General features: G+C 40.3%; 5 protein-coding genes across 12 annotated transcripts in view; 1 reads left to right on the forward strand and 4 right to left on the reverse strand.

Annotated features, from left to right (window-relative positions):
* Positions 1–10,653: 10,653 nt before the first annotated feature.
* Positions 10,654–39,225, reverse strand: aire (autoimmune regulator). The gene is made up of 11 exons (XM_057857583.1): positions 39,088–39,225; positions 34,308–34,482; positions 34,064–34,168; positions 30,284–30,349; positions 30,101–30,208; positions 20,820–20,938; positions 20,631–20,752; positions 20,469–20,538; positions 13,831–13,853; positions 11,225–11,348; positions 10,654–10,842 (listed from the first exon to the last, which is right to left on the reverse strand). Exons 1-11 carry the CDS (start codon positions 39,223–39,225, stop codon positions 10,762–10,764), a joined length of 1,131 nt encoding a protein of 376 aa, XP_057713566.1. The 3' UTR covers positions 10,654–10,761.
* Positions 39,226–40,893: 1,668 nt separating this feature from the next.
* Positions 40,894–65,502, reverse strand: rab6bb (RAB6B, member RAS oncogene family b). Its single transcript, XM_057857848.1, has 8 exons — positions 65,207–65,502; positions 51,136–51,194; positions 50,909–50,962; positions 44,934–45,039; positions 44,572–44,683; positions 44,399–44,492; positions 44,033–44,099; positions 40,894–42,541 (listed from the first exon to the last, which is right to left on the reverse strand). Exons 1-8 carry the CDS (start codon positions 65,274–65,276, stop codon positions 42,477–42,479), a joined length of 627 nt encoding a protein of 208 aa, XP_057713831.1. The 5' UTR covers positions 65,277–65,502; the 3' UTR covers positions 40,894–42,476.
* A 3,794-nt stretch (positions 65,503–69,296) lies between these two features.
* espnlb (espin like b) lies at positions 69,297–76,021 on the reverse strand. The gene is made up of 4 exons (XM_057857584.1): positions 75,877–76,021; positions 72,011–72,132; positions 71,127–71,306; positions 69,297–70,742 (listed from the first exon to the last, which is right to left on the reverse strand). The coding sequence occupies exons 1-4, from the start codon at positions 76,019–76,021 to the stop codon at positions 69,297–69,299; spliced, it is 1,893 nt and encodes a 630-aa protein (XP_057713567.1).
* A 20,881-nt stretch (positions 76,022–96,902) lies between these two features.
* Positions 96,903–144,179, reverse strand: part of kif1ab (kinesin family member 1Ab) — a 66,566-nt gene continuing 19,289 nt past the window's right edge. The window contains exons 14-48 of one of the 7 annotated variants that reach the window (XM_057856957.1): positions 136,131–136,261; positions 132,130–132,209; positions 131,753–131,828; positions 131,604–131,683; positions 131,420–131,526; positions 131,239–131,322; positions 130,974–131,154; positions 128,367–128,439; positions 128,190–128,280; positions 127,851–127,999; positions 126,732–126,910; positions 126,496–126,633; positions 126,303–126,421; positions 126,133–126,218; positions 123,295–123,433; positions 123,032–123,215; positions 122,675–122,765; positions 122,486–122,604; positions 122,344–122,399; positions 121,569–121,677; positions 121,387–121,453; positions 119,762–119,846; positions 119,568–119,673; positions 119,021–119,044; positions 118,800–118,914; positions 118,395–118,528; positions 118,251–118,312; positions 115,683–115,828; positions 115,185–115,373; positions 115,044–115,115; positions 110,879–110,988; positions 106,140–106,259; positions 105,851–106,043; positions 105,658–105,776; positions 96,903–100,013 (exon numbers count right to left, since the gene is read on the reverse strand). In XM_057856957.1, the coding sequence (XP_057712940.1) occupies positions 99,956–100,013; positions 105,658–105,776; positions 105,851–106,043; positions 106,140–106,259; positions 110,879–110,988; positions 115,044–115,115; positions 115,185–115,373; positions 115,683–115,828; positions 118,251–118,312; positions 118,395–118,528; positions 118,800–118,914; positions 119,021–119,044; positions 119,568–119,673; positions 119,762–119,846; positions 121,387–121,453; positions 121,569–121,677; positions 122,344–122,399; positions 122,486–122,604; positions 122,675–122,765; positions 123,032–123,215; positions 123,295–123,433; positions 126,133–126,218; positions 126,303–126,421; positions 126,496–126,633; positions 126,732–126,910; positions 127,851–127,999; positions 128,190–128,280; positions 128,367–128,439; positions 130,974–131,154; positions 131,239–131,322; positions 131,420–131,526; positions 131,604–131,683; positions 131,753–131,828; positions 132,130–132,209; positions 136,131–136,261 (3,872 nt within the window). In that variant the 3' untranslated portion in view covers positions 96,903–99,955. Of the gene's footprint in view, positions 100,014–105,657; positions 105,777–105,850; positions 106,044–106,139; positions 106,260–110,878; positions 110,989–115,043; positions 115,116–115,184; positions 115,374–115,682; positions 115,829–118,250; positions 118,313–118,394; positions 118,529–118,799; positions 118,915–119,020; positions 119,045–119,567; positions 119,674–119,761; positions 119,847–121,386; positions 121,454–121,568; positions 121,678–122,343; positions 122,400–122,485; positions 122,605–122,674; positions 122,766–123,031; positions 123,216–123,294; positions 123,434–126,132; positions 126,219–126,302; positions 126,422–126,495; positions 126,634–126,731; positions 126,911–127,850; positions 128,000–128,189; positions 128,281–128,366; positions 128,440–130,973; positions 131,155–131,238; positions 131,323–131,419; positions 131,527–131,603; positions 131,829–132,129; positions 132,210–136,130; positions 136,331–144,179 lie in introns of all 7 variants that reach the window. The other 6 variants (XM_057856955.1, XM_057856958.1, XM_057856956.1 and 3 more) reach the window with 6 other exon arrangements.
* On the forward strand, positions 141,137–143,245 carry LOC130929629 (uncharacterized). 2 transcript variants are annotated; one of them, XM_057856959.1, is made up of 2 exons: positions 141,137–143,075; positions 143,161–143,245. In XM_057856959.1, the coding sequence occupies exon 1, from the start codon at positions 141,750–141,752 to the stop codon at positions 142,725–142,727; it is 978 nt and encodes a 325-aa protein (XP_057712942.1). In that variant the 5' UTR covers positions 141,137–141,749; the 3' UTR covers positions 142,728–143,075; positions 143,161–143,245. The 2 variants fall into 2 exon arrangements, with proteins under 2 accessions (XP_057712942.1, XP_057712944.1); XM_057856961.1 differs by having other exon boundaries at positions 143,170–143,229.

Genomic DNA, 144,179 nt, shown 5'->3' on the forward strand with positions numbered 1-144,179 from the left:
ATGTGGCGAAAGATTGCAAGATTCAAGGGGGCCGAATACTTTTGCAAGGCACTGTAGCTGTTTATTGTGAAATCAGCATGACATAACCATAATAGCCATATCTGGCCACTAACTTTGACGGGCAAGGTTGAAAAATAGAATAAATTCATGAAGCACTGCAACTACACAGGACTATCCAATAATATTGATTTAAATAATAAATGATAATAAAAAAATGAAATTGAATATTTTTTTTGCATGAACAGAATTGCCATTTTGAATTAATGACATATTTAATAACAAATGTTTGCATTTAAATCCATGGCACTTTTAGTCCCCCATACCACAGAACTATGAAATTATTAATTGCATATTTAATGGTGTATTTATTTAATTGACCTTGGCACTTTTAGGCAAGGCAAATTTATTCGAGTAACGCAATTAAACACAATGTAAAAGTGCTTCACATCAAATGAAAATCAGCAAGACACAATTTTAGTCCCCCATACACTATGTCAAACTTTCTCTAAAATGGGAGAGGGAGTAAATTTAACTAACACTAATCCACAGCTGGCTGAATACTAAAAATACAGTACTTCTAAAACAAAAGGCCTGGCTAATGATACAGTATAATTTAGCATTAGCAGTACGTCATGAAAACCCTTTGTAAATAACCAGTAGCTTGCAATTGGGCTAAGTATAAGTTTTTATGCAAATAAAAAAACGTTTTTTTCATCAACAAACCTCTGTCTTTTTCACGTTTATGCTCCTCTTTCTTCTTCATTCTAAAATGCGACACGGAGGGCTTTTGTTTTTTCATGACGTCGTCACTGTAACGTCGCTCAATCGCAAAGGCTAAAAATAACACCTTCGGGTAGCTCGCTGGTCTGCGGAGGTGTGAGTGAGATTAAAGACTGTGGTGAAATTACCCTACCACAGGAAACAGTAAAATGGACAGATGCCGCATTCCAAAAATCATTTCATTTTTCTTTAAAGACTTATTACTATATGTATAGGTCCGTGTCTCTTTAGGTAGTTGGATATTACGTTTTTAAACGGATTTGAAAAACAGAAAAACGGCTGGTTCCGGTGGCCCAAGCCCTTGCTTGTTGGGGCAAGGGCAGCTGGTTGGGGGCCCCCTACTGGTTGGGGGCCCCCTACTAGTTGGGGGCCTAAGGCGATCGCCAACTTCGCCTGTATAATAGATCCGCCTATGTGTATGTACGCGCGTTAGAGGTAAGATCTTAAGCCCGAACATGACCCGACCCAAATTTCAGGCAGGGTCGGGCCTAAAATGTCAATTATTATGTTCGGGTCGGGCCGGGCTTCTCTCTCGCTAACTTTTTTGTAATAAATATATATTTATATATGTAAACTAAAACGATGTATGAATGTTAAACTAAGGAATACTTGTTAAAAAAATAAATAATTTGGATGAAAGAGAGAAGGCGCTGGATGGAAATTGCGAACAGGAGCCGCGCAGAGCCTCTCCTTGTCAGAAAGGCGCACCTATGCGCTATTAATTGCATACTCTTCTTCTCTACCGTGTTTTCGGATGGCAGGCATATGTGTAGGCATCACGCTGTCGCCAGCTCCCGGTCAGTATGAGAACATCTTGCCGGTGACAACTTCCGGTAACTAAAAGCAAATATACAGAATATTTATCGATTTTTGTCTCGTGCTAAATTCTATTTTGGTTAAAGAATTTAAAATTAAAAAATCTAATTGTTTTGGGACTTTTCCTTACTAGTTCCAATTAAGAAACAAGAAAATCAAGCTGTATTTCAATTTTGATTTTTCCATTCTAAAACGAAAACCAAATAACCAGCCGTTTTTCTGTTTTTCAAACCCATTTCAAATCGTAATATCCAGTTATCAAAAGAGACACGGTCCTGTATTGTTGTTCTTTTGTTTTATTGTCTTGTATGATTTTTTTGAATACTGCTATCATCAAATATTATTTGAACCGCTGCGACGGCCCTAGCATTTTCCTAGCTCGCGTTATGGACTGCACAGGTCTGCAAGGGGAGAAAAAAAATAACTCTTAACACTCTCTAGATCACGAGATAATCGCAAAATGATCTTTTAAGAGACGCTCGATAAATACACTGTATCTGATTTTGACAGAAACTCAAATCAAGTTAAGGCCGGATTATCCTAATTGTGTTCTCCCATTTCTTATTTTCTGATAATCAGGCTCAAATTCAACCCAAATATAGGTATGTGTGAACCCTGATTGAATAATTCTGTAATTCTAAGTCTCTAATTCTTTGGCGTGTTCTTTCACCTCTGTACTTGGAAGACTGGAATGTTCAATTTTCATGCCGTTCCAGTGAATAAATTTATACATGGAATGCATTTCTTTTGAATGTGCAGTATGAGAAGCATGTGAGTGTGCTGACAGCGTGTTCTTCCCCAACTCACAGTATGTTCTGGTTTCCTTTAGAAAAAGAAGTAAAAAAAAAAAAAAAAAGGATCGCTGGTGAGTTTATTGACTTCACCCCCGCTCTTACGTAACTGTGGAATGTTGGAAGTGGACCGCCATACTAAATCAACACATTGTACAATTAAATCAGGACATTCCTTGCGAGGCAAGTCTCTAAGAAACCACACACACACACACACACACGAGAAAAACATAATAGCCAACGATGCAGATGGAAAATAAAGCTGTTTTTAAAAATGTCTGTTCTTTAGAAAGTAAGGTAGGGAGACAAATACTAGCCGGGGGCGTTTATTTACTTAACTTCAGAATCGGGAAGTCTCTTAAAAGATCAAGGTCGTAAACCTGTACCAACGTGGATGGTGCCTTTAAAAAGATTTTCTTACCATTTGGTGCTGTAACCGTATTTATTATGTATATAGAAGTCATTTGTATTTAACTGGTGATTAGTGTGTATTTGCTTTGAATCTTTAAAACCTGTTTTCAAATCTTTATTTAGGAGCAATATGTGTGTAAAACATTTGTATTCAATTATTAACTGCAATTTGTTTTGTTTTCTTTATTTGAAATTAATATTGAATCCTTTCAGGTCCAGACCTGTTTTGTCTGATTTTGCATGCGTTTGATGTTGCCATTATATTTCAAATAAAAAATTGTTCAAAACGGCCTGGTTTGGCCCCTTTTTTCAGAACATCATTATCTTCATGTATAAACTATTTTTTTTCCTTCACTGGCCGATTATAATCAACATTTTGGACCCCAAAAGACAAAAAAAAAAAAAAAAAAAAAAAAATCCCATCTTTTTGTTAAAAATGTGAAATATTGATGTCACATTCACAACCAAACATGCTCAGCATATTGTATGGTGGTCATGGGAACTGTATTCTGCATTAGCATGAGATTTGCTGTTGTTCTTTCAAGGTAATCAACGCAATTTATTCAAGTTTTTGTCAAAACAATGCTAGTTTTTAGTAACTCATTGGCTGTCACTGACAGTGAATCTATCAGTGAACATTTCTAATGGGTTTAGCGTTAGTTCATAAAAATGACTCATTTGCTGTCAGTGACGGCGATAGACATCCAATCCATTTTGACTGGGAGGGGCTGGCAGTGATCCCAAACTGATTGGACGTCTATCACTGCCAATGGCATTGAAACGTGATCATTCAATGCCAGCTAACAATGGCACTGATTTAGTTCATCCCTGCCAGATTTCCAATTTTAATTAATATTAGGGCTGTCAAACGATTAAAATTTTTAATCGAGTTAATTACAGCTTAAAAATTAATTAATCGTAATTAATCGCAATTCAACCATCTATAAAATATGCCATATTTTCCTGTAAATTATTGTAAGAATGGAAAGATAAGACACAAGACGGATATATACTTTCAACATACAGTACATAAGTACTGTATTTGTTTATTATAACAATAAATCAACAAGATGGCATTAACATTATTAACATTCTCTGAAAGCGATCCATGGATAGAAAGACTTGTAGTTCTTGAAAGATAAATGTTAGTACTAGGGATGGGAATCGAAATCCGAATCCAATTCGGAACCGGTTCCGAGTGTTTCGAGGCCTCGACATCACAATGAAAAAGCCTTAACGATCCCTTTAACGATTCCTAAAGACGCGTATTGCGTCGTGACGTGTGTTGTTGTCCAGACGCATCAAACTAGCATGGCGCCAAGAACCACTCGCTCCAAAGTTTGACTACACTTCACCAGGAAAGAGTGTGAAAATGAAAGGTTACGACGCATAAGCACGAGCATTGCAGCCATAAACATAACAATGACAGCACGTAGGTTCAAATGCTTGAAAGTGTGTCTTCACTTCACAAGGAAAAATTACAACAAAGCGACTTGCAGTCATTGCAAGGTGGAGATAACTGCATCGGGAGGGAATACGACTGCGCTGTCCTCACAGAGAGGCTAAGGCTCAGTCCTGGCTATAAAAAAAAAAAGAAAAGTCCCGGCTATACAGCTAGCTAAACTCCCAAATGACGATGCAGAAGACGTTGGTACAATTTGCTGACTTTATTCAACCATCACTTGAAGAGTGAAACTAAGAATAGAAATGAAACAAATCAATTTCGTCCCCAATAACAAACAGGTTTGCATCAACGTAAATCAGCGATGATTAGCTGCTAATAACAGTATGGTTAGCATTCGTTCGCTAGCATTAGCACATCGTTCAAACCACTACACAACTGGATTTAAGTGTCCGATCGCGAGTGGAAACACAACAACAACACAAAAGATGATACATACAGGCGTTGCCTCTGTAGATATTAACATTAACAAAGAACGTAGGCTCGTAGAAGTGTGTCCCTCTCTCACTCACTTGGATGCGGCATTTCTTCTTTGGGTGTATGCGCGCTCCAGTGGTCCTCAAACTGCGGCCCGCGGCCCAAATACGGCCCGCCTCCACATTTGGTCCGGCCATTTTGAAGTTTTTTTTTTTTTTTTTTCCTCAATCGTGTTATTTATTTTCTGGCCTTTTCCTTGAAGAATTCAGAGAGGATTATTTGGTTATTATCTATTTAATTAATAGTGTTTTTATTATTAATTATTATTATTATTATAAAGAATCCAGAAAGGGTTATTTGATTGTGGCTTTCTGAAAAACAATAATTTTTTACATTTATGCACTTCTGCAATCGTCACTTTTTCTGTAACAAACTGACCCCGGCCCCTCATCAGAGAAGGGAAAAGTTATGTGGCCCTCACAGGAAAAAGTTTGGGGACCCCTGTTTTAACACATATTGCCAAAGGCAGAACAAAAACCTATCTGCCAATATATACCAATATTTTTTATTTCTATTAGATAAATGTTTCAGTAAAATGTTACACATTCTTGTGTATTTGCCACTTATTGCCACAATTAACATTGAGGCTTTGGGCCTCTTTAGATCTAGTTGTGAGTTTGTAAGGTTATGACTTCTGATTAAACAAACTCGATGCCAATCAAAACGTTTGTTCTTTTTCCCCAAATTAGAATCGATAAGAGAATCGATAAAGAATCGAATCGTTAAGCAATATCGATAATGGAATCGGAATCGTAAAAATTCTATCAATTCCCATCCCTAGTTAGTACAAGTTATAGAAATTTTATATTAAAACCCCTCTTAATGTTTTCGTTTTATTAAAATTTGTAAAATTTTCAATCAAAAAAGAAACTAGTAGCTCGCCATTGTTGATGTCAATAATTACACAATGTTCATAGTGCTTAAACCCATAAAATCAGTCACACCAAAGCGCCAGCAGAGGGAGACAAAAAACACAAGTAACAAGTGGACATGACACTGTGCTGTCATTTTAATCTGTGTGAGTGGGGCATGTGCGTTAATTGCGTCAAATATTTTAACGTGATTAATTAAGAAAATTAATTACTACCCGTTAACGCGATATTTTTGACAGCCCTAATTAATATCTATTTCTATAGCCGTCAATGTCAATAAATGAGATTAGGAACCTAAGAACTGCTTGAAATGACGCAAAATGTTCATAATATCTCCTCAAATGTAGAGAAACCCAATTTTCTCTAGATTACACGCAATGGTGTTTCATCCCCTTCAAACTCAACAGCCAAGTCAAACTGGTCAAGATTTGGGAATTTTATAGGACTCTTCCAAAAAAATTCAAAGTGGTGATCAACATACTGCTGGCAGGATGTGCGCGTATCAACAGGTTCTTGGAAATGAGACACAGGATGTGTGTGAGAACAAGCAGAATGTCGTGTTCTTATCAGCTGGGCAAAATTGTCACATTTCACGCTCATTTAGCTCACAATACAATTGCATGCTTTACATAACTGTATGGCATTCCATAACGAAGAAATTTATAGCATTTTTAGTCATTTCTGTTGAAAAAGATTATTTGAGATATGAGTGTTTTGAGTTAGGTCACAGATGAATTCCAGTTAAATCTCAAGGCACCACTTAATATCCTTTATTGTATTACAGCAACATTACATTTTTGGAGTCGAAAACAGTGAAGATGAAAGTATGTTAGCAGATGTTTTAGACGCAGCTGGAATAACTTTTTAGGGCCGCGAATGGAGGGATTTAGTGTGCATACTTATTCCACATTCTCACACTGAGAATTTCTTGTTCTTGGCCTTACGTGTTTTTCATACAGGTGGATTGATGGATGGATGGATGGATGGATGGATGGAACCTTTCAGCAGCATATGAGTGTTTTTCCTAGTGATGGTGAGATGAAGCCTCATGAGCCATTGAACCACTTGAGCCAATTGGTTCGAGAAAGGGTTAATTTCTCGAAGCTTCATGTGAGCACGGTAACACCCACTGGTTACACTGCTAGCCAAAAGTATTGGCACCCCTGCAATTCTGTCAGATAATGCTTAATCTCTCCCAGAAAATGATTGCAATTACAAATGCTTTAGTAGTAATATCTTCATTTATTTTGCTTGCAATAAAAAAAACACAAAAGGGAATAGAATTTTTTTTTTTTTTAATCATTATCATTTTACACAAAACTTCAAAAATGGGCTGGACAAAAGCATCGGCACCCTCAGCCTAATACGATGATTTTAATTTTTGATTTATTTGATTTTCATTCTGTTTTGTGTTTTTTTTTTCATTGCAAGTGAAATAAATGAAGATATTACTACCAAAGCATTTCTAATTGCAATCATTTTCTGGGAGGAATTGAAAATTATCTGACAGAGTTGCAGGGGTGCCAATACTTTTGGCCAGCAGTGTAAGTGTATGATCACAGTCAGTTGTCTCACAACCACATGAGTATTAACCGCATGGTATTTTGTGTGTGTGTCTATTAGGAAGGAATTAATTTACAAAATATTGTTTTACCAAATCATCTATGTACATAGAATATCACATGTGTATATACTAGTACAGTGATCCCTCACTTATTACTGTTAATGGGTTACTGTTAACCGACCACGTAAAGTGAAAAAACTGCGAAATAGGGTCACGCCCCCCACCCATTTTTAACATACATTTTTTAGTGTATATATATATATATACAGTATATATATACTTCGCAATATTTATGTAAAAAAAAAATGCTAACTGCCTGTTTTTTTGCTTTTAACCAAGAATTGAGACTGTTTTATGTTCATATCTATAAAGAATTCAGGGATATAATCATTTATTCATAAGAATTTTCTTCGTAAAAACCTCTTCGTTGTGATAAGGCGGCGCCACATTGGCTAGCAACACATTCGACATAATTACTTAAAATAAATGCTAACCGCCCGTTTTTAACCAAGAATCAAGACTTTCTTACGTTCATATCTATATAAAATTCAGGGATTTAAGCTTTTATTCACAAGAATTTTCAACATAAAAAGCTCTTTGTCTGTGTTTCCACTCGGTCAGCTTTGACGGCCCGTGTCCAGTCAATATATTATGAAGTCTATGCCCGAACTTAGTGAATTCATTTGGAAGAATGAACTCGCAGGCAGTAACACACGTACAAGAAGTTCCATCTTGGAATAAGCAATGCACATGAACTTCCAATTATTGGATGCCGGGCTCCGACCTTCCAGTCTGGGGTTTGCATGTTCTCCCTTCGTGAGTTTTCTCCAGTTTCTTCCTGGATCCCAAAAACATGCATGGTTGGCTGGTCGAAGTTTAACACTCGTCCCTTGTAATGAATGTGTGCGTGAATAGTTGTTTGTCTTGTTGTACCGTGCTATTGACTGACAAACAAATCAGGATGTACCCTACCGACTGTCCATAATTAGCTGGGAAAGGCTCCGGAGCCTGGATTGAGCCCTTGATCTCAGAATTGTGAGGAAGATGAGCTAACCACTCAAACACAGTGTCGCCCCTTACTTATGTTTAATTTTAGTTTCTCGAAGAAAAATCTATATTTTACAGTCTGATTTCTTGGAGATTTTTTTATTCTACACTGATATTCTTTTTAACATTTTTTTTCGGTGCGACAATGATATTTTGATTATTCTGAAACATACAGTGGGGCAAATAAGTATTTAGTCAACCACTAATTGTGCTATGTCTCCCACTTGAAAATATTAGAGAGGCCTGTAATTGTCAACATGGGTAAACCACAACCATGAGAGACAGAATGTGGGGAAAAAAAAAACAGAAACTCACATTGGTTGATTTTTAAAGAATTTATTTGCAAATCATGGTGGAAAATAAGTATTTGGTCAATACCAAAAGTTAATCTCAATACTTTGTTATGTACCCTTTGTTGGCAATACCGGAGGCCAAACGTTTTCTGTAACTCTTCACAAGCTTTTCACACACTGTTGCTGTTATTTTGGCCCATTCCTCCATGCAGATCTCCTCTAGAGCAGTGATGTTTTGGGGCTGTTGTTGGGCAACACGAACTTTCAACTCCCTCCACAGATTTTCTATGGGGTTGAGATCTGGAGACTGGCTAGGCCAGGACCTTGAAATGCTTATTACGAAGCCACTCCTTTGTTGCCCTGGCTGTGTGTTTGGGATCATTAGCCACGTTTACATGCTGACTTTTATTCATACCGATTCAAATCATTCCGAATGGATATTTCAGATCAGCTGTTTACATGTCACTTCATCTATTCCGATCCAGCGTTTACATGTGTCTGCCTTTATAACGAAAGGACGTTTGACAACTGCCATCTGACATGCGCATATTAATCAAAACAAAGCGTCACGTTCCAAAACATGGAGATCCATCGTCAGATCAGCTGCTGTTTTAACTTTTCGAGTGGAAACAAAACTTCAGAATGATACGCCGTTCATTTAAAAAGTTGTGCGTGTGCGCTGTGCGTGTGCTTGGAAGCCATGTTGCAAGTGACGTTACTTACGTCACCAAGTGACGTCACCACGTCAGTACGGAGCATGTGCAGAAAGAACGCAACCAGACACCATTCCGCTTCCCTGTTTACATGATATAATTTTACTTCTAATCGGTTTGGGAAAAGGAATATTCCACCCCTGTGAATCGGAATGAAATTCCATTCGGTTTGGGCCTGTTCATTCCGAATGAGGTGTTGATATGGAACACATTTATTCGGTTTGAACAAATATTCCAATTGTAATTGGAATATTTGGCTCCATGTAAACGTGGCAATTGTCATGCTGAAAGACCCAGCCACGTCTCATCTTCAATACCCTTGCTGATGGAAGGAGATTTTCACTCAAAATCTCTCAATACATGGCCCCATTCATTCTTTCCTTTACACAGATCAGTCGTCCTGGTCCCTTTGCAGAAAAACAGCCCCAAATCATGATGTTTCAACCCCCATGCGTCACAGTGGGTATGGTGTTCTTCGGATGTAATTCAATATTTTTTCTCCTCCAAACACGAGACCCTGTGTTTCTACCAAAAAGTTCTATTTTGGTTTCATCTGACCATAACACATTCTCCCAGTCCTCTTCTGGATCATTCAAATGCTCTCTAGCGAACCGCAGACAGGCCTGGACGTGTACTTTCTTCAGCAAGGAGACACGTCTGGCAGTGCAGGATTTGAGTCCCTGGCGGCGCATTGTGTTACTGATAGTAGCCTTTGTTACTGTGGTCCCAGCTCTCTGTAGGTCATTCACAAGGTGCCCCCGTGTGGTTCTGGGATTTTTGCTCACCGTCCTTGTTATCGTTTTGACGCCACGGGGTGAGATCTTGCATAGAGCCCCAGATCGAGGGAGATTATCAGTGGTCTTGTATGTCTTCCATTTTCTGATAATTGCTCCCACAGTTGATGTCTTTACACCAAGCGTTTTACCTATAGCAGATTCAGTCTTCCCAGCCTGGTGCAGGTCTACAATTTTGTCTCTGGTGTCCTTCGACAGCTCTTTGGTCTTGGTCATAGTGAAGTTTGGAGTGTGACTGACTGAGATTGTGGACAGGTGTCTCTTATACCAATAATGAGTTAAAACAGGTGCCATTAATACAGGTAACGAGTGATGCCTCGTTAGACCTTGTTAGAAGAAGTTAGACCTCTTTGACAGCCAGAAATCTTGCTTGTTTGTTGGTGACCAAATACTTATTTTCCACTCTAATTTGGAAATAAATTCTTTAAAAATCAAACAATGTGAGTTTCTGTTTTTTTTTTTTCCACATTCTGTCTCTCATGGTTAAGGTTTACCCATGTTGACAATTACAGGCCTCTCTAATCATATCAAGTAGGAGAACTTGCACAATTGGTGGTTGACTAAATACTTATTTGCCCCACTGTATTTATTCTGTCGCACTGTCTTCCATAGAACCCCTGACTCAAACAGCGTTTCTCAGCGATAATTTTTCACCAAAAATGAAAAACAGATCTTTGCTCGTTTGGCAAAATGAGTAAAACTCTTGGTTCTAGTAGGTGTTGAAAAGCACTTGATTCCATGTCATTGGTAGCATCCGTGAGAGTTTTGAAGAGGCTGAGGGATGTTATGGAAAGCCCATTGCAGGATGCCATCCAAGGAGGCCTACGGAAACACACACACACATATGCGGATGACATCATGCGATGAACACGCACAGAATGACTTGGCCGACCGACTCGAGTTTGCTAAATTCATCATGTTAGTGCACGTCGGGTTCGGTTTCCATTGTTTTGGGTCAGAGCGCAGTCAACGCCAATTGGATTAAGGGAACTTGTAATTGAATTGCGGCTTTTTGAATAACAGTGAAGCCTATGTTTGATTACTTAAAAACTTATAGTTTAACAAGAATTTCAAAAAGTGCATAATGTAATGGAATGCAGTGACGCAATGCTCCACAACACATCTGACTCCAATCTGTGCAGCTTTTTCCCTCTGGTTACATATTAGACATACTACATCACGTGTGTAAATGAGCGCTACTCACGTCTCCCAGGATGGAGTCTAATATGTCGGTATGCGTGGCTGAGCGCTGTTCACGGCCATGTGAGTTGTGGACCATTTCGGGAAGCTGAAAAACAGCAACAACCAAAGTCTTGAAACTGCCCCCTCTTTTAACGCCAATTGTCGGACTGACAATCAAACTGACATCAGTTGGCGCTGTAAGAAAAATCTGGCTGTGATTTGGGAGCAATGCAGAGCAGGAGCATTGGTATGCACCAAAAATTGACACTTCAACCCAAAATGATTCACTCTCTGTAAAACTCTAGAGATTGCTCTTGGAGACATTTTGTGTGTCCTTTTTATTATAATAGACATGTCCTCTCAGCGAGTCAGGGGTTAGAGGTTCAAATTTTCTACCTTTCAAGAGTGAGTACAAATTGGTTGTCCAAACAAAAATGGTTGACTTCCTGTTCAATTCTTGGCATTGGATCTCGAGATTTTTGGGGCATCCCGTTATTAAGACATGCCCACCTACTTTCCTTTTGACCGGTAAAACTGATATCAAAAGGCAAACTGTTTTCTGACTATTCAGGGACCCACATATTACAATTTACTTGATCTGTAATATTTAAAAAAATCCTCAATTTTATGGTGAATTTCATTACACATCAAGACTTTGTTTCAAACAGGGGCAATATCCCGAAATATGAGGATTCGGGCGCTGATTGAAAACTAGCAAAGTAAGGGTTATTATGTTAGTATAAATTAGCATATTAGTTAGTATACAGTGTAAGTGAGTGTGAATTTGGATATACAGTGGTACCACACTATTCGATCGCTTCGACACACGATCTTTTCGACATCCGACGTAAAATTTGACACGCCATTTGTTTCTACATCCGACGACATGCTCGAAATGTGACGATTTTTGACAGCGCTGCAGTTTCTTTGTTTTGCCAGAAGACGGACACACGGCTCATTTTCTTGTGAGAGAAGTCAACACTGGATCAAAAAGGTTAGCGCAGGTGGAGAAAAAAAAAAACAAAAGGTGACGCTTACCATTGAAATGAAAATGTGAATAATAGCAAAATATGAGCATGGTGTGTGCATCCATGAACTGGGTAGACAATAGGGCCCTAGAATGTCGATCTCCGTTCGCCAGTCTTTATAAGTTAAGGTGACAATTCTTAAAACATTGCCAAAGAAATCGCCAGCTTGGTCAGGTTTCTAATCATTTATTCCATCAACTCGCCTTGTGTCCACTGCTGTTGACGCCAGGATCAAAACAGAAAGTAAAATAGCACGCTCCCTTGCTCAACGTCACGTCAGCCCCGCGGTGCGTTCAGGTACAGCAAAAAAAGTCTGCCACATTACAACCCGATTCGTTACATTATTACATGGAATTATTATTATTGCTATTATTATATTATTGTCATTCTGATTTTTATTCATAATTTATTTGTTTTGCTCTTTGTAATTGCTATTTGCAATAGTAACAGCAGTATTTATTAAGGATTTAGTGTAGGTTTTTGGGCTGTGGAACGAATTAATGGAATTATAATGTATTCTTATGGGAAAATTCTACTCCACATACGACCATTTCGACTTACAAACAAGGTCCGGGAACGAAATAACTTAGTATGTAGAGGTACCACTGTACAGTGATCCCTCGTGCTTCAAACATCGAACCCTCAGTCCTTCGCAATTTTTTTTTTCAATTACGAAAAATAATAAATAAATACAGATGAGCTGTCCCGAGCCGATCGCGTAGTCTCACTCGCACTCACTCCCTCTCCCTGCTCTTTGTTGCTCAGGCAGTGCACTGGAGTTGCTTATTAAAGTTAACGATGATTGCTACAGATGCCTGGAACCCGAAGCTTCAAAGCGCCGAAGGCGTCAATCATCGTTGAACTTGTTAAACAGTTGCTGTGGCAACTCATGGTGTGTAAGTGAGCAGCGTGAGTGGATTTGAGTGGACTCACTCAATGAAGCATTTAATAAAGAGAATCATTTTTACACTTTATTCTTGTTTAATAATAATTCGGTGGGGCAGTAACATGTTTAAAACTTATAATTATTACATTTGAAGAACTTAAAATCCATTTATTAAAATATATGCATACATAAAAGTTTTTTTTTTTTTTTTTTTTTTTTTAATACTTTGGGAAAAAAAAGTGAATAAGATGTTTTATATGTCTCTTTCCAATGCTAAATCTGAATAAATACATTGAACCCACACAATTTTTTTTTTTTTGTGGTGAGGGGGCACTACTTATGCGGTTTTTCAATTAACGCGGCAGGTTCTGGTCACCATTAACCGTGAAAAACGAGGGATCACTGTAGACCATTATTGCATAAGCCTTCTTCTTTCTTACTTTTATAAAAATAATTGTAGTTTATTAGTTTAACTCCCGGCTACCTAGATGATACTCACCTCGCTCAAATTCCTGAAACCAATTATGACCGCACTTTTCAAAATCATTCTATTTAGCAAAATACATGCTCTGTTTCCGAGGAAAACCATAATTGATCCAAATATCCACATTAAGCTCTTAACTAGAACTGGAATTAGCCAACTCTCAATTCTCATTATATTTCATACATTTGAACCAGCAAAACTGAGTTTTGTGTGTGTAAGTGCGTGTTTACCTCTTCGGCAGACGCTGTAGAGGCTGAGGACAGCAAGGGGAAGAATGACATGTCTATGCTGGAAGTGTTGCAGTTTTTCTGCGGAGGCTACAAATGGAGTACAACCCAGGAGTTTTGAGTTATTGGTAAAAGTTGTCCAAAAATATAGAGTATTATAATTGAGAAACACCAAAAGTGTGAGAATGAAGGCTGATCAACACATATGACCTCGAGCACTCTGTTTGCACCTCACAATCAAGGTTTGGGGCAATTCACTCCAGTGAGACGGTCCTCACAAGAGTAACTAAAGATCTTTTATCAGTGTTTGACTCTGACGCTTAATCCATGTTTCTGCTGTTTGAACTTTCGACACTATCAATGACAATTTATTGCTAGATCACCTTTAAACATATTTTGGAATTACAAGCTTGGTGCTTTCGTGATTTTAATATTATCTCTCGGATAGGAACCACTGTGTAATTCACCGAATTCTTGAGCTCTGAATATTTTTATGTCGCTTGCGGAGTTCCACAGGGATCAGTATTTGGCCCTTTATTAGGAGTGCAACAGTTTGCGGTTCAAAGCCGAACCGTACGGTTCTTGCCTGGCATGGCCAGACTGTTCTCCCTGTATTTTTCAAACACTGAGAGAAAAGTCTGGGAACCAGCCCATTAACGGCCTCTCGAGCAGGTACAAAATCAATCGACAAATCACATTCGTTTTTTTGCGTGACGTGTTCTTAACAAGCAACGTCACTCTTGCGCGTCGGAAGTCGTCTCCACAACAACAACACAGATGGTGAACAGGAGAGCCGAGAATATGTTCCAATCCACGGTAAAATCAGTTTTAAATTACCAAAAACACATCGACACGAGTCATTGACAACAGTCTGTCTCGCGCTAGCCATGTTGAATAAACTCCGCTCTCCTCGTATGTTTACTTCCGCGCGCAAGTCCCTCGTCCTGCCCTCGTCGTTTTATTAACGTCACGTCTGCCCGTCGCTGATTGGTCCACTCCGCTGTCTGTTTGCTTGGGCTTGCTCCACCCTGGAAATTGTATCTGCTGAATGGTGGCCAGACTCAATCGCTGGAACAGCGGTGAGTCTGGTGTACCAGGCAATACGGTCCGCCCTGTACGGCTCAATACGCCTTTATGAACCGCGCCTTTTCGGTTTTGCAATTAAATTATTCCGAACACTAGTGGAATGAATTGGTCGAGCTCTGTGTGCCTGTGTGTGACGTGAAGCACAGTTGTGAAGAATTTCCCGCCCCGCCGCAAGTAAATGTTCGATCGCTGTCAAGCACCTGTGTAATAGAAGCCGAGTAACGCCCTCTCTTGTTTACGAAATAAAGTGAAACAAGAAAGAAAACAAAAACCTGTGGTGAGCGGAGGAGTGGAGAGACCGAATATTGAAGGAAGCACTGGCTTCTTTCAAATCTGCGGTGTGGCAACATTTCGGTTTCCCCCTGGACTACAATGCGGAGGGAGAGAAAATATTGAGAAAAAAATAAAAATAAAAATACAAATTTGCAAGCATTGCTCAGCGTTTGTTCCCTATGATAATGGCAACACTTATAACATGACTCCGGCACCTCAGCCGGCATCACCCACAGATATCACTTTCTCAGAGCAGGACAACCCCGGAGATGACACCAGTGAAAACACATGGCGGGCTTCGTTAATTTATTTGCAACGCTTGACCTGCGTTACATTGTTCCCTCGTGGACATATTTCTCCAACAACGTATTCCCCGACATTTATGAAATGTCGAAGCCATCGAAGATGACTTCACTAAAGCACATAGTTTCGCCGTGACCACTGATAGTTGGACGTCCCGTGCTACAGAGCGCTACTACCTAACTGTGACGGTCCACTATAATTCATACCTGTCAAGTTGTACAGTCTCGGTGTAATTTGTACAAGTGAGCACTGATTTTTAAATGTGTACGCCGTACGTTACGTTCAAAATCTGTACGTATTTCGTGCATTATGTTTTTTTTTCCTCCGTTCGTTAATACGTTGGTTGAATGACGCGAGAAAAGTCAGAGACACGGAGAGGGAAGAATGTTTGTTGTGATGATGTAGCAAACGCGATGCTAGGCGAGGTGGCTCCAATATTTCCTGACAGTAGCCGACAGCCTACAACCTACGCCTAGATATCTCATGCATATAGTTATTAGTTAGTAGTAAACAGCGTTAGTAAACAGCCACCATTTTGGAACAGTAAACTTCTCAGATAGGCTCTGTTGTAGTGAACCTTCCTAGTGAACCTAAGTAATTTTTTATCTAAAATACTCTTGAATCGGCAAAATCTTGACTTGAGTCTATCTTTAAAGGGCAACTGAAGACCTTTCCGGATTTTGGTGTAATTTTACGAATATAAACTTTGGACGAGTTCGTCAAAACAAGCATGACATTATCAACATGTAATTGCAAGGATAATTTGCGTTTTTTGTTTGTTTTTTTTGCACTCCGTTAATGGTCCCTTCGCAAACCCGGAAGTGTGACGTAGGCAACAGAACACTACCCACAGCTAGCACAGCAGCAACAACGATGTCAGTGATGTTTCCACCGTAGGTAACCATTCAGGATCGCTCTTTCGTGACGCTACCGATGGCAAAGGCTCCCAGGAAAGATGAACTACAATTAATCCCTACATGTTTTAACCTGAGACGTCAGATGACGGCGATTTACTTGACACAGCAGATGGCGTCATGACGCCAATTGACAGCTTGACACTTCACGAACGGGAGAGCGAGTGGTAAGCCTAAATCCAGCATCGTGATTTTTTTATTAGAGAGAATGCGATTACATGGCTGTATATTTTTCCACGCTCTCCACATAGCTAAAACTGGATATTAGGTAATGGGACAACTCCTACTGATCTAAGTATGGTAAAGCTAGCCCAAATGTGGCTAAATGAATGATATGTTATTGATTTTTAAAAATAAATGACAAAACGATTTTATTTTCCAGGTATTGCTGTAAACCGTCAAGTAATTACCCTTCCAAGAGTATACCTGTGTCGTCAGGAGATCCCAGACGTGAGAGCCAAACTTGAGGAGGCTGAAGCACCGACAGAAAAATAAAACCATAAATTGTAAACAACATTGACACATTTTGCTGACTGTTTAATGTATTCTATTGGTACATAATATATTGTATCTATATTCCATTCTGAAAAAAATTCAATAGGCCACAATAATAAATGATACCAGATTTATGTTGTATCAGCATCAGCTTTCGCTGTCAGATTGTGACACAACATATAAGCTAAGTTGTACCAAACACACAATGGCACACATCAAATAACATAAATTTAGTGAGCAACACAAAGTTAGGATCAGTGTTGTTAATAACGGCGTTACAATATAACGGCGTTATTAACGGTGTTATTTTTTTCAGTAGTGGGTAATCTAATTAATTACTTTTCTCATCTTGGCAACGCCGTTACCGTTACTGAGGACGGAAAGGCATGCGTTATAATGCGTTACTATATTGGTCAAAAATCTGAGGGAGACGGACTCACCTAGACGACAGAGCAGAGCAGGAGTTGGGAGGAGGCAAGAAAGTTGTGACGCCGAGCAAACGCGATGCTAGGTAGCTCCAATAATACATGTTGTAGCCGATAGCCTACAAACTACGCCCGCATGTTATGGTAGATATGGTAGACATGGTAGATAACACATGTACTGTGATATAGATATAGATATAACTAGATGCAAAATGACAGACATGGCACTAAATGCGTTAGTAGACAGCCGCCATCTTAAAGCAGTAGACTTTTTAGGACGGCTCTGTTGTAGAGAACCTTCCTAGCGAACCTAAGTAACTTTTTATCTAAAATACTTCTAAATCGGCAAAATCTTGACTTGAATCTATCTTTAAATGATGAAACAGTTTTAAAACTTTCATATGTCGAAAGTGAAGAGAAGGGAACTAATGCAATAATGGGAGCAATTTTAACAACTTTTAACAGTTGATTCAGGGTAAAGGTTCAATTAGGGTAAAGAATTGGGCTCGGGCCAATTGTACCATAACCTTCACAAAAAACTTCACATAGTGTGGCCAATGTTTTTTTGTTTTTTTTTTGAGGGGAAAAAAAAAAAAAAGAAGTAATTATCACCAATTACTTTGCCAAGTAACTAATTACTCTTACATTCAGGTAATTGAGTTACTAACGCAATTACTTTTTGGGAGAAGTAATTTGTAACTATAATTAATTACTTTTTTTCAGTAAGATTAACAACACTGGTTAGGATAGCAACGGACTAGCGCAACATTGAAAAATGAAAGTGGCAGTGGGAAATATGTATTTACTCTTTTCTGTAGCATTAAGTGTTCTCTATACAAAGATAATGCATTATCATTAAAAAGTGATGGTAAATTTTTCTTTTAAAAATGTGTACTGTATATATGACTAGTTTATGATTTCATCTCATCAAAATTTGCTATATTTATTTCTCCAAAGTCATCATCATCTGATGTCGCAGACGGAAGAAATTCAGCATCTGGCTGGCCTCATAGGATCTCTTCAGTCGTCATTGCTGGACACCGCATCACTTGGGTCATCATATGACTCGACCCACTCTCTCTTGATTTTGGGAAACTGGGTGGCGACTGACTTGCAATGCTTTTTTCATCGTGTTGAGGGTTTCCGCCGCTGAATTTTTTATGTTTGGCTTCCTGGAGAAAAAAAAAAAAATCACAGCAGCATGAAAATATTGGATGAACCCTAATTTTGATTTAATATTAATATCTTGGTGATCAAATAATAATGCCCCAGTCAAAGCAGCATCTATTTGATGCTATTGTTCCCTCTTCGAATAGGAAGACCTTGATGTTCAAGTATAATAGTTATTATTTTATTGAGATGTATTTGATACATTAGGGCCTGACAGAGGATTGTTTAATATATCGGCTTTATATTTACCCTATGACAGGCCAAAAAACAACGAACCAAGGACCTATTTGGTGCTGGGAACATTTGAATTTACATAATACCTATTGATATAGTCATAAAATCACATGAGTAGACCTGTCAGCAAACCTATCTACTTATGACAGGGCAACAGCAACAGCAAAAAATGTCGCACTTCAACAAACAGGCAGTAGGAGTCCACCTCGTTTATCAACAAAAGTGCATTACATTTTAGAATCATAAAAGCCATTAAGGATCTCTACTTACGTGTTTGTAAAACCAAGGTTGCATTGTTGTAGGTTTTCAAAGCTGTTGTGGCTGAAATGATGAAAACAATGAGCCGATTGGGGACCTGTATGCATGCTCACAAAAACGGTCCAAACCTTTGCAGGAGAAGTTTTTTTGGACCACTCCTAGAGTCTCGAGTCTTCCTGTGAGTAATTCATCGCTACACATCGAGATGGCATGACGAATCCCGCGAGTAAAACCCAGAAAATGTTTGCAATATATGGCGAGGATAGCGTGGTGCTATATTTCCGTGTTCAGAGTGGTGGCGAGGCTTCGTGGAAGTTACGTCATGAGGTAGCGGTCGGCAGGAAGGCGCGTCCCTCGTTGCTATGGTGTTGCTATGGCCATAACTCAAAAACTACGCGGTCAATTATTATTATTATTATTTTTAATGTGACTTTTTGAGACAGCGAATGATGCATTTAATACAATTCAACTGAGTAAAACACTCAAGAGCGAAATCCGAAAAGCTCTTCAGTTGCCCTTTAAAGATTTGATCCATTTTATGTTGCATTGCCCTTTTTTGTCGCATCAATTAAACAACCCTTTTTTTTAATTAATTTTTTTTTTTTTATTTGCTGGTCCAGAAAACATGCACATTTGAACTAATCAGAGCTAACTATCTCCGCTGATCACATGTAAGTATGTCAGCCAATTGAACGGATAAATGAGTCCAGTCATTTTGCCTTGCTGCATGCATTCGCACATTGACGTGACTCATCATCGTCAGACTCAGATAACTGCAGCAGCTGGAGAAACCTCCATGCCGTCCGTGGAAAAAAAAAATATATATATATTTGTGGAAACGGATTATGCTACACAAGCACTTTATTATGCTTGTTTTTAACACTTGTGTATGTAGATCTGATGTTGGTAGATTTTTTTTCTTGGAGATGAAATGCATGTGTAGCAGCTTAGCATGTTTGTTTTTTCATAGCGTTTTGACAGTTGCCGTCATATTTTTGGAATCAAAGCACAGTGTACCTGAACAGCATTCTGAATCTTATACCGGAACTGCGTTCTGGCCCTGAATCTTATACCAGAACTGCGTTCCTGACCGTTCTGGCCCACTTTCACCCCTGGTTATGTTGCTTGCGGAGTTCCACAGGGATCAGTATTTGGCCCTTTATTATCCGTCCTTTGTTCTTTATGCACAAATTATGATTATTTTCCCCCCTTACGCCATTGACTGCCGTTGATGGAGCTAGATGTTCAATCCAGTCATTCTCTCAGTCAAAATGGATTGGACGTCTAGCGCTGTCAATGGCACTCAAACATTGGTACTCACAGCAAGTTTTCCTGGTTTACTGTATATGAATTGGAGTCTATCGGATTAATGACATGCAAGGAGTTAAATACAACAAAGGGAAAAAAACGTATTCAATTTTAGAGTGTTACTTGTAGCCATAATCAGTGTGTATGTCCTAATCATCGAAGAAAGGCTCCTTACATGCAAAGGTTGTTGGCTTTTGTGGTCTTTCCTTCTGCTGCCACTGCAGCCCTCACATTGCCAAGAACCACTGTGGGTACAAAAGTGCATCATTATTAACTCATTCACTGCCACTGATGGTAATTAACGCCCAATCCATTTAAACTCCCAGTTCAAATAGACCTGGGGATGGACGCGAGAGGGGGGTCCAGGCAGCTTAGGTGAAAAGCTCGGGGACACTCGTCGCAACAGATCAACTCGCCGCCATCTTTGCATGCGGCGCACTCGTCATCGTTACGGTGACTCTACATGCACACAGGTACAAGTATAACAGTAATGTAAAGAAAACTAGTGCGTGGTGACTGTACGGACCTGTTCAGAGCTGGCTGTTGTCTCCATCTGGCGGCGAAAGGTTGCCGTGGCAGCTTTGGAGTTCAACTCTTTGCATTTGTAAAGGTCTCCTGGTTGATTGATGCACTTTCTTGCGGAACCTAAGGAAAAGAATATCAGTAAAAGACATGCGTTCATTAATCATTAATAGAATCATTAGAAGATTTTTTTTTTTTTTTTAAATCAGAATCTATTTACAGTCATGTGAAAAAATTAGGACGCCCTATGGAAGTCTGTGTGTTTTCTAACATATGAGGTCATATGAATATCTAATATCACTTTTAACAATCTTGAGAGATTCAAGTAATAGTAATTTTAAATAAATGCAATTTCTGTTGAGGAATAAATTAGGACACCCCACATTCAATACCAGTTAAAATGGTTAAAATCACACCAAGCTGTATCACATCAGGTGCACATGATTAGAACATCATAACCCAGTGTTTTGAAGGAGGCTTGCCTTATTTAAGCCTCACATTTAGTTTGGTGTGCCCCTGACTGTTGAAGTGACAGAAAACACCATGGTGAGATCAAGGGAGCTGTCTAAGGCCTTCAGAAAGAAGATTGTAGACGCTTATGAGTCTGGTAAGGGATTTCAAAAGATCTCAAAACAATATAAAATCAGCCATTCCACTGTATGGAAAACAGTCTCCAAGTGGAGGACATTCAAAACAACTGCCAACATGCCCAGGTCTGGCCGTCCAAGCAAGTTCACCCCGAGAGCAGATCGCAAGATGCTAAAAGAAGTCTCCAAAAACCCTAAGATGTCATCACGGGACCTACAGTGGGCTCTTGCTACTGTTGATGTGAAAGTGCATGCCTACCAGAACAGAGGACACGTTTGGTGTAAACCCAATACAGCATTCCAGGAAAATAACCTCATACCAACGGTGAAGCAGTGTCATGGTTTGGGGATGCTTTGCTGCAACAGGACCTGGCCAGCTCACCAACATAGAATCCACCATGAATCAATTCTATTCTGAGAGATGAGATCATCTGTGAAAAAATTAAAGCTGAAGCTAAACTGGTCCCTGCAACATGACAATGACCCAAAACAGACCAGTAAATCCACCAAGGACTGGCTGAAAAGGAAGAAATGGAGAGTCCTGGAATGACTGCATCAAAGACCAGATCTTAATTCCATTGAGATGGTGTGGAGTGACTTGAAACGGGTTATACATGCAAAAAAAAACCTCAAACATCTCACAGCTGAACATATTCTGCGTTGAGGAGTGGGGCAAAGTTTCTTCAGACCAATGTCAAAGACTGGTAAATGCCTACAAAAAGTGTCTCACTGAAGTTATTTCAGTCAAAGGGGGTAACACCAGCTATTAGGTGGTGGTAGGGTGTCCTAACTTTTTCCTCAGTTAGAATGTGCATTTCTGTCAGCAGACCAAACTACTTAGCAACACCGAGTTAGGGCCCCTCAGAATGCCCATGTTGAAGAGCTGTGATTTAAAGTTAATTCTTTGTTTATATTATCAATATACGACCCTTTCAAAAACATGAAGATGAAAAAAAAATTGAATATGGTGGGAAATTTAATTCATTATTGAAAATTTGCTATGACGAGTTGATTCATCATCCAAATAAACATTTCCATGAAATACAATTTAAAAAAAAAAATTCAAATTATTTGGAAAGGGTTTGTATTCATTATTTTATTTTCTGTGCCACTTATGGGTCAAGGAGGTGCTGGAGCCTATGCCAACTATTTAGGGGCAGTAGGCCGGGTACACCATACGCGGAGATTAAGGGGGGGACGGCTGAAAATGTCATTGCATGTAATTGACTTTCCAGTATATGAATTTAAAAATTAAGACTTTGCCGTTAAAATGTTGTCTCTAAAAGTTGTAAAGAGATAAAAAAAAAAACAACAAAAATGAATGAAATGAACATAAAAAAATATTTCTAAAATAGGTCAAAATTAATTTTCGAGCAGGTCATGTGACTAGCACCTTAGAGACGATCATTTGCTTTGCTTAGCCAAAACTACCTAGGACAGAAGAAACAAGATTGATGTACGTAATTTTTTCAAACTTTCAAAAGCGACAACAACTACTGAGCGAGAACCAAGGATTGAAGATGTGGACCATGAAATGCCAGAGAGCACTGCCAAAATGGTGACCGGAGTTTCAGTTCGTCCCACTAAAGACGCTAATGGTATAACAGAGCCACAACCGGGTGTATCATATTCAATGGATGACGTTCTTGACCAAAAGCATACCTCTCCTAAGCAGCCTGATTTAGAATTCCCCTAAAAAAATGATAGGAAACGAAAAACGCTCATTATAAATCTTTCTGGCTGAAATATTCTGTCAAAAAGCACGCCGTCTCCTGTTTTGCCTGCCGCCATTTTCAAATTCACCACAGTGACGATTCATTTCGCAAAGGGTGTGAGTGACTGGAAAAACTTGGCATTAAATTAGATATCTACGCAGAAGGCAAAAGTCAGCGCCTAGTTCTCCACGGAAAAATGTGCACGCTCACACACACAGACGTACACCCCCCCCCCCACACACACACACATAGTGTGGGGCAAATAAGTATTTAGTCAACCACCAATTGTGCAAGTTCTCCTACTTGAAAAGATTAGAGAGGCCTGTAATTGTCAACATGGGTAAAACTCAACCATGAGAGACAGAATGTGGAAAAAAAAAAAAAAAGAAAATCACATTGTTTGATTTTTAAAGAAATTATTTCCAAATTAGAGTGGACAATAAGTATTTGGTCACCTACAAACAAGCAAGATTTCTGGCTGTCAAAGAGGTCTAACTTCTTCTAACGAGGTCTAACGAGGCCTAACGAGGCTACACTCGTTACCTGTATTAATGGCACCTATTTTAACTCATTATCGGTATTAAAGACACCTGTCCAGAACTCAGTCAGTCACACTTCAAACTCTGTCAAAACTGTCGAAGGACACCAGAGAAAAAACTGTAGACCTGCACCAGGCTGGGAAGACTGAATCTGCAATAGGTAAAACGCTTGGTGTAAAGACATCAACTGTGGGAGCAATTATTAGAAAATGGAAGACATACAAGACCACTGATAATCTCCCTCGATCTGGGGCTCCATGCAAGAGCTCACCCCGTGGCGTCAAAATGATAACAAGAACGGTGAGCAAAAATCCCTGAACCACACGGGGGGACCTAGTGAATGACCTACAGAGAGCTGGGACCACAGTAACAAAGGCTACTATCAGTAACACAATGCGCCGCCAGGGACTCAAATCCTGCACTGCCAGACGTGTCCCCCTGCTGAAGAAAGTACCCGTCCAGGCCCGTCTGCGGTTCGCTAGAGAGCATTTGGATGATCCAGAAGAGGACTGGGAGAATGTGTTATGGTCAGATGAAACCAAAATAGAACTTTTTGGTAGAAACACAGGTTCTCGTGTTTGGAGGAGAAAGAATACTGAATTCCATCCGAAGAACACCATACCCACTGTGAAGCATGCATTTGTAAACATAATGCTTTGGGGCTTTTTTTCTGCAAAGGGACCAGGACGACTGATCTGTGTAAAGGAAAGAATGAATGGGGCCATGTATCAAGAGATTTTGAGTGAATATCTCCTTCCATCAGCAAGGGCATTGAAGATGAGACGTTGCTGGGTCTTTCAGCATGACAATGATCCCAAACACACAGCCAGGGCAACAAAGGAGTGACTTCGTAAGAAGCATTTCAAGGTCCTGGAGTGGCCTAGCCAGTCTCCAGATCTCAACCCCATAGAAAATCTGTGGAGTCCGTGTTGCCCAACGACAACCCCAAAATATCACTGCTCTAGAGGAGATCTGCATGGAGGAGTGGACCAAAATATCAGCAACAGTGTGTAAAAAGGTTGTGAAGAGTTACAGAAAACGTTTTGCCTCCGTTTCTGCCAACAAAGGGTACATAACAAAGTATTGAGATGAACTTTTGGTATTGACCAAATACTTATTTTCCAACATGAATTGCAAATAAATTCTTTAAAAATAAAAAAATGTGGTTTTCTGTTTTTTTTCCCACATTCTGTCTCTCATGGTTGAGGTTTAATATTTTCAAGTGGGAGAACTTGCACGATTAGTGGTTGACTAAACACTTATTTGCCCCACTGTAGCTGGGAGTCCTTTATTTACTTAGCATCGGCTAAGCTACTAATCGAGCATATACAGTGGGGAGAACAAGTATTTGATCCATTGCCAATGGGTTTTTCCATTGGCAGTGTATCAAATACTTGTTCTCCCCTCTGTACATTATCATGTAAGTTATTTTAATGCTGACACCGCATTTCGGGATCATCAACATGTTTTGCCACGTTTTGTTACTAAAATACAGTACTAATATTTTGTGTAATTTAATTATTTAAAACTGATCTTACAGTCGTAAATCCATTACTGTAATGTGTCCATGAAAACATTTGATGTTTTCACAACAATAAAGCGTTATAAGTAAGCGCTCCCGTCAGGGGGGACATTTCACGCGGGGCAGCTATTTTTCAGCACACACCGGCCCATTGTCGATCAAGTTTCATTTTACAATCGTGACAACGGTGACATTCAGCTGACCAAATGTCGGTTTATATTCAGGCCGGTGCCGATTTTGGGTACCCGACTCCTCATTGTGACATAAACTGGAGTATGATTGGAAATTTTGTGGTCTCAGGACAAGCTCTGACGCACAGGACGGGACCGGGCGGGAGGAAACATTGGTTTGGGCATCAAATATGGATCTGGCGACTGGATCGACTGAAGCTTATCCAAATAACGGCTTTTATGCAACTCATCAAATGAGTTTTCAGCGTCTGAAAGCACCGGGGCTTCCATAATTTGCAAGTGAATCCACCTTTAGAAATTACGATCAATGACAATACGGACACACAATGACGGACAATATGGCGGCACAATACAGCGATCACGTGATTGTGTGACGTTGGTGATTGGGGTCTATAGCTGGAACAGCGGTGAGTCTGGAGTTCCAGGCTAACTAATGATTTCACTCCCAGCCATTTTTCACAGAATTTCCTCTTCTGTATTGGCCAATTTCCTCTTCTGTACCGGCCATTTTCATTGATTTTGACTGATATTTTGAGTGCCACAGATTATTGTGTTCAATGGTTACATGAGTGCCCTGCAATTGGCTGGCAACCGATTCAGAGTGTACCTCGCCTACTGCCCATAGTTAGCTGGGATAGGCACCCCTGCGACCCTATGAAGATAAGCGGTTCGGAAAATGATTGAATAATGAATGGTTGCATGAATAAAAAACCCACCAAAATCAAGATTAGATCCCCATCTTTAACTTTCAGATATGTTTTATTCAATTTTAATATATATAGACAAATGAAAAATTACAAAATAATCATAAAAGTAAACAAGAATTAAAAAACAAAACAAAAACAAAAACACAAAACAGCCCACCCACCCACAACCTTAACTGTCCTGAATGGTTATATTATTTAGGCATACCATACATAACAATGATGAGGTATTAGCAGTGCATCACAGAGTCAAGGCTGCCGCATTTATGTCCAAATATGTATTTCTCATGGCTTTGAGTGTTGTGGAAATAAGCCAAAAAAGGGGTCCCACATCTTATGAAACTTTCCCCTTGACTTATTCATAGAGAGGCGCAACATTTCTAATTTGAGACAGGACATTAGGTCTCGAAGCCACTGCTCAAGCGTGGGACGGGCGGTCCCCTTCCATCTTGGTAAAATTGCACGTCTAGCTAAGAGCAGGGCAAAAGTGACCAAACGGTGTTCTGTAGTTGACAAGTGACCATCGTCTTCACCAAAAATACCAAACAGAGCGAGGATAGGATTGATGCTAATATTGTTGTTTAGTACTGTGGACAGAGTTTGGAAAACGTCGTGTCAGAATTTCTGCAGTTTGGGACACAGCAAATACATATGAATCAATGTAGCGTCCCCTAATTTGCATTTATCGCAGGTGGAGGTTATGTTCAGGTAAAAACTGGACAGCTTAGCTTCTGATATGTGAGCTCTGTGCACTACTTTAAACTGAAGGAGGCAGTGCCTAGCACAAATTGATGACTTATGTATTGATGACAGTATGGAATCCCACAGTTTATCAGGAAGGTGCCCCACGTCCTGTTCCCAAGCTGCTCTTACCTTATCAGTCGCTGTACCCAATGACAATGAAATATAGCTATACAGCTTTGACAGAGCCCCTTTGGGAAGTGGATCGAAGGAAAGAAAGCGGTCGATGGGATTAATACTGTGTGTGAGTGCTAAGGGGAAATTGGGCACATTCGAGCGCACATAATGCCTGACTTGCAGGAAACGAAAAAAAGTGAGTTTTGGGCAGGTTATATTTTTCAGTCAGTTGAGAAAATGAAACAAAATTTCCATCTTCAAACATATCGGTAAAGGATTTGATACCCTTATCATGCCATATTCGGAAGTTATAGTCAAAGGAGGAAGGAATGAAAAGGTGGTTAAAGGTAATTGGACTCAAAAGAGAGAACAGCCTGTAGTTAAAGAATCTCCTAAAATGGACCCATATCCGAAGGGTATGACGTATCACTGGGTTAAGAGAGTTTGGTATATGACAGTCAGGTGGTGCAGCAAGAAGTGCGGGAAGAGAGATGTTTTCACAGGAATCTAGCTCCAAAGACGTCCAGCCCGGACCACCCCCATCTTTGATTAGAAAAAAATGTTCTGTAGTTATGAGCAGTAGAACATGAGGAAGTTTTCGCAAAAGCTTGATTTCAGGGCAGAATTGTAGGGGAGGCGGGGGGGCTTTTGTGAGATTTTCGAGCATAACTTTGACGCTTATATTTTTTGCTTTTGTGACAACTCCCTACAACCAAACCCATGGAAAGTGCTCCTGTTCATCAGATGAAAATAGAAATGAGGAGAAATTAAGGGGGTGATGGCCAGTGGCGTCGTTAGTAAATATTCTTAAGGCCCCCTAAATAATTTGGTGTTGTTTGATTGAAAATCAAAAAATATATATATACAGTATATGCTAACATATTCACAATGAAGTTGCCAGAAAGGTTGGAAGCACCTTCTCATTTGTGCGTTTTCATTTTTTTTTTTTTTTTTATGAATATGAATTATATACTTAGCAAAGAACGGTTAATTATCGTATTGGCCTAAATATAAGACGGCCCTGATTATAAGACGACCCCCTCTTTTTTAAGACTCAAGTTTGAAAAAAAAGACTTTTTGAACACCAAATTATTTTTTATACAGAAAATAATTACAGTACATCTGAAACATGATTATCACAATATATTTGAGAGAAAAGGCTTGTTATTTTGCCTCATTCAAATCTTAATATCTAAACATTTAAATATGTAAACTAAAGTAAAATCACATTCGTAAATGAATGGCTTCTGGTTTTTGAAATGTAAACCAATCTATTGTGGTAAAACAACAAAATTGCAATAACTGCAATAACCATCAAAGTTAAGTTTAACTGTCTTGTCTTGAAACAAATCTGAATAAGGAAAAATTGCAATAAAATAATGCAAACTGGTTAAACTTGATAGTAGCTGAGATCTATCATGACAGAACATCTCTTCAATGATATCTGGCGCAATCTAGCGTCGTGAATGGGTATAATGTCCAGACTGTGAATATACAGTGGGGTGAAGTATTTGATACACTACCAATGGGTTTTCCCATTCACAGTGTATCAAATACTTGTTCTCCCCACTGTAAGAGGACCCCTACTTTTTCAGTCTTATTTCAATGTAAAAAACACCGTCTTATATTCGGGCCAATACGGTAACTAAAAACGTATAATATTGTAGTATCTTCAAACCAGCCACCCTTTGCTCTGATTACTTTTTTGCACTCTTGCCATTCTCTTGATGAGCTTCAAGAAGGAGCCACCTGAAAGGGTTTTTGACTTCACAGGTATGCCTTTTCAGGGTTCATTTGTGGAATTTATTGCTTTATCGATGTGGTTGGGACCTTTATTTGAGTTGCACTGAATGAGGTGCATCCAAACTTTTGGCCTCTACTGTATGTATGTATGTAATGTTTGGATATTTGTTCATGTGCATGTGTGTCTGTGTGTGTAAGGCAAATTAGCCTGACCCAGAAACTACATAAATTCAAGTAATTAGTTGTATTTTTCAGGGTTTGAAATTACAGCCATTGTTGTTACAGACAGTATGTGCCCAAAATGTAATCCATGTGACTTATCATAACTTAATTTATCAGTCTTTGTTAGCTGTTTATGAAGTTTTGTGCTTGTATGCTACGTTCACTTACATCCTGTGTAACTTCTGGGGGCTAAGCCCCCCGTTCTTAAAATCTAGTGACGCCTCTGGTGATAGGTGAGGAACACACACACACATGCAAAACCTCCTCACCATTAATCCTTTGAATATTCTCACTCATTCAGGTCATATCATTCTCAGGGGATAGAATTGATCACAAGTTGATTTGTCTGGTTGTCTTCAAAGAATTTTCGCCTCTCATCCGAGCAGTCTTCATCCGTTCATAGAACAAAGCGTTATTAGAAAAGCACTAGCCTGGGATTTAGTGTGGAAAAACAGCTATTTATCCTCCGAATTAGGGGCATACCCTAACCCCCAGTGGTATCATTCTTTTGGAATGTAAATGACGTTAAGATGCCACAGTCGAAGAGGTCACTGTAAGATGGAAACTCCCCCAATAATATTCCATTCATTTGCAAAGAGCCAATGGAGGTGCCTCTGCAGTCAAAGGAGACTGTGTTGTTTTTGTTATTTGTTGGAGGCATAATTAGTTTCTTGGGAATGGATGAAAGGACGGCATTGTATGTGGGAGCTAGTTGGTGATGTAAGCCATCTCCTCTGTTTAGAGATGGTCTTTCCACCTTCATGTAGATGACCTATGTCACAGCCTTCTTTCAAACAAGCATTCTTCTCTCTTGGTAATATGCAGTTCATCAAATGAATGCTCTTTCTCTTTGGCGTGCAGGTAAACAGCTGAGTGTGTGATACACGTCTACTTGCTTCGTTTCTTCAATATACCAATCTGTGCATTTCTTACTGCAGTGGACTGCGTACACCAGATTGTTTTTTTGTGTATGGGGCTCGAGTCTTTCGAGTTTAACAGCCTTTGTGTCATGGTGTTTCTAAGTTTGAAGTGTACTGCAATAAAAATTCTTCTCAATTTCTCAGACAGACCTGCCCCTAAATTGCAGGATAAATCGCTGAATTTACACAACAAGACCCAGGCTAGTGCCATTGTGTTAACCAATAAAGAGGTAAAACATCTTCCGAAATGACCAGAAAAGTCCAGTTGCAATCATTTGGCTTACCGTCTGAGATGAAGACCTTGTTTGATGATGGTCCACACTTGATTGACAGCTGGTTTGTGGAGAAAACAGATGAAGACGTAGGGACTCTTCCTCCTCTCTGGACCGAAGCTGAAAAATGTCAAATTTTAAAGTTTACCGAAATTTTATGAACATGAAAGTTGAGGCAAAGTGTTTTCCAAGTACTCTCGTCTCCCGTTTGCTGCAGAGGAGAAGCTTCAGTCTTCATTTTGTACAGCTTCACTTTACCACCTGAGTGAAAGGAATACTTTTCTCATCAGTGACAAATTATTTCCTAAATAAAGCATTAATTAATGAATATATCATTCATTAAAATGATCATTTTTTTTCCTTAGGCTATTAATAATCACCATTTAACACTATTATATGATTCAAAAACTGTTTATGGCTTATAGAACTGTAAATTCATTATTTAAACAGAACTGGGAAAACACAGATGAAGCTAATAGATATATAAAATATGCCATAAAAGTGTTTGGCAGCAATGATCTGAGACAAATCTGATTTGTTTTGATTGAAACTGTTACATATTCATTAATTTAAATATCTGTTTACGAGTTTTGAATTTCAAAACTGTCCTATATGCATGTGTGATACATAATTGGAAAGCTTCAAATCTCAACTTTATGGGATAATTTTTTTTTGAAGAGGTGGGCATCTAAAAAAAAAATTTTTTTTTTTTTTAAACAGCAAAACCCTAACTAGAGGTGAGAGCATGAGAGAACATAATTAAAGACGCCATGATTTTAACGAGATATTATCGCGTACCTCCCTCTTTTCGATCCAAAAACCTCCATGTAACATGTATCATCGAATGTCAAGACACAGCTGTGAATGGCCACAGCTGGATTTTTAGGGGATTTTATGGGTGAAACATAGTAATGTAAAAAGGGTCGCGATGAGAAATCGCAGATGTAGAGGAGTGGTCGAGATTTTCTTTTTCATATACTGTATTTACTGTTTTAAACGTTTTTTTGGTTTTTTTTTTTTTTTTTTTTGATCGATTATTTATCATCTAAAATATTGGGGAAAATGACAAAGTAACAAAAAAACCCCAAAATAATTAAGCGATAGTTATGAGGTAGATATCCGTGACTTATTTACACAATTGTTTTCATTGTGACGTTATTTGTTTAAAAGTTTAAAATGCTAGTGAATAATTTTTTAAAGTTGTGTTTTTTTAACTTAATATTAGACATCACTTAATGATTCTAAGTTAAAAATGACAGACATTTCAAATAATAAATATAACTAAGCCTGCAAGCAGGACTGAACGGACGGCATGCTGGTCGGGCTGGTGCCAGATCGCCCCCTTCTAATCATCTTATGAGAACCTAACATGCTTGAAACTCGCCTCTCTTTTTAGAATAAGAAATAAATTCACACACCTAGGAGAAAAAAACCCTACTTCAAAAATGAGCCGCTACTGAGCTGTGCAGCGACACCCTTATTCAAAACCAAAATGAATATTCTAATTGGGCCAATTCGACCAAGTGTGCCAAATTCCATGGCTCTGTAAGCTGCCTAAGTCCCTGAAAAATATACTTCCTTTTAATGGTGAACAAAGGGTCGTCACGGCAACAGATCGAGACATGTGGACATGGGCCTTAAAATGTAATATTACAAAAGGTCTTGAAACTACAATGAGCAACTTGAAAAGAACTGGATATATGTAGGTAAAATAAGTGACTTTCTGTTGCCACTAGTTGGCACTGTAAGGTTGATTCAAATGACCCATACAGGACGACTCTCACCGAGCACGGAAAGTTGTATGTCTGCCAAGTTATGACTTCAGAATTTGTGGCAAGACGAAATGGCGACGGTCATTTTCACTTTCCTGTTGGACCCCTCTGCTTCAACAAGACCTCAACATTTTTCATCAGGCACCTGCACACGTCTTAAGGAACCCCTGAAGTGGGCGCCAGGCCTAATGGGTAATATTTCAATGCTTCAGGATAGGATACCTCACATGAATGGCCGACTTTGGCACCCCGCCCCGCTCAGGCCCGTGAATGAAAATTCCCAATTTTCCTAACTTAGGATCTTTTATGTCTCATAAACAGTTTCACCAATGTTAAGGACGATCGAACTAATGCCCTAGGCGACAAGGTCTCAAATGTGCACCCTGTAAATCGATAAAAATTTCACATTCAATAAAAAATATCCGATTTCCTATTAGGTTTGGAATATGGGTGCAAAAGACTTTTTGGAGCAGTTTTGCACAAGGTATTGACTCCCCAAATTTCATTGCTCTCTGTCGAAAAAAACCTAAATGGAGAAGCCTTTTTTAAAAATTCAAGTGGGCGCCACTGAGCCATTTTATCACATTTTTCGCAACAAGGTAAAATTATCAAAATTTACGCAAAGCCGCATGTATGTGCAAATTTTGGTGAGTTTTCGAGCATGTTCAGACCTCCATATTGGCCATTTTCATTTGCCAAGAAAAAAAAATCCTTTGTATTACAATAGGGCTCTCGCACGCTTCGTGCTCGGGCCCTAATTACTTAGCTTCTTTTTATGGCTTGGTTGAAACAAGCAGTTGCGTGACGTCTGTAAACGGGGGTCTCCAGGGTAAAACGGACAAATTAAAAATTGTTCGGGGACTTAATGTGCCATGAATCTGCTATGACAGCATATTGACATACTGTTCTATCAAACACAGCAGTTCTTTTGGCTTAAAATACAACAGCTTATTTTAAAGAGGGTTGCAAGAGCAGTAACTGCTTTTTCAGCCTTGTCTGTGTTTTCCGCCAAATATTTTTAAATGAAATGTTTTAATGTATTTACAGTTTAGATATTGATGTACGTGTGCCTCCTTACTTCTTTGTAAAAAAACAATTTTTACAAACATTTTTACTAGGGCTGTCAAATTATCGCGTTAACGGGCAGTAATTAATTTTTTAAATTAGTAACGTTAAAATGGTTGACGCAATTAACGCACATGCTCCGCTCAAACAGATTAAAATGACAGCACAGTGTCATGTCAACTTGTTACTTGTGTTTTTTGTCTCCCTCTGCTGGCGCTTTGGTGCGACTGATTTTATGGGTTTAAGCACCATGAACATTGTGTAATTATTGACATCAACAATGGCGAGCTACTAGTTTATTTTTTGATTGAAAATTTTAGAAATTTTATTAAAAGGAAAACATTAAGAGGGGTTTTAATATAACATTTCTATAACTTGTACTAACATTTATCTTTTAAGAACTAAAAGTCTTTCTTTCCATGGATCGCTTTAACAGAATGTTAATGTTAATGCCATCTTGTTGATTTATTGTTATAATAAACAAATACAGTACTTATGTACAGTATGTTGAATGTAAATATCAGTCTTGTGTCTTATCTTTCCATTCCAACAATAATTTACAAAAAAATATGGCATATTTTATAGATGGTTTGAATTGTGATTAATTACGATTACTTAATTTTTAAGCTGTGATTAACTCGATTAAAAATTTTAATCATTTGACAGCCCTAATTTTTACACATATGTTTGTTGTGTAATATATCTAGATTTCATTTTATATACAGTACTGTTTTTATTTACATTAATAAAAATGTATACTGTCATTAGAAAATATTTTAAAGATAATCATTTTACTTTTCATTGAATTTTTTTTTTTTACAAAAAATATTGAACTGGAAATATTTACCAAGAATATTGCCAATATGCAGAAAATTTTGTAAATCATTTTGGCTGGATCTTTTTATTTAACTGTTTGTACCTCTTACTGTGTGTTTATGCCTGAAATACTGTACATGCATACATGAAAAAAAATACCCTCACATAAAAGCGAATCAATAATTTGGAAAAATTGAAAATAATCTATACACTATCCAAAAGACATTTTAAATGCATCTGAATTTGTGACAAATTGTGCACAATAAGCATCAAACGGTTCACACAGCAATAACTTTGCCTGCGGAGGCAGTGACATCATTACCCGCATAGTGTTGGCTCGCCTTGGTGCGATATTGATCCTCTGCGTCCTTGTGTCTCCTCTTTTTACCGTGAGTCCTCTTGCTTTGAAGAGATGCAACATCGCCCGCTGCATCGTAATTATTGTTAATTCATCATACAAAAACTGACGTGAGAATCAATCAAATGGGGGAGAAAAAAATAGTCCTAAAAAGTTTTCACCAGGTTGTATGGAGCTGGGGCACTTTTTAACTTTGAATGACTCATACCGCCATTTTGGGGTGCGAGTAACGCTCGCAATCTGGGGTAGCTGTCCAGGTTGTACGTCTTGTTCAAGTTCTTCCAGAAGGCCCGGATGGTGGTGGCGTTCCGGTCCAATACCCAGGAAAGCAGCTGGTACACGGTCTTGTGGATCCCTTCTCGTGTCTCCTGATCCAAAGCGTCCTAACCATTTACACACAGAAATGTCCTCAGAATTATCCATCCAATTATTTTTCATAGAGCTGTTCTTCATTAGGCCTGCAGGTAAATTGTCCATTTCCATAAAAAGCAGTGTCAATGCATGTAGAGTTTTCACTCATCTTCTTCATACAAAATGTTGACACCAAACAAATAAATCTGTGGTCGGCGATGCAATAAACTAGGCAGAATGTTACTTTACTGTGTATGTGGTATCTCAGGTGACTTTTGTTCCCAAAAAAATAAAAAAGAAACGTGGCGGAAACTTTCGAATAGTCGCCACTGAATTCCAAGGCGCAGATTGATGCAAACAATTCAAATTGACTAAAAATGTGCCGCCTTCAAGATAATGTGAACAATTCAACCCTCATTTTAACTCATTGGCTCCAACCGACGGCGCTAGATGTCCAAACCATTTTGAATGGATGGATTGGACGTCTAGTCCCATCAATGGCACTGACACGTGACCATTCCCCACCAATCCTCCTAGTTTAAATGGTGGTCTGAGCGCCCTGCTACCATTGTGGAGTCTGTGGTTCGTTTTCCGCTTGTGGGTTACGTCAGGAATTGCGTCTGACATAAGAACCTCTGTGCCCAATCAATCTATCAGGTGAATCGACTGCTTAGCTGTGGTGACCCTTGAGGGGAAAAGCCAAAGGATTAATTGACAACTGACATCCACAAAGGGCGTAGGTTTGGTCTCAACATTGGTAGGGACGATATAACAGTATAACCTACATGTACACTTTTTGCTCGTGAATATGAACGTAATTAATTGATATAAATAAATCAGGGGTGCTCATTTGATTGCAACGCTAGTGTGGGTAGCTTGCGGAATCCCCCCCCCAAAAAAAGTTTTTTTTTTTTTCTTAAATGTACATAGTTAATTATTATTGTTGTGTGTATGTGTGATCAACATATGAGGTTATGCAGCACCCCTCTCTCTCTAAGCAGCTTAATGCTCACGTTTTTCTAGTTCTATATAGTTTCCAGCAGAGTTCACTACATTTCTCAAAGCTTAATTAACGTTAACAGTAGAAAACACAAACAGAAGGACACTTCTCTCTAAGCATCTTCCTACTCGCATTTTGCAGGTTAGCAAGTTCACACAGTTTAATGTTATGCTAACTCTGATGCAGGTCGGACTTTCAGTAGCAGAATTAGTGGTGTGTTCCCCACCTCCACAACATTGGCGTCTTTTTAAATCACCTTGAGTGGCTGCTGCTGGCTGACAAAAACCTCTAATATCACTCCTCTTCGAAGTGGCTGGAGGAGGTGGCATGCTTTTTGACATGTATTTCTTTTGGGGCTGTGTTTGTGTGAGCGTGCGTGCGTGTGTTTGTCGGCGGTGGGTCAAGCCATTAGCCAATGAAACGTGTGTTTGGGGGGGGGGGGATTGACCGGCATATTCAGCAAGTGAAAAGGGGTAAATGTGAGTTTGAACATAATGAAAATAGTTCACTTAATAATGGTAGGGTCAATTCTATCCTTGCAACATATGGGAAGATAATCTTATTGACCTATATAACTGAATGCATATAAGGTTGCTTTACAGTTCGTGGGAATAACTTGAGCATCCTGCAAAGTTGGTAGTGTTATGTCTCTATCGTCCCTATGCAAACATACGCCCTTGCATCTGCACATGTAGGGGGTCATGTAGGCCATGTGTGACCCAAAATGTGATGTCCATGTGGCTTCCAGGTCTTTAAGGGGTTAAGTTTTTTAGTTTACCAAAAATATTCACTTGCCCAGGAAAATATCAATGAACTCATAGGCCATTGTTGTTAATAACAGTGTCAGCGTTTCTAATGGCGTTGTTTTCTTTCAGTCGTGAGCAAAAGTGGGTAGAGTAGCCAATTTTACTTAAGTAAGAGTAGTGTTACTTCAAAATAATTCTACTTATGTAAAAGTAAAAGTAATCATCCAAAAATGTACTTCAGTACAAGTAAAAAAGTACCCAGTGAAAAGAATACTCAAGTAATGAGTAACATTGTGAGTAACTGCCTATTTTTGTTAGATTTTTTTTTCCTTTGGAAACAATATTTTTGAGGTATTTTGTTATTTATTTATTGATTTTTTTATAAACTGTTGTTATAATGAAACTGTACAATACATTTATATAGCCACATTAAACTAAATTTAAATTAAAAAAAAAAAAAATTAATTCCGGCGAGAGAGAGAAAAAAAAAGACAGACATGAAGCATTATTCGTCCAATGAGCATGAGTGCCCCCTAGTTGAGAAAATAGTTCCTTCATAGCTACTATTATGAAATTAAAAGGATCATATCTCCGGTTTTCCGTGGTCAATCGGTGCCAAATAAAAACTGGGAGAGAGGTTTAAATTCGTGCTTAGAGTCATGTTAAGCAGCACTTGATGTCAACTACTTAATTATTTATGGTGCCTTAAAGACGCCACGTGAATGAACAGGTGTGAGTGATCATTGAACTGCAAGCTTACGTCTGATTGGTTCATTGGAGTCATGTTATAATTGTTGTGATGTTTCATTTGTGAAATTAGTCGAGCTACTCTTGGCACCACTGGCAAAAAAATAATAAATCTAATATGTCGAATAAAGAGGAAAAATGTAACGACTCTTGTGTAGCCCAAAGTAGCGGAGTAAGAGTAGCGTTTTTTTATTCTTCACAAATCTACTCAAGTAAAGTAAAAAGTATGGCTTAGTAAAACTACTCTTAGAACTACATTTGTCTCAAAAAGTTACTCAAGTAAATGTAACGGAGTACATGTAACGCATTACCAGTGTTGTTAATCTTACTGAAAAAAAGTAATTAATTATAGTTACAAATTACTTCTCCCAAAAAGTAATTGCGTTAGTAACTCAATTACCTGAATGTAAGAGTAATTAGTTACTTGGCAAAGTAATTGGTGATAATTACTTTTTTTTTTTTTTCCTCTTAAAAAAAAAAAAAAAAAAAACATTGGCCACACTATGTGAAGTTTTTTGTGGAGGTTTTTGGTACAATTGGCCCGAGCCCAATTCTTTACCGTAATTTACCCTTTACCCTGAATCAACTGTTAAAAGTTGTTAAAATTGCTCCCATTATTGCATTAGTTCCCTTTTCTCTACTTTCGACATATGAAAGTTTTAAAACTGTTTCCTCATTTACAGATAGATTCAAGTCAAGATTTTGCCGATTTAGAAGTATTTTAGATAAAAAGTTACTTAGGTTCACTAGGAAGGTTCTCTACAACAGAGCCGTCCTAAAAAGTCTACTGCTTTAAGATGGCGGCTGTCTACTAACGCATTTAATGCCATGTCTGTCATTTTGCATCTAGTTATATCTATATACAGTACATGTGATATCTACCATGTCTACCATATCTACCATAGCATGCGGGCGTAGTTTGTCGGCTATCGGCTACAACATGTATTATTGGAGCTACCTAGCATCGCGTTTGCTCGGCGTCACAACTTTCTTGCCTCCTCCCCGCTCCTGCTCTGCTCTGTCGTCTCGGTGAGTCCGTCTCCCTCAGACTTTTCGACCAATATAGTAACGCATAGTAACGCATGCCTTTCCGTCCTCAGTAACGGTAACGGCGTTGCCAAGATGAGAAAAGTAATTAATTAGATTACCCACTACTGAAAAAAAATAACGCCGTTAGTAACGCCGTTATATTGTAACGCCGTTATTAACAACACTGCGCATTACTACCCAGCTCTGGTAGTGAGTAATCAATTACTTTTCCCATCTTTGCAACTACGTTAACCGTTACTGAGGATATGAAGGGGCACGTTAGTGCGTTACTACAATTTGGTTGACTGAAGAGCAAGTTGTCTGATTTTGTCACACATCCACCTGCCTGGCTGACCTGGAAAGTGCAGAGTGGGAGGGGGGAGGAGGAAAGGAGGTGTTGAGGCCGTTGCAAATGCAGTGATGTTTGCCTCTGTGCCTCGGATGAGTATAGCATTCGCGTTCTCGTTAGCATTAGCATTTAGCGTGGGGAGCGTCATCTAAAACTCCCGGGCAACAGTTCATGGCGTCCAGGTGGATACAATTAATTGAAAATGATGTACCGTTTTCCTGCTGAGTGTCCATTATTAGCGTTTTACTTGTAGACGCTACAATATAATATATCCATATTTTGATCACCAAAAATAGTCACTTGCACTAAACTTTTCTTGAATGACGTATCCATGAACCTTGTTCGATTTTTTTTTTTTTTTTTAATCAAAACAACTAGAGCACAGGCAGGAGATTCAGAGCCTCACCTGCATATTGAAAAATACTGTATATCTATGTATATTAGAGGTGTGACAATAAACACAAGTCACGGTTCAGTACGTACCTCGGTACGGGGGTCATGGTTTGGTGTGGTTTCAGTACAACAGGAAAAACAACAAAGCTTTTTTTAGCTCTTACAAAAAGGTAACTAAATCAACTATTTTTTGGGAGAAGTAATTTGTAACTGTAACTAATTAGTTTTTAAAAGTAAGATTAACAACACTGCCAAAGGCTTTGTTCCATGAAAATTTGACTAATTTGGTATATAACCCCAAATTGCTATGCTGAAGATGGCGTAGAGCTTACCATGAGAAACCCTGAGCACAAAATCCCTGACGGCATCTCACCTTTAGCATCTGCTCGCTGATGATGTTTTTGTCAGCCAAACCGTGAAGCAAAGGGAAGGCGTCGTGCACAGCCATGGCGATATCAGTACGAAGACCCTTTAAGACCAAGCCGAGTTTAGAGTCCCCCGGGGCCTCCATGATCTACTTGCTTCATGCAACACGAATAAGGTGGACACCCAACCTTACTTGAGTTGTTTGTGAAGGATGGGGTGTGGCCTCAAGAAGAAAAAAAAATATTTGCATCTTTTGTGGTATAAGGTAGCCTATAGTTTTTACTTGACTTGCTTGAAAGTAAGTCTCCAAATAATATTGTTAATACTGTATTTAGCAGCTTATGTGGTGTTCATGTGGCTACAATGGGTAAAACCAGTAAACCATGACACGTTACAGTCGGTATTACAGTTTAAATTTTTAATGTTTCATTTTCATAGGATTATGTGTGTTAACAGCAAGGCGTGACAGCATATGTGTTGCATGATGTACAATGTGTGACTCAGTGATTTCTGTTTGTTTGCGTCAATTATATTGATGTATTACGACAATACCTATACAGTGAAGAAAATAAGTATTTAAATACCCTGCAATTTTGCAAGTTCTCCCACTTAGAATTCATGGAGGAGTCTGAAATATTCATCGTAGGTGCATGTCCACACTGTGAGAGAGATAATCTAAAAAGAAATATCCAGAAATCACAATGCATCATTTTTTAACAATTTCATTTGTGCGATACAGCTGCAAATAAGTATTTGAACACCTGTATCAGCACGAATTCTGATCCTGAAAGACCTGTTAGAGAATGATGAGTACTATCTCAAGAACACTATCCCTACTGTGAAGCATGGGGGTGGTAGCATCAGGCTTTTTTTTTTTTTTTTTCTGCGCATGGGACGAGACGAATGCACTGTATTAAATAGAAGATGACTAGGGCCCTGTATTGTTAGATTTGGGGAACAACCTCCTTCCTTCAGTCAGAGCATTGAGGATGGGTCATGCCTGGGTCTTCCAACATGACACTGACCCGAAGCACACACCCAAGAAAACCAAAAAGTGGCTCTGTAAGAAGCTTAACAATGTTCTAGCATGGCCTAGCTGGTCTCCAGACCTAAACCCAATAGAAAACCTTTGGAGGGAGCTAGAACCCAGGTTTCTGGGCTGTCGCTGAGAAACACAGACTGATGTGTGGGCCAAGAACCCTCCTGCAGTGTGTGCAAACCTTGTGAAAAACTACAGGAAACAGAGTCTACTGTAACAAATATTAACGTTCATTTTCCCAGGTGTTCAAATACTTATTTGCAGCTGTATCACACAAACAAATTATTTTAAAAATCCTACAGTTTGATTTCTAGATTTTTCTTTTAAGATGATCTCTTTCACAGTGGACATGCACCTACGCTGAAAATTTCAGACCCCTCCATGAGAGAGAACTTGCAAAATACCAGGGTGTTCAAATACTTATTTTCTTCACACACACGTTTTTATCCCATGTCATCACGACACTACATACTATACTATGAACTCGCAGGAGGTACAAATACTTACCTCGGAGTCAAATAGCATATCCTATTGAGAACATTAGTGAGCTTTGAGGGATGCACGAATGTGTTCAACTGAATCTGCCACTAATGTAACCAACGGCCTGGCATCCCAGAGGGCTGAGGGGGTTTCGGGTAACACCACGTCCGTCCAGGGGAATACCTCACAGCACCAAAGTGTCAACTTGTCAGTTTAGTGCTCCTAAAAAGGGTCTTTCCAGTACTCCAACTGCCAGCACAACACCAACAAGTATTCTTAAGCAAAAAGAGCCAGTGGAGATATTTTATTGTTTGATATGATTAAACATTAAATAGAAGAAATAACGCCTGCATATGTAGCAAACATGCGTGAAGAGGTGATGCGAACAGAAGAGTTCATACATGCATAAAGATGAATAAAAAAATTTTTAAAAATAGTTTTACAAAACATTAAAATTAAATAAGAAAAAACATAGAAAAATACACTATATTAAAAGCAAAATAAATATTAAACAAGAGAAAATAAAATAAGCATTGCAGACAAAATTCCATAAAATTGAAATTAAACATTAAACAGCATTAATAATAATAACAAAAGAAAAATAGTTCAGTAAAATCAGCTCAGCAGGCGTGGCTCCAGTTCACAGGTGATTATGAACATGACTGGCCATAAAAAAATATGTTAGAATGTAAATTCTTTGAAAAATATAACAAATAAAACATTTGATACAAAATAAAAATAAATCCACGTCTATCCACGATTGTAGATGCAACTCCAACTCGTCCTTTCCCAAGGCTGCAGCAAAAGCAAGGAAATTTGCCGGAAATCACAATTTAAAAAATAATCAAAACAAAAGACAAATTGAATAAATTAAAATATATTTTTAAAAGTTTAAGTCTTATTCACATCATTTTAAAAAGTGCATTGAATCCCAGGAAATCTATTTCGTAATTGTTGCCAGTTAGGAGAGTGAAGCCCTTTAATCTGTCATTTATTAATCATGAAACAGTATTACATTATTCATACTGGTGAACAAGGACCACTTGTACACAGAGAACGTTCACAACATACATATTACATTATTATATACAGTGCAGTGCATTACAGTGGATCATTATATGTCTTTTTCCGGGAGGGGGAGGGGAGGGCAGGGAAGGACTAGGAATTAAGCGGATAGAGGACAGCTTGGAAAGGGAACTTGTCTTTTTTTGTACATTATTCATATTATTAACTTGTTTCAATGCACAGTACAATTTGTTTCTATAAAAGTTGAACCCAACGAGAGCTAGAGAGTGCCACGTTTTCACAGCTATTGTTATGTGAGCCTACAGGAAGTTGTTGTGTGAAGATGTGAGAACACTCGAGAGAGAGCGATGCTAGAAAACATTCCGAGAGCGGTTAGGGCAGGTTGGGAAAAATGGATCAGAAGAAAAAGAAAACAAAATAGATCAGCGTGCATGCGTGCTGCAGACATTCAGACATGTTCGACCATTTTCGTGGGGAATGGCTGAGCAACACCCCTTGCTGAAAACTCCCTTTTTTATGCTTAGGCATCATTTTTGGTGCTTTCCCTGTTTATACATATACATATATTTATAAAAAATACAAAACATAACAGCCAAAAGAAAGTGTCTCCCTTTGCAGTTTTTGTCTTCCTTTTTCTTTCATGTCCTCCCATCACATACGTATTGACAAAGTATACAATATTTTACAACTGAACGACTGATTGCGAGAGAACGTTTGATTTGTCCAATCAGATACATCCGATAGTATATCCAATTAGAGCCGAGAGTCAACTGTAGGCTAACCAAGAAGTAGTTTAAGCAACACAACAAGCCTATGGCATGAAGGGAGCTGCGGCCAATCGCAGCTTGGCATTAACACGAGCACCCACCCTCGGGGACACTCGGCTCTGCCGGTTTGTCCAGCTTGATGTCGATCACTGGAAATAGACAATTAAGGAAAACCACATTGCAATGCATTAAAACGTTAGGATATGTTTCGTAATTGTACTTTGTACTTACATAGTATACTGTACAGTAGTAGTGTATGCTAACATTTTATATGAAATAACTTAAGTATATGGTATGGTATGTGGTGTGGTGGGGTGTGTGGTATGCTATGCTATGCTATGCTATGCTATGCTATGCTATGCTATGCTATGTTATGCTATGCTATGATATGCTATGCTATGCTATGCTATGCTATGGTACGGTACGCTACGGTACGGTATGGTATCCTATCCTATGGTGTATGGCAGTGGTCTCCAACCGGGTCCTCAAAGGTCCGCTGTGGGTGCAGGATTTCATTCCAACCAGACAAATGACAAGACTTTTTCACCAATCTGGTGTTTTACAAGTGCAGTCAGTTGATTGCAGTCAGGTACTGCTTGTTTTAGCATAAACCTCATAGGTTCAACTATCTGTGCTGCATCAGCAGGTACAAAAACCACGACCCTTTGAGGACTGGCTTGGAGACCCTTGGTGTATGGTATGGTAAGGTAGGGTAGGGTATGGTATGGTATGGTAGGGTAGTGTATGTATCTTACGCTGCGGTGTATGGTGGATCATATGGTATAGGATGGGATGCTATGCTAAGCTATGGTGTATGCTAAGCTATGGTGTATGGTATGGTATGGTATGGTATGGTATGGTATGGTATGGTATGGTATGGTATCCTATGCTATGGTGTATGGTGGATGATATGGTATCGTATGGGATGCTATGCTATGCTATGGTGTATGGCACAGGTGTCAAGGTGTCAAGGTAGGGTAGGGTAGGGTAGGGTAGGGTAGGGTAGGGTAGGGTAGGGTAGGGTAGGGTAGGGTAGGGTAGGGTAGGGTATGGCATGCTATGTTATGGCATGCATGCATGGTATGGTTTGGTTTGGTTTGGTTTGGTATGGTATGGTATGGTATGGTATGGTATGGTATGGTATGGTATGGTATGGTATGGTATGGTATGGTATGGTATGGTATGGTATGTTATGGTGTTTGGTATGGTGAATGGTATGATATGGCATGGTATGATATGGTATTGTTTATAGTATATCAAAGATGGAATAGTAAAACATGTAGGGTATTCTGTTTTATAACGTACAGAATTGTAATAGGGTCTAATAGGATTTATAGAATGGTATAGCATAACTATTATACTGGGAAACTCAATATATATAACACAAAATAGTATGGCTTATTGTAAAGTACAATAAAATGGGATGGTATACAGTGTAAAAGATTTTTTATTACTGTAGGGTCATTTCCATTGTGCAGTTTCTCTACTCTTTACTAGATAATCGTGTAGGGTGATGCAATCCTGTTGACGTGAATAAGAGCAGCTCTTTGTGCAGTGAAGGCCGATATTGAAAATGAAAGCAGCAGCCAATGTTTTTGGCTACTCATCAGTGAATCATTGCTGCTGTTAGTTAAGGATACTGCCTTCAGGATTGGCGTCATCCAGGCTCTCCATTCCGGGAAGAGCTGCTGCCACACGACGAAACAGCTTGGGACAAGAGCACAGTAAAGAGTCATTAGCTAGTTGACTGCCAATCATAGCAATAATCGTCCAATCCACACTCACTTTTAGATAAATGCAAACAAAGCATAGTTTTTGTTTATGCTGCTTGTGTTGTGTCCGAAACATAACAACAGTAAATTAGGGATGGATGTTTATATGTATATTTGTATACTTGAAGCAAACCTTGGTAATATAACAGAGCTGTATATACTGCATAAAGGCAGGTAAACACTGCCTTATCCTGTACTGCTGTGCTCTCAACGAGGCTCGGGATAAAGTATCACCTGTTTGACATTGCAGCCCGTCTTGGCGCTGGTCTCGATGAACATGACGTTAAGCTCTTTGGCTCTCTGCTCTCCCTCCTCGATGGTGATTTGCCTGTCAGGAGAGCGTACCGCTCATCAAAATAATGTTTCTTTTTTAAAACCTCTCCCTCATCACGCCGCCACCACCTCACCTTTTTTCCTCCAGGTCTGTCTTGTTACCCACTAGCATGATAATGACATCACTCCCTCTCTCGGTCCGGACGTCATCGATCCATTTGCAGGTCTGCTGGAACGAATTAACGTCTGGGGAGGAATACAATGTACCCATGTATTGTTTTAGTCCATTCTGGTCAAAAATGCTACAGTATGTTATTGTATTCACTCATTGGCTGCTATGGAGGCCAATATATGTCTAACCATTTCAACTGCAGCCAGCTGAAATGGAATCAATGTCTATTGTCATCAATGCCAGCCAATGAGTTAAAGGATTTTGTCATAATAGTCTGGGGTACATTTTAGTATGTAAACAATGGCGATTAGATAAACTGCCCACTTGTTATGTCGTAGACCACCACGGCCACGGTGGAGTCTCGTATGTAGCTCGGAATGAGGCTTCGAAAACGCTCTTGTCCGGCCGTGTCCCACAGTTGCAGCCTCACCTATATATTCAGACAGTAGATAAAATGAGCCACTTAGCGGTTTTAGTGCAGCCCACACCCAACAAGAAATGAAAGAATAAGCCCAGAAACATAGCCACTTTTTATGTAGCAAGAAAATTTGTGGTTTGACATACTGAAGTCAAGCATGATGTCTTAGAAAGATTATGATGTGGTGCGGGAACGATGCACCATCTTCCTCAGTCTAGGTATGCACAGACCAATTCATCTGCTCAACAATTTTGGCTTAACAAGAGGGAAACAGTCGATTCAAGGGTTATACTGTATTGGCTCGAATATAAGACGGCCCTGATTATAAGACGACCCCCTCTTTTTCAAGACTCAAGTTTGAAAAAAGACTTTTTGAACACCAAATTAATTTTTATATAGAAAATAATTACAGTACATCTGAAACAAATGATTATAACAATATATATGAGAGAAAAAGCATGTTGTTTTGCCTCATTCAAATCTTAATATCTGAACCTTTAAATATGGAAACTAAGTGCAATCAAATTCGTAAATGAATGGCTTCTGGTTTTTGAAATGTAAAAAAAACAGTCTATTGTAATAAAACAACAAAATTGCAATAACTGCATTAACCATCAAAGTGAGGGCTAACTGTAACTGTCGTCTTGAAACAAATCTGAATAAGGAAAAAACATTGCAATAAAATAATGCAAACTGGTTAAAATTGAGAGTAGCTGAGGTCTGTCATGCCAGAACATTACCCCTCAAGTTCAGCATTCGCTTCAATGATACTGTATCTGGCGCCATCTAGCGTCGTGAATGGGTATAACGTCTAGACCCCGAATATAAGACGACTCCCACTTTTTCAGTCTTATTTCAATGCAAAAAACACCGTCTTATATTTGGGCCAATACGGTATTAGGCACGCAGGTTTTTATGTTGGATGCCCTTCCTGACACAACCCACAAACCCAGACCTCAACCATGGTAACGGGGCGCTGAGAATACCGAGGCACCCCCCAGTGGTTATACACAAAGCAATAATCGGGACCAATTAAACATGGCAAACATATGACATCTGGGCCAAATTAAGTCTTCCACTACCAAAAAAGTATAAACGTTGTCTATGATGTGCAACTGTTCATAACTAAAGAACAAATAACAGTAGAAACAAACTATTTATGATGAAAGATGGGAATCTAATCTTTCATTTTGTAAGCTCCGTGCTTATGTATCCATAGGACATATTATTCTGTGGTGCTTGAAAGAAGGGATATTTGCTAACTTTTCCAAAATTAGCAAAGATTCTGTATTCCTAAAGGACTATCCAAAACAATTGTGAACATTTCTCTGAAGATCATCAATTGTTAATGTTAAGAATGATTTCCCCTCTGCCATTTGCGACAAAAAGTGGTCAATGCCAACTAAAGTTATGTTCATAATTAGTCAACCCCCACAGTGGATAAGTGTTTTTGCAAGTTTGACATTCATTTTTCATCTTGTTTCTAATCACATCAAATAATGGCATGTCAAATAGACAAATACAACTAAAATAACATGACAATGACAAAAAATGGGGAATATTCAAATTAATGGCCTTTCTTTGATTACGTCATTGACAAAATTATTCAACCCCTCAAGTCCACCACTCTTAACCATATATTGCCAAATGTATCACATTTTATACACCTAAAATTTCATGATTTTGAGACTAATTCAGAATTTTGACATTTCTTTTTGAAAAAAAAAAAAAAAAAAATGATGGATGCAAGTCAGCACATGCATCTGCAGGTTCCATGAGAAAGACAAACAGGATTTAGCAAGGGTTATAGATATCCGAGTGCTTATTACACATATTCATTTTGACTTTTCTTTTTACAAATTTGATAAAAAGGTTTCATTAGGACCTTATTTTTCGGATTTTGGGATTCTCTGATAATTGCTTCGTATTGCTGGCATTAAAGGGTTAAGAACAAAGGTTTCCATCAGGTGTTGTCAAACAGCTGATGAAAACATCTGTAGATGTGAACGGAACCCTAATGAACAGCAATTAAGCAGATTTGAAAGGACTGTGACACATGGCTCCTTTTGGCAGTTAATGACATCTTTACAAGATGGTGAAGTCCAAAGAATGGTCAAAAAAGTTCAGAGAGGAGGTCATTTCACTTCATAAGCAAGGATATGGGATATCAAGAGATAGCAAAAGGACTAAAAATTTCAAGAGACACAATTGGGAGCATTGTCCGCAGGTTTAAAGCTAAACGAATAGTGGAAACGCTACCTGGGCGTGGGAGAAAGAGTTTACTGTCTGCAACAGGCATGAAAATGGGTCAGGGGTTAAAAAGATGAGAAGGGTGTGGAGGAAATATGTTCCGGTACACTGTACAACTAAAGCTGTCCCAAACGACAAATTTTCTCCCAATTAGTCAGTTGACTGTTTTTACGATTGGTCGACCAACCTAATAATCCCCCCACCCCCCCCACCCCCTTTTTTTTAAAAACTAATTTAGCAATTAAAAATTTTTATGAGGCTTATTGATTCACAAAGACGTTTTGGAACACTTAAATTCTAATTACTAATAAACACGTAAATAACAACAGTAAATCACAAGTAATGAGGTCAAATGCTGATAGCAATAACTAATACAAAAGAATGGAATGTAAACAGATTCAGAACACTGACTTCGCCTTTCCAACATGATTTAAAACAATTTAAAAAAATAAAATCTAGCATCAATGTTATAGTATACTACTATATGCAATAGTTATATAATAATTATTCATTGCCAATCAGATTTTTCATAAAGGGTGTCATTTTAAAGCTATTCCTTAGTGTAGAACCTGAATTCTGAAGAATGTGGGATTAACTCCAGAAATGTTTATTTATATGACGAACATGACGTGCTTTTATTTTGAAATGTTCACCGGAAGTACGTTCGCTAAACCGCTAAACGTAAGCTTTACGCGCTGTAAAAAAAAAAAAGCTCTTTTTGTCATTGCATGTAGTGTCAGTAATGTTTTTTTATCTACATTTTTTTAGTTTGCAAATGCTGTTAACCAGCGATTTTACATGTTTGAAGTTCCACCTTTTAACTGCATGTTTGCGTTTAGGAGAAGACAGCCAATGTTTTATAGCAGGCTAGAGTAGGTTGTCTTTTTACCCCATAAGCCTCAATGTAGCAATGCTAACGTTTACAGTGTTTAATATAGATGTGTTTCCTTATTTTGTACGTCTGAACTTTAATTCTACGGCGTGTTGATGACGAATGAACATATGTGAAAGGAACTGAAGTGTCATCTGCCATCAGCATGCACGTGCGGCGATAAAATGCAGCCGTGAAAATGACCGTCCTCATTTTTATGTACCGTGCGATAAATGGACTAATTGCATATCGCGACAGGCATAGTAACTTCAATAAAACATGTTGTTAGTTGGTTAGTTAGATGGACTTACACCCTGCCAGCTTGTAATTGTCTCCTGTCGTCTTCCAAAATTACAACTGGTTGACGGCGCTTTAGCTGTTCATTCACGGCCGACGTGCAGCCAAGCTTGGCATTGAAGAGACCGGACACAACAGTGTGCCCTCCTTTGCTTCACTGAAATAGGTCAATGTTTTGGGCACTCTGGTGCTCTTTTTTTGGCTTTGTGCCACTTTCCCCGCTTGCATACCAAGCATCCGAAATTTAAAAAATCTCCCGACCCCCCCTTAGGTACGTAGGTGACGTAGGTCACCTTTTTTGACTTCAAAATGGCAACTATGACAGGACATGTCATAGAAAGGCATTCAGGTTTCATTCTAGACAATAAGATGCACACTGCGAAATGATGGCTTCCATGCAAGAACTCTGAGGTGCACCCCCCTGCTGACTCCAAAGCACAAAAAGTATGCCAAAAACCATGTGGACAAACCACAAAGGTTTTGAGATACTGTTCTCTGGAGTAATGAGACCAAACTGAAACTTTTTGGGCCAATGGATCAACAGTACATGTGGAGGGAAAAGAATGATGCCTATAAAGAAAAGAACACCCTATCTACTGTGAAGCACGGTGGGGGATCAGTCATGCTCTGGGGTTGTTTTGCTTCTTCAGGTACAGGGAATCTTCAGCGTCTGCAAGGTTTTATGAATTCAGTTCAATACCAGGAGATCTTGGATGTAAGTGTCATGCAGTCATTGACAAAGCTGAGGCTTGGGTGAGGTTGGACCTTCCAACAGGACAATGATCCTAAGAATACTTCAACATCTACCACATCTTGGTTGCAAAAGAAGTGCTGGAAGATTCTGGAGTGGCCATCGCAATCACTAGACTTAAATCCCATTGAAAATGTCTGGTGGTACTTGGCAGTTGCAGCACGTAAGCCCAAAAATGTTAATGAACTGACGGCCTTTGCCCATGAGGAATGGGCAAAGATACCTGTGGATCACTGCAAGAAACTTGTGTCAAGCTATGCGTCACATCTAAAGGATGTTAATGTTGCAAAGGATGTTGTACTAAGTACTAAAGTCGTACACACCTAAGGGGTTGAATACTTTTGTCAGTGAAATAATCACAGAAAGGCCATAAATCGGAATATTCCCAAAAATATTTTTGTTGTTGCATTTGTCTGTTTGACATGTCATTATTTAATATGATTATAAAAAAGATGAAAAATAAATGTCAAACTTGCTAAAGCACTTATCTACTGTGGGGGTTGAATCATTTTGAACACAACTGTAGGATATATGTATGTTTATTATTATTATTATTTTAAATAAGTTTTATGATCAATGTCAGCAAAATGTGGATTAACACGCAAAGATTATCCAGAATGATTTACACTGCAGTGTAGGCTGTTTTAAGTGGTTGTTTTTATTCGGTGTAATTTCCTCAGAAAACTGTCAAAGCTCTATTGTTAATGTTACACCTGATCAAGATACACCCATTTTGACAATCGAGCAACATTTTTCCCCGAATGACTGATTAACATCAAATTTCTCTGAAAGATTATCTTGACCGACTCCTATGTGGTAAGCGGTGTACTGAGATTACTTTTATTTATTTTAGGGCTGTCAAAATGATTGCGTTAACGGGCAGTAATTAATTTTTTAAATTAATCACGTTAAAATATTTGACGCATTTAACGCACATGCCCCACTCAAACAGATTAAAATGACAGCACAGTGTCATGTCCACTTGTTACTTGTGTTTTTTGGTGTTTTTTCGCCCTCTGCTGGCGCTTGGGTTTGACTGATTGTATGGGTTTCAGCACCATGGCCATTGTGTAATTATTGACATCAACAATGGCGAGCTACTAGTTTATTTTTTGATTGAAAATTTTACAAATTTTATTAAAACGAAAACATTAAGAAGGGTTTTAATATAAAATTTCTATAACTTGTTCTAACATTTATCTTTTAAGAACTACATGTCTTTCTATCCATGGGTCACTTTAACAGAATGTTAATAATGTTAATGCCATCTTGTTGATTTATTGTTATAATAAACAAATACAGTACTTATGTACAGTATGTTGAATGTATATATCCGTCTTGTGTCTTATCTTTCCATTCCAACAATAATTTACAGAAAAATATGGCATATTTGAAAGATGGTTTGAATTGCAATTAATTACGATTAATTAATTTTTAAGCTGTGATTAACTCGGTTAAAAATTTTAATCGTTTGACAGCCCTAATTTATTTATTTATTTTTTAAATCCATGGCTCAGCGTTGATGCCAATCATCGTAAATGCTAAACCTGATCAGGGTACACCTTTTTGTGACAGTTGGCCCAATTTGAGATTTTTTTAACCGCTCCCGTTCAAAATCAGCAGTTACCACTATTGCCGACTATCGTGAGTGTTGTACTTGTTCAACAATTCTGATCACAAAGTCATTTGAAAGGGAATGACATGTTTCTTACTGTTCGGTCCTCTAGGTACATGGTCTTTGATAGAAAGTCAATCCCAATGGTGGCCTGTGATACAAGGAGAAAGGCTCATTTGCAACACCATTAATTCCAAATGGTTCAAGATAAATAGATGGCAGGACAATAAATTGGACTTGACTTTAATTGTCTTCTTCGGGATTTAATCATGCAGCCAAGGTCGAGATAAATCCATATACATTCATTACGATGATATTGCTCACCTGGTACGTGTTGTCAAAACTATCATACATGAATCTGGTGATGAGAGACGTTTTGCCCACTGAAACACAACACAAGGATATTAAACACGACATGATGGAAACTTGTCAGTAACTCATTTGCTACCATTAATGGCAGTAGATGTCCCATCCATTTGAACTGGTAAAGTTGGATAGGACATCTTTTAACATCGATGGCAGCCATAGAGTACAACAATACTTGACCACATGACCACTTTATTCTTGCAGTATTACAACCCTGTTTCAGACGTTATAACTATCTTCGTAGAATGGTTTTATCATGTTATTTCATATTCTGTTTTTTTCTAAAGCCAGCCTGACTTTTGCTGTGTACAAATGTATGGGAAGTCTCTCTGGGCTTCTGTGGCATGGGCTGGATTTTGAAATCGATATTAGAGGTGGGGCGAAAAAGCATAGGCTGAATCTGAAAGTACTAATAACAGGAACACAGACATGACGTAAACGGCATGTGAGTCAAGCTATCGGTTGTAGTCCATTTATAGTTTACAAACAGTCACGGCAATATATACACTGGGGCAAATAAGTATTTAGTCAACCACCAATTGTGCGAGTTCTCCTACTTGAAAAGATTAGAGAGGCCTGTAATTGTCAGTATGGGTAAACATCCACCATGAGAGACAGAATGTGGGAAAAAAAACAGAAAATCATATTGTTTGATTTTTAAAGAATTTATTTCCAAATTAGAGTGGAAAATAAGTATTTGGTCACCTACAGACAAGCAAAATTTCTGGCTGTCAAAGAGGTCTAACTTCTTCTAACGTGGTCCCAGAACCACACAGGGGGACCTAGTGAATGACCTACAGAGAGCTGGGACGCCGCCAGGGAGTCAAATCCTGCACTGCCACACGTGTCCCCCTGCTGAAGCCAGTACACGTCCAGGCCCGTCTGTGATTCGCTAGAGAGCATTTGGATGATCCAGAAGAGGACTGGGAGAATGTGTTATGGTCAGATGAAACCAAAATAGAACTTTTTTGTAGAAACACAGGTTCTTGTGTTTGGAGGAGAAAGAATACTGAATTGCATCCGAAGAACACCATACCCACTGTGAAGCATGGGGGTGGAAACATAATGCTTTGGGGCTGTTTTTCTGCAAAGGGACCAGTACGACATATCTGTGTAAAGGAAAGAATGTATGGGGCCATGTATCGAGAGATTTTGAGTGAAAATCTCCTTCCATCAGCATGGGCATTGAAGATGAGACATTCAGCATGACAATGATCCCAAACACACAGCCAGGGCAACAAAGGAGTGGCTTCGTAAGAAGCATTTAAAGGTGTGGCCTAGCCATTCTCCAGATCTCAACCCCATAGAAAATCTGTGGAGGGAGTTGAAAGTCCGTGTTGCCCAACGACAGCCCCAAAGCTTCACTGCTCTTGAGGAGATCTGCATGGAGGAATGGGCCAAAATACCAGCAACAGTGTGTGAAAAGCTTGTGAAGAGTAACGGAAAACGTTTGGCCTCCGTTATTGCCAACAAAGGGCACGTAACAAAGTATTGAGATGAACTTTTGGTATTGACAAAATACTTATTTCCCACCATGATTTGCAAATGAATTATTTAAAAATCAAACAATGTGATTTTCTGGTTTTTTTTTTCACATTGTCTCTCATTGTTGAGGTTTACCCATGTTGACAATTACAGGCCTCTCTAATATTTTCAAGTGGGAGAACTTGCACAATTAGTGGTTGACTAAATACTTATTTGCCCCACTGTACGATAACTGCCTTTTTTTGTGGGAAAATATCTGAGAGTAGGTGGTGTTTTTGAAGAGGGAACAAATAGAAGGTTTTCATTCATTCAGTTAAAATGACTTGGTCTCAAACCAAGTAACCGTGTATGTTCAAAGATTGTTTTGGTGCTTGGAACGTGACTTTACTTTGTAAAAGTGATAGCAGGATGCTGAAAAAACTGCCATCGAGTCCCCTACGGCAGCCTCTTCATTGGCTATATGGAGAAAAAGACAAAACGACGCACAACGCCTTTAGAAACTCCCAATAGTATAAAAAAGATTCTCCATTGTTTCCCTCTCGATAGATCCCACCTCGCGTTTCGTGATTTGTTGTCCCTGATGGTTGGACCTGAGCGGAAATCCAATTGAAACTAAATAAGACCAGACAGACTTGCCATGTATCTTGTATATAGCCAAAGTCAGGCTGGCTTGCCAGGCTAGTAAAACTAGGGCATGATATGAAAAAGGAATAACTTTTAGTCTGAACATGAATGTTGATATGTAATATTTCTGTTAATATTTCACCAAACGGTAGCAAATGGTAACATTACGACAATATAACAGTTTATATTGTCTCTTCAAAAGATTTACGTTTTTGGAGAAGTATGCAGAAGTGTGTAAATCATCAACTTCATGACAATACAACGTCGATTGTTTCACTACAACACAATATTTGCCAATATTACAATCTGCTATGATTTGATCCAAGGGTCTTTGATACACATTTAACACAATCAGTTACATTTCACCAAAAGCAATTAAAAACAAAAAAAGCTATTTTGATGTTTTTCACACTTGGTCTGCTGTAACATTTTTGATGTTTGAACAAAAACTATTCTTTTAACAAAACGGTAAATGTGAAAGATATTAGTTTCGTTCCACAGCCCAAAAACCTACGCTAAATCCTTAAAGGGAACCTCTGACTTAAAGACTTGTAAGCTCTAATAAGCCACAATTGTGCTCTTTTACTAAAATATGTTATTAGAAACACAAAATATTGCCATTGATTTAAAAATCCATAATATTTAGTACATGTTTTGACCTACGGAGGGCGCAATGTTTTAAGCACGCAATGGACGCCCGAGGTGATGACGTAGATTGTTGCTGTCACTCGACCAAATCTACTGGGTTACTGCATTTCCTTCCGCGCGGCGAGATGTCCAACACATGCACTCATCGTTTAAAAGCGGCGAGTACTTACTATATGTGTTTTTATTGAGTCTTTTATTACCTTTTTATTTATTCATTAATTCATTTTCCATGCTGCTTTTCCTCACAAGGGTCGCGGAGGTGCTGGAGCCTATCATTGCCTCAAAATACTTTTTGCATGCGTTTTCCTCTGATACGTTTAAGCATTGTGTTTTCTTCTGGTCGCTTTAAAGCAGTTTGTTGATCTGTTGACCACATTACTCTCGTAGCATATTTAAACTACCCTTATTTGATAGTTCAACGTTTAAGTATTTTCTTAAGGCATCTTTCGTATGTTCTGTCTGTATGCATCTAAACAAAACAAGTTGAAAGCGCTCGGTAGTACTTAGTGTGTCAAATTTGCCGTAGAGATTTTGCAGCGTCGCACATTTTGCACTTTTTTTCCCTAATCTCGCCTCGTCTCATCCTGTCTTTCCTGTTCATTTTGCTTTTGCTGCTCGTTTGTGAAATATCGACAGCGCTGTCAGGCTCATTAATGTTCCTCTCGGGTTCAAATTGAAAAGTGTTGAACAGATGACATGTCTATAACGCTGGAGTCATACTCTGTAAACCCGGCAGCGTAACCATTAGACATCACTGCCCTGCGACGTCAACAAAAATGGCGACCAACTAGTTAAACGAATTTTACAGATTGTATATATGTATGTATGTATGTATGTATGTATTTATGTATGTATGTATGTATGTGTATATATCAAATCATTTTAGCTCAAAATAAAATATATCCTTTAAGAACTAAAAATCTTTCTATCGGTGTGAAGGGGAATATTGGAATGTGTTGCTTTCAACCTATCAAGCTGACTCCGCAAAATAGTGAACATAACATGTTTTCTCGTCAAACCGTGTGAAGGGAATGTGTTATTCAACCTTATCAAGCTGCAAGGTACAGCCTGAAAGGGAGTAAGGATTCTCGAAGGCCGTAGGCCGTGCGAAACGTCTAAGGGAGATCCAAACATTCTCAGAAGCCGTGTGAAACTCGAACGGGAGGGGAAGTTACGAGGCGCGGTACTTGCTATAAAGAAGCGATGGCGACAAGTACAATTAGAGTCAGCTGCGGGTCTTCGCGCCGACGCCCAGCCTTGGTGTTTCTTTGCTCGCTTTACCGAGGACGCCCGGCTCTCCGTCCTTCCAGCACACGGTAATGAGATTTATGTTATTGCATGTAATCTATGAGCTGAAATACAATTGTTGCTTGCTTGCTTGTACACTTTATACTGTGGGTTAAATAAAATGTGCCGCTTGTTTAACGCAGTGAAGTGTTATTGTTTGTTGTCCATGTAAGTTGCCGATTCTCCACGATCCTATATAGGCCATATTATTACAGTAATTGATTATTAACTGTGATAGGCTTAACAATTGTGATACTGTAATTGATTATAAGCAGTGTCTACTACCCATTGTGATACTGTATTTGATTATAAGCAGTGTCTACTCAAAGAATACTTGTCTGAGTGGATATAGCAGACCAGTTAACCCATTGTAGCCTGGTGATTGAGTATAAACCTCGCTACTATTCATTTGCATTGATACTGTGATTGATCATAAGCAGTATCAGAATTGTTTCAAAACAATTTTGGCGTCACGGTGGACAGGATTTACGGAGAACTGCGACTTGGACATGGCTTGTTGTTTGAGTAAAAGTAAAACTTTGGATGAACCCGAAGGGGGTTTTGCTGACTGCGTCTCGGGGATGCCGGGGTGGGACAGTCATGAGTATAGAGAAATTGGGAATTCTGCTGACTGCGTCTCGGGAGTGCCGGGGTGGGACAGTCATGAGTATAGAGAAATTGGGAAATTGTTAACGCGGAATGGGGGACGCCCTGGTCCGTGGGTTAACATGACAACAGGGGCCAGCCCGACGTCAGTCAAAGATTTACTGACTCAGGTTGTGGTCCGAAAAAGAGCGCCTTTAGGGGGTGTACGAAAAATGATGTGGATTTGTGCAGAAGCATGGAAAGATCGTAACTCCTCGTTGGGAAAAAGAACTGTGGAATGGAATTGCGTCGTGTTTGCGCGGATGCGATGATCGTCCCGATACGTGGATTCGTTAGGGGATTGTACTACACATGACGTCAGATAAATAGGAATTTCTGTGGATCTGTGTTGACAGTTAGTTCGTCATTGACCTCAAATTGTATGTTTTTTATGTTTGGTCTGGTGTGAGCCACTGGTAGAATGTACGGTAATTCTGATTTGTATTTGAAATTGTGCTGTCCTGTATGATAAGCCATTGGGGATGGTTGTTATTGTGTGACTGAACGTGAGGCTGCGTCGCGTCATGATTCTTTTTTTGCGAGGCTCATGTGTGATAGTTGAACGTTTATTGTGTGTGTATAATTGTAGTTATTGTCGCGTGACTGATTATGATTTTTTGCGTGGGATCGTGTGTGAATAGCTGACCGTTTACTGCGCAAAATGGGAAGAAGGGAACGTTTTTCAACATGAGGAGTGCGGCCCTTCGGTGGCCCCTATTTGCAACATGGGGTCCTCGACGGCATTCGCTGGGTTTTTGCCCAAATTGATTATAAGGGGAGGTTGTAATTGCAGCTGGGAATATTCCAGCCTTTTCCTTATATTATTTAGGATAAAATTGAGAAACAAATTGGGAAAACAGGTAAAACAAAAATGATTTTGAAATGGAATTTCATTAGAGATGAGAATAGATTGTTGAGCTCCATTGAAACTTATAGAATGTTAAGGGTAATTAATTTAATTATCAACAAGCTCATGGATTAAACTGTGTTTAGACATTTGATTAACTGATTAATCGAATATGACTGAGGGTGGGGACAGCTGCATGCCAGCATCTGCCTGATCAACAGATGACGGTATTCCAGTTCCCGCCCAGAAGTTCAAAACAACAAGGATTATTGATAGTGTTGACAAATTATGTTAATGGGAACAGTGATAAAGTGATTATTCACCTTGATGCGGCTGTAACAGTTGAGGTGTGGTATTGGCAACTTAAGGGTTAATAATGTACACTTACTGTCATGAGTTGCTTTATTGGTAACTTGAACACTGTCATGAGTTGCTTTATTGACAACTTGAATTTGACTGTCATGAGTTGCTTTATTGATAATTTGAATTTGAAATTTTTTCTTAAGGAATTTTGAAGATACGAAATATTGTCTAGGCTTACGGCTTTTGGATCGCATGCTGATGGAATTTGGCTGTCTTTGTTCGGCTGTGATGTCAGTGGCTAATAGACAATTCTAGATTTTGTCGTCACGTGGAATAGTGGCCAATTTTGTAATGAGTAATCCCACAACTCATCGCATAGGAACTGCGCAGGAAGATCATTAAATGGAAATGGTATTTATCGGAGCGGGTAAAACCAGGTTTGAAGGGAGTGTCTATGTTGCACGAACAGATTGCGGAAGTGACTGAGGAAGATGAATTGTCCTTCGAAGTAACTAGGGCAAAAATGGGACGAATTGAGCAGAGAAGGCAAAATGAACGCATGGTTCACTGACGGCTCTTGTCAGTATTCAGAGGGAAAGCGAAAGTGGAAAGCCGGGGCCTTTAATCCCCAAGCTGGGCAATTGTTAGAGGAAGTGGGAGAAGGGAAAAGTAGTCAATGGGCGGAGTTAAAGGCAGCACATATGGTCATCATGCAGAGTGGGCCCATGGGCGTGCACGTGTACTCCGATTCTTGGTCGGTAGTACAGGGGTTACTCACCTGGATGCCAACGTGGCATGCGACCAAGTGGAAAATTCATAACAAGGAAGTGTGGGGAAAAGAGTTGTGGGAGCAGATATGGGAAAAAACGCACGAAGTACCCGTTACTATCTTGCATGTAGACGCGCACACGAATCGGACAGATGCTGAGGCATTACACAATCAAACTGTTGATCAAATGGTAAAAGTAATGGCAATTGAAAGGGAGTCAAGTCCCGGGTTAGCTAGATGGGCCCATGTCAAAGCAGGACATTGGGAAATTCAGGGGACTCTGCAGTGGGCACGTCAGAGGGGGATTGACTTGAAACTTGATGATATCAAAACGGCAAAATTTATAATGTATGTAATTACAGTAAATTACAAAAGACGGAAGTGAACAATTTGGAGAGAGAAGTGAATATTCGCGCTTCGCCAAGTGGAAATAATTATAACGATTTTGACTTTGCGATGTTAGAAAGAAGGTGCTTTTTGTGCCATCAAAGGGTACATTTAGCCAGGGAATGTGAGTGGAAGACATACAGGACAACTTATAAGATTGCAGAAACCGCCGAGTTACCTGTTCGAGCTACTCCGGGTTTACCTAGATCTGGATTGTCACTTAAAGGGGTAACTATACTTGCTGGGGGTTATTGATGCTGATTATCAAGGCGAATTGGGGGTTGTAATATACAATTTGACTTCAGAACCGTTTATTGTGAAATCTGACGGGAAAAATTGATACAAAAATGTGTCTGGTCCGAAGCGTTTGAAATCTCTTCTGCTTCTTCCAGCCTGACAATTGATAATGTGATGTGGAGGCGGTTTATTGGGACATCTACTGGGAGATCGCTACGGCTCTGCATGGTGGAGGACGCTCGGGGAGTCCGGTGTCCAAGGAAGGTCGTCCCTGCTCCTCTGGACCCCCCCCCCCCCCTGCACCCCAGGAGTCAACAATACAGGAAGGGTTCGCAGGGCTCCCATGGTGGCTGCAGGATGCCTCATCACGGTCACGTCTGAAACACCTGTCGGTCGGTCTGTGGCATCTCGACAACAAAACGTGTCACTCACGCAATGGCACTGAGTGGATGACCGAGGTCACGTCTGACCTATGGATCTCGAACAGCACGGAAGTTCGAGGGATCGGATGAATTGCTCCTGTTCCTTTGGATCCCCCTTCTGGTCCCTTTGCCCCCTTGTTTGCCCCCTTTGTCCCCAGATTGAAGAAAACGCACACGGAGATTCACTGGATCGTCTTGTTTCCCCCTTTCCCCACATGTGCCGCACGGAAACAGCGTGCAGGGTACGACACCCTTCTGGGTGGAACCGGAACAGTGTTAAGCATCTCTAACACGATTGATGGAGAAGTCACCAGAACTATGTTGTCTAACACCGGAAGTGACATTGCGCACAAGACCGTAGGGCTTTGGATGCCCACATCTATCGCGCCTCATGAAGCGGCGTGTTTATTCTTAGCACAATTGTCATGGGATAAAGGGATGTGGGATGCAACACAAGAAGTATTAACACCTATAATTGATACATGTACACCTTTGACACAATCAGTGATAACTACGAAAATGCACTGGAAAGTTGTATTCCCTGTTTTTCCATCGTGTGCTCGGAGGAAGAGAGAATGGTATGACACATTGTTAGGGGGAACGGGAACGTTATTGGGGATATCTAATACCGTGGATAATGAAGTAACGCGATATAAATTAGCTGGGACCAGACAGGGAACTCATGATGCCTTACTAAAAGTAGGAATGTGGCTTCCTTATTCAATCGTGGGACAAAAAGAAATGTATTTAAAAGGGAATTAAACATGTGGAACGCCACTAGTGAAGTGTTAACCAACGTAACTAAACAGCTAAACTGGATCATATGTAGTATACAACACTTACATGCACAGGCGCAAAAAGAGCGTTTTGTACGAATGATGACTACAGGGAATTACCGGGAGTGGCGAAGTGTTTGGAATATATCCTCTGAGTTATGGTTACAGTTACATTCGGAATATACGATTTGTAATACGACCGAATGTAGGGGATATTGGACACAATACACAGTAACCTCAAACGTTACCGTATGTAAATTCCAGGTATTACCCGTAATAACTGAACTAGGCTATTGGTTTTTGCATATAGAAGGTGAATGGTTTAATTCGGGAACGAACCAAACCTTTAATACCGATCTTTGCGAGAACACAGATAAAGGACTAGCTTGTAAATTGCATCACGAATTTGTTAATCCTTGCTTAACAAAAGTAGACTTCGCCTTATGCGATTGGTCAAGGGAACCGAGTAGGGACATTTTGTGGCAGGTGGGACCACATACCCTTTGTGTGGCCACTGCCCAAAATCACTCCATGTTGCCAACGGTTCCATTTGTAGGATGCCTATGTAATGTTCGTTTCTTTCAGTGGGGAAACGGGACGTATTGGTTGACAAATTACACAGTTGCTAGCCGGTTTACGGCTGTGTAATGGGAAGTGTTACATACACCATGGCAAATCTCTTTGGAGCGTTTCAAATGCGCATTGGAACAATCCACTGAGATAAAGAAATTGATTAACACATGCATCCAATGTTTCCCAACTGATGGTATCAACATTAATGGCTAAAGGAGAAATTTTGCATGCTGCTAAAATTATTCAGCAACAATCTGCTCATTATTGGTGGGACATATTTACAGGAACGCTGCTTCCACCAATGATTTTAGTCTTAATCGCTATTGCTTTTATGCTAATTTATTAATAAATTAGAGTTGATTTGGTTTAAAACACCAGGAGTGGAATGTAATGTTGTTTTTAACCTCATCAACTAACATCAAGCTGCAAGGTAACATAAATCGGAATGTGTTAAGTTTGCACAAGGCCTAATTAATTAATCAGGACTCGGCTTGATGTGGTTGAAAGCACCAGGAGTGGAATGAAGGGGAATATTGGAATGTGTTGCTTTCAACCTATCAAGCTGACTCCGCAAAATAGTGAACATAACATGTTTTCTCGTCAAACCGTGTGAAGGGAATGTGTTATTCAACCTTATCAAGCTGCAAGGTACAGCCTGAAAGGGAGTAAGGATTCTCGAAGGCCGTAGGCCGTGCGAAACGTCTAAGGGAGATCCAAACATTCTCAGAAGCCGTGTGAAACTCGAACGGGAGGGGAAGTTACGAGGCGCGGTACTTGCTATAAAGAAGCGATGGCGACAAGTACAATTAGAGTCAGCTGCGGGTCTTCGCGCCGACGCCCAGCCTTGGTGTTTCTTTGCTCGCTTTACCGAGGACGCCCGGCTCTCCGTCCTTCCAGCACACGGTAATGAGATTTATGTTATTGCATGTAATCTATGAGCTGAAATACAATTGTTGCTTGCTTGCTTGTACACTTTATACTGTGGGTTAAATAAAATGTGCCGCTTGTTTAACGCAGTGAAGTGTTATTGTTTGTTGTCCATGTAAGTTGCCGATTCTCCACGATCCTATATAGGCCATATTATTACAGTAATTGATTATTAACTGTGATAGGCTTAACAATTGTGATACTGTAATTGATTATAAGCAGTGTCTACTACCCATTGTGATACTGTATTTGATTATAAGCAGTGTCTACTCAAAGAATACTTGTCTGAGTGGATATAGCAGACCAGTTAACCCATTGTAGCCTGGTGATTGAGTATAAACCTCGCTACTATTCATTTGCATTGATACTGTGATTGATCATAAGCAGTATCAGAATTGTTTCAAAACACGGTGGATCCCTTTAATAAATACTGCTGGTACAATTACAAATAGCAATTACATATCGCAAAACAAATAACTTACAAATACAAATCGGAATAATAATATCAATAATATAATAATAAAAATCTAACGAATCAGGTTCTAATGTGACGGTTGTGTTTTGCATGCTCTTCCTGTGTGACTGATAACAGAACGAGAGAGGTGCAGAAGAGTGGGATGTTTTTACTTTCTATTTCCATATTGTTGTTGCCATTGGTTATTGCGGAGCGTAGTCATGTTGTGTTGCACAAGTTCTGCTATAAATTATTAAAATCCTTGCTGATTTTACAATAATAATAATTGTCACCTTAACTTATTAAGACTGGCAAACGGAGGTCGGAGGAGGACCGTCAAGATCGTAGAAATATTCCTGCCATATCGTCGAGCCAGTTCACTCACATGCATACCATGCTCATATTTTTCTATCATTTTCATCTTAATTTCAATGGTAAGGATAACCTTTTTCCTTTTTTCGCAACCTGCACTAACCTTCTTTGGAGCCATGTTGATTTTTCACACAAGAAAACCCACCGCGCTTCCATCTTGCGGGAAAACAATGAAATTGTCATAAATTGTCGTATTTCGTGCATGTCGAGACAAATAGCCATGCAAAATTTACGTCGGATGTTGAGAGGATCGATCGTATGTCGAGGTACCACTGTATATGGGCACCAGGTCTTTTTGGGGTTTGGTTTCTAATTACACTCCCAAAAATAGTCACTTGCCCATGAAAGGGTTAATTAGACATGTACTGATTATCGGTTTCAAGGTATACCATGGTATGAAAACGTCAAGGTTTCAGAACCGCAGAAATTTTCCGTCATACCGTCGCCAAGGTATTAGCTATTTTTTATGTCCCAAAGATGCATAGAGAAATCCCTCGCTTGCAGGTGGAAGGCTTAACCCTCCCCCACTGGTTGTTGCTCAGTGTTAGTGAGTCAGCTGTGCTGCATGATGGCTGGAGGAGGTGAAACTCCTAAACTTTTTCCCCCATCGAAGGAAACGAAATTGCTGGTATGGGAATACTTCGGCTACAGAAAAGTTATATACGGCCGCGGCTAAGAGGAGGAAAGCCAACCGACATGTACAGTAAAACATTTTGTGGAGGGTGGCTGCCGAGAGGGGCAATACCTCCAATATGATTCACATTTATACAAAATTAAAGGTCAGTAAACACTGTCATGAATGTTTCCCACCAGTTACGAGAGTTAACTCTAGCATGTTTAGTGTATCTAGTGGTGGTAAAACATGGTGATTTTTTCTCTCTCTGGCAACTCTCTTTGTTGATGGTGGGTATAATGTAAACATGATATATAGTTTTTTTCTGGAAAATATTTCAATTATTTTTGTTCTGATGTTAAAAATGTTGAGCTGTGGCTGTGGGTTTAGGCTCACCTAAGGGCTGAATTTTTTTTTTTTTTTAATTCTAACTTAACATTATCCTTATGTTCCAATTTGCTAATAAGTTTTGAAATATAAAAATCATGTTTAATGGAAAACATTTTTTTTGTCAACCCAGATATGTCAAACTAACACATTTTAGAGCTGAAATTGCAATACCATGATAGCATGAAACCATGATATTTTGGCTTAAAGTTATCATACCGTCAGAATATTATACCAGCACATGCCCATGTGAACAGCAAATTATCCAAGACATCAAGGGCATAGGTTTGCATAGGGACGGTAGGGACATAACACTACCAACTTTTCAGGATGCTCAAATTGTCCCCACCAAATTTTAAGCAACGTTATATGCATTATATAATGAGTTCAGTTATACAGGTGATTTAGATTGTCTTCCCATATGTTGTAAGGATAAAACTGACCCGACCATTATTAATTGAATTATTTTCATTATGTTCAAACTTATATTTACCCCTTTTCACTTGCTGAATGTACCGGTCCATCCCCCCCCCGCCCCCCCCAATTGCACGTTTGATTGGCTGATGACTCGACCCACCCCTGACACACGCACGCTCACAGGCACACAGCCCAGACAGAAATACATGTCGAAAACATGCCGCCTCCTCCGAACACGAGGGATATTAAAAAATTTTTTGGGGTCAGCAGCAGCCAGTAATTTAAAAAGACGCCAATGTTGTGGAGGTGGAAACCACATCACTAATTTTGCTACTAAAAGTCCGACCTGCAACAGAGTTAGCATAACATTAAACTGTGTGAACCTGCTAACCTGCAAAACACGAGTAGGAAGCTGTTTAGAAGTGTCATTCTTTTTGTGTTTTCTACTGTTAACATGAATTAAACTGAGAAATGTTGTGAAGTCTGCTGGATACGATAAAACCAGAAAAACGTGAGAAAGAAGCTGCTTAAAGAGGGACGGGTGCTGCGTAACCTCATATGTTGGTCACACAACACTACATAATTATAATTAACAATTTATATTTAACAAAAATTGAGGGGGGCTTGGGGGGGATGCCGCGAGCTACCCACACTAGCGTTGCGATGGACTGGTCGATTGTGATCGACATAATGAGCACCCCTGATTTAGCATATCATTTAATTGAGTTCATATTTGTTAGTAGTGTAGCCCTGACCCCCGTTCTCCCAATCTATTTGGTCTTATTAATGTTCCACCAAAAATGTACATGCAGGTTATGCTGTTATATCGTCCCTACCAATGTTGAGAGCAAAACTACGCCCTTGCATGAACAAACAATAATTTATGAATGATAATCGAAATAATACGATGACATAATGTAATTTTTCATGTAATAATTTTTTGAGCCAGTGGATACTTTTCACGTCGGATGCTCCATTCTGGGTGGGGACCTCACTTTCCCAATTTTTCTTTCTTTTTTTTTTTTTTTTTTTTTTCATCTCATTTTTTGTGCATACACTCACGAACAGGCTTTTGGGCCGAGAGTCAGCACCGTGGACAGCAATGTTGCAGCACAAGCCACACAAACACACACTCTAATTGCGTGTTTTTGACTATTTCCTGGTCGGTCTGCCATTTGACTGCATTACACAAACAACGCACAAAAAACATCTTATTTTAACACGCACTTTCACAAACGAACACACAGTGAATACGTTGTGTAATGTCACGTCTTGGGGTGTGCGTTTGTTTTAGGAGCACGAACGAGCCGGAGGCTGCAGAAAGCGGCAGACATCGTCAGCCTTGGGTGTGTCCCCAACTGACACATGAATGGAAGACGTACACAAACAACGCCATTCTGTCAAATAATGGAGGGGTCCGACATACCATGGGTAGGAGCAAAAATATAGAAAACGATCAAAATCACGAAAGAAAAAAAGAGAGCGAGACAAAGATGCAATAAAGAAAGAAACGACATGTCTTGTGTTTGTGGGCCACTGCAGCAACTCCTCACAGCTCAACACCGCCCCACGCAAAAGAGGCTAAATAAGAGCAATTTGGATTGAATACAAATAGTTGTGATCATATTTGAGTTGGATTCGATCAAATAGGTGCAGTTGGCGCGCATGCGTGCCTCTCCTCGGCGTGACTTAATGACATTTTCCCCATAAAGACGTGAAAAGGGGGGGAAATAGCGAGAGGGCGTCACGTCATTTTATGCAATTCAAGCATCAGTCATCATATTTCACGTCGATCTGCTAATAAAAATGTTTGTCATGAAGCAGGCAGGCCAGGATTAGGTGATAGGGTGACTCACCGCTCTGTTCTCCCAAAAAGACCAGTTTAAATTTCCGCAGGGGGTTCCCCAAATCTCCTCCAGCTGACATGTTGCCACTTGTTTGTGGTGCGGGTTCTCAAAGTGGATGATCGAGGAGTAGAGGGGGGGGAAGGTGTCGACGTGTGTCTTGCTTCCAAGGCGGGCGGGCGGGATGCAAGCAGGACGACGATGATGATAATGCTGATGATGCTGATGATGAAGAGGATGATGCTTCCCTCTCTGCTGCGAATGATGGGAATGCAGCTCGGCGTCCTGTTGGCAGCTCGATGGCGCTTGCACGCATGCGCGACCTCACCTACTTTCAACCCTCAGGTCCACCACATATAGTGGCATGACTGTTAGGTCGCTGCCAGCCCCCCAGTCAAAATGGATTGGAAGTCTATTACCGTCAATGGCAGTCAGGCCTGGTGTGGCTAATCGGGAAGATCGGGACAAATCCTGGTGGGTCGACCGGCCAGGAGGGCTGGTCTGGGTTTTAAACATTTTTAATACTAATATAGTTTTTTTGTTTGGTATTTATTCATGATAGTGAGTATTACTAACAGTGCTGGTCAAAACCATTGGCACCCCTGCAATTCTGCCAGATAATGTTCAATTTCTCCCAATAAATGATTGCAATTACAAATGCGTTGGTACTAATATCTTCATTTATTTTGCTTGCAATAAAAACACAAAAGAGAATGGGAAAAGATTTAAAACATTATAATTTAATACAAGACTACAAAAATGGGCCGGACAAAAGTATTGGCACCCTTTGAAAAATCATGTGATGTTTCTCTAATTTGTTTAATTAACAGTACCTGTTACTTACCTGTGGCGCACAACAGGTGGTGGCAATAGCTAAATCACACTTGCAGCCAGTTAAAATGGATTAAAGTTGACTCAACCTCTGTCCTTTGTCCTTGTGTGTACCACAGTGAGCATGGAGAAAAGAAAGCAGACCAAAGAACTGTCTGAGGACTTGAGAAGCAAAATTGTAATGAGGCATGGGCAATCTCAAGGCTACAAGCCCATCTCCAAAGACATGAATGTTTCTGTGTCTACTGTTATGACCCTGTGGGTCAGTTGTTCTTTTTGCTTCTTTTTTTTCCACTGGTGTGTGTGCGTGAGTTGGGTGGCTGATTGAGTGAATTAGGTGCAGGTGTTGCTGATTCAGTCACTCCTGATTGGTGCCCCCTGATTGGCCAAGGTTTGGACTTCTTGGCCTACTTAAGAAGCTTGCCACAAGCACTCTGACTCCTCTCCAGGCAGACCAGCAGTCAGAAACGCCAGTTCGTGTGTTCGGTTTTCAGCAGTGATTCCTGTTTCATGTAATCTTTGTATATAGTGTAAATAGTTGAGAAGTAATGTAGGAGGGACATGTCTTTTTGTTTTACAGTTTTCTCCTGTTTTTGGTTGATAGGAGTTAGGTGAAGGAAATGTCTTTAATTTGACCTTTTTTCTTTTTAGGGAAGGTAGGGTTTCTTAGATTGTTATGTTTGTTATTTTGGCGACTTTCTCCCTCTGAGCCAAATAAAGACACTGCTATTGATTTTCCGTTTTCACTGGCTTTTCTGGGTGAGGGTTTGACAGGAGGAGCACACCCAGTGTTACGTCCAGAAACCCCTAGACCGGGGCGTTACACTACCATGCGCAGTGTCATCAAGTGTATAGCCCATGGCACTGTGGCTAACCTCCCTAGATGTGGACGGAAAAGAAAAATTGACGAGAGATTTCAACGAAAGATTGTGTGGATGGTGGATAAAGAACCTCGATTAACATCTAAACAAGTTCAAGCTGGGTACGTAACACGTGGTGGCAGTAGCTAAATCACACTTGCAGCCAGTAAAAATGGATTAAAGTTGACTCAACCTCTATCCTGTGTCCTTGTGTGTACAACATTGAGCATGGAGAAAAGAAAGCAGACCAAAGAACTGTCTGAGGACTAGAGAATCAACATTGTAAGGAAGCATGGGCAATCTCAAGGCTACAAGTCCATCTCCAAAGACTTGAATGTTCCTGTGTCTACCGTGCGCAGTGTCATCAATAAGTGTAAAGCCCATGGCACTGTGGCTAACCTCCCTGGATGTGGATGAAAAAGAAAAATTGATGAGAGATTTCAACAAAAGATTGTTTGGATGGTGGATAAAGAACCTCGACTAACATCTAAACAAGTTCAAGCTGTCCTGCAGTCCGAGGATACAAAAGTGTCAACCCGTACTATCTGTCGGCGTCTTAATGAAAAGGGACTCTATGGTAGGATACCCAGGAAGACCCTACTTCTGACCCAGAGACATAAGAAAGTCAGACTGGAGTTTGCCAAAACTTACTTGAGAAAGCCAAAAACGTTTTGGAAGAATGTTCTCTTGTCAGAAGTAGAGCTTTTGGGAAAAGGCATCAACATAGAGTTTACAGGGGGAAAAAAACAAGGCCTTCAAAGAAAAGAACACGGTCCCCACAGTCAAACATGGCGGAGGTTCCCTGATGTTTATGGGTTGCTTTGCTACCTCTGGCATTTCTGCTGGGGTTGAAAATTTGACAGAACTTCGGGCACACATAGAGGGCAATAAGTCTAGTATAGCGCTCCCCCGGTGGGCACGCGAAGGACCGAGGGGGGTGTGCGACAAGCCGCAGGTCGTCGGCCGAGTGGCATTCTCGGTGGACAATCAGCCACAAAATGCAAGCCACATCCGTATTAAAACGTATGCCATGATCCCAGTATTTGACATAATATAAAATATGATGTTTACTTCCTCGTAAGTCCAATGGTCCCACAGTAGTAGGGCTTGTTTTGGCCAATATCCGCGGTGAATGGGAACCGTTTGAAACCCAAAAAGGCTCACACGCCTCTCCCTGGTGCAGCAACAATTTTCTGCAGCACATTTGGCTGGCGTGATAAAATAAAAAATAAAAATAGAAATATATATATATATATATATACACAATAGAAAAATAAACGAATTAATCCGCAAAACAGGCTGAATCTGCAGTCCATCTGAACGCTATATAAAACAATGCTGTATTGTTAGATGCTGACCCGGGTGACGTCACATTCGCATTCGTCCTAAACCAGAGACAGGAGCCGGAAGTTACTCATTTTCATGGCGTGGGATTCAAAAATTGAATATATAAAACGATCGCTTCCACGCACATTCAAGCGGTCCATTTCATTCAGGAGCATAAAACACAGCATGAAATATGAAATAAACATGCTTTTTGGTGTCATACGCACTTTAAGGGTTACAAGCAACAAAATTATTCAGATAGTATTGCAATACACTCCTAAAAACATACTTTGCAGAACAAATAGAAAATGTATAGCAACTGTAAAACAGTCAAGAAAATGACAACCATCTTCCTCACGACGTGTCCTGAGGGTTCTGGAGCTTATCCCAGCTAACTATGGTCAGTCGTGGGGTACACCCTGAATTGGTTGCCAGCCAATGGAACTATCGCAAAACTTGTCCATGGTCCAGTCTTACTCATGGTGATTTTTTTCTCACTGGCAAGTTTTAGTTCATTCATGAATGCATAATTTTATTTTTAAAGTCATGCACTTGTTTTACACTATGATTCATATGACTGCTCGTTACATTGTTACTTATGTACATTTAAGAATAATAATGATTTATATTTAAAAAACAAAACAAAAACCAGCAATTTACTGCAAGTAGATTAACAATTTACCTGACTGTGTCAAACTTCAGAGGCAAAATACCCCCATTTAGGAGAAGTTTGGAGACCAGATACCTAGTTTTGAAATTAGAAGGTATTTAAGCAAGTAACATTAAGTTGATCCACATGATTTCCTCTGATTGATTTGCCACAGGAATTGATGTAGCGACTGTATCTGGACCCCAGTCCTTGAGTTCAACATTTGTGCTGCAGACTTTCTCTAGCCCTGTGACTTCAAACTTTAAATTGTCCAGATGTGAATCTGGTAATTCAACCCCCCCGATTCTTGACTGTGAGGCAAGATCTGTTAACCAATAGGGCTCAGACAGGTTAAAATGTATGTAAACGATCTTTTGTATGTGCTTTTCAGCGGATGTCAAATAACCACATATAGCACAGCAACTGAAAACTATGACTAGTGTTCAAAATCAAATATCTCTGCCTCCTTCTCCTTCCAGAAAGCAAAGCTGCGATCAATATATTGACAAATATCTTCGTTTTTGAAGGATGACAAGTCCATGCCGCTGTCACCCTCATCTGACAAAACACTTTGAAACGAAAGCAATGACCCAGAACCAGACTCTTGTCCCGACTGACTGAAGAAGCGAATTTTGATGTCATCAAAGCCATCGCTCCAATGTCTGCTGCCGGTTCGGATTTCATGAAGAACAACCTTGTGGAATTCCCGCACCCTCTCCCAGGGAAAACTCCCCACGTGGTCAAAGACTTCGAAACAGAGCAGATGTCTCATCTTCCTCTCGACCGGTGACAATTTCTGCTCTAATATGCGGAAGTACCCTATCATAAAGAGATCCAATGTCAAGCTATCATGGCTCATCGCCACACCATCCACCTCAGGTAGGAATTGTTCTGGCGAGTAGACGGTAAGTTGACTTTGGGACAATGTCAAATGGGTAGTTTGAGCACCACGCTGCTGGAGTTTATTCCTCCAGGAAGTTAACAGTTTGTCCACCGCACCTCGCTTTTGGCAGAACTGAAATAAGGAGGGGATTCTTTTCTGGCCTTTTCCTGATTTTGTGTCACGCACAGCTGCCCGCATAGTGACAGCATAAGCCGACTTCTTCCAGTGGCTCAGGAACAACACTACAATGCGCTCTTTCCTTAGACTTGTTGTCTCTATAACATGTGAATGTTTGAAAGGATCTCCACTGAACTTCATGCCTCTATTTGGCCTGTTCATCTCTGATGTTTTAGATATCATTTGGCTCTCCGAGGCCTGGCTTCCTGGAACCACCCCGGCAAAGGGATAAATACCCCCAATCTGTCCTTCAAAGTTGGTTCGGAGGTTTCTGACAGATACTCCGGATTTACGGATTTCCTTTTCTGCCCGTTCCCTGTTGCTACTTAAACGATGACCAAAAATGGATACCGTCTGAAGTCCATTTTGTTCAAGTACCATTTTATGGTTAAGGTCTACCTCCAGATCCCTTGACCTGTGCTGTCCCTTCGTTGTATCCTCCAGTGAGGTCTTTTGTGCTCCATTCTCGATGGTCAGAGTCAGGTTGGCTACCAACAGTGACATTGTCCTGACTATCTCCGAGACTCGATTGCACCATACTGGCAGAGCTTTCCTTCCATGCTCGTCCATCTGCTGCAGAGCTTCTTTATTCAGAGAAATGTTCAGAATCTGCTCAGGTAACACAGAATTTAGTTCTTCCATCAACCTGGTCAGTTCCAGTTCATATGCCTGGTGACGCTTCTGGAGGGACATGTTGTCGATTTGCTGTTGCAGATACAGCAGGTCATCTTCAGTTAAAAGCTCGCCAAAGGGGCCCAGAACTGCATTGTGGGCCTGGGAGAACTTCCAGCCGTCCACAGGTGGGCAGTCAGAGGTCATGATCTGTTTGGGGAAGCAAAATATAGATTAATAGGATAACACGACAAGGGCAAATTGTTCAGCATTTTACAATTCAATTTTATTGCTATGGCACAAACTCACAGAGATATTTAAACACTGTTTAAAAATGAGCAGGTTAAGAACTGTCAATCTCAAATATAAATAATACACAAACAGACAGAACCCAGGCTGTCTCTGCCAGATGGGTTGAGATGGAGAGACAGAGTAGAGGGACAGAGGGTAGATAGCGGGATTGAGTGATGGTGGCAATGGCTATTGACCTCCCGTTTGGGAACTGTCTTTGAGAACTACCGAAGATATCCTGACAGGGAAGTCTGGGCATTTTTACCCAGACTTAGATAGGTTTCAACTCAAAGCAGATGGTACCTGTCTCCTCTGGTCTTCCTCCTCCTGAAGTCGGGTCTGCATCTGTCTCACCATCACCTGACGTTTCCACTCAGCGATGGGGTGACCAGCCTCATCATGAGTGGGCACCAAGGCGTCGATGTCTGCTGTTATCACATCCACAACCGCTTCATCCAGTCGATCATCCTCACTTACGAGTTTCTACAAAAAGATCATGCCTTACATCATCACTTACACTGGTCTGTGAGAGAACAGGTACAGATGCTTGGGACTTGCTATCTTCAGGACCTTAGTTTGATTCCCAGTTTGGGATTTTTATGTACACGCTATAAATTGATAGAAGTTAAAAATTTGCCTCCATGAACTTGGATTGGTAGATGTTAAGGTTGTAGGTTCAAATTCAACACATACTACTTCTGGTAGAAAATTAATGAAAGTGGAAATAAAAAGAACACACACAAAGAAAACTAACAACAAACATAGCAAATCACAAAAAATAGAATCCACAAGGAAAAGGAGGTCGCAAAATACTAAACAATTTGGAGGAGGTCAACTCAAGGAGAAGCTTGAAAAATGGAACCAGATGGAGCCAAATGGAAGGATCTCATTGGAGACATACGCCCCATTAAATGTACAATGGTCTTATGAAGAAAGAAGCACTGAGGGTTAAATCATACTCCTACCTACCTGTAACTCCCATTATGCATACTCCTACCTACCTGTAACTCCCATTATGCATACTCCTACCTACCTGTAACTCCCACAAGTTTTCTCTTGACCACAGACACCTGTCCTGATAATTACAACCCAGCCCATTGTCTAGTCGTGGAACTGGCAATGAGGTTCACTGTTTTTGCATGAGAGGCTACCATAAGGTACTGGTCATTTGGCAACTTGTAGCTCACCGTTGGTCCACTTAGGATGGCCGCCGTTATGCCGGCCTGCCTTAAGGATTTGATGGACTTCGCGTTGGACATCAGTGTGAGATCTGGCTCTGGAGGCTTCAGCTGGTTGAACGATGTCATCACTAGAGACGCATCACAACATGTCTTTTATTCAATCCTCAGTTTCCATTTTGTTTCATAGATTGTCTCTCAGGGTAATCATAATTCCATAAATTTAAATTTCAAATTAAACCGAGATTTTACTTAATCGTGATGCTGAGAAATGTTCAAATGCTAAAGAAAGAAAAAAAAAGTTGACACGGGTAAAACTGTCATGACATTCTTTTATCATATTTCGGTGTGGCTTAGTTCCTACCTTGGTCACCTTGTTTAAGTATTCTTGAGCAAGATACTGAACCTCACATTGCTCCATTACATGCTGTATATTCAATAGGTAAATGAGGATATAGTCTCAAAGTGCTTGAAGTGCCATGAAGGTTTAAAAGCACTATACAAATGTAAATCCATGTATTTACAATATCATTTTTTTGGCTTATTATGATTAACAATTTGTTTAAATGTGTACTCCAGTGAAAGTCTACATAGATTATTTGATTTGGTCAAAGAGAAGAGTTTTGTTAACAAGCCCACCAATTGAATCTATCGCAAAACCACGCCCCCAAATCACAAAAGTCGAACACCAAACGGAGAGCTGCATAGGAATGCTGTGTTGTCATCACTTAAAACATCTTTAAAATTGCTGGTTTAACACTGTGTGTGGGATACCTATAATTCCGATACCAGGTACCCTGAAAGATTAGGGGGAAGATTTTTTTGGTGCCTTTTTTAAAGCCTTAAAGAAAGCTTGCAAAATGCAAGCTATGGATAAGGCTCTGTTGTCAACCACATGAACAACTGAATGTCAAAACAGTCACCCATGGACACTTATGCTTCCTCAAAGGTAAGTTAATGATTGATTTGTAACAACAACAAAAATACAGTGCCTTGCAAAAGTATTCGGCCCCCTTGAATCTTGCAACCTTTCGCCACATTTCAGGCTTCAAACATAAAGCTATGAAATTTAATTTTTTTGTCAAGAATCAACAACAAGTGGGACACAATCATGAAGAGGAACAACATTTATTGGATAATTTAAACTTTTTTAACAACTAAAAAACTGAAAAGTGGGGCGTGCAATATTATTCGGCCCCTTTACTTTCAATGCAGCAAACTCACTCCAGAAGTTCAGTGAGGATCTCTGAATGATCCAATGTTGTCCTAAATGACCGATGATGATAAATAGAATCCACCTGTGTGTAATCAAGTCTCCGTATAAATGCACCTGCTCTGTGATAGTCTCAGGGTTCTGTTTAAAGTGCAGAGAGTATTATGAAAACCAAGCAACACACCAGGCAGGTCCAAGATACTGTTGGGAGAAGTTTAAAGCCGGATTTGGATACAAAAAGATTTCCCAAGCTTTAAACATCTCAAGGAGCACTGTGCAAGCCATCATATTGAAATGGAAGGAGCATCAGACCACTGCAAATCTACCAAGACCCGGCCGTCCTTCCAAACTTTCTTCTCAAACAAGGAGAAAACTGATCAGAGATGCAGCCAAGAGGCCCATGATCACTCTGGATGAACTGCAGAGATCTACGGCTGAGGTGGGAGAGTCTGTCCATAGGACAACAATCAGTCGTACACTGCACAAATCTGGCCTTTACGGAAGAGTGGCAAGAAGAAAGCCATTTCTCAAAGATATCCATAAAAAGTCTCGTTTAAAGTTTGCCACAAGCCACCTGGGAGACACACCAAACATGTGGAAGAAGGTGCTCTGGTCAGATGAAACCAAAATTGAACTTTTTGGCCACAATGCAAAACGATATGTTTGGCGTAAAAGCAACACAGCTCATCACCCTGAACACACCATCCCCACTGTCAAACATGGTGGTGGCAGCATCATGGTTTGGGCCTGCTTTTCTTTAGCAGGGACAGGGAAGATGGTTAAAATTGACGGGAAGATGGATGCAGCCAAATACAGGAACATTCTGGAAGAAAACCTATTGGTATCTGCACAAGATCTGTGACTGGGACGGAGATTTATCTTCCAACAGGACAATGATCCAAAACATAAAGCCAAATCTACAATGGAATGGTTCAAAAATCAACGTATCCAGGTGTTAGAATGGCCAAGTCAAAGTCCAGACCTGAATCCAATCGAGAATCTGTGGAAAGAGCTGAAGACTGCTGTTCACAAACACTCTCCATCCAACCTCACTGAGCTCAAGCTGTTTTGCAAGGAAGAATGGGCAAGAATGTCAGTCTCTCGATGTGCAAAACTGATAGAAACATACCCCAAGCGACTTGCAGCTGTAATTGGAGCAAAAGGTGGCGCTACAAAGTATTAACGCAAGGGGGCCGAATAATATTGCACGCCCCACTTTTCAGTTTTTTATTTGTTAAAAAAGTTTAAATTATCCAATAAATTTTGTTCCACTTCACGATTGTGTCCCACTTGTTGTTGATTCTTGAAAAAAAATTAAAATTTTATACAGTATCTTTATGTTTGAAGCCTGAAATGTGGCGAAAGGTTGCAAGGTTCAAGGGGGCCGAATACTTTTGCAAGGCACTGTAATAATATTTGATAGCATGCAGTAGAAATGTAGACTTAACTATTAACGTTAGTTTGCTAACATTTGACTGCCTACTTGTTTACTAGCCTGTCAATGCACAAATAGAATAAAATATAACTATTCTACGCTGTCAAGACCCTGAAAGGCACTGAAAGTCAAAATAAAACATTACAAACTTTCTAAAAATAATGGAATATGTACTTACGTTTGGTCACGGATGCACGCAAAGGAATATTCTCTTCACACACACCTAGCATGTTCATGCACACGCTTATGTTGGATTTAAGCTTGGATTTACTTATGATTGGCTTTAACTACAAAAGCTGTACCGCATACAAACAGGAAGGATTGTCTCAGGAGTGATTTGTTCGAGGATTCACGGTAAATATTTTTCGTTACCATGCATGCGTGATTGAAGCATTTATTCGCAGGAATTTTCTTCTTTGTGTACACATGGAGGAGGCTAATTTTTGTAACTGACTAGCCTCATAGTTTACTTTTAACTAAGAATCAAGACTATTTTACGTCCATATCTATGAAGAATTCGGGGATTTAAGCATTTATTCACAAGAAATTTCGCCAGGAAAGCTGCTGTTACGCCAGGCGGCCGCTAGCCTCATTCGCTAACACTATATAGTGTATAATGATAATAAAGGGCTATTCTATTTTATAATAAGTTGTGATCATATAAAGAATTTATTAATAATCGATTTACATATTATAATTGATTCTGCATGTTTTCCTTAAGTATTAAGTTTCTGATGTGAAATTGAGTGATTTATTAGCTGTTGAAAACTTGCAGTGAATTAAAAAAAAAAAAAAAAGTTTCTATTTTGGTCAAAAACCAATATGATATGTTAAATATTGCTATTGATCCTGAAAATATAGGTGATTATCTCTGCATTTGGTGTTTTTTGTGCATCTAGTGTAAAATCTAAGAATTTTATTGCCATTTTAAGTTGTGTTATATAAAAAATAATTAATCAGAATTTTATAAGGGAACGACTTTGAATTTTTTTGATGTCGCTGCTCATGGAGACTCATATATGGCTAAGGTAGTTGCCTGTTTTGGTTTTAGGTCGGTAGCAGCTTTGGTTTTGTGAATATTTGAATTTGAAGTTTTTGAAAATAGGCCCCCTACGAATCGGCCACGTTTCCCGTGTCATGTCAATAGGTATGAAGTCTATGGAGTATATATAGACACCTACGGAAAATTTTGTCTTCAAGAGCCTAAAATGCATGTTCGTGGATTACCCGAGGAGGCCGTGTGGATGTAATGCATGGATCCTGTTTGTCTTTTGGGAACATTAGCCTGAGTCACGGGAGACAAGGATGAAGTGGTCGTCTCGGGGAATCGAGGCAGGGGGAGCACCTCCTTCACTGGCTGCTGGCAGCACATACATTACAATACATATACGCAGCGCTTAATTTATGATGCTTGGAATATTTAGATTTTAAAAAAATGACATGGAAATTGCATTGAGACAACTGAAAATTGGTGTAAGCATAACTTTAACACATTTGCAGCCATTGTAGGGGTTGACGTCTAATCTATTTGAACTGGGAAGGCTGCCACTGAATGATCACTCCAAGGGCATAGGTATGCATAGGGAAGGTAGGGACATAACACTACCAACTTTTCAGGATGCTCAAATTGTCCCCTCCAACTTTTAAGCAACTTTATTTGAATTATATAATGATTATAATTTATGATAATTATTAATGATTATAATTTATCATGTCTTCCCATATGTTGCAAGAATAGAATTGACCCTTCCATTATTAAGTGAATTGCTGTATTTTCATTATTTTCAGAAATACATTTACCCCTTTTCACTTGCTGAATGTGCCGGTCCATTTCCCCCCCTCAAACGCACGTTTGATTGGCTGATGACTAGAACAAACAAACACGCACACTCACACAACCCCTACAGAAGTACATGTCAACATGCCGCCTCCTCCACCCCTTTCAAAGAAGAGGGATGTTAGAATTTTTTCTTCGGCCAGCTGTAGCAGCAGCCACTGTAAGTAGACGTCAATGTTGTGGCGGTAGGGAACACGCCACTAATTTTGCTACTGAAAGTCCGACCTGCATCACGGTTAGGATAACATTAAACTGTGTGAACTTGCTAACCTGAAAAACTCGAGTATGAAGCAGCTTAGAGAGAAGTGTCCCCCTGTACTCTCTATGTTTTCTACCGTTAATTTTAATTCAACTGTGCATTTATTCATTATTTAAAATATATTTATTTTCTCCATCATTCGTTTAAGATAATTTTATTTGCAGCCTATGCAGACATGTCTTTAACCCCCCCCCCCCCCCCCCACAAAAAATAACACACACAAAAACACAACCACTGTAAATTTCCCTTATATGAAGAAAAGGGGATTTCCCCCATTTTCTCCCATGAAAATAACAATTTTAACTTTTTTAATTTTTACGTTGGCAACACATAAGCATATTTATGAGAAATGTAGGCCTGACCCCCGTTCACCCAATCGGTTTGGTCTTATTAATGTCACGTCCCCAGCAAAAAGTGTACTGTATATGCAGGTTATGCTGTTATAGCGTCCCTACCAATCTTAAGACCAAACCTACGCCCTTGGCTCATTCCCAGTTAAAATAGATTGGATGACTCTCGCCATCAATGCAAATGACAGCAAATGAATTAACCTTTTTTAAGGCAAATGACTGTTTCAAACAAAACAAAATCATTAAGACATGGCAGTCACATATGTGGACAACACATTTTAGGTCACGTGGGCCTCATTATTAATATTTGGTATACAAATGTGGCCTGCATGACACAAAATGTGTTGTCCACATATATATACAGTGGGGAGAACAAGTAATACAGTAGTACAAGTATACACACACACATATATATATATACAGTGCCTTGCAAAAGTATTCGGCCCCCTTGAATCTTGCAACCTTTCGCCATATTTCAGGCTTCAAACATAAAGATATGAAATTTAATTTTTTTGTCAATAATCAACAACAAGTGGGACACAATCGTGAAGTGGAACAACATTTATTGGATAATTTAAACTTTTTTAACAACTAAAAAACTGAAAAGTGGGGCGTGCAATATTATTCGGCCCCTTTACTTTCAGTGCAGCAAACTCACTCCAGAAGTTCAGTGAGGATCTCTGAATGATCCAATGTTGTCCTAAATGACCGATGATGATAAATAGAATCCAATTGTGTGTAATCAAGTCTCCGTATAAATGCACCTGCTCTGTGATAGTCTCAGGGTTCTGTTTAAAGTGCAGAGAGCATTATGAAAACCAAGGAACACACCAGGCAGGTCCGAGATACCGTTGTGGAGAAGTTTAAAGCCGGATTTGGATACAAAAAGATTTCCCAAGCTTTAAACATCTCAAGGAGCACTGTGCAAGCCATCATATTGAAATGGAAGGAGCATCAGTCCACTGCAAATCTACCAAGACCCGGCCGTCCTTCCAAACTTTCTTCTCAAACAAGGAGAAAACTGATCAGAGATGCAGCCAAGAGGCCCATGATCACTCTGGATGAACTGCAGAGATCTACAGCTGAGGTGGGAGAGTCTGTCCATAGGACAATAATCAGTCGTACACTGCACAAATCTGGCCTTTATGGAAAAGTGGCAAGAAGAAAGCCATTTCTCAAAGATATCCATAAAAAGTCTCGTTTAAAGTTTGCCACAAGCCACCTGGGAGACACACCAAACATGTGGAAGAAGGTGCTCTGGTCAGATGAAACCAAAATTGAACTTTTTGGCCACAATGCAAAACGATATGTTTGGCGTAAAAGCAACACAGCTCATCACCCTGAACACACCATCCCCACTGTCAAACATGGTGGTGGCAGCATCATGGTTTGGGCCTGCTTTTCTTCAGCAGGGACAGGGAAGATGGTTAAAATTGACGGGAAGATGGATGCAGCCAAATACAGGAACATTCTGGAAGAAAACCTGTTGGTATCTGCACAAGACCTGAGACTGGGACGGAGATTTATCTTCCAACAGGACAATGATCCAAAACATAAAGCCAAATCTACAATGGAATGGTTCAAAAATAAACGTATCCAGGTGTTAGAATGGCCAAGTCAAAGTCCAGACCTGAATCCAATCGAGAATCTGTGGAAAGAGCTGAAGACTGCTGTTCACAAACACTCTCCATCCAACCTCACTGAGCTCGAGCTGCTTTGCAAGGAAGAATGGGAAAGAATGTCAGTCTCTCGATGTGCAAAACTGATAGAAACATACCCCAAGCGACTTGCAGCTGTAATTGGAGCAAAAGGTGGCGCTACAAAGTATTAACGCAAGGGGGCCGAATAATATTGCACGCCCCACTTTTCAGTTTTTTATTTGTTAAAAAAGTTTAAAGTATCCAATAAATTTTGTTCCACTTCACGATTGTGTCCCACTTGTTGTTGATTCTTGACAAAAAATTAAAATTTTATATCTTTGTTTGAAGCCTGAAATGTGGAGAAAGGTTGCAAGGTTCAAGGGGGCCGAATACTTTTGCAAGGCACTGTATATATATATATATACTATATATATATACTATATATATATATATATATATGTATATATATATGTATATATATATGTATATATATATATATATATATATATATATATATATATATATATATATATATATATATATATATATTTACAGTGGGGAGAACAAGTATTTGATACACAGTCAATGGGAAAACCCATTGGCAGTGTATCAATATATATATATATATATACAGTACCTTGCAAAAGTATTCGGCCCCCTTGAACCTTGCAACCTTTTGCTACATTTCAGGCTTCAAACATAAAGATATAAGATTTTAATTTTTTGTCAAGAATCAACAACAAGCCTGTTTGAAGCCTGAAATGTGGAGAAAGGTTGCAAAGTTCAAGGGGGCCGAATACTTTTGCAAGGCACTGTATATATATATATATATATATATATATATATATATATATATACATATATATATATATATACATATATATATATACTGGACTGTCTCAGGAAATTAGAATACACAATATTCTAATTTTTTGAGACAGTCCTGTGTATATATACAGGACTGTCTCAGGAAATTAGAATACACAATATTCTAATTTCCTGAGACAGTCAGGAAATTAGAATATTGTGTATTCTAATTTCCTGAGACAGTCAGGAAATTAGAATATTGTGTATTCTAATTTCCTGAGACAGTCCTGTATATATACACAGGACTGTCTCAAAAAATTAGAATATTGTGTATTCTAATTTCCTGAGACAGTCCAGTATATGTATATATATATATATATATATATATATATATATATATATATATATATATATATATATATATATATATATATATATATATATATATATATTTACAGTGGGGAGAACAAGTATTTGATACACAGTCAATGGGAAAACCCATTGGCAGTGTATCAAATACTTGTTCTCTCCACTATATATATATATATATATACATATATATATATATATACAGTACCTTGCAAAAGTATTCGGCCCCCTTGAACCTTGCAACCTTTTGCTACATTTCAGGCTTCAAACATAAAGATGTAAGATTTTAATTTTTTGTCAAGAATCAACAACAAGTGGGACACAATCGTGAAGTGGAACAAAATTTATTGGATAATTTAAACTTTTTTAACAAATAAAAAACTGAAAAGTGGGGCGTGCAATATTATTCGGCCCCCTTGCGTTAATACTTTGTAGCGCCACCTTTTGCTCCAATTACAGCTGCAAGTCGCTTGGGGTATGTTTCTATCAGTTTTGCACATCGAGAGACTGACATTCTTGCCCATTCTTCCTTGCAAAACAGCTCGAGCTCAGTGAGGTTGGATGGAGAGTGTTTGTGAACAGCAGTCTTCAGCTCTTTGCACAGATTCTCGATTGGATTCAGGTCTGGACTTTGACTTGGCCATTCTAACACCTGGATACGTTTATTTTTGAACCATTCCATTGTAGATTTGGCTTTATGTTTTGGATCATTGTCCTGTTGGAAGATAAATCTCCGTCCCAGTCTCAGGTCTTGTGCAGATACCAACAGGTTTTCTTCCAGAATGTTCCTGTATTTGGCTGCTTCCATCTTCCCGTCAATTTTAACCATCTTCCCTGTCCCTGCTGAAGAAAAGCCGGCCCAAACCATGATGCTGCCACCACCATGTTTGACAGTGGGGATGGTGTGTTCAGGGTGATGAGCTGTGTTGCTTTTACGCCAAACATATCGTTTTGCATTGTGGCCAAAAAGTTCAATTTTGGTTTCATCTGACCAGAGCACCTTCTTCCACATGTTTGGTGTGTCTCCCAGGTGGCTTGTGGCAAACTTTAAACGAGACTTTTTATGGATATCTTTGAGAAATGGCTTTCTTCTTGCCACTCTTCCATAAAGACCAGATTTGTGCAGTGTATGACTGATTGTTGTCCTATGGACAGACTCTCCTACCTCAGCTGTAGATCTCTGCAGTTCATCCAGAGTGATCATGGGCCTCTTGGCTGCATCTCTGATCAGTTTTCTCCTTGTTTGAGAAGAAAGTTTGGAAGGATGGCCGGGTCTTGGTAGATTTGCAGTGGTGTGATGCTCCTTCCATTTCAATATGATGGCTTGTACAGTGCTCCTTGAGATGTTTAAAGCTTGGGAAATCTTTTTGTATCCAAATCCGGCTTTAAACTTCTTCACAACAGTATCTCGGACCTGCCTGGTGTGTTCCTTGGTTTTCATAATGCTCTCTGCACTTCAAACAGAACCCTGAGACTATCACAGAGCAGGTGCATTTATACGGAGACTTGATTACCCACATTTGGATTCTATTTATCATCATCGGTCATTTAGGACAACATTGGATCATTCAGAGATCCTCACTGAACTTCTGGAGTGAGTTTGCTGCACTGAAAGTGAAGAGGCCGAATAATATTGCACGCCCCACTTTTCAGTTTTTTATTTGTTAAAAAAGTTTAAATTATCCAATAAATGTTGTTCCACTTCACGATTGTGTCCCACTTGTTGTTGATTCTTGACAAAAAAATAAAATTTCATATCTTTATGTTTGAAGCCTGAAATGTGGCGAAAGGTTGCAAGATTCAAGGGGGCCGAATACTTTTGCAAGGCACTGTATATATAAATCATTCATAATGATAAAATGAAATAAAAATATATAAAAATAGTAAAAACAGAAATACAGTCTGGTGATACCCCCCCGAAGAACTCACTAACGTAGACTTATTCAATTCCCCATAATATTTAACCTACTGTATTGCATGCCATTGACAGTGATATACTAGTATGTAAAATCCATTTAAAGTGGCATAGTTTGCATATAATGATGGCAAATGGTCATTGTTAGCCCCTCCCACACAAAATGCATTGCACATCTAGCGCCCAATGGCAGCCACTGAGTTAAATGAGTGCCCTATAAAGGGTTAATAAACAGAAATGGACAAAAACCACCTTGCTGTTCTCCATGTTGACTCTGCAAGTTGTCAAACTACAGGAGCAGCTTGGCTGTCCAGAAAAAGAGTCTGAAAAGGAGAAAGCAGATAAGTGAGCAGCAGTCAGACCTCACAAGGAGCATCTCTGAATATACAAGAGGTAATCAAGCCCCTTTATAACAAACACACACACCCACACACACACGTTCTTAATGCAAAGAACAATGGTGGTGAAACGAGAAGCTTGTGAAGAGTCAATGGAGATGTGATACACTGCTTCAGGTAACCTCAATGGATTCTTACCTGAGATAACCTAACACCACTAAACACTGTTAAATGGTGCGTGCAATCTTAACACGAGTCCCATTCCATAAGACTAGTTTTGTCACCTCATCACTGTTCAGTTAAAATAAATAAATAAATAAAAAACAGGTGTGGATATACTGTATATTTTCTGATGTACAAAATGTTGCATTAATTTTTTAAAAATTGTTATTTTTTAATTTAAGACTGTGATGCAAAATTGACCGATTGGAACTTTCCTTACTTTATCATTTTAAATTTTGTTGAAAAAGGTTCCTTGTCTGAAAAGGCAAATTATGTGTAATGTTTTATTACCTTTATTTTTACACTACTTTTGGTTCCTTTTTTTTTTCATTCAAATGTCTTAATTTAGCATATAGTCACATTATTAGTGCATAATAATATTGTTTATAGTATCTGAGTACATTTTAATGATTATTATTATCATTTTCAAACGTTGACATCAATAGTGACATTTTTCATAATTTATTGACATTTTTGGAAGGTAACTGATTGTGTAATTAATAGTACATAATATTAGGAGTAGTGTTATATTTGGAGAAACATCTGGATGACACCACTCATATGCATTCTGGTATCCTGTATAAGACACAGAAAATATAATATGTCCAACACAAATCACACAAAAAATGTCACACACTGTCCACCATGAATGTAAAGTTTACTCACGTTTAAAAAATGTGCCAACTCAGGCAGAAAGTCCACAAGCTGCAGTTCTTGCTGCTCACTTAATGTGCCAAATAGCATTGAAGATGAATCTCCTGGACCTAAAGCTCAGTTGGGGGGCCGGGCTCCTGTCCATAATTAAAAAGGAAGGACGGGTAAAGTGACCTACTGCATATGAAGGTATAGACCAAGAATGGATGAAGGTGCTTGAAAATGTATAGATATCTTCCTTAAGCGGTTTATGTTTTGTGGTAAAGGGAAAGACCAGGCTTAGTATGAATGACTTTCCTGTGAGAGATGGTTGCTCAAAGTATCGAAATATGCAAATCACTAATTTCTTAGAACTGTAATAACAGAGGAACTAATATTTGCTCTCGGACAGGAACCTGAGTACTTAGTTCCTATAACTATGTATAGGCCTCTCATATAGTTAAAGGAATTATCCTTTGCAAGGCAGTTGTGTTCGCACATGGGTACTGCGCCTGATACGAACTACTGTGACCTTTTAGTCTGCGCCAGTGACGTATTATCTACCACCCACCTCTAGCAAAATAAAAACACGAAAAGTAAGCTGAACGAAAAACAACGAAATGGAGACCGTCGAAGACACAATTGCAATTATTGCATGTTTGAAGGAAATAGTTTCCATCGGTGAGTAATCCAGTGTCTAACACAGACTGAAAGAGCACATGTAATTAGTACAGGGTGATATTTAAATTTTCAACTATGGCAGCTTCTCGAGACCCGCGAGTATGGAAGGGACGTAGCCGTTAATTTCAGTTAACCACCAAACACTTACGTAATCGAGTTCCGACGGCCCCACTGAAAGTCCCTACCTCAGAGTTCTCGGAACTTGAGTTCTTGGTCCCTAGTTCCTACATGTGCGAACGCGCAAAATGATGTCATCGTCCCCCAAAAGGTACTAGTAAGTGTGGATAGTTCCTACAGCGCGAAAGCGGTTATGGATTAAACACAGGTCATAGGCGCTGCAATTTTGGGACTAATTAGACAGTTGAACCCATTCTCCTTTGTGCTGGATGAGCTAACTTGCGGACTGCCAGCCAGGGCGTGTCAGAACACCAGAAAATGGCTGTCAGCTTAACGGTTTTGTGCTCCGAGACAAAATGTAATTGTTGCTGATTGTGGGTGAAGTTCCTAACTCCAATAGTTTGAATGATGAGTCCTTCTAAAGTTGTGTTGGTAAGCCAGAGATGAGCAGGTTACAGGCTAACAGTTTGAGCCGAGACGACCAGTGGGTTTATCGTCTTCATTGGGAGAAGAATAAACTTTTTTATTGTACAAGTCATAGACTTCATAATGATATTGATGGGGCACGGGGCCGATTGATAGGGGGCTTATCTCCGTCAAAGCTGACCAAGTGGAAACACAGACAAAGAGCTTTTTACCTTGATATTCTTGTGACTAAATGCTTAAATCGCTGAAGTCTTAACAGATGTGGACGTAAAACAGTCTCCATTCTTTGTTAAAAGAGCAAAGAACCGGGCAGTTAGCATTTATTTTACGGAAATATGTCGAATGTGCTGCTAGTCTTCAAGTCATTGTGGCGCCGCCTTGTCACCACAAAGAGCTTTTTATGTTAAAATTCTTGTGACTAAATGCTTAAATCGCTGAATTCTTAACAGATGTGGACGTAAAACGGTCTCCATTGTTTGTTAAAAGAGCTAAGAACCGGGCAGTTAGCATTTATTTTACAGAAATATGTTGAATCTGCTGCTAGTCTTTAAGTCATTGTGGCGCCGCTGTGATGTCCACAATGTAGTTATTGCATGTATGTTAATGTAGTTGGGTTCCGGTGCCTTTGGGGGGAGCCATCGGAGTTGTTGTGGTTATTGGGAATGCGGAAGCAAGTTAGTCTAAGTAAAGTTGTTGTTGGAAGCAAACATATGTGTTTCTTCGGCATCACAAATATAACATTTGGCAGACGAGGATGGCTGATTTTGCTCTGCCCCCGCCTCCACCTTTTCTCCCCTTCCCGGGGGAGCCGACTGTTCCTTGGGATAGGTGGCTGGCGTCTTTTGAAGACTACCTGCTGGCTTTGGGTCACGCAGGGTTGGAAGATGCGAGAAAGTGCGCGCTGCTGCGGCATTGCCTCGGGCAGGAGGGGCAACGCATCTTCGCAACGCTTCCGTTAGTGGATGACAAGTATGCCACGGCCATAGCTGGCTTAAGAACTCATTTTTGTTCGGGACGGAGCCGGCGTATGTATCGTTTTGAGTTCCGGCGGAGGGCTCAAAAGGCGGGCGAGTCGGTTGCCCAGTACGTCGCGGCTCTGCGTGAGCTGGCAAGACACTGTGATTTCGGCGGCTTGGAGGATGGACTTATCGTGGATTAGCTAATAGAGAAGACAAACTGCTGTCAGCTGAGGGAGAGGCTGTTGTTGGAACCTGACACGATGACGCTCGCTGACGCGCTCGCACTCGGAAGGCAGTTGGAGGCGGCGTTGTCGGAAGCCCGCCTGTTTAGCCGCGCAATCCACGAGCCGGTGACGTCATCAGACGCGCGTCCAAGCGATAGAGTATGCTGGCGCGGCGGGGTGCAGCCTGGAGGTGCAAAGAGTGGATCGGGCACCAAGGGAGGCTGCGCCTGCGTGTTGCACTAATTGTGGATCATCCAAGCACACGTCTAGGGATAGTGCATGCCCCGCACAGGGCAAACGATGCCGTAATTGCAATAAAATGAACCATTTTGCTCGTTGCTGCCGCTCCTCTCCAGCGCGCCAAAATACAGCAGCTGTTCCCATTAATGCTGTTCATAGCAGGCAGGCATCGTTCAAACATTGTACATGCAACTTGGGGGGCGGGCCTGTCTCGTTGCTTGTGGATACAGCAGCTAAAGTGTCAATTCTCAACAAATACACGTATGATCGTCTGTTTAGTCATGTGCCGTTAAAAAGGGCGACGTTGCCTCTGTCGGGCTATGGCCATTCTCCAATCTCCATCATGGGCGTAGCGTGCCTTCCTGTCAGGTACGACGTGCGCAATGTTCCTGCTGCTGAATTCCACATCACGCGGAGGGGTGCGAACATCATGGGCCTAGACCTGACTGACCATGACTGACGCAAAAGGCGTGCAGATCCTGAACGTCGCCTCCTCCTGGACTGACTGCTACCCGGAGCTGTTCATAGGACTGGGCCACATGTCCTGGTTTGTGCACCAACCCACCGTTGATCCGTCTGTGCGTCCAGTTATACAGCCGCTGCGTCGCATTCCATTGGCTCTTCGGGACTCAGTGGAGGTGGAGTTACACCGCTTGGTGAAGGAGGACGTCATTGAGCCTGTCAATGCTTCACCATGGGTATCGAACTTAGTGATTGCAAAAAAAAGAGGGGGCGGATTGCGTCTTTGTGTTGACCTGACGGACGTCAACAAAGCCATTATCCCGGACAAATACCCTCTGCCCACGGCCGAAGAACTGACCAGCCATTTTCATGGCTCTGCAGTTTTCAGTAAGATGAACTTGCGAAATGGATATCTTCAAGTCCCTCTAGCACCAGCCAGCATGGACCTCTTGGCGTTTGTAACCCACGTGGGGGTCTTCAGGTACAAACGCATGGCTTTTGGGCTGTCGTCGGCTCCCAGCTGTTTCCAGAAAATAATGACTCTCATCCTGGCTGGCATTCACGGGGTGTCCATCTACCTGGATGACGTAGTGGTGCATGCCCCATCAAGAGAGCTTCATGACACCCGCCTTCGGCAGGTTTTTGAGAGGTTTAAACAGCATGGCGTCACCTTGAACCCCGATAAGTGTACTTTCGGTGTGGCTGAGGTGGAGTTTTTGGGATTCAGGTTGTCCAAAGAAGGCATCGCTCCAATTATGTCGCACACTGATGCGGTGCTCTCGCTGCCAGACCCGCAGTCACCCTCCCAGCTCGCGTCCTTTCTGGGAATGGCAACCTACCACCTGCGGTTCCTGCCTCATTTCTCTGAGTCAACGGCCCCTCTGCGACAGCTCCTGAGGAAAGATGCCGCGTGGCACTGGACCCCAGCCTGCCGTGAGGCTGTACAAACAATCAAGCAGCAGCTTACATCCCCTCCTACTTTGACGCACTTCAGCCTGACTGCACCCACTATGGTCACCTGTGACGCATCTGGAGTGGCGCTTGGTGCTGTTCTCTCGCAGGTCCACGGAGGAGTTGAGCATCCTGTAGCCTTTGCCTCCAGAGCCCTCAGCCCGGCTGAGCAGAAGTACTCAGTGGGAGAAAGGGAGGCTCTAGCCTGTTTGTGGGCATGCGAGCGCTGGCATGTGTTTCTGTACGGCAGGAGGTTCACAATACGCACAGACCACCAAGCACTGACGGCATTGCTGGCGACAAAAGGCTCAGGTCATAAGCCAATGAGACTGCTGAGGTGGTCAGACAGGCTGAACCAGTACAACTTCGACCTGGAGTTTATGCCTGGACGGGCAAATACAGTAGCCGACCTCCTCTCCAGGGCAGTCTCAATCACGAGGGCAACGACTGTTCAAACGCCTGAGCTGGAGTACGAGGAGGACTGGGTCCATGTGTTGCACGGGCCTTTCAGCACGGTGGTCACGCTGGCAGAACTGCAGCAGGCGTCGGCTGAGGACGATACCCTCGTGACCCTCCGCCAGTACATTCAGAATGGATGGCCGGGTAAGGTAGAAGACCAGCTGTTACCCTTTTACCGGGTCAGGGATGAACTCTCGTGCTGGGGAGAAGTCTGCCTTGCCCGTGGTCACCGCACCATTGTTCCACAGAGACTAAGGGCCCGAGTACTGCATATGGCGCATGAGGGCCACCTGGGGGTGGTCAAGGTGAAACAACGTTGCCGTGACACCGTGTGGTGGCCTCAAATCGACACTGATGTGGAGGACCTGGTACGGAACTGCTCATGCTGTCTCCTGAGTGGTAAGACAGGCAAGCCTGCCACGGCACCTCTTAACCCAACACCATGGCCTTCAGCACCATGGGACCATATTCAGATTGACCTTTGTGGGGAGCTGCATGGGGCACCTGCTCATGCACGCTACCTGCTTGTGGTGCATGACCTACATTCTAAGTGGCCCGAAGTGGTGCAGTTGTCCTCCATCACCACGCACGCCATCATCAACAGTCTGGACGTGCTTTTTGGGCGTTGGGGCCTCCCCGCTGCCATCACCCCGGACAACGGGACTCAATTCACGTCGTCGGAGTTCCAGGAGTTCTTGGCACAGCGGTCCATCAAGCATATCAGGTCAGCGCTGTATCACCCAGAGGGTAACGGGGGGGTAGAAAGACTGAACAAAACATTGAAAGAGGGCATTCGAGCCTGCCTAGAAGACGGGCAAACGTTTAATGCTGCTCTAAATCGCACCCTCCTGACTAGCCGAGCATCGAAACACTGCACCACGGGAGTGTCACCTGCGCTGCTGATGATAGGGCGAGAGCTGAAGCAACCGTTGGACCGTCTGAGAGCTGTGACTACACGTATACAGGAGGGTCAGGAGCATCGAGAAGTCAGGGCTCATGTCCAAAGTGCACAAGCCCACATGAAGGGGAGGTTTGATGTCACTCATCATGCCCAGACCCCGGCATTCTCGGTTGGTGACTGGGTCAGGATCAGGTATGCACACCGTCAAAACAAGCTGAAGTCGTACTGGTCTGAACCTGTTCGGGTGTCAGCGCAATTGGGTCCGGTCACATACCGTCTGGAGAATGGGACTCGTTGGCACTCAAACCGGCTGCACAGAGTCTCACCCCCCACAGTCACCCCTCCAACGTTCTCCCGGGCCGCATCCCTTAATTGGAGGCCGCGTCCAGGAAACCTCCAGGAGGGGACTCTCCCTGCTGAACAGACAGGGGCGGCCCGCCAGCCGGCTCGTCCTCAGAGAGCAAGGGCCCCGCCGGTCTGGTATGGCGATTATGTTATCGGGACATGAGAGACTTTGAGTGAAGGGGGGGGGGGCATTTCATGTTACGGTTAAAGGTTTGTGATTTTGTTGTTTTCTCAAGGGAAGAGGGGGAAAATGTGATGTTCACAATGTAGTTATTGCATGTATGTTAATGTAGTTGGGTTCCGGTGCCTTTGGGGGGAGCCATCGGAGTTGTTGTGGTTATTGGGAATGCGGAAGCAAGTTAGTCTAAGTAAAGTTGTTGTTGGAAGCAAACGTGTGTGTTTCTTCGGCATCACAAATATAACAGCCGCCTTGTTACCACAAAGAGCTTTTTAAATTGGAATTATTGTGAATAAATGCCTAAATCCCTGAATTCTTTATAGATATGGACGTAAAACAGTCTCGATTCTTGGTTAAAAGCAAAAAACAGGCAGTTAGCAGTTATTTTACGTAAATACTGCAAACAATGACGCCAATGCTGTAGCGGCTAATTTTTCCAATTGATTTATTCACGTTTCAAAATGCATGCATGGTATGAAAAATATAATAATTATATTGAATCCTCGAACAAATCACTCCTGACACAGTCCTTGCTGTTTGTGTGCGGTACAGCTTTTGTACTTTTTCAACCTAAATCCGGCGTTAGATCGCTGCGTGCATGTGTTTGAGAATAACTCTTCTTGATGTGGGCAGGCCCCCTACTTGAATGTGAGGCGCAGTGTATGACGGCGGTGACCAGTTAATATCATTATGAGGTTGATGTACAAGTATTAGTATCATGTGGCATATTAAACCGTTTTTTTTTTTTTTTTTTTAAAGTATTGGTATTAGCGATACTGGCCTATTTATACTTGGTATCAAAATATGCAGTATCACATACCACTACAACCTACAGCAAAATGAGTAGGACAAAATTAACAACATTCTTTCCTTTACATTATGTTTTTTTTTTTTTTAATACAAAATCTGGATATATAAGACTATTTAACGGGCAGCTTTTTGATTTTGGTGTAATTTTACGAATATAAGCTTCAGACTAGTTCGTCAAAACAACCATGTTATTTATAACACATAAATGAGAGGATAATTTTTTAGCACTGTGTTAATACTGCATTCCCAAACCCGGAAGTGTGACGTAATTTCCCGATTCCGAACGCAAGAGAAGACTATCCACAGCAAGCATAGCAGCAGCAACGACATCAGTGATATTTCTACCGAAAGTAACCCTTCAGATCATTATTTTGTGACGCTAACGATGGCAACGGCTCCTAGGAAAGATGATCTACAATTAATCCCTACATGTTTGAACCTGAGGCGTCAGATGACGACGATTAACCCGGCACAAAAGACGTTGGTGATGACGGCGGTTGCATCATGATTACTCTCTGAACCTTTCTTTCCCCAGTCATTCTGCGATATAATTATCAGTAATTGCAAAAACAGACGAGTAGTAATATAGATTTAGTAATAAATGTATCATATTGACATGAATAGACAACTTGTCAGCTGTCTTATGACAGGCAAGTGACATTATCAAAAAAAAAAAAAAAAAAAAAACAGGTCGCGATCAAGTAATAAATGTATCAAACTGAAATGAATAGACAACCTGTCAGCTGTTTTATGACAGGCAAGCAACAACAACAACAAAAAATACAGGTCACACTTCAACGAACAGGCAGCTGGTTTTGCCCTTCAATTTCAACAGAATTGCATCGAATTTTAGAATTAGAAAAGCCTGTAAGGGTCTACTTACGTCTTTGAAAACCCAAGGTTGTATCCTCCTAAGCTTTCAAAGCTGTCGTTGCTGAAATGTTGAAAACAAAGACGCGATCGAGGAGCCGGGGAGAAGTTCTTCCGCTTGACTCTCACAAAAGATGTCCAAATCCTTGCAAAAGAAAGTTTTTTTGGGCCACTTATAGAGTCTCAAGCCTTCGTGTGAGCAATTCATTGCTACATATCGAGATGGCATGATAAATCTCGTGAGTAAAACCCAGGAAATGTTTGCAATATACAGTTGTGGTCAAAAGTTTACATACACTTGTGAAGAACATAATGTCATGGCTCTCTTGAGTTTCCAGTTATTTCTACAACTCTGATTTTTCTCCGATAGAGTGATTGGAACAGATACTTCTTTGTCACAAAAAACATTCATGAAGTTTGGTTCTTTTATGACTTGATTATTGACTTGAACAAGTCAGGAAAATCACTTGGAGCCATTTCAAAGCAGCTGCAGGTCCCAAGAGCAACAGTGCAAACAATTGTTTGTAAGTATAAAGTGCATGGCACTGTTTTGTCACTGCCACGATCAGGAAGAAAACGCAAGCTATCACCTGCTGCTGAGAGAAAATTGGTCAGGAGGGTGAAGATTCAACCGAGAATCACCAAAAAGCAGATCTGCCAAGAATTAGAAGCTGCTGGAACACAGGTGTCAGTGTCCACAGTCAAGCGTGTTTTGCATCTCCATGGACTGAGAGGCTGCCGTGCAAGAAGGAAGCCCTTGCTCCAAAAGCGGCACCTTAAGGCTCGACTGAAGTTTGCTGCTGATCACATGGACAAAGATAAGACCTTCTGGAGGAAAGTTCTGTGGTCAGACGAAACAAAAATCGAGCTGTTTGGCCACAATCCCCAGCAATATGTTTGGAGGAGAAAAGGTGAGGCCTTTAACCCCAAGTACACCATGCCTACCGTCAAGCACGGTGGTGGTAGTATTATGCTGTGTGGCTGTTTTGCTGCCAATGGAACTGGTGCTTTACAGAGAGTAAATGGGATAATGAAGAAGGAAGATTACCTTCAAATTCTTCAAGATAACCTAACGTCATCAGCCCGAAGATTGGGTCTTGGCCGCAGTTGGGTGTTCCAACAGGACAATGACCCCAAACACACATCAAAAGTGGTAATGGAATGGCTAAATCAGGCTAGAATTAAGGTTTTCGAATGGCCTTCCCAAAGTCGTGACTTAAACCCCATTGAGAACTTGTGGACAATGCTGAAGAAACAAGTCCATGTCAGAGAGCCATCAAATTTAACTGAACTGCACCAATTCTGTCAAGAGGAGTGGTCAAAGATTCAACCAGAAGCTTGTGGATAGCTACCAAAAGCGCCTAATTGAAGTGAAAATGGCCAAGGCACATGTTACCAAATATTAGCGCTGCTGTATGTATATTTTTGACCTAGCAGATTTGATCTTTTTTTTCTGTTCACCCATAATAAAGTCATAAAAGAACCAAACTTCATGAATGTTTTTTGTGACAAAGAAGTATCTGTTCCAATCACTCTATCAGAGAAAAATCAGAGTTGTAGAAATAACTGGAAACTCAAGAGAGCCATGACATTATGTTCTTCACAAGTGTATGTAAACTTTTGACCACAACTGTATGGCGAGGATAGTGTGGGTTTATACTTTTGTATTGGAGTGATGGCGAGGTTTTTGGGAATTGATGTCATCAGGTAACGCCCGGTAGTGAGGCTAAGGTGCTAAGGTGTTGCTATGGCAGTAACTCAGAAACTAATCGGTCAATTCAAAAATATTGTTGGTAATATGAGTTTTGAGACAGCGAATGATGCATTCAGTACTACTTAACCGAGTAAAACGCTCATGAATTGAAGTCTTCACCTGCCCTTTAGGTGATGACTCGCATGTAAATAACATAGCCATAGCAGTAACTTGGAAATTGTGTGTGCAACTGACATCATGAGCAATGGAAGACTCTGAAATACTCGCATTCATTGCCTAAGACAGTTTGCATTTATAAATTCTGCTTAGAGCAATTTTGTGTACTTCCTGGAAATATTGCCTTTTATTGAAGTTTTTTTTCTCTACTTTTTCACATCAGAAAAATTGTGAAACAAAATTATTTCCGCAAAAATGCACTTGATTAAAACCTTGCCTTGCGCTTTAAGACTTTTTCGGGGGGTCCCATACAATGGGCAAAAAGCATACAAGACAATATAAAACCAATGGGAAGTTCTCACTGGAGCGGTTCGCAGTCGAGATTAAAGCGGTTGAGATGAAGATCAGCACCTCCGAATCCGAGACCATGGTCCTCAGCCGGAAAACGGTGGCATGCCCTCTCCAGGTCGGGGATGAGATCCCGCCCCAAATGGAGGAATTCAATTATCTTCGGGTCTTGTTCACGAGTGAGGGCAGGAAGGAGCGGGAGATCGACAGGCCGAGTGGTGCAGCATCTGAAGTGATGCGGACTCTGAAGCGGTCCGTTTTGGTGAAGAAGGAGCTGAGCCAAAACTCAAAGCTCTCGATTTACCAGTCGATCTATGTTTCTACCCTCATCTATGGGCACCTATCCCAGATGCAAGCAGCTGAAATGAGTGTCCTCCGCAGGGTGTCCGGGCTCTCGCTTAGAGATAAGGGGAGAAGCTCGGTCATCCGGGAGGGACTCAGGGTTGAGCTGCTACTCTTCTGTGTTGAGAGGAGCCAGCTGAGCTAGCTCAGGCATCTGGTTCCGATGCCTCCTGGACATCTCCGTGGAGAGGTGTTCCGGGCATGTCCCACCAGCGGGAGGCCCCTGGGACGACCTAGGTCACGCTGGAAAGACTGTCTCTAAGCTGGCCTGGGAACGCCTTGGGATCCCGCCAGAGGAGCTGGTTGAAGTGGTTGGGGAGAGAGAAATCTGGGCTTCCCTGCTAAAGCTGCTGCCCCCACGACCCGACCCTGGATTAATCAGTAGAGGATGGATGGATGGATGGATGGATGGATGGATGGATGGATGGATGGATGGATGGATGGGTGGAAGTTCTTGTTTTCTTTTGGCAGCGTTGAGTGATGATTCAATTTGTTTTGCTATATGTTTTAATTGTATTACTGCAATGGGAGTACACCAAATCTCCCATGTGGCACATTAAAACTCTTCAGCCTATCAAGACACTCAGATTCCCATTCTCTGCTGTTTATAATAAAATAATTGTCATGTCATTTGCTGTTTTATTTTGAAGGCTTCACCCTCTTCGTGTGTGTGTACTTTCCCTTCCTCATGTCACCTAATCGCCTATTGTTTCCACCTTTTTCCCTATTACCTCTTGTCTATATATTGCCTGAGTCTCCCTCGTCTTCTGCGAAAATGTTTTACAACCCATGTCGTTCACGTCAATCTTGTTTTATAGTGATCACAGTCGTTTTGGTATTTTCCTCCATTTGAAGAGCTTTGTATTTGACTTTTTTGACCATAGTTGTCTTGGCTTTTTCCTCCATTTGGAGTGCTTTATGTTTGATCTTTTACTCATCCCTGCATGCCAGCGAAGGACCTTTGTTTTGTGAATAAGTTTTTTTCCTGAACTCCGCAGGTGGGTATGCCTCGTCTTCGCATCCCGACAATAACACAAATAATAATTGTTTTAGGACTGACTAAATTTTTTGCATGTGTTAAATGCATGTATTATAAAATCACAATAAAAAGATGGTGCAGAATCATGCAACGTTAAGTAATTTTAACAATAAAACAAAAAAAAATGGTAATTATGATACATATTTTAAACCTATTATGGATGAATATATACCGTATTGGCTCAACTATAAGACGGTGTTTTTTTGCATTGAAATAAGACTGAAAAAGTGGGGGGTCGTCTTAGACATTATACCCATTCACGATGCTAGATGGCGCCAGATATCATTGAAGCGAATGCTGAACTTAACTCCCCAGGCCAAAGCGACCCCTTATGGTTAATGCTCTAATTGCAACTTTGTTGTTTTATCACAATAGATTGGTTTATTTACATTTCAAAAACCAGAAGCCATTCATTTACGAATGTGAGTGCACTTTAGTTTACAAATTTAAATGTTCAGATATTAAGATTTGAATGAGGCAAAATAACATGTTTTTTCTCTCAAATATATTTTTATAAGCATTTGTTTCAGATGTACTGGAATTATTTTCTGTACAAACATTAATTTGGTGTTCAAAAAGTCTTTTTTCAAACTTGAGTCTTGAAAAAGAGGGGGTCGTCTTATAATCAGGGCCGTCTTATATTCAGGCCAATACGGTATTTTTTTAAAACATAGAATCATGATACCTGCTTGGAATGCTTAAAAACTGATAACCTTTAAAAAATGTTATTCGTTGATTTTAATGCATCATTATTAACCATATTTGGCAATTAACATTTTGATCATGTATCCAATTGGAAATTATGAATTTCAAATGAAATATGAAATACTTTTCAATTAGAAGAAAGAAAGGAAGAAGAAATCCAGGATAACCCTGCAAGACTCGTATTTATATTCTCATACGTATGTTGTAGCGTACAATGAACAGAAGAGAAGTGGAAGTCACCCAACACATCGCATATCATCATTTATATACAAGACAGAGCCAGAAGGGAGGGTTCATTACAAAGTTTGGGAGTGACAATCGATTTTACAGCAGTACTTTTAGAGGCAGGAGGAGAAAGAAGAAAGTGACTGGAGGCCTAAGTGTGGACCCGCATGCTGGGATCCAGTTCTAAGAAGCAGCCCGACAAAGCAAAGCTCACAGCACACACAAACGACCAGTGTGATCAAAGGTTATCACTTAGGAGAGCTTGGATGGGAAATGAGCAACTAGAAGATAAGAATCTCTTTTAATACAAACCTACAACATAGAATTTCAGATGGATCGACACTGCAATGTTATGATTTGCGGGGATATTGAATTTGTAAACTTCAGTATGGAGCATGACCTTAACTTCACAAAAATTCGTACCTTAACTCATTGCCTGCCTTTGACAACGATAGACGTCCAAATCTTTCAAAATGAATGCTCATCTTTTAGAGCCATTGACGGCATCAAATTTCCAATCCGTTTGGACTGAAAGGGTTAGGGTCTCCCAGTCCAAATGGATTGGACGTCTAGCAATGTCAATGGCAGCCAATGAGTTAATTTACCCAGAAATGCTATTAACAATATTAATAAAATTAAAGTTTGAATTGGTCCATTATCTATGTAATACTGTTCCTTGATAGGTGTCTCTTGAAATGCCCATCAAAATAGATAAATACTGTCGGCATTCAATCAGAATTAGCCACTTGCAGTGTAAATCCAGCCAAACATATTGTAAATGTGCATGATTCCACTTAAATACACAGTTCATTTCATTTTAAAAGCTTCATTAGGTCATAAATAAGCTTTGTATTCATCTTACATACAGTAATAAATATTTTGCCCCAAAACTACAAGAAGCCTGCACTGAGATGACACAAAACAAGCCAGTAATGACCATTTCTGACCATTCAAATCTTTCTTAAAACACACACATTTTCCTGAATTATGTCATCAGGCTGCATGACTAAACAGGTTGGCTGGCCTGTAGCATGCAAAACTAAAGACCAAATGGTTGGAAGACCACGTCTTTCATCTTCAATTCCATAATTCAAACGCCATTCCTTATTTTCGTATCATCTCAGTGCAGCACAGACAAGGACTTCCCAACAATATAATTTGAATTAATTACGTGAAAAATGATTACTTACTGCAAAGTGTTGTAGTGCTGAACTAGACAGGTCCAAGTAAATTTGTATTCAGTATACTCTAGATCATTTTTATCATAAGGAAACTTGCCATTTATTATACAGCATACAGGATCAATCCCATGTTGCTTGAATGTTATTACTAACCAATCGAAATGGTTGAAAACAGGTCTTATTTTTACGCCTTGACTCAGGTGGAAAATCTCAACTACAAACCGTCCCCTCAAACGCTGTAATAGAGCATTAGAGCAGTTACATTGCAAGGGAATTGGCTTTTAGTTTACAAAAGATACACTATGGACGTCACAGGCAAGCACAACATATGACAATAGTCACTCGTATATGTTATACATAAAAAAAATGACTAGTACTTTGAGTTAGCTTACATACAAGCTAGGGAAGAGGAGATGGAGAAAGCGGGAGGCACGAGATGCTGTGTGTAGTCATCCTCTTCAAGATTGCCTCAGAATTTAGTAGGCATGGGAATACAGTAAAACAGAATTCTGGACTGGACAGAAAAATATAAAACCAAAAGTATTCAGTGCTACTGCAGCGGTTGTAGCTTGTATTCTTTTTTTTTTTTTTTTTTTTTTTTCATAAAACTCACTAGATTTTGTCATTTAAGTGCTCCATAAATTCAAAGAAGGAAGAATATGACATCTTACCTTCATACAATTCATAAACAACCTACTAATTAGACCTACTTGTGGATGCAATCCAAACATATTCTAATTAGGACAGGCTACTGCTATGAGGGATGATAATGCGAAGAGATGGAAAGAATCTCACTACTGTGCATTAAAGACAGAATAGATCCAATTCACATAGAATGACCCTTATTTGTCACTCAGAATGACAAATGTACATACGAATGCAAAAAGCAAGACTTAAAAAAACTTGTTTTTGTGTGTAGACTCTCAATATGTAGATTATGAAGTTACATACACTTACTCATTTTAACATATACACTACGGCCAAAAGTATTGGCACCCCTGCAGTTCTGTCGGATAATGCTCAATTTCTCCCAGAAAATGACTGCAATTACAGATGCTTTGGTAGTACTATCATTTATTTTGCTTGCAATTAAAAAACACAAAAGAGATTGAAAATCGAATCATTATCATTTTACACAAAACTCGAAAAATGGGCCGGACAAAAGTATTGGCACTCTCAACCTAATACTTGAGCCTTTGAGCCTGCGAAAAACCGCTTCCGGTATCCATCAATGAGTTTCTTACAATGGTCTGATGGAATTTTAGACCATTCTTCTTTGGCCAACTGCTCCAGGTCTCTGAGATTAAAAGGCTGCCTTCTCCAAACTGCCATTTTCAGATTGTTCCACAGGTGTTCTATGGGATTCAGGTCTGGACTCATTGCTGGCCACTTTAGAAGTCTCCAGTGCTTTCTCTCAAACTATTTTCTAGTGCGTTTTGTAGTGTTTTTTGAGTCATTGTCCTGCTGGAAGACCCATTAGCTCTGAGGGAGACCCAGCTTTCTTACACTGGGCCCTACATTATGCTACAAAATTTGTTGGTAGTCTTCAGACTTCACAATGCCATGCACACAGTCAAGCAGTCCAGTGCCAGAGGTAGCAAAGCAACCCCAAAATATCAGGGAACCTCCACCATGTTTGAATGTGGGGATGGTGTTCTTTCCTTTGAAGGCCTTGTTTTTTTTCCCTGTTAACTCTATGTTGATGCCTTTTCCCAAAAAGCTCTACTTTTGTCTCATCTGACCAGAGAACATTCTTCCAAAACATTTTTGGCTTTCTAAGTTTTTCATCTAAGTTTTGGCAAACTCCAGCCTGGCGTTTTTTTATGTCTCTGGGTCAGAAGTTGGGTCTTCCTGGGTATCCTACCATCGAGTCCCTTTTCATTCAGACACTGACGGATAGTACAGGTTGACACTGTTGTACCTTCGGACTGCAGGACAGCTTGAACTTGTTTGTTAGTCAAGGTCCTTTATCCACCATCCTCGCAATCTTTTTTTGAAATCTCTCATCAATTTTTCTTTTCCATCCACATCTAGGGAGGTTAGCCGCAGTGCCATGGGCTTTACACTTATTGATGTGACTGCGCACGGTAGACACAGGAACATTCAGCTCTTTGGCAACGATTTGTAGCCTTGAGATTGATCATGCTGCCTCACAATTTTGCTTCTCAAGTCCTCAGACAGTTCTTTGGTCTTCTTTCTTTTCTCCATGCTCAATGAGGTACACACAAGGACACAGGACAGAGGTCCAGTCAAGTTTAATCCATTTTAACTGGCTGCAAGTGTAATTCAGTTATTGCCACCACCTGTTACGTGCCACAGGTAAGTAACAAGTCCTGTTAATTACACAAATTAGAAAAGCATCACATGATTTTTCAAAGGGTGCCAATACTTTTGTCCGGCCCATTTTTGGAGATGTGTAAAATGATATTGATTTAATTTTTTTTCATTCTCTTTTGTGTTTTTTCATTGCAAGTAAAACAAATGAAGATATTACTACCAAAGCATTTGTAATTGCAATCATTTTCTGGGAGAAATTGAGCATTATCTAACAGAATTGCAGGGGCGCCAATACTTTTGGCCAGCAGTGTTAGCACATTTCAATAATCGAGCCAAATTTGAGACTTTTCTCCAATTTGCGATCAAAATCAGCACATGCCAAATTGATGAACTTGTCTAAACAGAGTAACCTGAGAGACTATCGTGTGGTGATTTACTTTATGCGTTGGTCAGGTTACCCCAAACATTTTAGGACAATAATCAGTTTATACAAATAACCCACACAAAACACCCTTGCAGCTAATAGGTTAATAAAGCGCAATAAATAATTTTGCGCATAACTCACTCCATAGAATAATCTTTGAGTCATTCGATAATTGTGATTTTACTAATTTTGATTACAAAGTGGGGAAATGTTTGGCTCAATTATTACATGAGAATCTTTGACGCACTAAAATTTGGTAACGCAAGTGGAAACTCTACACAACGGTAAAAAACAAAGCTTTGGTAAAGCAAAAACGCAACGAGGACGATAAAGTGCCGTGCAACAAAATTGCTCACTAGTGCCATCACAAATAACTAAAAACATAAAGCCACAATAAATAGCATTGCTCTGAAATAACAAGCAAATGGGAGAATGTTTTTTTCTTTTAAAGGCCAAGGTGTTTTTTTTCACTTGATCTTTTTTCCTCTGGGCAGTTTAGGTACAACAAACCACTTTGTCTTTACCTGCATCGCAAATAGAAAGCTGTTTGAGCATTGGTTCCCGATCCAACTCCACACTCGTTCACTGCTATTGACGAAAGAGTGAAGGATGCGTAGTAACTGTTTTGCAAGCATGCCAATGATGTCCTGCTTGTAAGAACAAACATACTGTGGTTGTGTGTGGATTAGCCTGTGCGCTACTAACAAAGAAGAACTAACTACATGTACCGTCTATTACTATACAGCGTATTGTCAACATGCAGATTTGTTACAGTGATGGCATGTTAGATTCGAGTACATACTGTATATTTCAAAGGTTATTTCAGTGCTTTGAGGATGTTGAAGTGAGAAAGATGGTGGTTTTAGATTGTGTTGTGTTTTCAAAGACGCCTACGATGTGCCTCACATCCGCTGAGCAACCGGCGCCGACTGCACTGACTTTCTTCTGGACAGCTTGGACCTGCGGGAACAATATCAAACTGCTTTTTAGTATTTGAAATCATAAGAAAATAATTTTTGTTCTCTGGTTTGCACAAATTCACATAAAAAGCCCTGATTTGAAGCCCATATTATCCAAGAAATGTATTTACCGTATTTTTTGGACAATAAGTCGCAGCTTTTTTTTTTTTTCATAGTTTGGCTAGGGGTGCGACTTATATTGCGGAGAGAGTAGCCAAAAATTTTACTCAAGTGAGTGTACTGTTACTTCAAAATAATATTTCACAAGTAAATGTAAAAGTAGTCGTCCAGAAAAATGTATTCAAGTACAAGTAAACAAGTATTTGGTGAAAGGAATACTCAAGTAATGAGTAACATTGTGAGTAACTATTTTAGGGCTGCAGCTATCGAATATTTTAGTAAACGAGTATTCGACTGAAAATTCTATCGATTAATCGAGTAATTGGATAAAACTTTTTTTAGGCAATTATAAATATACATGAGAAAACAAAACATTTCACCTAATATTAAACCATTTTCAGACAATCCATGTCTTTATTTTTTATGTAAATTGTTGAAAACAACAACAACACTTTCAAAACAAACCATTGCAATGCTAGTATAATTAAACGAATACTCGAAGCAGCAAAATTTAATTTGAATCTTTTTTCTAATCGAATTACTCAACTTAATTGATTAATCGTTGCAGCGCTACAAAATAGTTTTTTTTTATTTAACAAAGGTACATGCTGTTTTTTTCCTTTAAATTAAATTTTTAGTAATATTTTTTCATTTGTTTTCATGAGAAAAAAATCATTTTAAAAAATTATCTTTTTATTTTTTTCATTAAAAAAAAGTAAAAATTATCGCGTTAACGCGCGGTAATTAATTTTTTAAATTAATCACGTTAAAATATTTGACGCAATTAACGCACATGTCCCGCTCAGACAGTATTCTGCCTTTTGGTAAGTTTTACAGCAAGGCTTTTTGTGCTGTCTAACAGCAAACTCTTGTGGTCGCTTCGCGACATGGTTTATTGTTTTCTTGCCAGTTCCATATGGCTGCACGACGTCTCGGGCTGACGCCTACGTTGTAATGTTGTGCTTATATGATCCTTGGACAAGATTTATCCATAAGTGTAGTTGTTGTAAAGAATGTACATATTATGCAGGGGTCGCGTTAACCGAATATTTTCCGTCGTTGACCGGTTTTTTAAAACGGTGACGGAAAAAACTGAAGTCCATCTGTCATTATGACAGGTTGCAATTCACACCCCAGACCACAGGGTGGCGAGTGAGCATATTAATTAATTATTGTCTCTCTTAATGCATGACGTCGTTGGCCTTACTCGGAAAAATGTCAAGGCAACTGAGTGTTCGAAATAAGTCGTCTGTCCGAGGCAGAAGTCCAAAACCTCATGACAATAGACTCTGAAGGAATCCCACTTGGGACATTTGATTATGCACAAGCGGGCACGCAATTCAAGTCCATGCGCACCAGGAGGAAGACTGCGTTCAGGCCACAGCAGGTGAACTGTTAATTTCATTGTTCCATATGTAGCCTACCTACTGGGGCCACAGTCAGCTGTTTTTGTCACTGCGGAGAAAAAGTTACATATTCATATGCTTGATGGCACGATGTGGATTCTGTTAAGCTTGTTCGGACAGAATATTGTAGCGTCACCGGGGTCTGGCGGCAGCACCGTGATTGACACATCAACGCGAGGTTCTTATTGGTGCACCCGGTGTGCCAGCGCGTCATCCAATTGGTGGACTAGATTGCCACCTGTGTATATAGTTGCCTCTTTTTCTTTGGGGGCGGAGTTGTTGTTGTTTTGTTGGTGTTGCTGGCGGTAAGCAGAGTAAAAAGAGGGAGAAAAATACCACGACTTCCGTGTCTAATTTTTCGCCGTCAAGCATTACAATATTAATTAAAAATGAATGAAAACTAAATACTATTGAATATGTCATTATTATCATTTTAAAAATTTAAGTGACGGGTAAAAATTGATTATGACCGGATTTTTATGACCCAGTCAGTTAAAATGACAGACAACGAAAAAGTCTAGCGCAACCTCTGATATTATGTTAGTAAGCGAAATGTTATATTTTTTGTATGAGACGCTTTTTGTTCATGTTTAGTGAACCTGTATAGCGTGCTAAGCTAACGTTGTTGCTAATGCAATGCTTGTGTACTTTTTTTTTGTAGTTTTACGACGGTCTAAAGAGGACAATGGTTTGAGGCCATTTTATTAATAAATCAGATGAAAAAGGAAGAAGTCTGATTATTAAGGCATCGTTCACTAGCTGTCTAGCTTTGGAAAAAGTAGACGCTTCGGAGTGAGGACAGCATAGACAGATTTAAATGACAGTAGAGTGAAATGCCCACTACAGTCCTTATGTACCATATGTTGAATGTATATATCCATCTTGTGTCTTATCTTTCCATTCCAACAATTTATTTTACAGAATATATATATATAATTTACAGAAAAATATGGCATGTTTTATAGATGGTTTGAATTGCGATTAATTGCGATTAATTACGATTAATTAATTTTTAAGCTGTAATTAACTCGATTAAAAATTTTAATCGTTTGACAGCCCTAATTACATATTTAACCATTTTAAATCAAAATGAGGGAGTAAATTTCTCCCAAACTTTTATGTGACTTTTATATTAGTGAGAAATATGAGGTGGATAGACATGATTTGCGTTCGCGGGCCACGCAAAATGCTGTGGCAGGTCAAATCTGGCCCCGCGGCCTTGAGTTTGGCACGTGGGATTTGGAGGATTCATGTTATAAAAAGACCCCTCTGACCCTGAAATAAATAAATGAATAGCCCTTAATAACAAATCAATAAAACATTGGGTGGACTCATCAACCATGAAAGAATGTATGACAACGTTTCAAGGAGCTATTCTCAATTGTACTAAAAGTTGGCCATTTGAGTCAGAAGTAGCCACTTGGCATAATGGGATTCACGTACGGCCCCTTGAAAGAAATAAAATGCCTTTCATCAGTTTGACAACCAATATGAAATTGGGTAAAGATGTTAATCATAACAGCGCAAAAATAGGACAGGAAACCATTATGGCTTGAATCAACTATTTTGCACCCAGTGCCCTTGGGGGGAATCAACCCCTCACTCCAACTTTGCTGATGAAATTGGGTGAATATTTAGCCCATAAAAGGAAAAATGAAAAAAATTCTATGCTTGAAATTGAACCATAAATCAGCCACTATGGTTTGAGGCAGCTAAAGAGTAAGGGGGGAAAAAAAGACCCTGCAACTAAACAAAAAAATTGGCGGACATGCTGAGCATGACAGGGCATAAAAAGTCTCAAGGACCAATGCTTGAAATCAAAGAGGAAGTCGGCCATTTTGGTTTGAAGCCTATTTTGCACTGACTATCAATCTCTGACAAAATTGAAAACAATTCAGCCCCAGGCACCAGCATCTCCCATCAACATGGAATTAGATGAAAATATCCATAATAAAAAGCTGCACAATAAAGTTAAATTACCCACGCTTGACCCTTTATAGGGCACTTATTCTACTCATCGGCTGCCATATTGATTCAAATCCACTTTGAATGGGATTCGTTCGTTCATTCGCCCCTCACAATCAAAATGGATTGGACATCTCGCACCGTCAATGGTACTGAAATATGAGCTTTCACAACCTGTCTTAATAGTTTAAATGAATTGGATTTTTTTGTTGTCAATGGCAATGAAAATAGAAATCAACTTTGGAATGTTAATGGGGGACCATAAACACAGTGTATTTATATGTTTTTATTAGGGCTGTCAAATGATTAAAATTTTTAATCGAGTTAATCACAGCTTAAAAATTCATTAATCGTAATTAATCGCAATTCAAACCATGTCTAAAATATGCCATATTTTTCTGTAAATTATTGTTGGAATGGAAAGATAAGACACAAGACAGACATAAACATTCAATATACTGTACATAAGTACTGTATAAGTTTATTATAACAATAAATCCACAAGATGGCATTAACATCATTAACATTCTTTCTGTTAAAGACATCCACGGATAGAAAGACTTGTAGTTTTTCAAAGATAAATTTGAGTACAAGTTATAGTAATTTTGTTATATTAAAACCCCTCTTAATGTTTTCGTTTGAATAAAATCGGGCTCCCTGCCATTCTTCCACAGTGTCTTTAACTACTTAAAAGTGATTGAAATACACCACAAGGTGTCAATGGCGAGTTTTAAATTAATTAGAGATCTAGCCAAGGCAAAGTCTGAGTAAGTTTTATGTGTATTTTGCATAGCTATTTTGATTGGGAATGCCAGTTCTCTTTGCATTGAGCGCTTTTCTTTTTGTGAACATTATTTTTTTTTGAGAGATAGGAATATTATTTTTGTTGTGCTTTCACTAAATGATACTGTAGCGACTTAACTGTTCCTCCCAAATGCATGAAGGGAAGTTGGGCAACCATGACTGTCAGTGGTGGCTGCAAATGGTATACAGTATGTTCTGCGTTGTGTTGAATTAGGCGTGTTAAGAAAAAGAACCTCTCCCTCTCCGCCCAAACGCATGATGGGAAGTTGGGCAACCATGACTGTCAGTGGTGGCTGCAAATGGTATACAGTATGTTCTGCGTTGTGTTCAATTAGGCGTGTTAAGTAAAAGAACGTCACCTGCTCCGCCCAAATGCATGATGGGAAGTTGGGCAACTATGATTGTCAGTGGTGGCTGCAAATGGTATACAGTATGTTCTGCGTTGTGTTAAATTAAGTGTGTTATGAAAAATATCTTTTCTTGCTCCGTCCAAATGCATGATAGGAGGTTGGGCAACCATGACTGTTAGTAGTGGCTGCCAAAGCTTAAGCCAATAAAAGGCGTGGTCCAATGAACGCCTGTCTCCACTTGCATTTATCTGCCTTTTCGCTCTCAATGGGCTAAAACGGCGTCATTGTAAACTGTTTGAGGCAACGCGTGAACGGGTCATTCCATGCATGCGTGAATTGCATCAAATATTTTACCGTGATTAATTTTAAAAAATTAATTACCGCCCGTTAACGCGATAAATTTGACAGCCCTAGTTTTTATTCATTTTAATATTTTATCATGTTTTTTGTATCCATTGAAAAAATACTTTAAAATATAAAAAAAGAATACAAAAATGTAAGACACCTGATCTTTCGGATTAAATTTGAATAACGAGTCGGTCAATTCTGTTTAGTCGGTAATTTCCCACTTAGATCCACTCCCTGAAAAATAATTTTAAAAAGCCCTGACACCAGTTATTCTAATCAAAGTGAAATTTGGTAGACACATTTTTAATAACAGCGCACACAACATAAAGTCTCAAAAGCCCATGCTTGAAAATGAACAGGATGTCAGCCATTTTGCTTAGAAGCATACATTTGGCATTCAGTGGCATTTCCTGAAATAATAGAAAGAAATTAGGCTCATGAAACCAGTTTCTCTGATTGACAGAAATTTGCATGGACTAAAACATCTCAATGCCCTCAAATAGAAATTAAATAAAAAGTCAGCCATTTTGGTTTCAGAAAACCATTCGCTATGCCCACTTAAGTCCTTGTCAGAAGTTTGTATCCCAAACAGATGGTCCATGAAGAATTGCACATTGCCCCATTCTATTTTATAGCAACTTCCAACACTCACCTGATGGTTCCTGCCAACAGAGGATTGAAAGCATAAAGCCAGTCGTGCATCTCTTTGTCATTGTTGGCTTGAAGCAGTATCCCACGATGCTCGGTGCACACGGCAAATGTGTTTGGAGTCTGCAAAAAAAAAAAAAAGTCAGTCGTGACTGGTAACATTCATTCCTTGAGAATTAAAGTCGTCGCTTTCGTACCCGCAGCAAGGTCTGCTTGTCTTCGCTGTATTCCACCTTGGCCGACGATAGGTTGATGATGGCTCTCTCCACGCTGTCCCTCTCGCTGCGATAAAGGTAAACATAGGGCCGGCGCACCACCACGTAGCGTTTCACCCAGCCGCTGGCGTGAGGTTCCAGAAAGTGGAGGTAACCCTTCTTGGACACGATTGGGCTGTACATGACCACAACATAATGAGTCATGTGGCATTCATGACACACTTGACATGACACTGTGCCTGTTAGACTGCATGAGTGCAATCATCCTGACCTGACTCGTATTTCCTGAATGTCCGGAACAAAGCTGCAACCTTTGAGAGATTTCTTTCTGTCCACGGGGCTGAACGGATCCAAATCAGGGCTGGATGCTCCGGAACCAGGTTCAGTGTGTCTACAACATATATGACACATTACAAATCACATTTGAGTGGGTTAGGTTTGTGGGAAATTACAGGAACCCTGAACCAAAAACCTGTGAGAAATTGCACTCACTTACACACACGAGAAGGGTTGTCATTGCCCATAGATGCCAAAGTACAAATAGTGTTTAAATGAAACTCCTCAACAAATAGTATTTTTTTCGGCAGAGAGATGCCACTAGATGATGCCACAGCAGTACGTTTGTTGCTTTCACCTGAGTACAACACCTTTTAACAGACAGAGCTTCTTACACTAAAAAGAAAGGATGTCCTAATCACAAATTTTGGTGTTTGAATCCAAGTATAATTCACCTTATTTTGAGGATCTGCCGATAACAAATCCTGATCCGAAAGATGAAAATCTTTAACACAGTGATCCCTCACTACTTCGCGCTTCAAACTTCGCGCTATCAGTCCATTGCGGATTTTTTTTTTTAATTAAAAAAATAAAATAAAATAATATAAATGCAGTATTTGATAGAGCTGTCCAATCAGATGTATATATATATATATATATATATATATATATATATATATATATATATATATATATATATATATATATATATATATATATGTGTGTGTGTGTGGGGGGGGGTGCGTGTGTGTGTATATGTATATGTGTGTGTGTGTATATGTATATGTGTGTGTGTGTATATATATATATATATATATATATATATATATATATATATATATATATATATATATATATATATATATATATATATATATATATATATATATATATATATATAAAGAAAGTATATGTATACATTTTTTCACTTTACTTTATATACACTCACCGGCCACTTTATTAGGTACACCATGCTAGTAACGGGTTGGACCCCCTTTTGCCTTCAGAACTGCCTCAATTCTTCGTGGCATAGATTCAACAAGGTGCTGGAAGCATTCCTCAGAGAGTTTGGTCCATATTGACATCATGGCATCACACAGTTGGTGCAGATTTGTCGGCTGCACATCCATGATGCGAATCTCCCGTTCCACCACATCTCAAAGAGGCTCTATTGGATTGAGATCTGGTGACTGTGGAGGCCATTTGAGTACAGTGAACTCATTGTCATGTTCAAGAAACCATTCTGAGATGATTCCAGCTTTATGACATGGCGCTTCATCCTGCTGAAAGTAGCCATCAGAAGTTGGGTACATTGTGGTCATAAAGGGATGGACATGGTCAGCAACAATACTCAAGTAGGCTGTGGCGTTCCAACGATGCTCAATTGGTACCAAGGGGCCCAAAGAGTGCCAAGAAAATATTCCCCACACCATTACACCACCACCACCAGGCTGAACCTTTGATACAAGGCAGGATGGATCCATGCTTTCATGTTGTTGACGCCAAATTGTGACCCTACCATCCGAATGTCGCAGCAGAAATCGAGACTTATCAGACCAGGCAACGTTTTTCCAATCTTCTAGTGTCCAATTTCGATGAGCTTGTGCAAATTGTAGCCTCAGTTTCCTGTTATTAGCTGAAAGGAGTGGCACCCGGCGTGGTCTTCTGCTGCTGTAGCCCATTTGCCTCAAAGTTCGACGTACTGTGCGTTCAGAGATGCTCTTCTACCTACCTTGGTTGTAATGGGTGGTTATTTGAGTCACTGTTGCCTTTCTATCAGCTCGAACCAGTCTGGCCATTCTCCTCTGACCTCTGGCATCAACAAGGCATTTCCGCCCACAGAACTGCCGCTCACTGGATATTTTTTCTTTTTGAGACCATTCTCTGTAAACCCTAGAGATGGTTGTGTGTGAAAATCCCAGTAGATCAGCAGTTTCTGAAATACTCAGACCAGCCCTTCTGGCACCAACAACCATGCCACGTTCAAAGTCACTGAGATCACCTTTCTTCCCCATACTGATGCTCGGTTTGAACTGCAGGAGATTGTCTTAAACCATGCCTACATGCCTAAAGGCACTGAGTTGCCGTCATGTGATTGGCTGATTAGAAATTAAGTGTTCACGAGTAGTTGGACAGGTGTACCTAAAAAAGTGGCCGGTGAGTGTATATATGTGGCCGGTGAGTGTGTATATGCATGGTATGTACCACCGACGAATTGAGGGGTAGCTGACATGGGGAAAACATACCAGTGGCTGGAAAAGGCCGGACTGAAGGACAGCACGGAGGCCCTGATCATGGCAGCACAAGAACAGGCTCTAAACACAAGATCAATGGAGGCCGGGGTCTGTCACACCAGACAGGACCCCAGGTGCAGGCTGTGCAAAGAGGGCCCTGAGACAGTCCAGCACATCACAGCAGGGTGTAAGATGCTGGCACGCAAGGCATATATGGAACGACATGACCAGGTAGCAGGCATAGTGTACAGGAACATCTGTGCCGAGTACAGGCTGGAGACCCTGGAGTCAAGGTGGGTGACACCTCAAAAGGTGGTCGAGAACAACCGAGCCAAGATCCTGTTGGACTTCCAGATCCAGACGGACAAACTGGTGATGGCCAACCAGCCTGACATAGTGGTGGTGGATAAACATCAGAAGACAGCAGTAGTGATAGATGTAGCAATCCCGAGCGGTAGCAACATCAGGAAAAAAGAACATGAAAAGCTGGAGAAATATCAAGGGTTGATAGTGATAGATGTAGCAATCCCGAGCGGTAGCAACATCAGGAAAAAAGAACATGAAAAGCTGGAGAAATATCAAGGGTTGAAGGAAGAGTTGGAGAAAATGTGGGGGAGTGAAGGCAACAGTGGTGCCAGTAGTGATGGGGACACTAAGGGCAGTAACCCCCAAGCTGGGTGCATGGCTCCAACAGAAACCAGGAACAACGACCAACATCTCCGTTCAGAAGAGCGCAATCCCAGGGACAGCTAAGATCCTGCGCAGAACCCTCAAGCTCCCAGAGGACCCGAGCTTGAGAGGAGAGACCATACCGCCCGGGCGAGACAACAATTTTATATATATATATATATATGTTAGGGCTGTCAAACGATTAAAATTTTTAATCTAGTTAATTACAGCTTTAAAATTAATTAATCGTAATTAATCGTAATTAATCGCAATTCAAACTATCTATAAAATATGCCATATTTTTCTGTAAATTATATATATATTCTGTAAAATAAATTGTTGGAATGGAAAGATAAGACACAAGATGGATATATACATTCAACATACGGTGCATAAGGACTGTAGTGGGCATTTCACTCTACTGTCATTTAAATCTGCCTATGCTGTCCTCACTCCGAAGCGTCTACTTTTTCCAAAGCTAGACAGCTAGTGAACGACACCTTAATAATCAGACTTCTTCCTTTTTCATCTGATTTATTAATGAAATGGCCTCAAACCATTGTCCTCTTTAGACCGTCAAAAAACTACTAAAAAAAGTACACAAGCATTGCATTAGCAACAACGTTAGCTTAGCACGCTATACAGGTTCACTAAACATAAACAAAAAGCGTCTCATACAAAAAATATAACATTTCGCTTACTAACATAATATGTACATTCTTTACAACAACCATACTTACGGAAAAAATCTAGTCCAAGGATCATATAAGCAAAACATTACAACGTAGGCATCAGCCCGAGACGTCGTGCAGCCATATTGAACTGGCAAGAAGACAATAAACCATGCCGCAAAGCGACCACAAGAGTTCGCTGTTAGACAGCACAAAAAGCCTTGCTGTAAAACTTACCAAAAGGCAGAATACTGTCTGAGCGGGACATGTGCGTTAATTGCGTCAAATATTTTAACGTCATTAATTTTAAAAAATTAATTACCGCGCGTTAACGCAATAATTTTGACAGCCCTAATATTTATATTTATATATATATATATATAAAGTGGGGATACACTGGCCCATTGGCAGTGTATCAAATACTTGTTCTCCCCACTGTATGTATGTATATGTATATAGTATGTATACTGTATATACTGTATGTATACTGTGTGTATACAGATATCTGAGCCAATATTCAAAGAAATACCCAAAAAACATGCAATAAAATTGACTGCACTGCAAACAGAAGCTTAACAAGCTCCAAAAACTCCAAAACTAAACTAAATAATATCTCCTGGCTGAACGATCAAAGAAAAGCTTCATGGCTGATTGCAAGCAACTAAAGGTGCACACCCCCACCTACCATACAAGAGTGTGCAGCACCCATCTGAACGCACGCTGCTCTCACTGTTGGTTTTAATTGGTAAATATCTTGTTCACCTGCCTAGTCTTGCTTGTATTTGTGTTGCTGCCTCTAGCGCTCAATTACAGTATAGTTGCTTGGCTCCGATTGCGCCAGAGGCATGAAAAGGAAACTATCAATTCACAATGTGGGGGAAAAAAATCCTGAAAAATTTAGTGAAGTAAAAACAAAACAAAAAAAGGTACCAATTCATATTTGTACTCAAGTAAAGTACAGATACACAAAAAATGTACTTAAGTACAGTAACAAAGTACTTTAACTTCTTTACATTCCACTACTGGAAACTGTAAATTCGAAACCTTTTTTAAAAGCCTCCAAATTCCGAAGTAAACGTGAAATTTGACACCACATTTGAAATTAAACAAAAGAACCCATAAAAATACACTGTATATTATGTAAAAGGGAGGTCCCATACCTAATGTCAAAGTGTCCTTCAATCAGCGAAGGGCAGGTGGAGGATGGGGTGAGCGTACTGAGCGTGGACACGGATGCCTCCCTCATCAATGACGCTGAGATCTCGGAGAGCTTTGGAGACACACGGGTGTGCATGGAGAAAAACGCACACGTGGCAAAGCAGCACATATGAAAACACACACAGAGCACACACCAGCCTTCATGAATTGGTCCATTTTGTAGCATCGTATTGTCTAAGAGCCCCTTGGGTGGTGTTAAAATGCCCATGCAGAAGTAATATGGAAGGTTAGTAGGAAGCTTAACGCGTTTCTATAAATCTGCAAAATGAGAAGGGACTTTGAAGGGTAGAATAAGAGATGAAAGCAATTATTATCACTAGCATATGCTAACTATTCCAGGGCTCAAAGCTAACCGCTTCTCGATTGCCTCAGGCAAGTAAAATATTATCACGGGCAAGGGGATGAAGTGGACAATATTCTCAGTTGGGCAAGTGTATGAAATCAATAGAAACAGAGACTGTTCGTTTTTGTACAGATTCAGTTACAAGCAATTTTCCAGATCTAAAATGTTCTGGTAAGGACATGTTGCACGCTAGTTTCACTTGCTCGGCGACGAATTGTAGCTTACGACCACGACTAGACATGTGATGATTACCGGTTTCAAGGTATACCATGGTATGAAAACGTCACGGTTTCAAAACCGCAAAAAAATTCCATCATACCGTCTCTAAGGCATTAGCTATTTTTTATGTCCAAAAAATGCATGGCCGAATCCCTGGCTTGCAGCTGCAAGGCTTAACCCTCTCCCACCGGCTGTTGCTCAGTGTCAGCTGTGCTACACGATGGCTGGAAAAGGTGAAACTCTGAACTTTTTCCCCCCATCGAAGAAAACTAAATCGCTGGTATAGGAATACTTCCGCTACAGAAAAATTACAGACGGCTGCGGTTTAGAGGTGGAGGGCCAACCGACATGTAAAACATGTTTGCGGAGTGTGGCTGCCGAGGAGGCAATACCTCCAATATGATTTCGCATTTATACAAAATTAAAAGTTAGTAAACACTGTCATGAACGTTTCCCACAAGCTACGAGAGTTAACTCCAGAGTGTTTAGTGTGTCTAGCGTTGGTAAAACGTGGTGTTTTGTTTCTCTTTGACAACTGTCTGGGTTGAGAAAGAGTGTGTGTGTAATGTAAATATAATACGAGTCATAAATTCATGCTTTTGATGGAAAATAATTCAGTTATTTTTGTTCAGATGGTCATAATGTTGATCTGGGGCTGTGTGTTTAGGTTCACCTTAAGGACTGCATTCATTTGAATTTTATTTAGAATATTTCAATAATTTTTCTGTAATTTAAAAAATATATATTTTAACTTAACATTATACTTATGTTCCAATTTGCTAATGTTTTGAAAAATAGAAATCCTGTTCAATGGAAATATCTCAAAGTAACACATTTTAGAGCAATAGTAAGTGTAAGAGTAGGTGCAATACCGTGATACCATGAAGCCGTGATATTTTGGCTTAAGGTTATAATACCGTCAGAATCTCATACCAGCACATGCCTAACCGCGACCTACGTTTGGATGGTCAACAAGGCCTGCAATTCACAGTAGTTCGTGTTCATCAATTCACAAGCCTCTAATCAAAATTTATTTGTGCCAGGCCAGCCAACAAGATGGTTGCAGCAATGGCTTGGCCCGGGGCCGTAGCTAATCTTTTGGAGACCCAAGGAAAGCACAGTTATTGGGTCCTCCTTAACTACATGAACTCTGCTACTGACAAAAGCTTCATTGTGCGACATTTTTACAAGGTTTTGCAATATTGTGATGAAAGGTTTTTCTTGTTACAATTATAATAATAGTAAATGGAAAATTTGTTATTCAGTACAATTCATGATAAGATTCACTTTACAGATCTGCTTATATGTGAGGGCTGTACCCAGTGTCATGTTGGTCATACTGTTAAATGATTGTTTCTAATGTTTAGTCAATAATGCTTTCGAGTAGACCAGTGTTGTTTTCGTCAATGATGACGATAACGAAAATATTTCGTCAACGAACAATTTTTCCATTACGCTGATGTCACAATGACGCGCTGAAAGCGTGTCTTGGCAGACTAAAACATAACGAAATGGATGCAAGTTGTCGTCTTACGACACAAGAATGAGATGAAAATTCGCAATAGTTTTCGTCAAAAATTGACAATGTATGATATTTTTTTATTGTATGTGTAGTTAGAAAGCATTTAGCAGTGTTTGGTCGTGTCACTCATATGACGTGCTGCGCCTCCCCCCACCCCACACACACGCTTACTCACCAGCCGTGAGTAAGCGTCTGCCCATTCCAGGCTCATTTTGTGAAACATATGTGTCAGGTGCTGCTTGGTAAATTTTGCTTTCTTATCTTGGCTAGATATGCCATATTTCTTTAGCCTTTAAAGGTCTGTGCTGAGTGATCATCACACACTAAACTAACTTGTAGCGTTAACATAGTGTTCGCGTTAGCATAGCTTTAGCATTTAGCGTGGTGACACGGTGTCTTCTTAAACTCTTGGAAAACATTTTACATTTACAAGACTAAGACAAAAAATGGCTGCCAAAAACAACACTGTAGCAGACCCTTCCCCCACAAAAAGAAAAAAAATCACATGTTAAAACACAGTTGCAAAATTTGTTTGAAAAAAGAAAGACGCAATAGAGTACCGCACGAATGCTATTTTTAGACCGTGACGTCACCATCATAACGCGGAAGTGGGTCAACATAGACACACCCTCGCATACAATCCATGTTATTTCTGCCTGTTTTCTCCGGTAATCTTTCATTAAAGAACATGCCGAGTAAACACTGCTGCTATGGAACTTGTACAAACGACTCTAGACAATACGACATATGGAGGACGTTTTGTTCATACGTTTTCCGAAACAAAAAACTAGGAGGAAAGAATGTTAAGAATGGATCAAGTTGTGCGGACGTCCAAAAGACCAGTTTAACACCAGGAAGGTGAAGCCATTCACCATTCATATGCAGTAAAGTTGGGAGCCATGGTCCTACAGAGGACGAAGAGGTATGTCGTTTTAATATTTTTACTTATTTTTAGTGTGGCGTTTTGCCATGCTGCTTCTGTCTGACAATGAATGACCTGAAAAAAATTAAAATGGTATCTGACTGCCACTGCTGTTACTTTTCCTGTTGTAAAAAACTTTAGTAAGGTGGAAGTGTAAATAAATTATAGAATTAAGGTGTGTTATTAATGAAAGAATTAGAAGTAGCATTTGCGATCGCTACACAAAAATAGCAATGTAAATTACCCCCAAGAACGGTCAGAGACGTAAAACAAACTGAGAATATAATATATAAAAAAGACAGGGCATATGGTGGTAAAGGATAGATTGTTGAAACAGGAGAATGTCATTGTCAGTGGCATGAGGCAATGTACACAAGAAAAAGGTGTCGATAAAAAAGCTACCTCTGGCTCAGGTCGGCTTTTTTTCTCATCTTTTTCAGCCCTCGACACTCAAGCCATCTCTTTAACTGAACATTTGTATGTTCTTCCACATCTATACCAGTGAATTTGGATTCAGGGACATCATTTTCGGACAGAATTGGTAAGTTTAGCTCAGTAAACATCTCGTTCGGACACTATTTCCATGCATTTACTATTAGGGACAAACGGGAAGTTGACTCCCCTAGCAGCAATTGAGAACGTCATGAATATTAATGAGCAAAAGTGAAGTGTTGCTTGCGGTACGCCATTAGATTATTTCTCATTTTTTTATTCATTTATTAGACCCTTTTCCTGATTGATGACTAGATTTTTTTGGGAAGTTGTTTATTCACATTATTAAAATTATGAATTGTTAAATTATATTGGATTCCTGTTTGGCCCATGTAAGTAAAAATCAAACAAAATTTACAGTAACTTTGTGCCCTGTAATTAGTGAGGATATTTTTTTGAAAAAATGGAATATTGAATTATGGTTGGTAAAACGTGAAAAGAAAGCGATAAGAAAGAAGGTGAAGGGGAAAAAAGATTAAAAGATGATAAAAGGAAATGTAAGATAAGAATTTGTGATGAATAAACTGATCTAATGGAGAGCTGGGCTTGGTCACTAAAGATTTCCGAGGGAATTACGGGCCGGATTAAAGGGTTTGGGCAGGGGCTCACCTTGCTCTCACTGGCACTGCTGCTCACCTGGCTGTAGTCCCTGTTGAAGGTGTGCATCAGCAGACGCAGACACTGAGGGGGTGAACAATACTGTTAAACCTCCCACAAGAAGACAAAAGACATGAGTTCCAGATGCCAAACCTTAGCAGCCAGCTCCCTCTGCCTCTGATTTGGGCTGTCCAGTGCTGGGCTGCTCGCTGGACTATGACTCAGAACCGGACTTTTGGCAAAGTCGCTGATGTCACTTCCTTTGTAGAGAGTGTCCTGACCGGCCAGGAGGGTGGCCTCCAGCTTCTCCCTCAGTAACAGGTAATGCCGGGTCTTCTCCACCTAAAGAACACGCGGTAGAGGCTTGGCTCATGATCCTCTTTTTTTCTTATACACACATTAACTTGGCTGGAAAGATTGTATAGTACTGTACCACTGAATTGGTGATTCAAAGATACATTTTAATGGTTATATTAAAAGCAACACTGTATCTTATCTTGATGACAAAATAACCGAGAGAAGAAGAGGGCGCTCCCTTTTATCTCAAAAAGAATGAACTATTGGAGTGGACTGTTCATAGGTCTGTCTTATAGATAATGATGAGTACTAACTCTCCACCACAGGATAATCTTTCAAAGTCTCTCTGTTCACCTCCTGAAGTAAACTGAGTTTCTCCAGCTCCCACTGGTGGTCCAAAATGAGGCTGTCACTACGAGGCCTCCACCCGGCCAGGTTTTCCTCTCCACGTACGTACGCCACCGAGGTGTCCAGCACTCGCCTGCGACGTCTCTGCATACCTGGGGAGACACATAGATGTAGGCCTGCACAATATATCATTTGAATATCGCCACTGCAATAGTCCCATTGCAGGATTGTTTTTATTTTTGTTGTTTTACTTCTGTTTTCTTCATAAAAGCAGCAATTCTGCAGAGACATGGGTTCCTGTATCCAGTTGATATACACCAATCTTTCACAGATAAACCCCCTTAGCTTGGATTAAACAGTTTTATATGAATACTAGGGATGTCTCGATCGCATATTTTTGCACCCGAGTCCAAGTCACCTGATTCCCGATCCGATCCGCCCCAAAAAGTTTTTTTTTTTTTTTTGCGTTGACGCTCACGCTGCTGAGAACAGCCTCTCACTTACACAATGTTGCCACGGCACATTTCAGTCTGTGTATTCAGCTTAACAATGATTAACACATTTGTGCCTTTGATCGTGGAGCTACCGAGGCATCTCTGGCCAGATCAATGCCACAAACCTGTCAATCATCATTAACTTTAAGTACCAAACACCAGTTGCACTGGTGACCGAGAAAAAGAGTTTTGTCGCACTGCTTTTAAGGAGGGAGGGTGAGAGGCTGTGTGAGCATGAAGCAGAAAAACAAATATATATTTTTTAATGGAAAACCTGATCCTCTTCACCAGATTCCAATCTTCTAAAAAATGGCAGGATCCGCCTGATTTCCGATCGTGTAATCGGATCGGGACAGCTCTAATTAATACAATGTGGTCATAGTGAGTCAACCGAACTCTTCCCAAACAAAGCGATTCAATATACAGTGAAGAAAATAAGTATTTGAACACCCTGCTAAATCATGGAGGGTTCGTAGGTGCATGTCCACTGTGAGGGAGATAAGCTAAAAAGAAAAATCCAGAAATCACAATGTATGATTTTTTAACGATTTAGTTGTGTGATACAGCTGCAAATAAAAGACCTGACAAAACGTATGTTAATATTTGGTACAGAAGCCTTTGTTTAAAATTGCAAAGGTCAAACGTTTCCTGTAATTTTTCACCAGGTTTGCACACACTGCAGCAGGGATTTTGGCCCACCCATCAGTCAGGTTTCTGGGCCGTTGCTGAGAAACATGGAGTTGGAGCTCCCTCCAAAGGTTTTCTATTGGGTTTAGGTCTGGAGACCGGCTAGGCCATGCTAGAACCTTGTTATGCTTCTTATGGAGCCACTCCTTGGTTTTCCTGGCTGTGTGCTTCGTCTCATTGTCATGTTGGAAGACCCAGGCATGACCCATCTTCAATGCAATGCCTGAAAGAAGGTTGTTCCCCAAAATCTCACAATACAGGGCCCAAGTCATCCTCTCTTTAATACAGTGCACTCGTCCTGTCCCAAGTGCAGAAAAACACCCCCAAAGCATGATGCTACCACCCCCATGCTTCACAGTAGGGATGGTGTTCTTGAGATATTACTCATAATTCTTCTTCCTCCAAACACGATTAGTGGAATTATGACCAAAAAGTTCTATTTTACTCTCATCTGACCACAAAACTTGCTACCATGACTCATCTGGATCATCCAAATGGTCATAGGCTAACTTAAGACCGACCTTGACATGTGCTGGATTAAGCAGGGGCACCTTCCTTGCCATGCATGATTTCAAACCATGACGTCTAGTGTATTATCAGCAGTAACCTTGGAAACGCTGGTCCCAGCTCTTTTCAGGTCATTGACCAACTCCTGTAGTGTAGTTCAGGGCTGATTCCTCACCTTTCTTAGGATCATTGAGACCCCACAAGGTGATATCTTACATTGGGCTCCACTCCGATTGAAATTGACTGTCATATTTAGCTGCTGTCATTTTCTCATGACTGCTCCAACATTGGACCTTTTCTCACCAAGCTGTTTGGCAATTGCTCCGTAGCCCTTTCCAGCCTTGTGGAGGTGAGAAATTTTGTCTCTGGTGTCTTTGGACAGCTCTTTGGTCTTGACCATGTTACAAGTTTGAGTCTTGCCGATTGTATGGGGTGGACAGGTGTCTTTATGCTGATATCGAACTCAAACAAGTGCATCTGATTCAGGATAATACATGGTGTGGAGGTGGACTTTTAAAAGGCAAACTAACAGGTCTTTCAGGGTCAGAATTCTAGCTGATAGACAGGTGTTCAAATACTTGCAGCTGTATCACACAAATAATTTGTTAAAAAAAAATCATACATTGTGATTTCTGGATTTTTCTTTTTAGATTATCTCTCTCACAGTGGCCATGCACCCACAATGAAAATTTCAGACTCCTCTTTGATTTCTAAGTGGGAGAACTTGCAAAATAGCAGGATGTTCAAATACTTATTTTCTTCACTGTATGTCACAATATATCGCATAGCCCCAAAATAACGCAATGTCAGTTTTTTTCCAATATCATTCAGCCCTACATGAATGCATTAAATACAAATGTGTGAACTGATAACCACGAGCTCTTACCTGGACTCCCATTGTCGGCAACGTAGCAGAGAGTCACTTCGTACACTCCGGTGACACGGTTACTGAAAGGGAGCAGTTATATGACAATGTAAAAATAAATTTCATTAAAAACATGCACATAAGGGAATTGTGAGCATTGTCAACCTCTCAGAAGGCCTGAGGCAGCCTGTGCTGAAGAGATTTCGGATGGAACGAGACGCTGGGAGCTTGGTGTCACGCGAGTAAAAAACCATGCAGAAATCTTTTGTGATGACAGTGGGCTGAGTGCAATTCTCCATCTGGTTAAAAGATGCACAACACCATTCAAATACATCAATTTATGCATCTTCCACGAGATATGCTTTAACAGTCAAAGAAAACAGAATGAACAGCATAGCTTCTCACAAGCATATGATGTTTTTGCTGTATTTTTGTAATGGTAAATGGTAAATGGTGTTATACTTATATAGCGCTTTTCCACCGTGCACAATGATGGCTATGCTAGTGAATGCCTACAACACGCTTATCAATTTTTCCCAGGTAATTAGAGTGGCAGGTAATAAATATTACCTCTAGATAGGCCGAGAGGGTTATGTAGATCTTCTCTCCATAGGGCGTAACTCTATTCAGGAGGAGGGAGTTGTGCATGGAGCTGTCCCACGCTGCCTCAAACCGGTAGAAGGTCCTGACATCAGAAAAAGGACCTTCAGTGTGAATGTTTTTTACAGACAAAATGAGTCAGCCACTTGGAAAAAAATGGTAAGCAATGAGTCAGACTGATAAAGGAATACCTATGATCAACTCCCAAGGAGACGCTGCCATTAGGGAAGAAAGAAATAGGAAATGAAATGTTAAAGGGGAAAATTAGATCCATGCAAAAAAAAAAAAAAAAAAAAAGCTCAGATGTGTGTAATTAGAAGCTTGAAGAACTAAAACAGCATCTACTCAGTCATTTTGTATGTTCAGTGAGAAAAACAGTCAAAAAGGTTTGAAATGGCTCGAAATATAAGCAGTTCTGCTTTGAAAATGGCTAGGTGGTGAATGAGCTCATTCAATTGCATACTGTAACATACCAAAATGTGGAGCATTGTGCAGTGAAGCACTATGAAATGAATATATTGGGATGCAAAATTGGGTCGTGTATCCGGTCTGGTGGTGACGACACTGAGATCCGTTCAATCTGTTCTCACGAACCGCCACCACGGGAACCAACCGTGCTGACCGCCGAGCTATAAATGTGGACTTGCAGCTTAACCAAAGCAGGCTGTTTTTTAAAGCATTGGGAGTTATGTTATCTAATGTGAACAGTACACACTTTCAGATGTTAAATTTGCATACTTGTCATCATGTTTTGGCCAGAAATATCCAGAAGAAAGGATGTTCAGGGAGAGGATGTTGGGGTCTATGATGGTTTCATCAGCCTCCGGGGTGTTCCGGATGCGACCTAGTTTTAAATGAATACCAAAATATAATTTAAGAAAGGGAAGAAATAGTTTTAAAATCCTTGACATGACATTTCCGTGTAAACTCACCAATAACCAGCTCCTTAACCTCCTTCCATTCAATGTCGTTTCCATTTTCATGAGCTATGGTTACTGTTATCCTTCTCTGAATACCCTGCATATTCAAAAACAAAAACATTTACTTAATCATCACAATCTCCTCAATATATTTCACATCATTGCAGTATTGGGCACGTTACTTTAAAAAAGTAATTAGTTATAGTTACTCACTACTTCTTCCAAAAAGTGAGTTAGTAACTGAATTACTCAATAGTAAAAGTAACTACTTACCAGGGAAAGTAACTATTTCTGCTACTTTAAAAAGAAGTTGATGTATGTCAAAGAATTTGAAATTTTCTGAGCAGTATTTGAGTCAGTTCAATAGAGAAGAACAGACAGGTAGTTGTGTTATAGAACCTTGTAATATTTATTGCACCTCACCAGCAACAGATTTATCCTACACTTGAAGTGCAACAAAAATAAACAGATTTGAATTGCTTACCACAGATGTCGACAAAAGGTTTGACCCGGAACATAAATTACACTTTACATGCACATTCTTTCCTTTAATTTTGACCAACTTGAGATAGTGTTTATATCTCCACCTCGTAAAGGACAAATTTTCCTCTGAATGCTGTGCCATCATATCCCTCTGCATCTGTTTTGCGTGTGTGTGTTTGCCGCACGCGCTGTTCCGGTTTGTGTGTGAAAAGTACGTCCACTATTAGGCTCGAGCATTTACGTCAAAGAATGGGGGATCACGTGAGATTTGACAACAACGCAGCCATATTGGAAGCAGGTCTGGCTCACGGTACATTAAACTTTAACTTGCCAGTTCGATAAAGAGACAAACTCGTTACTAAGGTGAAGAACAGATATGTGATCAAACTTAAGGATGTGAACAATGTTGACCCTTACGAGCAAGCCGAAGACAAATGGAGTAAAGATGTCGACGGGCTTCCACAATTACGCGAAATGGACATTCTGCTGTATTTATTGTTTGGTGTATGTTACTAAACTCATCAGCGATTCCGAAATTACAAATCGCTGATGAGTTTAGCTTTTATTACGTGCTTCCACCTTTAAGGCCCTCAAAGTGCTTTACACTGTATCCTCACCTACCTACTGGTGACGCAGCACCAGGAGGAACGTTGGGTTCAGTATCTTGCTCAAGGATACTTAGATGAGTTCATCAGGGGGGAGAATCAAACCCACAACCTCTGAGTTTGGGATCAACTACACTACCACTGAGCCACAATTCCGTCTCATCCCGTCTTTCCTGTTCATTTTGCTTTTGCTGCTCATTTTGTAAAATATCGACACTGCTGTTATGCTCATTAATGTTCCTCTCGGGTTCAAATTGAAAGGGCTGAACAGACGACATGTTTATGTGACTAGAGGCATATTCTGGAAGACTTGCAGCGTAACCTAGTGACGTCACCGCCCTGCGACGTCAACAACAATGGTGACCTACGAGTTGAACTAATTTTATAAATTGTATAAAAACGAAAACATCAGGAAGGGTTTTAATATCAATGTATTTTAACTCATAATAATGTTTATCTTTTAAGAACACAAGTCTTTTTATCCGTGGTTTCCTTTAAAAATGCGTTTTACTTTTTGGATCACTATAATAGGTATAATGTAATTCAAACCTGATGTAGGAGGTAGGTGCCATGGCAGGGCATTCCGCCTCGGTGATCAACGACAGCAGGGATGTAACTAGAGACAGGACGACCAAAGTTAAAGGTGAAACATGTATGCACAGAATATAGTACAATAAATTAAAACCGATACTCCGAGCACCATAGTTGTATGGGATTGAGATCAAACTCACTCTCCGCTGGCTTCCAGCTCACAAATTTCAAAGAAGACCATGAGGTCATATTTAGAGTGGCAAGGTCCGGCTGCGGAGCGGGTGAGAGTGCTAAGCTTGGTGGCCGGCACTAAAACAAAAAAGATTGGCTCATTGAACATTTCCGTCAAAAATACAGAAATTGAAAGGAGCTAGCAAAAAGATTCAACTAAGGCGGACAAAACTGACAGGAAGGATGAACATAGATTCAATTTTTAGAGGAAAAAATAAATATCAAAACCAATAGTGTAAAACATCATTTCCACAGCACCCCTCGATGATCTCTTACAGTACACACACAGTTGTTGGAATCATTAATTAACATATATGAATGGAAATACACGTGACTGATTAGTCAACAGATATGATAATATGAAGCTCTTGTGTCATTTATGATGCAAAGACATGTTTTCTCTTGTTTCAACTAGCTGATAATCTCAGTACCTTTTACACATTTATCGGCAATATGTTGATTATCTGGTGGTTCAGGTCAAAAACCTCCACTATCATGATATACTGTAGTCACCATATGTATGCTGTAAGCGTAGCTGCCGTCTACTGACCTGATGAATTATTAACACTTTGCACAACTAATATGTCGTATTTTGAGACCGCTTATGTAGTTCAGGGTGAAGATTATTCCAGCTGACTAAAAGGTAGATTGTGCCTTGGACAAAGCCAGTCATACAACACTAAAGGATTTGATTATTTCTCGCCTGTTGCCTAAAAGGACAATACAACACTTGGTGCCACTCACCCGGTTTGGACAAAGGCATCACTCTGGGGAATTGCCGTCTAGATGGTCTCAGTGGACTGAAACGCACAAAAAAAAAAAATCACCAAGGGGAAACTTCCCACACGTCTTCAAGTTATCATCTGTGAATCCTTCGAATCCTGACCTGATTAAATCCTTGCAGAGCGGTGGAAAAGGTTGTTTTTGATAGTGACCAAACACCTCAAAGACAATAGGCTGGGTCTTGATGTACTCCACGAATGATTTGGTTACCTCCACTGAGATCTAAGCAAAGAAAATAGTTACTTGCAGTATACAGTAGAGGGAATGTTTCTTGATGAAATGTTATTTTTACATTTTGCACATGGTAGAAGCCAAGTGGTGGGCCCCTGCCGGTGTTCTTCAGAGGCTCAGTGGAGAACGCTTCATCATGGCGGTGAATAAAGCTGAAAATCAAATATGAAAGGTTCATTTATCCTACCCAAAAACTATACTAGTTTACCAGTAGCACTGAAAAATAACTACATCCAGCAAATTTTCAGGAAACAGCAATGACTTTCTTTGTGGTGTCCTCCATTCAACCACACTCATTCTTGTTTAACGTCATGACTAATCATAGATACTCACCTCATTGAGAATTCTAAACTGTAATCTTTCACACAAATGGGATATAAGACAGAATTCAACATTTGCCGAGCAATTGTGCACTCACTTGAACTGGCAGAAGATGTCGGCATACTCTGCTGATATGCTGGAGGCCTGCAAGACGGTGACTCTAAAGGTGAATGTACTGCCTATCTTAAGGTGGGACAAAGCCTTCTCTGGCGAGAGTTCCAAAGGGAGATCCAGACCATATCCTGAGCTCTTCATAGGGCTGGGTGGAGGCTCTGGGGTAGCTACGTCGAATAACGGTAAAAACACGTTGGCCTTCTATGTTTGGCCCTCAGGTTAAAAAGTGAAAGTGCTTAGTCTCACCTTCACACGTGTTATTGTTGACTTCATCGGCAGAGATTCCTATTTCCGCATTTTGACCTTCACCTTCTACAATGCGAAGCTCCTCCTGTGAGGTGTTGGAGTGGGAAAGACCACCTGATGGACACGACTCCGTCTGGAACTGGAAGAATGGAAAAACAAAAACAGTTTGTAAGCAGTGTATAATTGTCTGCATCATGGGCCAGATTTACATGCAAGTCAAAACCCTTTCAAAATTGTTTGGGCGGTTATTTTTGGTTGTCATCTTTGAGTGCTATATAAATAAACTTGGTTTGACATGTCAGGCCATGTTAACATGATCAAACAGATGAATATGATTGCCTCTTTTCTAAGGCGAATATCTGAAGTACAGGAGGAAGTTGTTGTTTTTTTTTAATTCATGGCATAAAAACAATGTGTAAGACTTTTTCAGTGAAGAAGAAACTCATGCTTGCATTGGTGCTATGAAAGACTTTGAGTCAAAACATTTCATTTTATTTGAGCATGTTGTTGCACAGCAGTACATAAGGAAACAAATATGCATATACAGTGCTGCTCAAAAGTTTGTGAACCCCCTCAACATTTTGGAATTTTCTATTATTTCAACCTGATTTCCTAATCAATCAATTCAGTAGTTTTTTTTTTGTTTTTTTAACAGTTGTGTTGTCGAGACTAAATTAAAAAGAGTTTTCATCAACTGATGTAGGTGCAAAATTGAACTGTTTGGTCACAACCAAAACCGCCATGTCTGGCGAAAAGTCAACACTGCATACCACCAAAAGAACCTTCTCCCAACAGTGAAGCATGGAGGTGGGAATGTCAAGATCTGGGCTTGCTTTTCATCCTCAGGACCTGGACAACTCCACATAGTCCAGGGAATCATGAATTCTGAGGAATATTGTCAAATCCTAGAACATAACCTGACGCCATCTGTTTTGAAGTTAAAGCTTGGCAGAAGGTGGATCATGCAACATGATAATGATCCAAAGCATTCCAGCAATACAACCAAGGAATGGCTGAAAAAGAAGAAGATTCGTGTTCTGGACTGGCCCAGTCAAAGTCCTGACCTAAATCCCATTGAAATGCTGTGGCGGGACCTGAAGCGAGCAGTTCATGCCAGACGTCCATCAAACCTCTCTCAACTGACTGCGTTCTGCAAGGAAGAATGGGCAAAAATCCCCCAAAGTAGATGTGAGAGGCTGATTAGTCACTACAGAAACCGTTTGGTTGAGGTAATCTCTGCAAAAGGAGGCACAATATCCTATTAACTGAAGGGGTTCACATACTTTTGCACACATGATATCTGAGTTTTTCTTAAATCAACCACTTTTGTTAAATAAAGAATGACAATATAACTATTTCTTTTGTTTCAGTCCATTATTTGGAATGTCAGTATTGTGGATTTGGGTATAACTTAACATTTAATAAGGTTATTTTAGTTTTTTTTACAAAAAATCTGACCATCGCTGTGGGGTTCACAAACTTTCGAGCAGCACTGTACAGTGATCCCTCGTTTTTCGTGGTTAATGGGGACAAGAGCCCGCTGCGATAAGTGAAAAACCGTGGAGTAGCGCCCCCCCCATGTGTGTGTTCAATTTATTTATTCAGCTTCAGATTTGGAAAGGGATACATATACAGTATATCACAAAAGTGAGTACACCCCTCGCATTTCTGCAGATATTTAAGTATATCTTTCATGGGACAACACTGACAAAATGACAAGTAAATGGTGTTATACTTGTATAACGCTTTTTCACCTTTCAAGGCGCTCAAAGCGCTTTACACTACATCGCCATCCACCTACTGGCGACACAGCACCAGGAGCAACATGGGGTTCAGTATCTTGCTCAAGAATACTTAGGCGAGTTCATCACGGCAGAGAATCAAACCCACAACCTCTGGGTTGGGGGACAACTACTCTACCACTGAGCCACGCCATCCCAAGTAGTCTGTGTGCAGCGTATATAATAGAGTTAATTTATTTTCCCCACAAAATATAGCCATTAATATCTAAACCCCTGGCAACAAAAGTGAGTACACCCCTTAGAAACTACGTACATCCCTAAATGTCCAAATTGAGTACTGCTTGTCATTTTCCCTCCAAAATGTCATATGACTCATTACAAGTGTGCTGTCAGAATTGCTGCAGAGATTGAAGAGGTGGGGGTCAGTCTGTTAGTGCTCAGACCATACGCCACACTCTACATCAAATTGGTGTGTATGGCTGTCACCCCAGGAGGAAGCCTCTTCTAAAGACGGTACACAAGAAAGCCCGCAAACAGTTTGCTGAAGACATGTCAACAAAGCACACGGATTACTGGAACCATGTCCTATGGTCTGATGAGACCATTTTTTAATTGAAAAAAAATCTGCGATGCACTAAGGGCGCTGTATACATACGTATGCACAGAGATGCTCAATTAATTATCGGAATACCAAAATGTATAAAACACAAAAAAAATACATGTTTGTGCGGTTCGGCGGGGTGCGGGAAAGACGCATCATTTGTGTATTCATATTCTATGTTATTTTTCTTAGGAATAAACAAAAAAAAAGACAGTAGAAAATGTTTTCTACTATGTTTTCAATCGTGAAAATATACATTTTTTTAATCAATAAAACACGTGACTTTTTAGATTAAAATAAAGGTCTTTATGCTCACAAAATTGTGATTTTCTTTCTTTAAAACAAGGACTATACAGGATGTGCGCCTTGAATTTCTTAAAAATCTGACTATCACCTCAAAACATTTTCCTCAAAACCGTACAACAATTTTTTCTTCTCTGAACCTGGGCACTAATTTATCTTATATCTTTCACTGAAAGCACTGGAAGAGTTCACCTTCTCAAACTGTTTATCTTCAAAGGAGATCTTGGCGGTGCCTGACTGCCTTACACCAGAACCGTAATCTGGAGCTTCTTCATCCGCTGCAAAGATGACACAAGATTTAGATATAGGCTCTTTGTTATGTACTAAATACAATTTTTTAACAAACTTGATTGAACACTGACCGGAAATGGCCTGCACAGCCACTCTAAGGAAACCCTTTACTTCACCCTTCTCACTCACGATGGCCACACGATGGACCAATGGAACTGGATAGAGCAGGTTGCTCAAGTAAACAAATGCCCTGCGTAGAAGGATGGAAATAGGATTTTATCAGCGAATCTTTACAACGAGCATTGTGAGGGAACCGCTACTCACCTGCCAACCAGACGGAACCATGGAAAGCGGTCGTAGAAGGGATCCCCGCCGGTGAGAGCATGGTCACAGTCCTCTACGGCGCTGCTCGGGAGCTCAGCGGCTCGATCGTACATTTCTCTCATCAGATCCAGTCGCTGCCTACAGTATGTTGGAGCACAAATTAAAGTCTGAAAATTCCTGCACCAATGCCAAACTATCACGAAAGGATAGATGGACAACTGAAAATATTTACATACCTGAGCTTTTCTAGAGTCCAGTAATGCGTGGCTCCGTTCTTTTGGTCCTGTACTTCCACGGCCACGATGGTCCGAGGGAACGGTCTCCTCTCCCTCTCTTTGGTCTCGCTGGGAGGCAGCAAGTCAGCAGGCAGGGGGGAGTACAGGGTGTCTGTCAGAAGGACGAACTGGAACTGGACCTGACGATGTTGACATATCAGTTTAAATTCATCAGGGTGGCAAAAATTGTCATCCTAAGTAAAGACTGATTCATCAGTAGAAGTACAGTAAAATGTGCATGAAAAGAGATAATATAGTTGAATTTAGCTAGATTCCTCGATGTCTCTAAAAGATTAGGGCTGCAGCTATGGATTATTAAAGGAATCGATTAATCTATCAATTAGTTAGTTCGAACAATCGACTAATTGGATTAGGAACATTTAATGTGTTGCAGATTAAATTTTAAGAGTTGTAAAACAAAGGCTTGCTAAGAATACTTTCATAAGAGCATTAAATGTAAATACAAAATAAAAATTCCCGAGTGTTTTTTTCAAACTATGCAGAATCCAACTTTCATTTCACAAGTGCAATAAAGGCTTTTATAAATAAATTACAATACCTTAGGTTAGCTTCAAACGATATAAAAAAATAAATAAATGAGGATTAAAGTACAACAAAAGAACAACTGGCTAACATTTTTTTTACAATGCTCTTAACAAATCGTTCAAACACATCTTCCAACAAAAAAATAAAAAAATGTTTACAAATTCTGAAAATACCTCAAAACTAAATTACAAATGCATCAACAATCATATTAGCTCAAACAAAAACTTAGAACCTTATGTTGGTCTTAACAGGGAGCAGTTGGATCCAGCCATGTTAGATGAGTCATGTCATATTAATTATGACATATTAACTGTTGCCAGTGGGCAGTGTATCCACCCAAATGAATAAAACCAAATGCAAACAGTTTTAAAACAAACCATGACAACGCCACTCTAATTAAACGAATCCTCGAAGGAGCCAAATTTGATTCGAAGCTCCTTTCTAATTGAATTACGCGAGGTAATCAATTAATCATTGCTGCACTATAAAAGATTATTCCACTCAAAGTTAAATATCATCAGGTGTTTCCCCCACCTTCTTCTTTAATTCCACACTTATAGCATTGGCCTCCTTGAGGAAGATGGCATTGCCCCAAAGTAGATCCCGGAGTGAGGTGAACTGGTAAAAACGCCACTTTCGGAAGGCCCACAGTGCTAGCTCTGTCTCACGCTTGGTCCACGGCACTGGAAAGGGAATCACAAGTTACACATTACGTCACCATAACTCACTGACTGCCCTTGACTGTGTTTAAATTCAATTGAATGGGGAGGGTCGGATCTGATCAGTCATCGCTTTCAGCGGCATTAAAACACAATCATTCCCAATTCAAACAGATTGGATGTCAATTGAATTTTGTGTTCCAGATGACTTCACCTTCTTCCTCTGGTTCTTCTTCTTCCTCTGGTGATTCCAGGTAGCGAGAGTCCACCTGCTTCTGGAGAGCCTCCAGCTTACTCTCATAGTCCTAGAATAAGAAAACAATGTGTTCACAGTAACAGACAAACAGAATATGTTGTATTCTAATTACATGTTAACAAAGTATGTACTTACCAGTCTCTGTTGCTCAAGCAAGATACTGGCTTCTTCTCTTTCTTTACGATATTGATCCTCTAGCTCCTGCAGCCTGAAATGGAATTAACGTGATTTATTACTTTGAGGCCTTGGAAGAGGTCCAAAGTTTTTGTTGTTGTGAAAAAAGGGATCATTATTGATAAAAAATCTTGTATTGGAAGCACCTAAATATAATAAATGTGAAATAGGAATATTCCTGAATTGGCAGAATTGAAGACGCCATGATTATAACGAGATATTATCAAGTACTTGCCTGGTTTCGATCCAAAAACTCTATGTAGTATGTATCATCGAGTGTCAAGACACAGATGTGAATGGCCACAGCCGGATTTTGGGGGGGATTATATGGGTGAAACATGGTAATATTACAAGGCTTTGCAAAGCAGAAATCGCAGACATCAAGGGGTAGTCGAGATTTTCTTTTTCATATATTTACCCTTTTAAACTTTTTTTTTCAATTTTTCTTTGTTTGGATCGATTATTTATCATCTAACATAATGGAGGAAATGCGACAGTAACAAAAAAAATACAATTAAGTGATAGTTATGAGGTAGATATCCGTGACTTTTTTACAGACACCATTTTTTTTTTTATTGTGATGTAATTTGTTTAAAAGTTTAAAATATGCAAGGGAATAATTTTTTTTAAAGTCTTTTTTTTGTAAACTAAATTTAGACATCAATTAATGATTCTAAGCTAAAAATAACAGACATTTTGAATAATAAATATAATGAATTACCTTCTTTTTATGGCTATTTTGAAACAAAAGTAGTTGTGCGACATCTGTAAACGGGGGTTTCCAGGGTAAAACGGACAAATTAAAAATAGTTGGGGGGCTTAATGTGCCATGAATCTGCTATGGTAGCATATAGACATATTATTCTATCAAACACAATAGATGTTTTGGCTTAAAATACAGCAGTTTAGTTTGAAGATGGGTGCAAGAGCAGAAACTGCTTTTTCAGCCTTGTCTGTGTTTTCCGCCATATATACAGTATATACGTATATGTGTGTGTGTGTGTGGATGTATATATATATATATATATATATATATATATATATATATATATATATATATATATATATATATATATATATTCTATTTAATAATGTAATAAAAATGTGAAAACTACCGTATTTCAAAAACAAATGATGAAATAATACAAAAAGACATTCATCTTCTGAACCGCTTATCATCACGAGGGTGCTGCAGCCTACCCCAGCTAACTCTGAGCAGGAGGCAGAACACACCCTGAATTGGTTGCCAGCCAATCACAATCATTTAAAAAATATATATAATAAAAACTTAACACACAACTTCTTTAAATTTAGTTTCAATTGTATTTTCATTAAATAAGCGTTAAATCAAATGAAAGAATAAATATGCTAATTTAAGTTTTGTTTGTGTGCGTTTTTAAATCTTATTATATTTTTTATTACCGTAATTTTCGGACTATAAAGCGCACCTGACTCTAAGCCGCCACCTACCAAATTTGACACAAAAACGGCATTTGTTCATAGATAAGCCGCACTGGACTACAAACTGCAGCTGTCCTCACTGTGTTATGGAATATTTACATCAAAAGATATCAACCGGTAACACTTTATTTGACAGCAGCATCATAAGACCAAATGAACCACCATTGCTTCAAGAAGCTTCCTTTGCCCATCACTGCTCCCTTGAGGGAGACAGTCAATCTCTGCTGCCACCTGCTATTAAGACTGTTGTCATCCAACATGCCTAGCATGCATTGCAGCGCTACAGATGTAAATAACAATCTAAATTGATGTTCTGTGCTAATTATTTCTTCAGTTATTGTTCCAGTTCATTCATTAATTGCTTGTCATGGTATTTGGTAACACTTTTTTTGATAGTGGCGCCATTAGACTGTCATAAGACCATCATAATTATGACATGACACTGCCATGAGCATTAGTAAATGCTTATGACATATATCTTTTTGTGTCATCCGGCAAATTATCTCACTTTTGAATGGATGTAAATGATCCGAGCTGGACATAAATGGAGTTAGTGATATAATTTGCCAGGTGACACTTAATAACATCAGTCATATGCATTAATTAAAGCCAATGATAGTGTCATGTCATAATTATGACGGTCGTATGGCAGTCTCATGACACTGCTGTCAAATAAAGTGTTACCTCTTAACCCAATAAATCAACAAATAAGCCGCACTGGACTGTAAGCCGCAAAATTCAAAATGGGGGGTAAAAAGTAGCGGTTTATAGTCTGAGAAATTCGGTAATCTTGTTTTCCATTCATTTATGATATTTAAATGTCGCTGGGTATAAAGGTATATAACCGGGGCCTTTTACGCTCATGTATGGGCCCAATATCGGATACCTTTTTTTCAGCATTGTACATTGGAAACGAATATCCTTTAGTTCAAGGTATTATATGTTTAAAAATAAACACTTAGAAACACCTATGGGTACTTGTATTACTCCTTTTCAACATGCTTTTTCCTGTCATTATATAATGTGGATGCAGTGATATATCTTTGCCGTCTATACTGTACGAGATATGAAAAGTATGCAGCCAATGAATCGGCATCATCAAGGCACCTCTGCTCCATCTCCTGCTTCATGTCGATGCCTTGCTTCTCCAGCAATTCTCTCTGAGCAAAAGCCCAGTCGACAGGCTCCACTGGGGTCTCGGCGCACGGTGTCCTCTCGCGCTCCAGCCGAGCCTGCTCGGGGTCATTGAAGCGGAACACGTGACTCTTGCCCATGATGATGCGGTTTCCTACAATGTAAATAGCAAGTCAAATAATCCCATTTTATTGACAGAACAAAGCGTTGATTATTTAATTTTTTTCTTCAGTGATACCTGAGCGCAACACAGTTGGCGATGTCACTCGCTTCCCATTAACATACGTCTCTGCATCCTCGCAGGGCTCCAGAACCACACAACCTTTTGAATTAAAAAACATCACATAAGATGAAATAATAGTTTCCAATTATATTCTCTTAACATTAATTATTCTAATCATGTTCATTCTGGTAAATACCTTCTCCCTGAGGGCCTGTGGTGCTACTGAAGGTACAGTGCTCATCTCGGATAAAATGTCCACTGAGCACAATGTCCTGGCGTGCCTTGGCATCATCGCGACCGACCCTAATTGGGAGCAGATACATCATTTAAAGTGAAATGCGTATGGAATTTCCAAAAATAAACAATACTACACAATTTACTTTGTGATGCCGTCTTTAATATAGTACAGCAGACACTCAGACATCAGCGGGTCCTCGTTCAGGTTGACCAGATGCGGCGTCTGAACAAGAAAAAGAAATGCTGAAGAATATATTCTCATTTGGACTTTTTTATAGTTTAGACTCTTTACCTTTTTCGGGGAGAAAACACCAACGGTGCCGCCATCTTCTCGCATGGCAACACCCATCTCAGCAAGCAGGGCCTCTCTGCAAAAACACAGTCATGCTGTGAGTACCATTTTTTGCAGTATATGATTACTGACAGCCCTCCCAAGTCAAACAGATTGGATGTCGATCGCCATAGCAAATGAATTAGAATAAATTCTTAATAACTTAGAGCTATACTGCAATTTTGAATGAGTTGACATTCTTAACCTGGGTGTTTACAAGTCTGATTTGATGATCATGTTTCTCAATTGTGCTACATTAGAGCAAAAAAAGAGATAGAGATTGGTGTCCCGTGGGTCATGCAACATAACTGTAGCACTCACAGAAGAATTGAACCAACCTTTCCATGCGAATGGCCTCAGTACGTCGGAGTTTTTCTTCCCAAGTTTCGTTGAGTTCTGCAATGATTTTCTCTGTCTCCTATTGAGAAAAAAACATGAATGAGATAAAAATGGTCACACCTTATGTCGAGGAAACCCCATACAATTCCTGGAGGGATAAATGGACCTAAAAAAAATGTACACCTTGTAAATCAAATCCATTTTCCCTAATAAAATGAGATGGAATGTTAATAACTAATTGGCTGCTATTGACAGCGATTGGCATCTAATCCATTTTGGCATAGAGTGCTTGCAGTAATCAATCACTTGGCATCAATGGCACTGAAACGTGATCATTAACAGCCAGTTCAATTGGATTAGATATCAATGGCAGCCAATAACTTTAAGTAATTAATCCCTTCAGTCCTCGAAAATTCAACACGTTGATCCAAATAAATACCAAATGTTGTAAAATACTGTATATCGTGCTTTTATTCTTCAATCAGTTAATATAAACATCTTTGATGTGAAAGATGCTATAATGTAATAATATGTAGAAGATGAAAGGAAACATCAGTTACTTTGCTGAGTAACTAATTACTCTTACTGTGAGGTAACTGAGTTACTAACTCAAATACCTTTTTGGGAGAAGTAATTTGTAACTGTAACTAATTACTTTTTCAAGTAAGATTACCAACACTGTGCACTGTAAACTCTTGGTAAAAAATTATCAGAATTTTTCTCATTCAGTTTAATGGTGAAGAGTCTCAAAACCTATGACTACAGGTATTGTATTCATGTGTTGGATTTGTGCCTAGTGTTTGATGAGAAGGACAAGTGTTCTTATTTTGTATTTAATTGCCCCACTTAACCTGAGTGGCGACATATGAGAACCTCACACTTTATTCAAGTATTGTCTCAATGAAACATAAAACTAGGGAGTTAGTGCGCTTTAAAGGGACAGACGACACTTAAAGCCATTTTCTAATATTTCATACTGTTTCATTCATATGATAGGCAAAAATGGGAGTCTGGCCTGGTTGAAGTGATTTATCTGTGTGTGTGTGGTTTTTTTAAAAAAAATTTTATTTGATTGCAATCGCATTTGCAAGTTAAATAGTTCTTCAAATGGCAGGTTGTGAAAGTATCCGCCACTGAGAACTGCACCAGGAGATTACTCCATCCTGGTTCCAAAATGTGCTCCATCAATATATTATACATTAAACATACATGATATACTGTAAATAAAGCATTATATTAATCTATGCATGTGCATTTGCTGTGGTTCAGTACAACTCTTTTGTCGTCTAGCCATCTAGCCGGCTGAGATTGCGTTTCTCGGCTTGCGCGCAGGCAAAAGTCAGCTTCCTCACCTGGTCTTTTGCCCGCCCTTCCTCTTGACATCATTAATACCCATTGTCCCATGCACCTGCGTTCAAGTCTATCAGTGTTGAAGCGCATGGGTATAATTGATGTAACCAAATTAGGGCACTTTCACATTAGACCAAGAGGACCAACAACACTTGTAAATGACTTGTTGAAAAGGTTCAGCATTCACACTGCACCAACCAACCATCTCCCCCGCAACCCATCCCTGTCGGAAAAAAGGGGGTAAAAAACAACTGAAAAAAATGGAGCCACAGGTGCAGGCGTTTGTTTCCTTAATACTGTTACAACGACAAGGAAGTCGCCAGCTTCGTCAGGTTGTTAATCCTTTATTTTAGAACTACACAACACTGCTACTGTCCGCCATAGGCGACGCCAACAACAAACGAACATAGAAAGTGAAAGTATTCAACACCACGCTTCCACACTAGCACACGGTGCGTTCAGGAACAGCATGCAAAACACAACCATCAAATAAGAGCCCGATTATGTGTATCAAATGCAACTGCTAAGCACAGCACATTTGGCCATGGCTAATTGTCTGTCCTTTTGCAATTGTTGATTTTCTTTTTTTTTTTTGGGGAATAATTTTATTGTCATCATCATCGGTTTCATTGAAAATCATTGACAATTACAAAATGTGATATGATTTGCCCGAAGGAACCGAAGAAGAAGACAAAGGCGGACGGGAAGAAGCATATGCTTATCAGTTTCCCGTCCCCCATACAACTAAAGACGCATATTCAGACATGGTACATACATCAGATGGCCACAAAACTGTACAATAAACAATCTGGGTTTAGTAACTCAGCGTCCAGCCGCAGATCGATTAATTTCAGGGCGTACAAGGTTATGGCTCTGTCATGTCCCTGACATTTTTGCATCTGTTTGCTGTGGGAACATTTTGTTGTGGCTATGTGTGTGGCAAAAGTGATTATGTGTTATCACAGCTGGTGTGAGTAGCGACTCAAAATGCTTTTCTTATAAGTCTCTTAAAAGGATACATTGCTAAGGTGTACATGGTGGCAACAACTGGCGCACACAAAGATCCCTGTAAAAATTTCATCAGACATGACGTCTCCACAGCGAAAAACATGCTTATTTTTCGTTTTATACAGTATCTTTTCCATATACTCAGTAAACTAGACATTTGAATCAGGAGCTCGGTAGACACAGCAGATAATTATGTTTTTACGTGTCATGTTATACTGTATCTGTGCAAATTAAAGTCAGAGCCTTTCTTATCTTTAGTAGATAATCCTTAATGTGTTCAAGACTCTTGTAGAGACTCCTGCCGTTGATAAGTTTCAGTTTAACGTCCACATCCACGAGTTGTTATACTGGTCCGCTGTGTAGTATTTACAGTTATCCAGCTATTGTAGAAGTTGTGGTCCAGAAGTGTAGTTTCAGATGTCATCATTAATTTTTGTCAGCTAATAAGACTTGTAATAGCTTTAATCTTCATATCTTGCATCTTGACAAGGATCCTGCAATCCGAGACCCAGGTGTTGGCTATTTTCCCAGCTTTCTTGAGTTGACATGCTTTTCTTGCAATTTCACCATTTCGGCGAGTCAAGTTGTCATTCAAAATAATCTTCGACCCTTTCAGGTGGCGGCGCTGGTTAAGCAGGGCAGTCTTGGTCTTGTGGTCTGCAGCTTCATGAGCACCGTCGCTGGTCCTCTCCCCCCAGATGGGAGCAGAAAGCAGCGACGGATGTCCAGCGGTTCCATGTTTATTCCATACTCTTTCAGCTTAGCAATTGCCAGTTGCGCCACTGTGTCACCTGGGCTAGGCGTCAGTTGTAATCCAGAAATGATGAGCTCATTTGCGTGTCGGCACTGGTCGAGATCGTCAGCCAAAAATTCCAGCCTCTTGATGCGAACATCTCTCTCCTCGACCGCCTGCTTGAGTTTCTCGTTTTCAGCGGGAATTAACTGGAGCCCTCTGACGATTTCTTGATTCTGGTTTTGAATCAAACCAGTCAAGGAGACCTCCAATTTCTGTATGGAGGATTTTATTTCATCCAAGTCTCCAGGTTTCAAATTCTTTGGAGCCATAGTGGCAGTCGAGCTTGCTGGCCCTGAGCGCTTATCGGTTAAGATAAGAGAGTGCTTCAGGAGCTCAGACAGTGCGTCTGTACACGGTGAAGTTCAGCCACGGAATGATTCTGAATAGCGTCCGTGCTGTACTTCTGTTTCCAAGGATGCACTGCGTGTAGCGTCACAGCCTGGAACATCACAGCTCCACACTGTGAAACTGCACGTAACATAGCAAAAGCCCATCCTGCTCTATTTGCATTCACAAGCGAAGCAGGGTGCGTTTAAAGTGGACTGAGACCCACGATTTTTGAGCGGACCAGTGTTCATTTGTTTGGTTCAAACTACAGTTCGGATGCGTATTCACATTTACAAAACGAAGCGGACTATCTGAGAAAAAGAACTCTGCTAGTGTGAAAGTGCCCTAAAAGTGGTGTTATTTTTTTTGCGTTTAAACATGATTTTCTCCTTTATTAGAGGTCAAAGAAATTTGCATACTTAAATATTTTGAGCAACTGTCTTTCACATGAAGGTCATGTATACCATACTAGGTGGTGTCTGTCACTTTGGGTCAAAGCAACGCTTCCAAGCAGCCTACCTTCAGCCTCTCGATGGCCTCCTCGCTAGCCGGGCTGAAAATGCGATCGTGGAGGTTGCTGATGGAGGCGGCCCGACTGGACATGGCCGACAATGAAGGGGAGGGGCTCATGCCCGTCATGGCATTGGTCACTGTGGAGAGATCACCCCTTTGATTGACAGCCTGGCGATCATTCACAAAGTTCTTGTAATCGCACAGGTCTGTCAGAAAGAGATGGACGGACGGAAGGAAGGTGGGAAAGGACAATCATCGAGGAAAACACCGGGGGGACGGGACACGCAGAGTCACGTATAAGAGGAAGCAAACGAGGGGGAAACAGGGAGGAATAGAAAAAAAGAAGAGAAAGCTCAAATAAATAGTGTTATGTCCTCTGGTCTTATGTTGACTACTTTTTGGGTTTAATTTCTTTCTAAGATTGTACATTGTTCATCCGTCCACAGGATGTCGCTATTCTAACTCAGAATCTTAAGTTTTTCTTTGGTATTGCTGTTTGCGCTCGGCTTCCCCTAGTGGCGACTTGCTGTAAGCAGCAGGCAGAAAGAACTTTTTATTTCAGTTGGAAAAGAGGCCTTGAGGTGTTAAGACGTTACACACCTCCTCTGCACCATACATCGTTGGGAACCCTTGACAAAACAAAATCTGTAAGTTTGTACGTTTTAACAATGGGTTAGATGTAATTTTGATGTGTCTATTCTGTTATTTTGTTGTTATTTATGTATGTTTCAGTTTTACCAGCCACACACACACACGCGCACACGTTCACGCGAAGAAATAAATGAGAGGAAGGAGTTTGGGCCTCCATTTTTCTTTGTTGGTTTAGCTCGCTGCCAAAGTCGAGTAGCCATACGCTCGGCTGAGGGCAGAAGAGTAAAAAGATTTTCAACACATCAAGCACCCAAGATGTCTCAGCAAGAAGTTTCACCACCTATCAGCCAAGTGGTCACTAGGTCGGAGGCCAGTCATTCTCATTCTTCACGCCGGTCCAGAACGAGCCAAGCTGCTGCACAAGCACGAGCAGACGCCGAAGCTGCCTACGCCAGAGCACGGTACGCCAAACGCCAAATCGACATGGAGGTCGAGAAGGCACGCATCGAGGCAACACTACACGCTCTGAAGACGGAAGGTGAAGCAGAAGCAGCGCTCGCCGCAGCTAAAGTTTGGGAGGCGACGTTCGAAGAAGAGGAGCACGCCAAAGTCGACCTCAGCGAGCAAGGGGTATTTTCCAAGACACCCCCCTCCATCAGGCGTGCACAAGAGTATGTGCATGCTCACTTTGACGACCAGCGTGTGCAAGCAGATGGCACACAAACGCCAAACAATGAGCACCTGGTTAGGCACAATGACTCTCAACAACCACAAAATAGCCCAAAATCAGCTGGTGCTTTTCCACATGTGCGTCACATCGACATCGCTGACGAAGAGCATCTCCAATCTCATCGTGCGAGAACGGACATCTCACACCAGCCTACTCCTTCAGCAACCCCACAAAGTGAACTGTCCAATTTAGCAGCCTATCTAGCACGGCGTGATCTGCTGACATCGGGGTTCAAGGTTTTCGACAACCGGCCAGAGTCCTACCTGTCCTGGAAGTCCATGTTCTGCAACGCGACGGAAGGCCTCAATCTCAAGCCCAGCGAAGAGCTCGACCTTCTCACCAAGTGGCTCGGCGGGGAGTCTCTTCAACACGCTCAGAGGATCAGGGCGGTCCACGTGAGTAATCCGCAGGCAGGTCTCCAGCGTCTGTGGCAGCGGCTAGACAAGACTTATGGCTCTCCAGAGGTAATTGAATCCTCACTCTTCCAACGGTTGCAGACTTTTCCAAGAATCTCCAACAAAGACACTCACTTACTGCAGGAGCTTGCTGATCTTCTGTTAGAGCTATCGTATGCCAAAAGTGAAAGTTATTTGCCGGGTCTTAGCTTTCTCGACACACCAAGGGGCATAAACCCGATAGTTGAAAAACTCCCATATGGACTCCAGGAGTCATGGGTTACACAAGGTACCAAATACAAAAGGGAAAACGGTGCAGTCTATCCACCTTTTTCGTATTTTGTGCGGTTCGTAAATGACTACGCTGAAATGAGAACAGACCCTAGCTTTATGTTACAGTGTTCAAACGTAATAAATCCAAGGGTTGATAAGACATCAGTAAGACGAGACAAATACAGAGTTCCATTGGCGGTGAATAAAATAGAGATCAGTCCGGCTAAATTGACAGCACCCGATCCAGACAAACAATGTCCTATCCACCAAAAACCACATTCACTCGTCAAATGCAGGGGGTTTAGAATGAAAACACTAGACGAAAGAAAGAACATTCTCAAAGAGCACGCCATTTGTTTTAAATGTTGTGCGTCCACAAATCACAGGGCTCGAGACTGTAAAGCTATTATCCAATGCGCAGAATGTGATAGCGATGCTCATGTGTCTGCCATGCATGTCGGTCCACCTCCATGGACACCTCAAGACTTTAATCCCCCAACCCAGAGTCACGGCGGGGAGTCTGAGGGCCCAAATCCTGTGAACACAGCCAGTTGCACAGAAGTATGTGGGCAAGGCGTAAAAGGAAAATCATGCTCAAAGATCTGTTTAGTTAATGTATATCGCCGAACTTCTCCAGAAAAGAAAAAGAGGGTATATGCCATGTTGGATGATCAGAGCAATTCATCCTTAGCCAGATCTGCGTTTTTTGACATGTTTAATGTGCAAGGTACCATATTCCCATACACCACGAGAACATGTGCAGGTTTATCAGAGACACAAGGTCGTAAAGCTGATGGCTTTGTTGTAGAAGATGTAGATGGTAAGGTCTCCATGATGCTGCCTACAATAACAGAATGTGATCAGATTCCAGATAATAGAGACGAAATTCCCAGCCCTGAGGTAGCAGCAGCTCACCCTCATTTGCGATCAATCGCTTCACAGATTCCTCCTCTCGACCCATCGGCAGACATTCTTCTGCTCCTGGGAAGGGACATCATTCAGGCTCATAAAGTTCGTGGTCAGGTAAATGGGCCAAACAATGCACCTCATGCCCAGCGTCTCGATTTAGGATGGGTTGTCATAGGTGATGTCTGTCTCTCTGGAGCTCATAAACCCACATTGAACTCATTTAAGACGAACGTTCTAAACAGTGGACGTCCCACGTTCCTCAGTCCTTGCGAAAACACAATCGTTATCAAAGAGAAATACACCAAAAACGATCCACTAAACACACAAGCGGAACTAGGACAACATATTTTCCAACAAACAACAAATGACGACAAAGTTGCACTTTCGGCAGAAGATGCGTTGTTCCTAGACATTATGCACAACAACTTTGCTAAAGATGAGGCGAATAACTGGGTAGCTCCACTTCCATTCCGCTCACCTAGGCGGCGCCTACCTGACAATCGGGAGCAGGCCTACAATCGTTTAATGTCGCTCCGCAAAACGCTGAGAAGAAAACCTGAAATGAGAGCGCATTACGCTGAGTTTATGGAGAAAATATTCAGCAAGGGCCATGCCGAACCAGCGCCCGCACTGGCGCCAGATCAAGAGTGCTGGTATCTCCCTAGTTTTGGCGTTTACCACCCGCAAAAGCCAGAAAAAATTAGGGTAGTCTTTGATTCGAGTGCTCAACTTGACAATGTTTCTCTCAATGACGTGCTCCTCAAGGGACCAGATCTTAACAACACTCTCGTAGGAGTTCTGATGCGGTTTAGGTCCGACCCATACGCCGTTATGGCAGATGTGGAGCATATGTTTCACAACTTTATAGTACGAGAAGACCACCGTAACTACCTTCGTTTCTTGTGGTTCCAAAATCATGACCTTGATGGAAAAGTGCAAGAATTTAGGATGACTGTCCATGTGTTTGGTAATTGTCCTTCCCCATCAGTCGCCATCTTTGGACTGAAAAGAACAGCCATAGAAGGAGAAATGGAATTTGGCAGTGACGCAAAAGAATTCATTGAACGGCACTTCTATGTAGATGATGGGCTAAAGTCATTCTCTTCCATAGAGCAGGCCATTGATGTTCTTAGTAGGGCACAGAAGATGCTGGCTCAGTGTAACATACGCCTGCACAAAATCTCATCCAATTGTCCTCTCATAACAGGAGCCTTTCCAACCGAAGATCGTGCTGTAGGCATGCAAGGTCTTGACATTGGGCAGACTACCCCACCAATGCAGCGCAGTTTGGGCTTAGGATGGGAGCTGTCGACTGACCAATTCAAGTTCCAAGTAAGAGTAAATGAAAGGCCGTTCACAAAAAGGGGAGTTCTGTCAGTTATCAACAGTGTGTTCGACCCACTTGGTTTTGCTATTCCAGTAATCGTAGGGGGTAGAACCATACTCAGAGACATTTCCACAAATGTTTCAGAGTGGGACACTGAACTGCCAAAAGACAAATTAGAACAGTGGCAAAAGTGGAAAAGTTCCCTCGGACACCTACAACATCTTGAAATTCCCAGAATGTACACTTCAATACCGCTGTCTGCAGCCCAAAGAATAGAGATTGACGTTTTTTGTGATGCTTCCACAAAAGCCGTAGGTGCAGTAGCATACCTCAAACTCACAAATGAGGACGGACACAGCGAAGTGGGATTCCTCCTCGGCAAAGCACGTTTAGCTCCTAAACCAGACATCACCATACCCCGACTTGAACTCTGTGCAGCAGTCCTGGCCGTGGAAGTAGCAGAGTTGGTTCTAGAGGAGCTGGATGTCACAGTCGATCAGGTGAATCTTTACACAGACTCAAAGGTAGTGCTTGGGTACATCTCAAACACCAAGAGACGCTTTCACGTTTATGTGCACAACAGAGTCGAACGCATCAGGCGCTTTGCACAAACTCACCAGAGCCATTACGTGCCCACACACTTAAATCCGGCAGACCATGCCACACGAGCGTTGCCCGCTGAGCAGCTCTCCAGCTCCACCTGGCTCAGAGGCCCAGCTTTCCTCTCCAGGTTGGACCAAAGTCAAGTTCGAAGTCAAACCTTCGATCTCATAGACCCAGAGACTGACTGTGAGTTGCGTCCTGAGGTAACAACTTGCACTACCACCCTATCAAAAGGCCAGTTTAATAGTGCCAGATTTGAAAGGTTTTCAAGTTGGAAGGTGCTGCAAAAGGCTATTGCCAAACTCCAACATATAGCTCAATCATTCAAGAACAACTCTGAGGTTTCCTGTCGTGGCTGGCACAACTGCAACAAACATTTAACTGAAAAGTCACTGCAACTAGCCAAGACCACGATCATTCGCACCGTTCAAAGAGAGGTCTTCGCAGAAGATATTGGATGCATTGAAAAAGGCACAGCTCTAAAAAACTCAAGTCCACTCAGCAAACTGAATCCATTTGTTGACACGCAAGGGCTCCTTAAAGTTGGAGGCCGACTAAAGAAAGCACAGTTGTCTGCAGAAGAAACCAATCCCATACTCGTCCCTGGAAAGCATCATCTTGCTCAGCTCATAATAAGACACTTTCACGAAAAATTATGTCACCAGGGAAGGCATTTCACGGAGGGAGCAGTCAGAGCAGGGGGCTTTTGGATTGTGGGAGGAAAAAGAGCAGTAAGCAGTGTGATTTTCAAGTGCATCCCATGCCGCAAATTAAGGGGCAGGCAACCTGAACAGATAATGGCTGAACTTCCTGAGGACAGGCTGTCCACGGACCCTCCTTTCACAAATGTAGGCCTTGATGTGTTCGGTCCCTGGTCCGTTACAGTGAGAAAAACGCGTGGTGCTAATGCAGATGCTAAAAGATGGGCAGTCATATTCACCTGCATGAGTACACGTGCAATTCATATTGAAGTGATTGAGTCAATGGACACATCGTCATTCATTAATGCACTGCGTCGTTTCTTTGCCATCCGAGGTGGTGCCAAACTCTTGAGATCTGATTGTGGGACAAATTTTGTGAGTGCCTGCAAAGAGCTCCAAATAGACAAACTAGGCTGTCACAATGACAAAATAGGCACATTCTTGAAAGACAGTGCGTGCAAATGGCAGTTTAATCCTCCACATGCATCCCATATGGCTGGTTCCTGGGAACGCATGATCGGCGTCACCCGAAAAATCCTCAATGCAATGCTCCTTGAACATCCATATGGGAAGCTCACACATGAAGTACTCGTGACATTGTTAGCTGAAGTCACCGCAATTGTAAATGCACGCCCGCTAACGGCTGTTTCTACAGATCCCGAAAACCCAGTCATTCTTACTCCTGCGATGCTACTCACGCAAAAGGTTGGCACACCACCGATTCCACCAGGGCAGTTTCAGACCAGTGACCTATTCAAAGCCCAATGGAAGCGCGTGCAGTACTTAGCTAATGTTTTCTGGAGTCGTTGGCAGAAAGAATACATCGCAGGCTTGCAGGTTCGTCGCAAGTGGAAAATAAAAAAGCCGAACCTTCAAATGGGCGACGTTGTTTTAATGAGGGAGTCTCTAGAACATAGGAATAATTGGCCACTCGGACTGATCACAAAATCTTTCCCAAGTGAGGACGGTAATGTCAGAAAAGTTGAGGTTAAGATTTGCCGAAACGGCGAGAATAGGTTTTACATTCGCCCAATTCGTGAAGTTGTGCTTTTGATGTCTAAGGATAGCATGTAAAACGAGTTGTTGTTTTGTATCGTTCATTAGTTAAGGGCTGACATCTTGCAGATGTCAGGCGGGGAGTGTTATGTCCTCTGGTCTTATGTTGACTACTTTTTGGGTTTAATTTCTTTCTAAGATTGTACATTGTTCATCCGTCCACAGGATGTCGCTATTCTAACTCAGAATCTTAAGTTTTTCTTTGGTATTGCTGTTTGCGCTCGGCTTCCCCTAGTGGCGACTTGCTGTAAGCAGCAGGCAGAAAGAACTTTTTATTTCAGTTGGAAAAGAGGCCTTGAGGTGTTAAGACGTTACACACCTCCTCTGCACCATACATCGTTGGGAACCCTTGACAAAACAAAATCTGTAAGTTTGTACGTTTTAACAATGGGTTAGATGTAATTTTGATGTGTCTATTCTGTTATTTTGTTGTTATTTATGTATGTTTCAGTTTTACCAGCCACACACACACACGCGCACACGTTCACGCGAAGAAATAAATGAGAGGAAGGAGTTTGGGCCTCCATTTTTCTTTGTTGGTTTAGCTCGCTGCCAAAGTCGAGTAGCCATACGCTCGGCTGAGGGCAGAAGAAATAGAATTGTGGATTGTAGCAAAGCCAGTGCAAATGAATAGAAATGAACAGATTTTTTTTAATCACCTAACTTTCACTTAACTACGTACAGACAAACGAATGACAGATTAAAGGAAAACATAACTTTCAAGTGTTTTCAGCACACCCTTATACTGAAAATTCTCAACAATTCTCAATACAGTGTATCACAAAAGTGAGTACACTCCTCGCATTTCTGCAGATATTTAAGTATATCTTTTCATGGGACAACACTGACAAAATGACACTTTCACACAACGAAAAGTAGTCTGTGTGCATCTTATATAATAATTTATTTTCCCCTCAAAATTACTCATAATATAGCCATTAATATCTAAACCCCTGGCAACAAAACTGAGTATGTCCAAATTGAGTACTGCTTGCCATACCTGCCATACGCCGCACTCTACATCAAAGTGGTGTGCATAGCTGTCACCACAGGAGGAAGCCTCTCTTGAAGACAGTACACAAGAAAGTAGAGCTGGGAATCTTTGGGCACCTAACGATTCGATTACGATTACGATTCAGATGGTCCGATTCGATTCTAAAACGATTATTGATACAACCCCCCCCCCCCCCTTTTTTTTATTTCTTTAAAAAAAAAATTTTATTAAATATTTTGTACATTTGTTCCAAAATTGTTCAAAAATACTCTCAGGCTAAACCAAACTACTATTTCAGTATCAAGTTAACATATAGCAGTAAACAAATATACAAAAATAACAGTAAATAAAAAAACTCCAGTCCCCATTCTGTATCAGCAGCTTTAAACTACATTCAATTAATTTAATGTTGTGAATCAACCGTTAAAGTTGTTAAAATTGCTCCCGTTAATCCATAATTTCCCTTTTGTCAACTT

This window comes from Corythoichthys intestinalis, chromosome 14 (assembly GCF_030265065.1).
Source record: "Corythoichthys intestinalis isolate RoL2023-P3 chromosome 14, ASM3026506v1, whole genome shotgun sequence".
Classification (NCBI taxonomy): domain Eukaryota; kingdom Metazoa; phylum Chordata; class Actinopteri; order Syngnathiformes; family Syngnathidae; genus Corythoichthys; species Corythoichthys intestinalis.

Coding starts and splice junctions, on each gene's coding strand:
- rab6bb (XM_057857848.1), bottom strand. CDS start 65,276: ATGTCAGCTGGAGGAGATTTGGGGAACCCCCTGCGGAAATTTAAACTG. Junction 44,493..44,571: donor ACAGACCTGGAGGAAAAAAG/GTGAGGTGGTGG, acceptor CTCTCCTGACAG/GCAAATCACCATCGAGGAGG. Junction 44,100..44,398: donor CGGGCTGCAATGTCAAACAG/GTGATACTTTAT, acceptor TCTTGTCCCAAG/CTGTTTCGTCGTGTGGCAGC.
- aire (XM_057857583.1), bottom strand. CDS start 39,225: ATGGAGGCCCCGGGGGACTCTAAACTCGGCTTGGTCTTAAAGGGTCTT. Junction 20,539..20,630: donor CCTCTCGCGTCCATCCCCAG/GTCTATTTGAAC, acceptor TTGTACCCACAG/TGGTTCTTGGCAATGTGAGG. Junction 10,843..11,224: donor TAGACTCCATCCTGGGAGAC/GTGAGTAGCGCT, acceptor GTGTTTCCGTAG/GCCTCCTTGGATGGCATCCT.
- espnlb (XM_057857584.1), bottom strand. CDS start 76,021: ATGTGCTGCCAGCAGCCAGTGAAGGAGGTGCTCCCCCTGCCTCGATTC. Junction 72,133..75,876: donor CATCCACACGGCCTCCTCGG/GTAATCCACGAA, acceptor ATGCGTCTCTAG/TGATGACATCGTTCAACCAG. Junction 71,307..72,010: donor CCATCCTAAGTGGACCAACG/GTGAGCTACAAG, acceptor ATCTTTTTGTAG/AAACTCGTAAGTGAGGATGA.
- LOC130929629 (XM_057856959.1), top strand. CDS start 141,750: ATGGCTGAACTTCCTGAGGACAGGCTGTCCACGGACCCTCCTTTCACA.